Raw genomic sequence first — 144179 nt, 5'->3', positions numbered from 1 at the left:
GAGGACACAGGGTCTCAGGAGGTGAATGGATGCACCACTGCTCTTGTTTGTTGCTTTTTTTAAATTAGATTTAAATTGGACATGACGTTTGAAACTTAACTCCAGGCAGAAATTTCACTGATCTTAATTTGCCATCATAATATTGTTCTCCGCACAGATGAGCCGGTAATAGACATCCTTGGCATAGGTGAGAGAAAGGATGAGCGCTTTGACACACCATTCTGCACTGGAAAGGTCATGGGCTCAATAATTAGGATAAGCAGTGGGACCATCAACAAGCACGCTGACAACAAATCCTTTAGCAAATTATCCTCAGGCTTTGAAAAAGTGCTGAGTCTGAGTGACGTCCTAAATAAGTTAACAAGTGAGAAACTTTTCAAACTCCTGGATGTAAAAAAAAAAAAGAAGAAGTTTTCTTTTATTGCCGTGAACCTCTGTGATCATCTGGAGAAGTTTATTTTGTTCAAAGAGACGTCTGTGTCAGTCGGCTGATCACAGGATAACGACCTGACTGGTAACTGAATCGTGTTTTGTTAAACTTCATTTCAACCGGAGCTCTTTCCAGACCTTATGCAACCTTCACAAACCCCGCGGTAGCTGTCAACCTGAACCCATCCTTACCCCCGCGCTGTTCAGCAGACAGTGTGGTCAAATGCCAGGCGTTGCTGTAGGGCCGTTGTATGTGTGCACGTGTGAGCGCACGCACTCTGGCCCCTACGCTTGGCAGGTAGGGCAGGAAAATGCATTATTGATAGTGTTTGAGGTATGCAGAGCAAAGCGAGGAGCCACTTTGATCTCACATAGACACCGTGTCGCCTGCAATCTCCCTCAGATTCAGCCGTGTGCACACGGCAATGGGAGGCAAGAGACACAAATTTCTCCTTGATCACTTCTCCCTTTTATCTTTCCTTTTTTCGTTCTTCCTCCTCTTCTTCTGTTCGAGAGACACTGCCCGATGAACTGTTGTTTTTGGAGGGGATAGAGGACTGGAGAGCGGGAGAGAAATGTGTCATTATGATTCCTCCAGTAATTGTGGAGCGATTGAAAATTGAACAGGGGAATTTGCAGCCAATTAACTGTATATTCATAAGGTTGCTCTTATCGGCCCAATTGAATTCACATGCAGAACGATGCAGCATGTGTCGGAACAGGGGGCATAATTGCGAAGCATGGCCAAGTAAGTTATGCAAATGGTGTTCATTTCATCACAAATTTGAAGTGACTTTGCCTGCACCCATATTCATACAATGCCTTGATAAGTTAATGAAAGTTTCCTCATTCTTGGGTGGAAGACGTGAACGCCACTAAAGGCAAAAGCAGAAAAAAGGTGTTGGGCTTCAGAAGGGGGCGCAATTTGATTCTTGGAAGTTATTATTAATAATTATGGGAATTAATCATTAATATCTATAAATAGTTACTAGAAGTGGTAAACATTGGGGCATCACCCTTTTCTGAAACCAGGTCAAATTGCCTAATAAAGATAAAGTCTCAAAGGAGGTTTTGAAGTGTGCGTGAAGAACTGACTGTCATGAATCCAGCAAATATCACAGTGTATGATCACAACAAACGACACAATGCCAGATAAAATTATAAAAGGATTTATTACAAGCAATGATTATCTTACACCAACATTACTTACTATAGAAGCCCCAGTCAGGCACAACAAAGGAAAAGAAGTGAACAAAAACAAACAAAAAAACACTCAAAACTACTGGGTCCACTAATACTTGGCTTATTTTTTAAGTACACAATCTGGTTTTTCAAACAGATATGGCCACCCTTTTGTCAAAACCTAAATGCCACGCTCACAGCTACGGACACGTCTCTGAAGTGAGATTAAGAAGGCTGATATTACTAGCAACACCTGCGGCACATTGTGGCGTTTGTGTGCGTGTATGTTTGTGTGTGTGTGTGAACGCGAACACTCATCTGTGTGTTTAACCCACTCGCAGCAGTGAAGAGATCAAGCTTATCCTTTGTGACAGTCACTTTTAAGTCCTTTTCGAAACTGGATGGTTCAATTTACACACAAATTATGACACTCACACACACACACACACACACACACACACTGTCGAACGGTCACACACACACACACACTTCTCTGATAGGCTGCTGGACAAACCATTGACCTTCACTTGGCAATCTCTGAGGTCGATCAGTAGGCCATTCTTCCATGTAATGTTTACTTCTCTGTGGGCTATTTGGCCACAATGGGCAGATTGCCTCTGGTCCACAAACTGCGTCTACAATAGTCATTTTTCCTGGTTTGGCCCAAAGGGGGTGGGAGGGATGTGAAAGCAGCACAGCACTGACTCTTCTTCTACTTATTGGAAAGAGTGGGACATTAGGGTCAAGAGGGCACATTGAAGTAATTGTTTTTTTTTTTTGTTTTTTAGTTTATTTACACACGTTAAAAGATACAATGAGAATGTACAGAATAAGAAAGAAGAATGTGCCGGAGAGGTTGGAAACCATTGGAGGCTTATCAAAGCTAAAGTTGATTGATTAACCCTCAAATATTACTAACACATTTTACCCTCAAGAAAATGATTTACAGAAACTTGTTGACCAAGTTTTTGCGTCAGGCACTTTGTTTATTTGTTGACTACATAAATAACCTCTTGCTACCAATGAGTTGACCTTCCCTCTACTGTTATTTTTTGAATGATGAGCATTGATTGGGGTCAAATTAACCCCAAGGATAATAGAAGGGTTAAATACTTTTTCATTTGGTCCCTTAGAGGGTCTGCAGAGGTACTGCGTTGTTTGGTTGATTACACATTTTTTATATATATTTTTAAATTTTCCCCCACAAATTTAAATTTCTTTAAATACATATTACACATTAACATGAATGGGTGGCACATGGGTGCTTGGTGAATTATACTGATGCCTCCCAGCGAGAAGCTGGTCCAGGTTCGAGTTCAGCTCGGGCCTTTCTGGGTGGAGATTGCATGTTTTCTCTGGGTACTCCGGTTTCCTCCCACTGTCCAGAGACATGTTCGTTGGGCTAATTGGTGACCCTAAATTGGCTTTAGGTGTGAGTGTGAATAGCGAGACTAAGCAGTAGTAGGAGATGAGATGATCCCCATCGGGGAAGTGACCAGAAAAGAAATTAAACAGGACACAGAGAGAAGACAAAAACAACATTCAACAAAAGATACACTACAGAAGTTACATTCAGCATTGAGTTACATTTTTTTGGGGTCCTTGGCCTGCTTTAAGAGACAGTGGCAGATTGTTCCATGGTGTTCCTCTATAATGTAATGAATATTGAGCTAAGGACGTCCAGTATAAAGGGCGATGCATGTCTTTAGACTGTAGTGCAGCCCCCGCTGGACCTCCATGGACCCCGTATTGAAAACCTATGGTGTAGTGGAGTGATTTCTGATATGTTTTTCATATCTGCTAACATGAAGTCATTACTGCAACTGGAAAACTATACATACCAGAATATTAATGTTACACCAGGCCAAGGTGCTCTGTAGGGAATTATAGATTTGTGCATATATTGCCGTGCACATACTGTATTTGCATAATAATGAGGAATTATTGCAGTTAAAATCTCCGTAACTCCTTAATAAGTCACATTCTCGCATATAAATCTGTGTAAATGCTCAGATAGTATACTAATATTAAGTGACGACTGTTTTAATTAGCTTTAAATGTTTAATACAGCTGGTTATTTTTACTCTCTCGGCATTTCTATTTAATTCACCAGATTACATTTATTAGTTTATATTTTATGAGACTTCGGAGACTGAAAGTGTGAAAGGAAGTTACTTAGCGAGACCGAGTCGACATTACAGATTAATCGAGCTTTGGAACTTTTGCTAATTGTTCCTTCACAGCCAGTGTGGGAGGGGTTTAACTTTTAGCTGTGTTTTATCACGAAACTGAATGTGATCAGACGCCTTGCTATTCACTTTTGTTAAATATTCATCAGGCCTTTTGTTAAAACACAGTGAGGAAATCAAAGACTGCTTTGACCCAAGCTGTTCAGAGCAGAAACAAAAAGGAACACGTCGGTCCTTCTGATCTGATCGGCATGTGCTTGAATAGGATCATTTAAATTTTCGATGCTCAAATTAAAGAACTTGGAAAAAGAATAAAATATCCATAAGCTCTTTGTCGTATTCATACCAGAACACCTTTAGTTTGAACGTGAATGGCTTCATTCACGGATCTAAAGTAATTAAGACATGATTAGGGAGAATGTTTATCAAGTTTAGATGTAACAAATCTTCTGAAATCTGTTTGTTCTGCTCTTATCAACATAAACCCAACCCACTGTGGTCATAAAGGGATGGACATGGTCAGCAACAATACTCAGGTAGGCTGTGGTGTTTAAACCATGACCCCCCCACCATTACACCACCAACACAAGCCCGAACCGTTGATACAAGGCAGGATGGATCCATGCTTTCATGGTGTTTACTCCAGATTCTGACCCTGACATCTGAATGTAATCGAGACTCGTCAGACCAGGCAACGTTTTTCCAGTCTTCTATTGTCCAGTGTTGGTGAGTCTGTGTGAACTGTAGTCTCAGTTTCCTGTTCTTAGTTGACAGGAGTGGCCCCCGGTGTGGTCTTCTGCTGCTGTAGCCCATCTTCTTCCAGGTTGGACATGTTGTGCGTTCAGAGATGGTATTCTACATTCCTTGGTTGGAACCAGTGGTTATTTGAGTTACTGTTGCCTTTCTATCATCTCCAACCAGTCTGCCCATTCTCCTCTGACCTCTCACATCAACAACTGCTGCTCACTGGATATTTTCTCTTTTTGGGACCATTCTCTGTTAAGCCCGAGAGATGGTTGTGCGTGAAAATCCCAGTATTCTGATGCTCGGTTTGAACTTCACCAAGTTGTCTTCAACACCTCTACATGAATAAATGCATTGAATTGCAGCCATGTGATTGGCTGATTAGCTACTTATGTTAACAAGCAATTGAACAGGTGTACCTAATAAAGTGGCAGTGAGTGTATAATAGGAGTCTGGACAGTTTGGGGAACTAATTTGTTAGTGGTTGAGGGGGAAAAAGTTTCCTGCATCTGTTCTTTAGTGAATTTGTTGATGCAAACCACCAAATGAAAGACACACACATAGAGCGCCACCATGCAAAGACCTAAATTACCAATGATAGGACAAATATTTTAATTTCACTTTATACTGACACAGATTCGTTTTATAATCTGCTTTATAAAGTGTTGTTGTTTCAGGGGGGAACTCGGGTCAGAAGAGCTAAAATCCCAATGGATCACTGTATCTGTGTGTGTGTGTGTGTGTGTGTGTGTGTGTGTGTGTGTGTGTGTGTGTGCACTATATTGGATTAGTGGATGTCAGGTGGGGTTGAAAGATGACAGTTTGTCTGTACATCCGCAGGGAATGGACTGAGAGCAGGTGCATTTCTCTGTCCTGTAGCTTCGCCAGGACACACAGCCTCGGCGTGCCAGCCTTTCAATACCCCTACCTCTTTCTGTCCCTCCATCTCTCTCGATCTCTCTCTTTAAAACCTAATTTCTACCCACTTTGCCATCGCTCTCTTGTTTTTGTTTTCCTCCGAGCTCCATGTATTTACATTCAACCCCACACACTCCTCAATGAGCACAACCATCATTCTTTTGCATTTTGTCCTGGGGACCTTCTCAAGACTCGTTTTTTATCATTAATACAATACAACAGTGAATCTTTATTAATCCCTTGAGGAAAAGTCTGGTTTTTATTTAATTTATTGTTTATAGAGCGCAAATAAAGGAAAATGAGCTAAAAAAAAAAAAACAAAAAAACAAAAACCTGCTACTAGATTAGACCATCACTGAAATTGTTGCCCCAAAGAAGATTTCTGCAAAGACTGTAATCTCTGCAACGCAACGTGATTTGTAGGAACAAATGTCAGCTCATGTAGTTGACCTGCATATCTGGAAGAAAACACAAATTCTGACATGCATGTTTTTCATCCGAATCTCAATTCTTTATTTTCCTATTCCCACATTAATCTTTCAACCCTCAATCACTCTCTGAACTCATCCTGCCATCCGAGCACCGCCCTTTTAATACCACCTTTCTTTGCTCCCTGTTGTCTTCCAGGCTCACGCACCTACCTATATTAAAACCCTCCAACTGCCACCGCCACCTGCTTTATCGCAGCGCTCCATCTTCACCGCATGCCATCAGACACACACACACAAACACACACACACATGCACTAATTTAACCACGCATGCTATACCCAGAATCTAATCAAACCTTCCCATTTCATTCAACCTCTACTCTGCTCATCTGCACCCCGCTTTCACCCCAGCAGTCAATCACACACACATGCACACACACACACACACGTTCAACTCTTCGCTTGCAGTGCCTACATTAGTTGTAGTTTTTTTTTGTTTTTTTTTTTGGTAGCACATGTCCGTATTGTTATTCATCTCCTTTTCCCATCTTCTTTCCTCATACTTGGCTGAATCATCCGAATGTTGTGCTATCCATTTTTAGGCTATTGCTTAATTAACACTTTTTTCTGTTGTTCATATACAAGCTACACGGTTCAGCTCTTACCATTGCTCATCCAGCCAAACGTTGGCATGTGTGAATAATGAAATCATCTGCGATATTTTTATATATATATATATGTGTGTGTGTGTGTGTGTGTGTGTGTGTGTGTGTGTGTGTTCCAAGAACCTCAAGCTATAAATGTATTATTAGCTAATTGCACTGCATACATTGCCAGTCAAGCGTCAACATCGAATTGGATATCATTAGATTCTCATTCATTAGTTGTGTAACTGTGAACACAGCGACTGTCTCAGGGTTGTATTTTATTTTATCTGTATTAAACAGTGTCCTTCCATAAAGACTGTTTAAGACAAGGCCTTATAAGTGATGTTGAGACAGTGTTATTTATGCACGTTTATGCAGTTTCCATATGGTGTGATCCATATGGTGTAAATATGGTATAAAATCCCTTATAGAACAGCTAAAAGTATTGGTTCCTTGCTTTAAATCCTCCTCTGTAAAACTGGCTTTTACTGTAAAACACTCACCACTGTTGTATTTTCCATCATATAGACCTCTTCATGGCCTATGTCACTGTGACGTGACGGCATTAGCTGGAGGCCAAACAGAGGGAAGACTGAGGCGAACACTGTCATTTTCAACCATGAAAATGTCACCTTGCTGTATTACTTAGAGCCAAAATTGTAAAATCAAAAACAGTCACTTTAAGATTTGTCACATACCAGCCACTGACAGTCGTAGACAACTGTGGTTTGGCTTTGGCGATTAGACAACCAACAACGCACACTTCTTATCAGATAATATTAATATTTATACCATGGTCTGGGTGAGTCCTCGATTCTGATTGGCTGCGGGGTGTACATTAAAAAATGATAATGGACACCGATGAAGACGTTCCGGTCAAATTACCTGATGACAGTTCTAAAATCATTGCGCTGGTTCAAACACTTTGGTAACCGTGGCAACAGAAACCCAGAACGTTTATTCATCAATGCGGACAGGAGATGTTAAATAGTCCGCTCAGCCGCTTCTTGTGAAAAACTTATGGTTTAAACTGTACAAAACAACATTAATGTATTAATTATTGACCTAATATTTATTTATTTTTGCAAGTGACCATGGTATAAGCGGGATAATGGCCTTCGAGGTGTCAGAAATGAATGGACGTCTATTCATTTCTGACTATGGACACCTCGTTAGGCGTTATCCCTTACATAATGCATCATCAGTTTCAGCCTGGATAATGTTAGCGGTTAGAATAAATTTAATCTAAATTTAATCATTATTTGGGGGATTCTTGTTAATGCTAATGCTAACTGCTATCTAACGTAACGTTAGTTGTGTGTTCCAGGGGCGTCCAAGCAGAAGTTGTATTTACTACGTCACCCTCCACAGTGGTTCCACTTGTTATATCTTTGGAGAGACTTCACTTGATAAAGACAGACCAGACTTCGTCCCCTCTGTGTCCTTTGGTCAAATCGTCCATCTAGTGAGTGAGAGTGTAGGGGTCAGTGAATATAATCCCATCAAACGGAGTCAACTTTTTAAAATAACACTCACGGTCTCAGGGAGTGGGTGTATTAATATATTCTCTAAGTATGAGTTTTCCTCTTCAATTCTTTCCAAAACAGTCTATTTAAATATTCTAACTGCCGTTTACCAGCTACAGTGTTTGAGATGTTTTGCCTCCAGTTAAGCCCCGCCCCTCAAAAAACGTCACATTGTTTACAAACCGTGAAGGGGTCTATGCTTGTTAATGTTCTGCTTCTGGGTTGGATGATTTGTTGGTTCTGCTGCACATTTTGCCGGTTGGTGGGTTTTGGAGAAACAAATAACACACACAACACACAGTGAAAAGAGACACATTTGTCCAAAGAGAGGATTAATCAAGCAACTGACACCTGGAAGCTCGACTGCCGGAGCAGTCACAAGCCACAAGAGGTTTGGCTCAAATCTCTCCAGTCTTTACACCCATCCCTGTCTCTGCCAGAATGCTGCCCACACACAAACACACACACACACACACACACACACACACACAGTAATTGTTATAATGCAGCAGATTATACAGATTCACTGACGCCGGCCTTTAATGTTGGTTTGGATGACCTGTTTGCTTCTCCGAGCACAGCCTGTGAAGTGTAAAATGTTAAACGTGGCATGCGCCCAAGGCATTACGCAACGTGTGTTCATGTGCTTCTAAACAAGCGAGCATGGGCATGAGGTGGTTGAGTCGAAGCGTGTGCATGGCCGGGGTCTGTGGCGCACAGATGCTCGTTTGATCCGTGCCCCTGTGTCCGTTTGTCCTATTTGTTTGCGCTTTTGTGATTTCCAATATGAATAAATGTATGGATACAGCCCCACAGGCGCTGCTTTATTACTTTTGGTTCATTGTGCGAGCGTAAACAGTTTGACAGCTTGATTCCATTTCACTTGGCTCTCGCTGTCCCTGTTTAAATGAAAACAGCTTCATTTGTTGTTCGTTTGCCGGTCGGCATGTTTATTTTCCCTCTATCATGCAAAGTAGGACAGAATTTCTTTTAATGAAGAAATGTAACGCCTATAGAAAAAGGGAAATGAGGTAATTTAAATCAATGAAAAAAGTGAAAAACAAATAAGAACCACTTATAATTGAGTTGTCATGGAATCCCAGAGCGTGAAATGCCAGCTCCCACGCCAACTTAAGCGTTTCTGAGCCAGATCTGTCCAGAAAATATTAGTTTATTTTAAAATATTTGATTTAAATTGGCTGGTTTGAAATTTGCTATTAATTTAGAGATTACCCCAATATCACCCCTAAGCAAGTACACAAATGCCTGCAGTTAAACTCCTAATGGGCATTTAGAGGCTGTTTGAAAATGTTGATTGATATTTTCTCTCCTAGACATGAATTAAAGTAGACACATCCGACCGTATGCATACTAATACTTTGGCTTATGAGTCGAAAAGCAGCAACACTGACTCTGCACCACTCACAAATCAAAACTCCTTTTGCAAGGCCAAAGCCGTCACCTTACCTCATAACCACTATTCACAGTTATAGCTTCTGTGTCATTAATTCTTCATATTGTGCTCATAAAAGTGTCCTCACAATGCTAATTAAACATCATCGAGTTTATCATGTTATGATAAAATAACATGGCCATGATCAGCTTAAAACCTTTATTTTAAAATGCACCACAGTAACAAATGTAAAATACTCATACAAAATACATTTAAATCACATAACTGTTCGTACAAGACATTAGGCGCCACTTTAGATCAAACTTTCCACATACTTTGTTCTTAAACATCAGGGAAAATGAGAGATTATGAGTCCTGTAGTTCCTACAGCAGGTGTTGAACTGTCTCTAGCCTCCACACAAGATTGTCCTTAGGGTCATAGAAACACATTAACACGTAAAAGAAACACATACAAAGAGAAACAAACACAAAAAAAGGTTCCAGAAGTACTAGCCCTTCAGCGGAGGCAGTAAAGTTGTAGCCAGCTGACTCTACCACCATCACTGTCTTGTTAGTCTCTATCAACTTCGCCAGTATTTTAATGAGGAAGACAAATAATTTATATAAATGTCCTTGTAGCATATTTGAAACCCTTTGTTCTCGTTAGTGTACAAAGGCACCGATTGTGTCAACCTAGCATGGTTTAGCTCGGGTCAAGCACATTAACACCACTGCAGTTACACAGTCTTTGTCTAGTTGGTCGCTGCCTTAGCTCTTAGATTAACTACTGTTTGTACCATCAGCTGTAACAACTGTAATAACCTACTTATGTTAACCGTGCAATTGTCCATGAATGAGCATTTACTGACTTAAGCATGGCCGGAGAAAGCAAATGTTAGCACCAGCGTCAGTGTTTCGATACAATGCTCAATCAAACATAATATTACGTGCAAAACGAACCACTTTAACTCAACAGACAGAGATTTCTCATCAGTAAAAGGCAGTCGGTAGTTCTCAGGATGACTTTACAGGTGTGGCTAAATAATGAATTAACACCTGAGGTGTCACATCCAGGTTCAGAGCCCGTTGCAGAAATGAAGAGAGATAAATGTGTTAAACTGACACTTCCAGAGTTAATTGACCACAATTAACATCAACTATTTGTTCTCAGAGATTCATATATCACACATTTCACTCTACAAAGAGTGAAATTAACTCTACTCTTGCTAAAAATTTTAACTCCACGGGATAAGATCAGGAGAAAAACATCCAAAACAATATATGTCTCTGGCTTTTATTCGCAGTGTTAGAAAATAAACTTTAATTAACTTCTGCTGCTGGTTTTAGTTATTTTGTCCAGATGCCTTACAGTGCTTGAACTTTCTCTGCTCTCCTTCAGTCGTGAAAATCAGTCTGAGCAGTGTGCTGTTTACCTGGGGTTAATAATGAGGAAAGAAAATGCATCTCTACAAGCTAAATCAGAGCTTACCTCAAACTGGGTTTATTAAAACTCCATTTTATTAATAGCTGTGGTATAAAAAAAAAAAAAAAAGCAATATCACCCCTAAAGGTGTACACAGAAGCCTGCGTTTAAACTCCTAATGGGAATTTACAGGCTGTTTGTGTTACAAAATGTTGAGTGATTAATTACGGTCACTGGCCTCCGAGGTCAAGGTGACTGAATCCCATTTAGAGTGGCTTCATCAGTACGGGGTCACTTGGTGTTCAGCTGATGATGATAGGGATGAATGGATGATGCAACGGTGAGAGTAATAACGTATCATCATAAATGATTAAAATATTGCCGCGAGCGTTGGAACTGAAATTGAGGGGAAGTGATCTGTGTCTTCATCTGCGTACACATGTTGTTGTCGCATTACAGACGGGTCAGGATGGAAATGAGTGGGAAAGCAAGAGCCGCCTTCATTCCCTGGCTCAGACAGAATACCAATTGGCTCAGAAAGATGTTAAGAATGCACGGCACCGTATCCTAACTTCCCCCTTCAGAGTGTCTCAGCACACAATGAGGAAATGAGATGAGTAACAGTAGATTGATAGGTAAAATCAAAACCTCCCCCTTGCTCTTTAGAAATCAATATTTGCATGCTTCTGGTTGGGTTATATTAGCTATGGGACGGATGTAATATGATACGAGGGAAAGCATTTCGAAATTAAGAATTTTTAAACTAAAGAAGAAAGTGTTTACTTACACCTCATTTTCTTCAGGGCTGTGATACAGGACACATAAATTAGATTCTAAGGGTTTTCTCCTTAGCTTGTACGTTTCAGATGACGTCAAACATAAAGCTTTAATTGCAACTATTAAATTTATATTCTTGACCTGAATACATACGGTAGCTTTTCTGCATGTTTATTGCAGCTTGAACATGTTCTGCTGTCGCTTGTAGCCCACGTCAACACCATAAACAGGCAGTCTGACACTTCTAATATGCAGCTCTCACTCTGCAAACTCTCAACTCTGCCATAATTTCTGTCTCTCACATGGTGCGTTCACTGAAATCAAGGACAAAAAAAAAAAATATGCTCTACAACCACAGCAACAATGTCAGCAAATAGAAGACACAGCTTTCCTCAAGTTGTCGTTGAGAGGATTTGGACTGTTCCTCTGTTTGCGTTAGTGGATGCCTTTTCAGATGAGTGTGTGCTGCAGTAGTACATTTGTTGTATTTCAGTGACTGACATGTGTGGTATGGGCTTCATCTTAAGTAGAGGTGCCCAAATTCTTCACAACGGAGGGCCAAAATTGAATCCAGGGGGAGTGTGGGGTGGGCCAATATATTAACTTTTGCAGCACATTGATGGAAAAATAGTTGGTTTAGTAAACAGGTTGTTCATGCGTGAATAAGTGCCTTGTTTCTGTAGAGAACCAATTGCTTCAAGGAGAGTGCAGGTGGTCTGAGGACTCGCTGTCATCTCAAAGAAGTTATTCCCTCCTTCCAGAGAAGAGATAACTAACTTGTTGCTAGGTGGCATGATGTGTACTGAAGATAACCCAGCATTGTGTATAAATAGAGATTCATTTTTCTGTTCGGGGAGCTCTTCTCCCATAACCTTGTGTTGTGTGAGATTCTGTGGACTGCTGGGGTCAAGAGATGCCAACTTCAAGATCCTCATCGCAAGAGTGCCGATTTCCCTTTTCATATCACACACACTAACCTAAATTTGGGTATATATATATAGCATGCACATGCAAAGTAAACACTATCAATAAACCAATGAATAATATTCATTATGCATGTGGAAGCGAACTAAACTGTTCAAATTCAATTGTATTATATTATCAGATATGTATTTTGCCATGTATTTTGCGTGTATTTTGGTACTACAAATCCCAGACTGCATTTCAGTAGGTGAACTGGCACCAGGCAGGTAATCAACCAACTCATTAGTCTCATGGCTGCCTTGGCAACCATTAATCGTATCGGTGGAGTAGAACAGCTTCTGAAACGAAGCTCAAACCACGAGCATTAGAGCACTAAATACTGCAATATGTTGACAGAGATTCTTACACAAAGATGCAGTAACGCTGTACCAGTTAGCAGACGAGAGGCTAACCAGTTAGCCTACTGTTCATCAGCCAAGTAACAGCGGCATGTTTAACACACGGCCTCAGCATGCTAACTTAGCCCCATGGTTAGCTCCAGTCTCCACCGTACACACACCGCCATATTAGCCCATCTAGTCACGCTAGCTCCGGTTTTAATATTTTGGCATTCTGGCTGTTTGCGTGTTTGTTTGTGTGTACGTCGGTGCAGAGCTACGTCCATAGTAAATCCACCCATCACCAATGCTCCATCTGTATCCTCTTACAATGGTATTGTTTGGTCAGAAATGGAAGTGCACCAATAAATAGTATTTAATGAGAGTGAGCGCAGATTCCGAGCACTGATGGTGAGAAAGAAATTAATATACAGCCACGTTCTTTTTAAAGTATTTCCACACCGCTGCTAGTGTGCTGCACTGAAACCACTGGAGTCTTCACCTGCCTTCTCCATGTTGTTATTGTCACATGATCATCGACTAGTCGACTTCCTGCTTAAAGCGTCATGGTGCATCAGTAAAGTCGACTAGACAGTACAAAACCTGCTGTGTTTTGCATTGTTTTCCTATCACTGGGGCAGCCAGTTAGATAGTGATCTGAATACTATTACAAAATGCAAAGGGGTCAGGACCATATGAATGCACTCGGCTCTTCTCAGCAGCCTTTGTTGCTGATTCAGATGTGTTGGACAATGTTTAATTTGAGATTAATAAAATTGCACGAATGAACGATTTGCTTTTCTGTTTTGTTTTAGTATTTTAGTCATTTCTTGAGGGTGTAAAACATTGATTTTATATTCTCTCTCCTAGTCACAAATTAATGTAGACACATCTGACCTTTTGCATATTAATACTTTGGCTTCCCAGTGAAAAGCAGCACCACTGAATCTGCTGCACCTTCAAATCAAGACTCTTTTTTTTTTTTTTGCAAGGCCAGACCAGTCATCGTTCCTCATAACCACTATTCACGCTTGTAGCTATTTATAGCTTCTGTGTCGTTAATTCTTTATGTTGTGCTCATAAAAGTGTCCTCCCAATGCTAATTAAACATCATCAAGCTAATCAGTGGATTAGACGCACAAACACATTCACTGAAGTGATGACAGTAGATCAATAGCATTCCACCTGTTCATTCGCAGAGTCAGAAAATATACTTTAATTAACTGCTGCTGCTGAGTTAGAGATTTTGAGTTATTTTGTCCAGATGTTTTTGTGGTGTTCTGCATAGTTGGACTTGGACTTTTTTTCTGCTCTCCTCCCCTGAGCAGTGAGTACCAGTAATGAGGAAAGAAAATGCATCTCCTCAAACTAAATTGGAGCTTACACTGTGTTTATTAAAACTCCATTGTACAGGTGTGACTGACACTATACATTTATACATTTAATTCAGCCAATGGGAAGATAGAAAGAGCTGAGCTGCTGCTTGACTTCCTCTCAAAATATTTGGTTTGATCATTTCCATAACGGCGTTTTTTTAAAGGACAGGCTCAGGCAGTGGCTCTTCAAATAATATATATATATTTTGTCTATTTTATGAATGTCTGTAGCCAACGTGTGCACTTCAAAATGAAATGTAGCAGCCAGATGCATTTCTAATAAATATTCTCCTTGGATATCTCATGAATCAAAGTTCGGATCTTAACAGCAAAAAGCCAAAGTGTGTGAAATTAAAATGTCCAAAGATGAAAATAAGCGTAATGGCACACACATGATGATGGGCTGTAATAAAGAGAAGACCGGAGAGTCCGACTTGCCTCGCGTTCTGAAGGGACTGGGACAGTTTAATTGAGGTTGTGTTAGGGACGTCTAGGGAAGAATTTAACTTGTCAGGCTAATCATCATAATGTTTGGCCTTGGGTCAAGGCCCATTTTTAAACCGCGACATCAGAAAGGGTCACTTCAGTCAGATGAGGACTCCTCCTTTTGCTGTCAGGGAAAAAGACACAGAGAGGGGTGAATGGTCATGCTGATTGGCTTAAAATAACCTCTCATCTGCAAACCAAACAATGATGTCTTTAGTCTGGGGAGAAATAATCCAAAGATCATTCCAAGCGCTTCTTAAAAAAAATTGTCTAGTATCTCTTTTGGGTAACACGTTGTTGAGAAAAAATGCTTTGTTTCTTTGCGGTTCAACATAAATGTTTTCTTCTCTGCTTCGTTTTGGCTGCGTTGCAAGTGGCCGAGTAAATCACGCTTCTCTTTTGAAGTCTGTTTATGTCCCAGGGGTGTGAATAACTTACTTGTGCGTCTTTGCCTAAAACATGCATATTTGAGGGTAGAGAAAGCAACGAATCAGCTTGTTTGCATTTAAATTAGTCCCTTATGATGAATTCAAAAATAATCTTGCTAGCATATCAAGTTATTCCATACGGGTGTAAATTGTGTACATATAATTATTATTATTAGTAAAGCGGGAACTCGCATGCAGTGACCCTCAACTCTAAAAAGACATCAGCTTAAGTCAACACATCACACTCACTCTAATCATCAATGTAATGTACCTCCCGGAATAAAAATAAATCCACGAGACTTTCCCTGTCTGTCACAGTTTACACATAAGTCATGGCCCTGATTAGCACATGAAGGATAAATAAGGCTCGTGAATATGTTTATGATGTGAGAATGACAGCAGGATTCAGTCTGCAAATCCTGACACTGCAGTAGTTGGGTTTGGGATTTATCGCCCACTGACACATTTTGATGGAACCAGAAAAGCATGAAATTGAAAATAAACCGTTGGGTATATTGATCGGCTTCCATCCTGAGGTGGCATGTATTAGCCCAAAAATCTAGCGTCGTTGTCAGTGGTGTTATTGCGGGAGCATATGCAGTAGAAGCTATGCTTTCTGGAGAGATGAACCCAAAGTGTTAGCTCGCCATACGACATTGACTCTAGCTACTCTAATGTAGAACAGCGGTCTTCAACATTTTTCAGGCCAAGGAACCAAACCAAACAGGGACCCCCTACCTTCTATATGTGCTCTACATTAATCTCTGGTGCTATTTACAAATATATATAGATAGATAGATAGATAGATAGATAGATAGATAGATAGATAGATAGATAATCAACCAAAGATTTTGCGACCCCCCCCTGCAGTACCTCCAGGGCTCCCCTATGGGCCGTGGACCGCCTGTTGAAGACCTATAATGTAGAGCATTAGAAACAGTTGTGACTTCAGGTCCAACTGAATCTCCTGAAATCAAACCAGTGAGTTAAACATGTGATCAGACATATAACTCATTCAGCGATACACAGAGCGCCACATTAGACACAGACCCGTCAATCTACTGTACAAAGTAGGCCCCGCCCCTGTAGCTGCTGAGCCAATCACAAGGCTGCATGTAACACGCTGACTGTCAGGCTCAGGTTGCCGAGAGCCTCTTCAGTCCCCGGGTGAAATCCCAGATACACGCTGCAATATTAGCAGAAGAGAAGCTAACAGCGCAGCTAGCGCCCATCAACCATCCATTCATCCAGGGTTCGATGAGTTCTCGTCAGGGTCAGATCGTACTAATGCATGTGTGTCGTGACACAGCTGGTGATACTACATTTAGCTATGTATAAAGTTAAAACTTGAATCTCTTAATCATTTTCTTTATCTGCCAAGGTAGGTAAGTTTATGTTTGTGGCAGGTGCACAGCCACCACTACAAAAAAAAAAAAAGAATACCTGTGCATTATTTGATTAGTTTAATATTGAATGCAAAATGATACAATAATAATGTGTATTTATAAGCAGCGCTAGGGTGAGTTTAATATAGAGCACATATAGTAGATAGTAGACATAATCTCTCCATCTGTTTGAGGCTCCTTGGCCTGAAAAGCATTGAAGACCTCTGCTTTACAATAACACTCTAAGGTTGCAATTTTGAATTTCAATGAGTGCCCTATAAATGGTTACTATGGGAGACCATTATCACACAACCAACCTAGTCAAGGGCGTTTTTCTCTCATCTAGATGACTGTCCCTGATCCATGCCATTATGTGTGCATCTCGCCATATCACACAGATCTTAAACTGGGGGCAAATTAAACTGCCTTTTTTTTTTTTTATTGCTGTTTTAGCCTTCTGTGTCGCTGGCCTGGGTTTGTCAATTACCTCTCTTTAGTGCGCAGCAGTTACAGAGGTTAACTGAGATATGCAGAATGAGGCCGCAACAGATAAACGGCAGTTTACTTGTGGGGAAGTCAGAGGTCAAAAAAGGGCGGCGCAGGTTGGCTCAGGAACTACTGACCAAGACATTAAATCTATAACCCATCCGGGATCAAGCCGGGCGTGATCGGATCATTAAAACGTCCGTGGGACATGGCTCAGTCTGTGTTATTACACAGTCCTGCCCTGGCTCCAGCATGCAGACGTCAGTATAAGACTGGATATGGTAATGAAAAGGATAAAATGTTAATGATGTGGCATATAGAAGAATAGGATGTGGATTAAAAACAACAAGATGTGCAAATTGTGCTCTCGGTTTAGGTGAAGGTCGTGTACAGTGGGCCGTCTCCTGTAGAGGCTCTCCTGCAGAGGGCTTTTTGCCTCAATGGCTTTTTTGTGCTAATTGGATGCAAGATGCAAAATAGAATAGCAGCTCTACCAAGGGCATGGAGAGGACACGACAGCAGACAAAAAATGGATTGGATTTCATTCATCCTTGATCCATTATAGAACAAAATTATGAAACAAACATGCGGAGTTGACAGCGCACAGATTTGCAGACAGATGAGCTCGTACGAAAAAAAATGAAGTCGAGGGGGATTGGATGTTGACGAGTTTAAACTTTTAAACTTATTGTGATATGTGTTGGTGCCCAAAGTACATTTTCAGCAGACTTCTCCAATTTGCAATAAGCTTCTCCCCCCATTTTCTTGCCCACCATAGTGACGTGTCCTGCCCCGGGGGGAAGATTTTACATGTATTTATTCATGCGATGACCGCCAGAAGGCACATAGCGGTGGAGGTAACCAGTGGCCGTTTTAATCGCCTTAAAAATTTCACTGCCACCGGCTGTTTCCCACTGAAAACAGGCTGAAAAATCATATATATATATATATATATATATCACCGATGCTTTATATATATAAAGCATGATATAATAAACTAAAAATAGAGTTTATTAGACTTTTTATAACGATAAAGCAGATGCAATCAGCATCCTGGAGATATTTTGTATGTCGTCTGATTGAGGAAAAGGAAACTTTGGGTCATCACAACCCCGTGGTGTATTTTGCTAATGGAACCGTGCCAGAGTTGCACCATAATTGACCTGTACGTGCCTGAACCGCCGCTCAGGTCGGCAACGTCTTCTCAGAAGTGTACAGACTGTCCTTTTATTTCATAAAAATGTCAGCGGAAGGGATATCTGTATTCAAAACGTCTCACGACCAATGGTCTGTTCAATTGGAAAAGGTCACAAGGACTCTAATGAGGTGCCTGCTGGGAAAATAACAAGCCCCTTATGCCTCGATAGACACCTCCCCATGTCAGAAGAGGTCATCTGTAGCAGGATGGAAAGTCTTCGTCTCGGAGAGGATGGCCACATTGTGGATAGAGGAATGAGTCTTTTTTAGTTTTAACCAACCAGTTTCCTTACATCACCCTCGAAGAAATATAATAATTAAGCCAAATTATATATCACCCATTGCTGTGAGTGCTTCTGCTGCCGCCCTTCACCACCGAATGGATAATAAATAGCACCTGTCTAATTATTTCCCGATACAAAAGCCGAGGTGGAGCCGACCCCCTCCATCACGTCGAATGAGGCAGGTTGAGCTTTTATCGGTGATATTAGTGACATTAACCCTTAGTCCTCAGATGCTCATTTAACAGTTACTCTTGAGGGAGTTATAACCCTTTTGTCCTTGCTGTTCACAACCAATTCATTTACTCAAGCCACGTTTCTCTAACGCCTCTTTAAAACAGACACTTTAACTTAAATAAGGAAAAAAAAAAACAATGTAACAGCTGTAGATGCAAGATTTACAGTTTTTTTTTCGTCGCTTTGGTCCAATTCTCAAATCATTCTCCTAAGTGCATTTCTCAGAACAATTTGTACAAGTAGCAAAACACCACATATTACCAGCAAAAAGCCAATGAACATGTTGGTGCCATCAGAATGACAAGTCCTTGTGTCACTGTGTGCAGATAAGACAGCGTATAACAGCGGGATGTTCTGATGTAAACTAAAGTTTTGACGACAGTTATTGTAAAACATGAGTTACACCTCAGTGTATGTGAGAGATTGACTGCAAGAGTCTGGATAAGATCCACGTCTACGGTTTTTCTGTTTGTTCTGTAATATGTTGACAGACCATGTCATTGTGATACAGAAAGGAAAAGACAGCACTGTATGGCACAAAGAAAAACACAAAAATAAAAGTAGAAATGTGAACATTCAATGTCAATCTCCTTAGGGAAAAAACATTTTTCTTTTAGTTACACTTCTAATTTAGGATATAGTGTAAGAATAAGTATTCATTAATTCGCCTTTGTTATAATTATGGATGTATATGTAACAGGGGCGTGCAAAGCATTCAGTATTTGCATATGTTGAGTGGAAAATAGCAGATGTAGAATAAAATAGATGTAAAAATCCATTTTTTACACTTGTAATTTAGGATATATGAGTGTTAACATTAGTATTCTTTAACGCTTTGGTCAATCACTAATATAATTTACTTTTAATCTTAATTTAATTTTAATTAACAGCGTTCACTGAAAACTTATTAAAATGTTGACACAATACAGACTCACACAATAGAAATGCTACATTTTCGAGCTGCACCTGTTCAAAAGTCCTATGTATAATGTGTTCACACATTAAATGACTTGCAATGGTTAGAAAAACAGGTACAAAATGAGAAATTAAGGTTAATTAGTCTTTCTAACAGTTATGGATGTATCTGCAGAATTGGTTGATGTTTTGCATTAAATGCAGCTAACAAAGGTGATTTATTCTGTGACTGTTAAGCACCAATAGGTAGAAAAGCGCCATATAAAAGCAAGACCATTTACCATTTACTAATACACAATAATTACCGTGCTAACGAATGCTAACTAAGACGAATGCTAACATGAGAGAACCTGACTGCAGACGTCTCAATACTATTCTAACGTAACATAGAATAATCTCCAGGTCAAACTCCACTGGCCAAAAGTTATTTGCTGCCTCTGCAAACTAGTTAAAAAAAAATCTATTCAAAAAAACAAGTGATGCATTTAGTCGTGTTTGGTCCAAATGCACAAATATTCACTGTGGTCACATGAGGAAAAGCAGCTTTTTGACTGGATGTTTGTCCTCTTCTCAAATACAAATAATTTGAAAACTATTTGTTTGAAATAAGTATTTGTAAAAAACACGTTATTTGTGCCTTTCTGAATACCGTATTCAGGTTCGGCTCTGTTAGAGATAGTCAAGTTTCACTTGGGAGCAATTTAAAGTCTAATGGAAATGTCTAGAAATATGTTTGACATATTATGACAACTTGTTCAACCATTTTGCATGTAAACCTTTGTGGAGACTATTCAGGAGACAATTGCACAGAATCATTTGTTCGGCGGAATGAGAAACTGCTATTTTGATTTTGCACAAGCGACACAGTGATGTGAAGAGTGAACAGGTAGCTTTGAGAATTTCAAATTCTGATCTGAGAAATTCACCAGAGCATAAATGAATGAGACAAAACTGTAATTAGAGTATGTGTCTAAATCACAGGAGATAAATTGTTCTTGTCTTCCACCCATAGATACTTAACTCAGCGTCGCGGAGCTGCAAACCCTTTGACATTTGAGAGAGAACGCATAGAATAGCTCCCAGTAGCTGCTGTCATGTGTAGGAACAGACACGCGCGAGATGATGCGAGTGTTTCTGTGGCTGCGTATGATGCTGTAACTGACAGGGACATGTTTAAATTTAGAGCTGTTGTCATCCGACATCCCGCGCTTACGTGAGCATTTGTACAAAAGGCAAAGACAGAGTTTCAGGGGAGGGGGGGTGGGGGCAGATACCCCGGGGGCTGAATAAAGGTGAGAGGACAGCGGCACCCGCCGTGGAGAGGTGGTCCGGAGCAGTTGTCTCCGTGTGCAGGTTTTTGTGATGAATGTGGCAGCCGCTGCGCTATTTGATGTCCCTCCGTCATGGTTGACAGATTGCGGCAGAGAGGAGTTTTCTGTGTTGTTGACACCGCACAGCAGCACACCGTGGATTTGATGTCTGCTGACAGTTTGTCACCGTGAGTTGTGGGAGAGAAAGAGAGAGAGAGAGAGAGAGAAAAAAGGAGAAAAGGGTCTTGAAAGAGTCAACATGGGGTCTTGCATTTGGTTGCATTATATGTTGTGGCTGTCTGTCGGGTCTTTGAAGTGTCATTTTCAGTATCAAGCATACATACAGATCAAAGCTGACTTTGCAAAAGAAATCTGAAACCCGGCCCATTTCACTTCAAGCTTTACAAATCAATTCTTGTGATAAAAACACCTGAAAATGTCAGCCTTATTCAGCCCAGACGCATTCAACTCGATAGGAGTATTACCACCAAAACAGGTTTCAGGCCAGACGTTATATAAAACCAGTGCTTCTTACTGAGTTTGAGTTGGTTTAATAGAAATTTTCCGCATATTTTTTTTGTGGCGGGGGGGCCTTTGTGTTGAGGGCAGGGGCCTATGCGGAATTGCAAAAAGCTGCAGTTCATCAAGTGGCCACTTGAGGCTCCAAAAGGAAGCAAATCCCCATAGACTTCCATGTTAAAAAGCCCAAATTTACAGCATTATTAAACACGTTTACAACCGGGTACAAAAAACGGTTTTGTTCTCAATAGTTTATTGCACTATTCATGACAACTGTACTCATTCATTTATTTTTTAATAAGGTTTAAAATTCTGCATAATTAAGGGGTTCCCGCTTTGAGTGACTGGCGGTAGCCTGAGCTAACAGCTAGCAGAGAGTTGAGTGGGCGGGTCTCAACATCCAACACGACTCCCCATATCCATATTAGGAGTATCTGAGTGTGGGTGGAGTAAAGCTCATCCAACATGGCGTCCGCAGGCTCCGCCCACTTCGGGCTTCATTTTTGAGGTTAAGAATCCAATCGGTGACGTCACGATGGGTTTGTCCATAGTATAAACAGTCAGTGGGATCATCCCATAGATACTTGGTCAGTTTGGGGTCTAGTGAATTTGGAGGCCAGGTCAACACCATGCGCCATGTTTTTTTGAGTTGTTTCTAAGCTGTTTTTGTGTGCGTGTCTGTTTGTGTCAGGCTGCATCCTGCTTGGAGGGTGTCATTGCTATTGGGTGGGGGTCCCTGGTCTGATCTAGATGGGTGCTACATGTATAAGTAACATCCACACAAATGAAGGCCAGGTCCAAAAAGCAGAACAGCAGAACGCTTTATCATCACAAGATGGACAATATGATTAACTTCTCCTGTCAGTGGTCATAATGTTGTGGCTGATCCATGTATCATTCCCAGGGACAAGATAAAGAGCAGGTTTAGACAAGTCTTCGAAAAATGCAAATGTGTAGAAATTATAGTTTAGAAGTTTTAGTTATAGAAATTATTTGAATTATAGTTATTATAACTTACAAATAACTTAGACAACAATATAGCTTGTCTCTATATTTAATTCTAAGCTGAATAAAACAAACGCAAGAATTTCTTATCACTATTGTCAATAAAGGAATCTGAGTTGGCTAATGTCCCTCAACTGGTATCATTTGATTAACGTCAGACTCATTCCCATTATAATTACGAGTGCTGCAATAGATCTAGTGATGATAATACAATTTATATGCAAATTTTCAATAAAAGATTATGCTTTGAGATGCATTATTAATACCTTTCAACCAGCCGTCCGGAGGAAAAGTCAGATTCCAGTGATCACAGCACACTTTAGGAACTTTAACTCCTTAAGACTCATGATAGCATAAGCCTGCTTTGAAGTGGATCAAGGGAAATGGAGATGGGATTTGGACTCGAGCCTCAAGTACAAAGAAAAGTTCTCATACCTTCAGACAAAGTTTGCCAGACAAGTCATCGCTTCTGTCTTTGTGTGCAGCACTTTTAAAACTCGGTAAAGACGGTTAAACTTTTGAATGCATACGCACCGACGTCAGACATTTATTTTTAGATCGTGTCAAAATTAATTTCCCAAAATACAAGAGTTGGCTAAGTATTCCTGCACCGTGCATGATCATTTCTTTTTCTTCTTCTCTTTTTCTAAATCTCCTCCTTCTCGTTGTGCGTCTAACAAAATGTACAGAAAAATGTGCATAAAACTATTTTAAATCTCATCTACTGTGAAATGCAGAGATGTTTATCTGTCGTATGTTCTACTGACCTTCACACAAGCAACTTTACAACTTCAAACAGACTTATCTTGTCCTTTCCTGAGAGTCATGCGGTCACTGTGGACCTGTGGAATTGTAGTAGGTTTACACACTAACCTTATAGCACACAACACACGTTTCTATGTCTTTTTCAAATACTGCCAATATATATATTTTAATAAGAGAGAATCGTGGAGCGGTTCAAACTCTGGACCTTCTCCTCATATGCAAACACAGACATCTGATCCCTTTTATGTTGCCATTCATATATGTGAGGCACGTAAATCCACATGGGAAGTATTTCATGTAAAGACCTGAAGACCGGCCCACTGGGATTAGCTCTGGACTTTGTAGGTCACAGGTTCAGGTCCATCAGGACCAAAACCACCAGACCATCTCTCTCCTGAACAAACCCTCCCAGACATGGCGCCATGATTTGAGTTGGACAGACTCTCTCTAATATATGGCTCTGGGTAGGTAGGTAACAGAACTAATGCTTCTACAAGCGGCTTGAAAAAGTTCAAGTTTGGTCACATCAACTTGTCCTTTAGTAAAAGTCGAACTGCGCTGTTCCTGAGCATGTTTTTCTTCACTGCACTCGTGCTTTAGTGGCCTTTACCCAAGGAAGTCTGCAAATCTAAGCATGTGGTCCAGCATGAGTCAACTCAGCACCAAACTCATTGCTTCGTTGAAAGGATCAGAACTTTTTGACACCCAGAATTGATTTCCTTTATGAGCAGTGTTCTGCTAATGCAGGGAACGCTTTGACATTTAAAATGAGAAAGTGTCAGATTGAACGTTCTTGAAGGGGCATTAAAGCGATCAATGTGTCTGATGAGTGACAGTCTCAAGAGTGATTAGTTTGATGGGCCTTTGCCAGACAACAGTGCTTGATAGATTGCCAGGACTACGCCGTTGCCGCCACCACCACCACCACCAGCAGCAGCAGCAGCAGCAGCAGAAGCAGTAGCACCCTCCCCCCTTTTAAAATTTTGATTCACAACGTTTACTTCAAACCTTCAACATCACTCCCGGCCCCTTCGCTTCTCCGCTGGTCACCAAGACTGCTATCAAATGAGATAATAAAACCTGATTTCAAAGGAAGATGTTTAGTGCCCAGGGAGATTGCAATCAGTCATTCTGTTGATGCATCCAGTCGACCTGTTATCTGCTCTCCACCTCCCGTCCCCGATCAAACACAGCACGCTCTCCAAAACAAACATCCGTCGGTGCCGCGGGACGGCCCCGGCCCTTCTGGGCGAAAACGACCTTGACACTCACTGGGTCTGCAGAAGAAAAACATTTAACATGAATTATACACGGGCAAGAACAATCTAACCAAGTATTTATAGAGTGTTTGAGTAGCGTAATGGGCCGTGTATGCAGTAGAGGAGCAAGGTATGACTGAATCAATAGTATATTTCATTGGATGGTGTGACAGTACACTTCCCCTCAGCAAGGCTCATTTGGCAGACAGAATGAGCTTTTTTTTTTTTTTTTTCCGGGTATGTTTGTTGTTCACCTGTGCAGTGATTGTGTGTGCTACTGAATAAATGTTGTCTCTTATCTTAACCCTCCCATCGGTTGTTTTTTTATTTTCAAAAACTACTACTTCCTTTTGAAAGAGTTTTTAATACGTCGTAGGTCCTACTGATCCCAAATACCTCAAAGAAATTAAAAATGCTAAAAGCTCATGTCTCGGGAGGTTAAATACCAGATTTGTTGGGGTGTGGGAAAGGAGTGTGGCTATGTCTTCAATGTTTTTCAGGCCAAGGAACCCAAACTGATGGAGAGATTTAGTAGGGACCCCCTACCTACTATATGCGTTCTATATTAAACTAGTGCTATTTATAAAAACAGATTATTATCATCATTTTGCATTCACTACTAAGCTACTCAAGTAATACACAGGGTCAGATGTTATTGTTTTACATGTGCAACAGTAGGGTGGAAGGGGGGGGAATTAAAAAATGTATAAAAAATGTCCAATCAACTAAAGACTTTGCAACCCCCCCTTGCAGTACCTTCTCAGTCCCCATAGGGGTCGCAGACCCTCCCACTGTGAAAAGCAATAAATTATATATTTTGATAAGGTGCTACTGGTAATCAGAAGTATAAGAATATTCTGTAAATTTTTTATTTAAATTCATGAATTTTGGTGGAGGGACCATGTAGCTACATGAATTATTTTCTGCATCTCAATAAATCTCCATAAATGTTTAATAGATAGCAAGAAGCTGTCTCATAATCATAATTTTGGAAAGAATTAACAAACGCAGATTCCAACAGCTGCATGACGTAAATAATACGTCATGGCTTTTCAAAATAAAAGCAGTAGGTGTATTTCATGCACAGCACAAATACTTGTTCATTTGTGTTGAAAAAATGACTCTATATTATACACTGGTTGTGATCTTACCCATTCATTTCTAATGACTGGTGATTTCTGAGCGCCATGGGTGTAAACAGGTTGAATAAAACACACACAGGTGTACCCTCATAGTGGACATACAGGATGTGCTCCATCCTTAATTAATGATGAGGACATAGCACCCTTGCAAAAAATCCTTTGCTCATTATGAAGCGCAGCAGGGAGCACGTAACCAATATGAGTATGTATTGCCTTATATGCGGGTGCCTGTCATCGTCAAACGTCTCGAGGGGGTCTGATAAATTGAACATACTCTGATGATAAACTGGCAAAGAGAAGCCTCGCCGAGCACTTAATAATCACCGCTAATTGCTCTATTCATTATCATCTGATTGGGGAGCCGTATAAAGTTCTTCGGTACATGGGAGAAAGAGCAGTCGTGCGTGCCGTCACGTGGCCACGTCTGTGTCACTCTGCTTCGACGGAAACTTTCCCTGCAGGAAGATGAGTGGGCAACGTATCAAAGGGAAACTACTCACACACCCTCAAGTGAAAAAAAGAATGAACCCGATGCCCAAACGCTGCCATGATGCAACAACTGCAATAGATAGAGATGGGCACCATTTACTGTATGAAGCTTTTTCAAACACTCGCGTGGAGGAGAGAAATAAAAAAAAAAAAAAAAAGCATGAAAAGACTCATCATGTCATACGGGGTCAAAAGAGAATAGAATGGATTTTACATAACCACTGCCACTTCAAGAGTCTCGTCAACAGAATAAATCGAATGCGTGTGCAAGTCTTTGATCTGCGAGACATCTTTCATTCAGTATCTGAAATCCGAGCATCATCTGAAGTCCTTTTGTCTCTGCAGCGTTGAAGTTTACTCCTTTGTGAGCTGTCAGGACGAATGTCGACCCCTGAGTGTATGTTTGAAAGAGCTTTCAATTAAAATGATTCAGTTTCAAATAAAAGTTGGTTTAATTATCTTCTTTGTGATTTTTTTTTTTTTTTTTAATACAGAAGGGTCAAGCAAACCTCATAAACAACCTGCTTCTAGATTTATATAGAACAATATTCTTTCTCTATTGCACAGAGAAAAGTGTAAGAAGGCTTTTTCACAAAAGAATATTTTGTTTAATTTTGAAGAATTTCCAATACGAACATAACCTTACTATCAAAATGCCAGTTAAAGTGAATGTGTCTGCGTGTTGAAAAAGTCTGGGACTTGATGGTATTTGCTTAAGCGTTTGTGGTTATCGTATCATTTTCAAAGCTGGTGATTAGACGGCATCCATGCCAAACAGAAAGCATTTCATGTTTGAAAAAAGGCCAGTCTTTGTTCCACACACTAATGCATTGGAGCCAGTCACTGTACAGACATGCTGTACAGTAAGTCACACGGCACGGATGTATATCCCTTAACTTTTTTTCCTCCCTGAGAAACATCCATTTTCTTGCTAATTAAGTGCTCGCATCAGTCATTTTTCAGCTATAAACAAGCTCTTTCCCAGAGCAATTCTCAACAAAAGGAAGGAGCCCTCACGTCCCCCCTGGGTGTTTTTTGTTTTGTTTTAGCTGACGTCATTAAACCGAAACAAATACTGTATCTGTGAATTCATGAGAGGGTTACTTGTGAGCCCTTCAGATGACTGACAGACAACATCCTGGAGCAAGGTTGTGAAACCCTCTTAAGAGACACCGCGATCTTTACAAGGCTCTTTCCTGCTGTGACCTGTGCTTTGAATCTTTTTTTTTTTTTTCATTGAAAATTTATTTTGCATGTCCATTTGTCAGTTTTCTACTTTCTTCTTTGATTACCTTCCTCAGTTTATTACAGCGATGGCATTGAGCGGCTATGTGAGGGTGGTGACCTACTTATCTGGAGCTGTTTCGGGTTTGGTGCATTGCTGCTCTACGGTTTGCTCGATACAGCACATTCTGTCTGGAGAAGCCGCCGTGAAAAGAACCAACCCGAAAGTTCACGAAGAGCACAAAGAGAGAAAGCGATGTGTGCAGAGGACTCTTTATCAACGCTGGACACTTGTTGAATTTGCATTCAGAATTCATTTGTATTCAAAGACGTTTTCTCTTTGCAATTATTTTTGCCTGCTTTAATGTGCCAGTAGCACTGACCTTTTTTTGCAACATCATGGCATCATGGGCAGCAGTATTATTCTTTTATCATTTTGCTTGGAGAAGCTATTTTCAAAGCACTCGTTGTCATACAAGGTGTCCGCAGGGTCTTGAAAAGTATTAAGAGTTGATAATTCAGTTTTGGGAAAATTAAGACCCTTGAGAAGAATTAAAAAGTCTTATCATGACTTTGTGATGTCTTAAATTTTGAAGGTATTTTTGAGGTAAATTTTGAGTCCAAAAATGAACTTATTCACTTATTAAAAAACAAAAATGAACGGGTAACATATGTTATGGCCGCTGCTTGCTGCCATTTAGCCTGCATTAATTGCGTTTCCTGGAGTGATTCTGCCTGTCATGCAAATCCAGCTATGTGATTCCCTGTTGAGGATTGGTCCTTGTGAAGCTGAATCTGTCTACTTCCTGGTCGCTGTTCCCTGACATCTGTGATTGGTGTGGCTGTGATTTGACCGGACCTGCCAATCGGGAGTCGCCAATCAACCCCAGCTGCATCTTAAATAGCTTGTGCTTCCACCCTTGAGGGCTGTGGAGCAGTGATCAGTTCGCCTTGCTGTTGGTTGCGCACCATTAGAGAGAGTATTTAGAGAGTTTGCACTGAAATCCATTCAAACTTCACTTTGTGTACTGGTTGTTTGTCAGCACCTGTGTAGCTTTGTTTTTGTTACGTTTTCTTGTGCAGTTGCACTCTCCTTGGTTAATTAAACACCTGAGTTTAACCAGAGCCTGTCCAGTTGTCGTTTCAACCTCAATTCCAATCTCAATTACATTTTACTGCTCTCCAACATGAGCCAGGTCATAACACATAAAAACTGGACTACTATTAGTGCCCCAGAATGGACGCAGGCGGATATTCAGAGGCACAATATATACACACGATTTAAACTGTTAAGTTAAAGGTGTCACTGATGTATGGTTACAATTTGAAGTGGTGGTGAGGTATTAAAAAATACTGCGAAAGTCTTAAAAAGTTCTTGAAATTAACTCCAAGATTCCTTTATAAATCCTTTCATACAAATAATAAATAAAATACAGATAACCCATTCAGTACTTGTATATATATTTTTCAAAATAAAAGAGCCAAGCTGCTTGTTGGGCTGCAGAAAGATTATCCTGAGTCGTGTGCATTTTGGGGTTGTGCACATTCCCTATGTGCAAAATGTCACTGCAGTCATTTGTTTACTTGTCATGACATGCCACCGAAAAAACAAAAATGTTGGTTGTGCAGTGACATGACAAGAAAAGTGAGTGTATTATCAAAAACAGTAGGATGCACTCTCAGGGTAACCTGATGTGCCAGATGGTTGGTTACACAGATGGCATCCGAGAAGTCGTCCTTGGAGACTGTTCAGAAAAGGGCACGCGCTTTCAAAACAATGGTGGTGATTTGAGGAACCATCAACGAGCAGCTCTGGGTGGAGAGCGGTCGGTAGATGATTCTCTTTGTTTTGCATAAAATTCACTTGTCACATTTAAAACACGAGCACGTAGCTGCAGGTGTTGAAGGATGCGCCGTCTGATCTTGTAATCTCACAATCTCTAGTTGCCTCGCAGGGTAATCTGTACCAACCGTGAATATCAAAATGTCATGAAAATCCATCCGATCGTTGTTGGAACATTTTAATCCGGAGCAGGACTAATTGGACCAGTGGCCGTTACTGACGGACTGACGGCAAGCACCAGTCCACAACCCTCCCTAATTGTGAATGCATGGAGCACCCTGTGTACAGACAACTCGAAGATGGCTGATTGATCAGATAAAGTGGCGCCCAAGACGTCTAGCTGCTCGTTTCCGAACACTTCCGCCTCCCCGTTTAATTCTGAATAATGCATTCGGTAATGTGTCGAATCGACGTCACGCATTTCATCAACATATTTACTTTTCCTGTACCTGACAAAATGACAGATTATCTTTAAAACGGCTTACGAGGTTCATCGTGCATCCGAAAGTTCAGGCCAGGATTATGCTGAGTTGACAGAGATGTCCTTGAGAAGATAAGTGTCTTAGTATCAAACCACTCAAACAAATGATGCTTCTCTGCATTCAGCTCCTCTGTGTGACCAGCCACTGACTGAAGGTGGAAAATAACACAAGGATGGAATAGTAATAAGAATTCAGTTTTTTGTTTTGCTAATTTAAAGACAAAATATATACTTATGTATCCTAATTTAATATAAATTAATTTAATTTCTGCTGCGGAAATTAAAAACACTTATAGTTGAGACATACACACTGTAACTTCGGGGCATTTTTATTTGTGACAACTGATGTACGGATGTTCTTTTGTAGCTCTTTCATACTAATATAAAGGAGAAACTCCTTTCACTCACTTTAAACAACATCCATACACACTTGAGACTTTATTGTATCACAGCACAAAATAATCAACGCGTCCACATATGAGGACATTTTTTCTACTTATTCTTGTTCAAAGATTACGCTTAGTGCTTGTACTTAAAAATGCATACCAAATTAAAAAATGCATACCAAACAAAACACCCACAGTGTGACGACGACTTGTCCCAACCTCCACGTGAGGAAGTCACACAGCCAGACTGAATAATGAACACAGTGCATTCAAGAGTTTGTGGATATCATACATGTCTACAAGGATTTATTAAGCATTAGTGTCTGTCTGGCATCAACAGAAATGTTTCCTGTCATTTTTTTTTTTTTTGGAACATTTGTTTCGTTGTGTTTTCACATATGATGCTGCATAGAGCCATGAATTAGACGGACCCAACTTTTATCGTAACCTCAGAACATGTCTGGAAGGCCGTCCCTGAGTCTAACCATCCATTTACAAATAAAATGAAAGACTTAGTCGTTGCATATCTCCAGTATGTTTTCAGATAAAAGGCGTTGGAGTTAGTTAACGTACCTAACCCTATAAAAGTCTTTCCATTTTAATCCCTGCCGATTCCCAATATTCAGAAGCGCTCGCGTCTTTTTGAACTCTGAGAACTGCTAACGGAGGAGAATTTAATCCCCCTCTGTATTTATTGTATAAGTAAACACTAATGGAGGTAAGCAGTATGGATCTGGAAAAGAATGACTCCTGACAGGAAATCTATTTTGTCTACACAACAAGCATGAAGCTTAAGGCTCTATTTTTGAGACAATGCACATCCCCTTCTCTCTCTCCGGTGAATCCCCGTGTCATCAAAAACCTCTTTCCCTTCTGCTTTCATCTCTTCAAAACACCCAATTAGCTAAAACCATATTCGTACAGCTTGTCTGTCACTGATGCAGAACGTGTGCTGTAACGCACCTAAAAAGATTTGTACACTTGGCAGATTTCAATTGTGGCACGATTAAGTTGCTTAACACAAGAACCTGCGCGCACTGCTTTTAAAATAAACGCTTGAAAACGACTGGCTTGATTAAGATCAGGCTCCAGATATACTTGATGTTGATGTTTTTAAGTAGATTATCACGAGAAAGAGCCGTGACTTAACAAAAAAATGATATTTTTTCTTTTAAATGTGGTCCTTTGACGACTATATTCATTATTTTGGATTTTCCCTCCATGTGCAATCAGTTTACTTCAAAACACACACACCATAATCTTTGCAATCTGCACACGACAAAACAAAAATAGTTTAGCATGACACCGTTTCACCCTTGTCTTTGTAACTTGAACGGAATAATTATTTACATTCCCGGTGGATTAACCTTCCACAGAAAAACAGCCAAATCTGTGACTGCTTGATTCTGTTTGACAGAATAAAGGCTGCTGCTACATGCTCTTTCCCTTTAAGTTTGTCACATTTACTTGTTGCAAACTTTCTTTTTCTTCTCCTTCTTTCCCCCTTTTTCCTCACATGCAGGTCGCCTCAGGCTAACGAAGACAGAATCCAAGTTAAGGTCATTACTTTTCCCTCCTCGTGACAAATGTAGTTGTTGTTGTTGTCTTAAAGTGTGACTGGCCGTTTTGGGCTGCCCGGCGCCCGTGTTTGTTTTGCCCACCTGTGCTCCAGTCTATGGACTGTGATGCGTCCCTCCACACCTGGACAGAACCTGCCGCCAGCAGGGGGTGCTGTTTATCCTCTCAATGTCATGTTAAATCATACTGCAAATATGAGCAAATGTGGTAAAGCACCAGTAACCATGTTATAGGTAGAGGTACAGTTTAAGACAAGGTAGTTAGCAGCAGCGCTTGCATTTCACTCCTAGATTATTATTATGTATCAAAAATACGTCGGGTGGTTTTCCATCAACTGACTCCTTCCCCCACGCCAGCGTGTCATTATGAAATCTGGGTTGAAGGATTTGCAGGGCCAGTCGGCTTGTTCCTCCAAACAGATCGTAACTTATGGATGATGCTCAGCTGTCCCTCTCCTTCAACAAAAGGCTTATTTTCTCTCCCAGTCATGGTGGGAGGAACTAGATGAGGCTTTGAAGTGGAGGGTGCTACAAACACACAAGCAAGCTGTTAATGAACAGCCTCTGCGAGAAGCACAATGCTTTTGTTCAGTTGGCTGGATGTTTGGTCGGGTGGGTGGGTGGGTTGGAGGAATGTCTGCAGGGATATGGAAGATGTGAGGGGTTTTGAAGTCAAGTCATTTATTCTAGGCTGTCAGCTTCCTTTGCCTCCGCTTCTATCTCCCGTCTCTCTCTCCCAGACCACTTTTGTCTTAGGAGCTGAGCTTGTTTCGCCGCTCCCAAGACACTCGGGCAGCCGCATTCATTTAGCTGTTGTTTAGCCGCTGATGTGTGGCAATCTGTGCTCTGGGTGTGCTTTTGTGTCTTGCGGTGTGTGTTTGGATGTCGGCTGCTCCCGTACGCAAACATATTTTAAAAGCTCTGTGTGTGTGTGTGTGTGTGTTACGCTGCACTTAAACTTCCAAGTCTGGCTTTAAGAAAGCTCCTCTATGCTGTCTCATGCAACTCCCGTCCCTTTAATGAGGTTTCATCCTCCCCACGACTTTGTGGGTAACGAGAGACAGTTTGTGGAGAGGGGAGATATGTATATATTCTTGTTTGTAGTGTGAAGGAGAAATACCTTAATCAGCTTACACATGACCAGCCTTCATGCTAGAATAATTAAACAAAGAGTGCTCCGTGCTTTCATTGGACGTCTGATGCTTTTTTTTTTTTTTTTTTTTTTTACTTCCCCGAGTCAGTGGAGTTTTTCTATCTGAAGTTAAAGGGAGAAATGAGGGATTCAGCTTCACAGTCACACTCCTTTCAGAGTGGAATGAGTCAATCTGAAAAGTCTAGACAGGCGGCAATTTAATGGCGTGCTGATCTAATCGTGTCATTCTGGCAGGAATGAATATTTTCTGTGTTTTTTTGCACATCTGACGACACGAAATCTGGTGACCTGTTTCTGGACAATCGAAAATACTGAGCTGTTTCGCACGAGTTGGTTGGAAAGAAGATGATAAATAAAGATGAGCAACACAATTGGAAAAACATGAGCCTGTCTCAGTCTTTTCTTTATTTTTCTGTAGGGCAGAAATCACGTTGTGGAAATTACACGATTTCAATCGGGTCCACGAAATATTGTCCATGTAATCACTGTAGCAATGCACTGTTGGTAGTTTGAATCTGATGTATATCAAAGACTCTGTCTTTTTTAACAGCAGGAAGATACTTGATGTTAGTAGAAAATTCACTAAGCACTGAATACACGTAATACCTATGGAAGTGGCTGCAGATTATTATTAATTTTTTTCTATTGATTAAGCTTTTTTCTTCATTCATGGCTGCAGATTTAAATTCATGAATGATTTCTGCTGAAAGATTATGTAAGTCACCTCCACTTTGATGGTCTTGAACCGTGGGGATGTTCATAGAGGCATCCATTACTGATGCCGTTTCCTGTTAAAGTGCTGCTTTTACAGGAACGGCATGTAACTGTATGTTTAGTATAAACTGCTTAAGCGGGTCTCCATTAGATTCCTATCATGAGCCTACTTCCATTACTTATATGTTGCATTGATCACAATCTGGCAAACGCGCCCCATCGTCAATTCTGCTGAGTCAGCAGGGAGAGACGTGTGCATGCTGCTAACTGCAGACTCCCAATGCCCAGATTCATTAGGCCTCATAACAGCTGATTTTGAAGACACATAATGCAAAGGCAGAAGAAACACAAAAGGCTGAAATCAGTTCAGGAACCATCTCTTTGTATGCCGTGTGCACAGAAAGAACAATTACATTGAAAAGTAAATCCATGTAGGTGGTGGATCAGGGTTTCCTCAAAACATTTAACAATCATATTTTCTGGTGTGCAAACTGACTAATGTCTTGAGGTTTTGTGCATCGCCATCACTTCGACTCAGGTGAGCAGGAAGCTAAAGAGCTAAAGATGGTGGTGGTGGAGCCCCTTCAGCGTGGATTTAACCTGAGCCTGCACCTTAAAAGCGTCCCCCTGCAGTGGAACACATCATGCATCATCCCTGCCCCCAAGAAGCTACACCTGAGGGAAATGAACGACTACAAACCGGTCGCCCTGACATCATGAAGACCGTGGAGCGGCTCCTACCTACTCCATCACGTCAGGCCACAGGTCGGCCACACGATAGACCCACTGCAGTTGGGGGATGCCATCCTCCATGTGCTCCATCAGGCTCTCTCACACTCCCACCTAACTTTTCCAGCTAGACTCAGTATACAATAAAGGTCAGAGACTTCTCTATTTCCTCAGGAGGTTAAGGTGGTTTAATATCTGCCCACCAGGCTATCGTTGGCCTCTTCCTCGCTGTGGTGTGCACTAAGAAAAAGGAATCTCAGAAGATAGGCTCTGTGGTAGGGAAGGAGCTGCAGTCCCTGACATCAGACAGATGCAAGAACCTTGAACAAACTCCGGTCCACCTTGAACAACGTCCACCACCCTCTACACGACACCACAGTCACACAGACAAGCTCGTTCAGTGACAGGCTGCTGTCTCTGCCCTGAGTCCCTGACCCACTAGCATCTTATGTACGATCCCAGGCCAAGAATGTTGGTGTGACTGTTGATGTGGCGCTTAAATTGGACAAGCAGGTCTGCTCAGTGGTTAAGGCGAGCTTTTTACAGCTGAGAAGGGCTGATCTAGAAAAACTTTATCACATTGCGTTTCCCAGTTAGCTACAGGATTGGTTTTAAGATTCTTTTATTTGTTTTTAAATCTCTGAATGGGCTGGTCCAAGAATACCTATCTGACCTTATGAACGTGCATCATCCCTCTAGAGCAGGGGGTCAGAGGGGGTTTGCAAAATCTTTGGTTGATTATACATGTATATATAATTGTCCCCTATACATTTATTTTTTTAAAATACACATTAACATGATTCCAACATGTTTCAGTTCAGCCCTTCACTCATTTAGTGCACCCTTTAACTCAGGGCGCCACACCAGACCTGTCAGTCTAAGTTTCTTCTACACAATAGGCCCCGCCCCTATTGCTGCTGAGCCAATCACAACACGCTGACTCTGTCGGGTTCTTCGCAATTGGCCGAGAGCATATTCAGTTCACAGGTGAAATCCAGAAACATTTTGCTATACATATATATATATATATATATATATATATTTATATATATATATATATATATAACTTAAATATATTTCATATCTTTTTCTTTGTAATGAATCTACTGGACACCAAATAATTAGACACCTTTTGCAGATTTTTTCAGCTGAGTAAAGTCCTCTGTAGAGGATCATCTGTCATATATAACTATATATGTTTCCATAATCATTTGAGCCATGGCCATATATCACCTCTGCCAGGTTGCACAGGGAATATTGTTTGGAAAAGGGCCCCTCCCACAGCTGATGCTCCATCTGACTCAGGTTAAGTTTGGCTCGCTCCCGTGAAACGTCTGCACATATGGCAAACGTACTTGTTTGTGCGTGTCTGTTCTGCAATCCTTACCATTCAAAACAGTTGTTGTACTGTTATTAAATGACTGAATTATTAATCGTTGTGTTGCCTCTTGCACTCGCGTGGTAGGAAATTGCTGTGCTTTGACTTAGTTGGCATGCATTTGTATATGTGTGTTTCCCTAATCCATCATTCTGCGGTGGATGACACACTGCTGAGGAGCAGCAATCAACAAGACCATTAAAAAAAGCTTTATTAACACTGTAAATAATGGCAGCAGTCTCAGGCAGACACAGCCCTTATAATTCAAATGACAAACAGTATAATCGGCGTACACAGCGATGGTATAAATGGTGTAATGTTGTGGCAGTGATAGATGATTACCACTGCTGCTTTTCCAACGCACACATTTCCACTCATTCCAAAATTAGAGCTTCATGCCTTGTCTGGTCACACGGTGCATTCAGTAGAGATGTGGAAACTTTATGACCTGAATTTAAATCTTCACTTGATTTAACATCATTAGGTATTAGATTAACACAGTAGAAAGTAATGCTTTGCAACATTTCCTGCATTTCTGTCACACTTTTTTTTTGCAAAATAAAGCGATATTTCTGAAATTTCAATAAAGTTCAAGTGCTCTTTGTACGTGTTTTCATTGAAAGGTGTTTTGCCAATGAGCTGTAACTCTCATAAAGTCTCACGATATCCCATAGTTCTCTTAAATTCTTGTCACACGAAACTTCCCTTTGAGGGAAATGGACTTTAAATGAACTGGTCACATTTATTTATTTATTGGGATCCACATTAGTCGCTGCCAAAGGCAAAAACTAGTTTTACTGGGGTCCACACAAGTCAACATTACATCACCAAGACAAAACACAATAAAATACTCACACACAAAAAACAAACAAACAAAAATAATAATAATAAATAACCGTATTGCCCATTGATGACCATGTAAGCAGAAATGATTCGGATTAAGAGTTGTTCCATGACATTAGGCACTTCTTCAAACTTGTAGGTGTTAAATGTGAAATAACTGGTTACAAACTGTTCCATATTTTCATTCGTATGTACACAAAAGTGTGTTGTCTTGCATTATTTTTTTAAAGATATGACCTCCTGCGTCATCTCCAGTGACGCCAGTTTTTCTGGGGGAAATGGAAACACAGCAACTGAAATGTTGCTTCTTCACCTGATACATATTGTATAAAGAAGCTATGGAGGCTTTTCTATGAGATAACTGAAGCTTGGTCACTGTTGTCCATAGCCCACATCAACATCATAAACATCATGCACACCTGATGAACTCCTGCTAGTTTGCTGTAGTGACCCACTGGGCTTGATACCAAGGCTAGTATCAGTATCGGATCGATACTTTTGTTCCAGTTTCTCTTCTATACGTCCAGTAAATCACTCCTCACAGAGATGAAGTGAGTGCAGCTTCTCTCCAAGTCTGCAGGAACTTCTCTCTCCTCACCTGTAGCAAAAGGTGGAATATGAACAGAGTTTGATACTCAAATCCTAGCATCACAGCAGCATCGCACAGCTGGAACTGATGCTGTTAGTGAAATGTATGCGGCACTCGGAAGAGAAGACAATTACACAGGATGCAGACTCACTTCTTTAGTGGGAAATGAATGAGCCAACATTTCAGGCTCTGAGCGAGAATTATTTAATTTTTATACTGTTAAAATCGATTTTTTTATTGTAATTAGTAAATAAAAACAGTAAATATGTGCCTAAACCATTTTTGTTGTTATGATCATGACATTTCAAGTAAAAAAGTATATCCTGATGTTTAGTTGAGGCTACTGTATACAATTAATCAAAGTCTAAATGGTTTTATGACCCAAACTGGAATCACTTCTCATGTAAGTAGATATATAACTAACCATCTGACCATTTATGAATTTGGTGTTACTGCTACCTGGAACTAGGTCCTGTACTATATGTATGAATTTTCCTTTTTGTTTTGTTTTCTAGATTGTTGCAAGGAGTTTCTTATTTGTTTTGTTGTGTGGTGTGTTTTGAGTAATTAAGCACTGCAGCGTAAATGAAATGAAATGAAATTGGTCACCCACCCTTACTCCTCACCTGTCTTCTAGGAGACGTCTGTATTGTTATTGTCACATTAATAGCAACTAGTTGACTTCCTTATCCTAACCCTAACCCTAGGAAACAGTAAAGTCGACTAGTGAGTTCAACCTCGACTAGATATATATGAAAAACCACACAAGGAGTGAAAATAAACATTCACAGAAAATGATAAAAAAAATAAATAAATACAGGATTTCATTCTTCATCATGTCACTGCCACCCCTGTAGTCATATTACACTCCAAAAGCAAAAGATGTGTTCGTGTGCATTCGGATCGGATTTAAAGCGAGACGTGCAAGTCCATTGTTTTGAGTTGCCCATTTGCTGCCATGACAGCGGGGCACCCGAGGGAACGTTTGTCCTTCCCAACTGTCCGTCGCTCCCCTTCAGCCCTGACTCATTCCAGGTGCGCATGTTGTGTTCGCACGTGCACGCTGGAAAACGGACAGAGGACGGAGTGTGTACGCGCCCGCAGACGCCACAGTCGGCCCGAGCTTTCCGTGGGCGGCTGGCTACGTGTTGGAAGACAGACTCCCTCTGGCCAGAGCCAAATAAAGTCTCCTCACCTGTTTGTGGCCTTTGAGGAAGACTGTGTGTGTCACCTCCCAGGAGGCAGTGCCACGCTGCCTTAAAGCCGCTGGAACAGACAGCAGACTCTACAGGGCCGGGTCACAAAGAATAGCCACAACCAGGAGCTGTTGTGTCTCTATTATCGCGCCTCATAGTTTTAGTCCAAAGTCAATGATTTGGGGGCTTAGGGCGAGACTTGGACTTTGCTTATGTAAATTATTTGAAGGGAGTTCAGTGATGGAATTTTGGGATTAGGGGAAATGGCCCAGTGAGACGGTTTTGACTTCTATTTGCATAATGTCTTCACCTTGAGGATTTCACCAAATCTAAATGTATTTTGAATTGTATGTGTACGGTTGTTGATTGTAGACGGTGTCACACTGACGCCGTGACACGTCTGTCATTCCTTTAGCTGCACGGCTTAGAAACAGAAAAGGGATTTGGGTAAAATATTTGATAACTGGGTTTGTGCGAACTTCTCTAGAATCTATGAGAAGGAATTTTGAATGAAGCCCGTGTGCATTTGACTTGCATGAGCCTGTGAGGCCATAAGCTTAGAATTTTTACATGGGTGGACTGATGATGCATGGGAGAAATAACCAGAGGGATGGGTGCGTAAAGTAAAATTGTTAGAAGACAAAAAAAACGCCTGTTTTTTTTTTATTTATTGTGCAACAAGATGTTGTCATTTTCAAAGTAAGAGCATGTATGAGGACGGTGCTGTGTAGCAGAAGTTGATGGACACGGATCAATATGTCATTTTTCGAAACAATAAAAGAGCGAGTCTCAGGGAACTGACTGCAGAAGAACTAAGCTGCATATTTTATATAATCAGGGAATAGTTAGCTACTAGCTAACATTACTCTGATGTGTATGAAGAGATTTCTGCAGATGACAAGTCTTGTTTTGCCATGTCAAAAATCACGTCAGAGTAGGGTTCAAAAGACATTTCAGCCTGGGCTATCTACACAGACATAAGTCATATATTTGGGCAAAAACACAATACAGTCCTCATACATGCTCTTATTTTGAAAACGACAACTTCCTGTTGCAAAATATGAAAAAATAGATGCTTTTTTTGTTTCTGTCTTCTAATGTTTTCGGTCTTATATTTTATTTTTAGAAATAGAAAATGAAAATAGGCCGTGTTTTAAAGTTTTGTTTATCCGTTCTCGACCCTGATGAAAAAATAAAAAAAAAATTAATATCTGAATTTTAAAATGAAAATAACCGCTTTTTTTTTGTTTTGTTTTTTTAATATCCTTTTCTGGACTGAAAATCCAGTGACCAAAATATACACAGACCCAACTACTACCTGCCTTGAGTCATTCATTATGTGTGATTACAATGACGGAGAAGAATGGCTAAAAAATTGTCCTGTTCACTCTGTAAAACTAAATTTATTGAAGAAAATTGGACAATGCAAAATAAACCAAACGTTGCTCATATGAGAAAGAGTCTGCTGGGATCTAATATGTTTCTGAAAAACAAAATAACACCATGACTCAACACTAGTATATTCATACCTAGAAATGTCTCTGACCTACACACCACATGTCCCGCTCATAGACACATTTGCAGTTTATATGACGACGCTCAGCGGGGTCCTAGATAACCATGAGGTCAGCATCATTTCTATTCCAGCAGGTGGAGATAGCTTTCATAAATATTCTGCTATGTTGAGGAAAGCTCAGACGATAAATATTCGCACTTCGTTCAGCTCGGAGAGAATTACTAAAACAGAGGGTGGGATGAAAAGCTTTCCTGACCTTCACAGCACATCTTTCAAAAACCCTGTTTTTTTCTGACAATGAACTCGTGCCCTTTTCTAAAAGCTGCAGTCAGTTTTGAAAGGAGTCGGCCGAAAAACAGTAGATATGATAAAGTTAATCCGATGTCGTTTTTGATTTATATTAGTGTAGCGTCCTGGCTACAGTGGCTTTTGCCCGTCTCTTTCTGAGTTAACATCCCAGTCGTGTTAGAGGCTGAGGCAGATATGATCTGAGCTGGCGCCTTCCAAAAATCTTAGTGTCAATTTACACAGTCTGGATTGAAAACAATTTCACACATGGTTTCAGAGGAGATTTCTCGGAAGTAAGCTTTTAGATCAGTTTGTTTCAGTGAAAAGAGCGGAGCATGTGGAGATTGGCTGTTGCCACAGAGCTATCTTTTGAATTAATCGACTCTGGGGGATTATATGAGGGAGAATGGATAGAGCAACATTGGTAAAATTACTTAGCGGTAACAGGGAAGTGATTTTGGGCAACAAAAACACATCAGAGATATGTGTGTGATTCTTGAAGACAAGTTTAATCAGGAGATTATGTAAAGCTTTAAAAAAAAAAAAAAAAACATTGAAAGGCATGCTTTTGTGGAAATATCTGGGAATTACTTTTTTTGTCCATGCAAAGACAAATAATACAATGTGACTTTTTTAAAACTTTTTTTATTTCTAATGCGATTCTCTGATGACCTTTTAGATAAAACATTAAAAAAGTTCACAGCTCCAAGTGAAATTAGATTTACCATAACACAAAGATGACCTGTCTCCTAAGTGAGCTTTACCTGGAATGTCGCGAACATCTTGTGGATGTATGAAAGATATTTTCTTTGACTAGCATTAGATATTTACTTAGCTAATGTCCATATTTAACATGACAGTAAGTAGTTAATACTGTGACATAGTGTTGCTATCGATAGACTAAATTGTGGCTGAAATTACATTAAGTTAATCATTTGAAGGACTCTTGTTACATGTTAATGCTAATGCTAACTACTAGCTAACATAACGTTAGTTGTGATTGGTCAAATCGTCCATCCAGTGAGTGAAAGTGTAGGGGTCGGTGAATATAGTCCCATCAGTCAGAATGAACTTTTTAAAAGTAATGGTCACAGATAGTTAGTTTATTACCATACTCTCTAAAATATGTGTTTTTCTTGTCCATTCCTGTCAAAACAGTCTCTTGAAATATGCTAACCGGCGTTTACAGACTATAGTGTTTGAGATGTTTTGCCTCCAGCTAAGCCACGCCCCTCAAAACAATTGTCACATTGTTTACCAACTGTGAAGGAGTCCATAGAAGGCTGATATGTCATCATTTTGAACAATGTAACGAGGGGAATAATGCAAATCCTAAACATGATTAACAAAAAATGCCAATTTTATCCAAATGTGTATATCACAGCTTGTATCTGTGTGGAAATTTTTTATCATGTGGTGTCCAACAACTATTCTGTCATTGGTCACAAACAAAAAAAAAAAAAAAACTAAAAACTGGAAAGGTAAGAAAAATCAAAATTCAAAACCATGACTTGCCTCTGGTTCCTCAAAGAGAGTAATCATTCATTGTTAAGTTGAAGCTACTGGTGATAAAATGAACCTGCGGGTCTATCGCAAACTGAGATGAGCTTTGTATTGTCTTCTACTTTTTTTTTTGTTTTGTTTTGTTTTGAAACATGACAAGAATGAAACATTCTGATTACATGTTTAACAAAGCTCAGTCGGGAAGAACAAATCAAAATTGGATTTGTTCATCTCATCATCTCAGCTGCAGAGAGCCAACATCGTATGCCTCCAGTTATAAACTTCACACAAAGAGGTTTTCAAAATGGAAAAAAAAAAAAAAAGGATTAGTAATGGGATTAGTGTTGCAGGAACCAATAGTCAAATATTACCTTTTCTTTTTTGGCTGCTATGGTGCAAGTTAACTCTCACAATATATAGTTTGTGATCAAGTTGATAAAGAGAACAGCTGTAGTCTGAAACACTGACATGCTGGAACTCCCTGCATTCCATGTGTGTGTTATATGTGCATGTCCCTATATCCCCATTATGTTGTGAGCGTTAGTTCTTGTCAAATCCACACCGGTCATGCTCTCCCGATGTAATATGTTGTTGCTGCGTGAGGTAAGAGGATCAAGAAGATACACCACTGCCCTGGATGTGCGCTGGTGTGTTATCTCATTTTTTTGATCTTTTTGAGAGAGTAAGCTTGAGATCTTTCCCTCTGGGGGCCCTCTCAATATTTCATGACTGTGCAATGTATCTTTTGACACTGGAATATGCTGTGAATTAAACATGACGGCCTGCATAATAAAAAGCTCTTAATGTAAGCAGAAGGGCAAGCCTCTTTGGGTTTTCCTTTTAATTTAGGTGGATTTAATAAGGTGTAGATTCGCTTGATATAACAGAGGCACAACTTTAGAAGGGAGACCTCTGCGCTATCACTGTCCTCTTAACAGTTATAGCCGCTTCGATCACTTGTGAAGCAGGTTCACTAGTTCATAGAGGCATAGAAAAGCAATAAAAAGTTGTTTGCATTGAGTATTAGGGTAGAGGTAGCATCAAGGCTTTTCATTTTCTTGCAGAAGCTCCAACATAGGAAATGGTCCTGGAGTACAGTTGTTTAAAGTAGAAAAAAATGTAAAACAATTATAATTGTTATTAGAACACAGTCTCCTCTTGAATGGATGGAGAAATGTTCATGGTATAAAAAGCAAATTTTCTTAATTTCACTGTCGCAAACTAATCATCTCATCCTTGCTTCTACGTCATGAATAAGTTACCACATGCAGAACATCAAGAAGGAATGCACATAGCATAGCTAGTGAGTGCGTCACTGAGGGGGAGACGGCGCAGATCTATTATGAATGCATTATTTGATCAAACGTTCCCCACAACCAGAACAGAGTGACATGGCACGTTCGGCTAAGCCCACGTATCGCAGCGCTCCAGTCATGATTAGCAATAATAAGCACAGTCATTCTAAGACTTCCCAGCAGGTAAATGGAGCCGGAGGAAGGAAGAGCCTGCGCTATCGGGCTTCTGTGCTCCGTGATTTTCTTACATCCGTCTGAATGCGCTGCCTGTTATTACGTTAGTCTTCTGCAAACAGATTCAAAAGATTTAAGCTTTGTTGCAGTTGATTGAGATTTACCTCTTTGCAAATTGGATTGCACATTGGTTTATTGAGTCAACGGCGCCACACTGGTAGGAGCAAATTAGATTCAAAATGCCTCAAATGCTTAAAGTAAATACATCGTACAAGCTACTGCAGATTATTGAATGAGGCCGATTAGCGTCATCAATCACTTGACCGAACAGAAATGTTCACCACTGCAGGGCAGGAAGCGGGGGGGTGTTTTGGGGGTAAAATAATTTCCCTGGAACTTGTTTAGAATCTGGTCCCTGGAGTGGAAACGCTCTGCATACCTCCTACTCCCAGGGAAGTTTCTAGTTTCTGCTATACTCTTCTACAAGTAATGTCATCAGTTGAAAAATAACTGCGTTTTCTTTGAAAGATGAATCTATACTGTGGTGGCAATGCTGATTTAGCCCATTTATCCTCGTATCCTGTGTCGTATAATTGGTGAAAAGATCCGTAGTGCTATCAGTCCAAGTTTATTGATGGCTTAGAAGTAGTGGTAAAACAACAGAAATACCCTGAAGCATCAAAGTCTGAGGTGGCGACGGTTCAACCTGTTTCATGACCTTGCTTAAGCTAATAATGACTTTATTCATACAAATTATAACGCAATATATCATACTCAAACGCTATTTGTAGCATAGTGAAGCAGTGAGTGATGAACAAAGTTTTAGATTTATCATCTTTTTGAAAGGAACTACCAGCTTCTCTCGGAGCTATATATTCAGAACATTTGTCATGATGCAAAGGCCTGAATGGGCCGGTTGGTCAGGGTTTTTTTTTTTTTTTCACATTTTAATGATCCTCTCTGGGACCCCCCATTTCTCTATCTTGCTAACTCTTTTCTGTCGCCCACTCTCTGTAAAGAGAAATCCCCGAAATATAGATAAGGATTGTCCCACAGAGAATACATGACCTCATTTCCTTGTGTCACGCTGATCTAATAGGTTTGGACACTGCGACTGAGGATCTGGAGGGTTTAAAAAATGTTCCTACTTTGGTCCGATGCCTGGTTTGGCCATTATAGGTGTGGAGTAATGAGGCCTTGACTGCAGACAGGATAGAAGCACTATCTTGTCTTTAAAACCTCCTCTGAGCTCTGGAAGCATAGGGGTCGCATCAAGTCACAGAGTTTAGCAAAGGCACTTAATTAAACATGGTAGTTGGGTCTGCTATTTACTTCAAGGTGTCCTGCTTATTCTCTTTCTCTTTTTAATGCTTTTCAGCAAGGGTAGGGTAGCCCATTGTAATTTAATTAAGAGATTTAAATAATTAAACAAATTTGACAGATATACAAATGAAAATAGTACATCAGAGAGCTTTGTGCGCTAAGTCAGACAAAATAAATCCTGACATTGCACTGCTGGGACTTTGTACAGAGTCTGTTCTGACAGCTAGGAACTGTATGTAACTAATAACCATCCACTCTATAAACTAATTAGAAGGTGACAGGAACTAGGTCCACACTAACACTAAACAAGCGAGCAATCCACCTCAGCTTTTTACAAGCCCACAAAGGAGTTGTCACTTCCCCCTTTTTGTGGTAATTACTATTCTTTCTCTTTCCCCTGATGAGGGGAAATTATTTTTAAATTACTGTAAATTGAGCCAAACATGTGTGCAATTATGTGAATCTGCCTTGCCAAGTAAGTGGATTTATTTATCCTGCAGTTCATTCTGTCCAGAACAAATCTATTGAGTTCTTACGTCTGTTTACCTTCAGAGCTGTTTGTGTTTGTGCTTACCCTGTGTTTGCTCCTGGCAAATCTTTCAGGGAGGACCATGCTGGCAGCTCTTGGTAAATTTTGCTCTGATGGATAGGTGTGAACTGTTAACTGGACATTGTCACATAATTGCACTGAACAGTCAGTTTAGACTCAGATACTATCCTCAGCAGCTTTGGTGTGAACTTCAAATCCAGAATAAAGAGCAGCAATCCTGGGTTTTACACAAATTTGGAAATGTATTAAGCAATTAGTGCAATCCATAGACTGTACATAAATATGTACAACGCATCCCCAATTCCTTGCATTAGTCATTCTGACACTATTTTCCCTAGGATACGACGGACGCCATCTTGCGAGTTCGGAGCCAGAGTCTGCTCACTCCAGCCCAAGGCCTGGGTGTATCGATCTTAATATCAATAGTATCGATACCAAGATTAGTATCGTTATTAGGTCGATACTGACGTGATGAGATCGATACTTTTGTCACGGTTTCTCTTCTATACATTCAGTAAATTATTCCTCGCAGCTTCTCTCCAAGTCTGTGTGCGTCAGGAGCTTCTCCATCTCCACCTGTAGTAATAAGGTGGATATGGACATATGGAGTTTGACACTCGAATCCTTGCATCACAGCAGTATCGCACAGCTGGTACTGATGCTGTTATTGAAATGCATTGGTACTCGGAAGAAAAGACAATTACACAGGGTGCAGACCCACTTCTGTGGTGGAAAATAAACAACATTTCCCTCTCTGAGCAATTTTTATATTTATTATTAAGTTGTTGCGTTTGTTTATTTATTTGCTCCTCTGATTCATGTTACTGACTCTATATTCCACTGTTGTTGTGTTTACAATGTTATTTATATTTTTATTATATTGTTCCTTTTTCTTATTTTACACTAATGACTTTTTTTTCTAAAACAACTGTGTGTAGAATAAGGAGAATTATTTAATTGTTTTACTGTTATATTTTTTATTTTGCTAATTAGTTAATGGGAACAGGTTTATTTGACTAAAATATTTGTCCTGTGTTTTATCATGATCAATGAACTAAAGGCAAAGCTATAAAGCTATTCAATGATCATGACATTTCAAGTAAAAAGTATCGATATCGGTATGGGCGATACTGGGCATTTACTTGGTATCTGATCGATACCAAAATTCCCAGTGTGGCCCTCCCTAGTTGATCCATGTCTAGCCAAGATATTGATTCACTTACCACACCTCTGGCAGACTTACTCACATTTTTGTTGAATTAATATTACACTCCTCTTCTACTTCTACCTGCTACAAGGAAATGTTGGATAATTATTAATTATTACAAATAATAAAATAAAATAAAACATTTCCAAACTCCCACAGTCCTCATAGGACGACTTCACGGAGCAGTTGGCATGGCAACTGGTAGTCATCATGATGTTGCAACCTGTTTCTATAGTGTCAAATAACTAACTGAAGTAAAACTTAAAATAAAAAATAGCACTTGACTATGCATGAGCATTATATTATATAATATATATTAAAATGGCAGAAACCACCCTTGAAAAGCTGTTCCACTATACATCTTTATACAATCTATGATGCAATCGGTGTTGCCCCAATGGAGAAACCAACTATGAGCTGCACTTACCAATCTATGATGAATTCAGTTTAATCAAAGTCACATAATCTATATTTAACACACGGCTTTGACAGTAAATACTTTGTCTGCCAGTAAAAATAGATTTAATTGCGCTGTTCTTATGTAATGCTTTTTAAAAATAGCAGTCAAGCAGACATCACTCGGCACATTTATTTCGTAATCTTCCTCCTGAAACTCCACAGCTGTCTTGCACATCAGAGTGCCATCACTATTTACAAGTCAACCTACTTTCCCTGAACAAAGCTGACATCTTACAACAAACCACTTAGACACTTTTCCCACGGCTGTTTATGCTCACACAGAGGAGATGTCATCCAGTGAAAGTTTCCGGTTAATGTCATCCCCGTGGGATTCTTCTTAACCTTACATTACACGATGTACTCCTCCTAAACCTTTCCCCAATAATGACCCACAAACTCTCTTCCTGTGTCTTTTGATAACACTTTATAGCAGTCATCCCCGTCAATGACGTTTTTTTCTTTGGGATTTAACTCTGAAATACACTCTTAGAGCAAATACTTATTGTTTTTATGTAAGCGTTGACCTGCCTCCAATTCAAATGTAATTTGCATAAAAAGCACAGAGTTGCTGAAGCCATTTGTTGGAAATATACGGAGGTCAAACTGTCACACAAGATGTTCTCACTTATCCTCATCACCAAATAGTAGGGGAATGGGCTACAGATAGAGCACAGAGGCACCCAGTCCTTTGCTCCTTTATCATCTATTGCTGACTTTACATAAATGCAAGCAAAACATTTGATGATAATTCTGGAATAACCATAACAAGTCCTTAAGAGCACCACTGAAAAAACACAACTGAAACTCATTAAAAAACTAAAAACCAAAATAATTAAATAGTGATAATGTTTTTGTTTGTTTGTTTCTTTTTTAAAACTAAAATGTGTTTACTGATTCTGTCTGTTAACAGAATTTTGTCAGTTGGGGTCTTTGGGTCCTGTGGGTTGAGTGGGATCATCCCACAGATACTTGAACATTTTCTTTCGAGTTGTACCTAAAGCGTTTTTGTGTGCCTGTGTCAGGCTGCATCCTGCTGGGGATGGTGGCGGCTGCTGCTGCCACTAAAGGAGTGTCATGGCTAATGGGTGAGGATCCATGGTCTGGTCTAGGTGGGTGGTACATGTCACAAGCTGGTCAGTACTCTTTACCTCTCCTGTCAGTGGTTTTAATGTTGTGGCTGATCGGTGTACATTGGGATTAACAGGGGGACACACTGACAGTGGTGGGGCTTGAACACTCTGGGCAGATGCTGCAGCAGTGATGTAACACAGGGGTCTTCAACACTTTTCAGGCCAAGGACCCCATTTTGCGACCCACCTGCAGTTGCGTTTTGAATGGCACGTGGGCGCTAGCTGTTGCGGAACTGCTCGTTAACAAAAATTGTAGAAGTACACAACAGTACGCTCTTTAGAGTGACATAAATTCCCTAATCCATTTAATTTTACTGTACTTTGCTCTCGGGAGGGTATCACGGAGTATAACACGGACTGAATATAAACAAAATATCATCTGATATGAGGAAACCAACAGATGAAAACACCATACCTACCATAAGCCAAGTTATCTATCCAGACTCTAATCGTTAAGCCAGCACACTCTGACAGAGATAAACATGTTGTGTTGCGGCAGACAGTGCGCCGCATGAGGCCTTCATTAGGCCCTGTGTAGCCGTGTCCACTAAAGCACTGGGATCTGTCTAAGATTGATTGTGGCAGACCACAGATCACTTCAAAGACCTCCCCCACTTTCCGCTGCTGGTTCAAACCCAATAGTCCTTGCTAGGGAGGAGCTCAGGGACCCCCACTCTGCACCGAGGCAATATTGTCTGATAAATTGCCTTTCCTGGCACGATTATACACCGGGGTGTTCCCCACGGTCTTTGGGAGCAATATTTTAGAGCTTCGGCATTGTGGGACGGTAGTAAAAGCAGGGCTATCTGTAATAAGAATGGACAAGCATTGATAGGCTTAAATCAATGTGACATATCACACTAAATCAAAATGCAGGCATCAAAAGTAAATATAACTCTGCCTGTGGTTTATTATGAGAACATATGTCTAAATTCAGTGAGATGCTGGTTTGCAGTTTTTCTCATTTGATATGAAAACCCTGGAGGATTCTTATTACTTCCTCACACGGAGTTGGTAAAATTGCGCGGGAAGTAAATTCAGACTTAATGGGGGAAGAGAGTATGTTTTTCTCCATAGAAACAGAGAAGGAAAATGGAATTATTCATACCTTTTATGGTGTTTCTTGTGAGATGCCATCTCATGTGGCACAAAACATTGCACACAGTGTGCATCCGTAAGCATTTCACTACTTATTCACACTCACTGTTGCACAGCTCATTTTGCTGGCATACAGTGAAAGAGAATACTCGGACTGTTCAACTCCCAGCTTCCTGCTACATAATTCTTTGCCCTCGGGGTGCTTGAGAAGGGGCTGTGTTGTATTTCCAAACCTCGTATAACTTAAGCCCAAAGCATTGGAAAACTAGCTGACATTCAGACCCTGGAGTGTATCGAAGGTTTTCCAGAGGGTCTGCTTGCAAAGTGCAAAGTGATGTGGCTTTGAGGGGAATGTCTGCCAAAACTATTGGGTGCACTTTAATTATGGAGAGGGATTGCGCAACCCGCCTGACTGCCCTGACATTATTCAAAGGTAATTAGTTGCTTGTTATTTTAATTATGGATGAAAGGACACAAGAACAGAATTAACTAACTGAAATGGGATTGCTGCACTGTCAGGCAGAAAGAGAACAGGGGGTGGGTGGGGCGGGAGGGGAGGGTTGCACACTATATTTATAATTTCGACCTGCTCAGAACAATGTGATGTAATGTCATGTCCCGTGCTAATTAGTTTAAAATCTATTATGGTTACACACATGTAAGACATTCCACAATCCAGACATTTTTTTGTAAATACTCAAAGTCTGACAACAAAGAGGAGCCTGCTGCGTGTTAATGAGCTGGAACCAACAACTACATCTACTAGTAGAGGTCCAGGATTCAGTGACAAGCGCTAACGTTAGCTAGCGACAGGCGGCTAACGTTAGCTAGCGACTGGACCATAGATATCTATGGCGACCGGAAGGCTAACGTAAGCTAGCGACAGGAGGCTAACGTTAGTTAGCGACGTGACGGCTAACGCTAGCAAGCGATGGAACGGCGGGTGTTTATAAACAAACATAGATAGATAGCTAAACAAAAATGGCCGAAATACAGAGAAAGAACTCCAAAACAAGCAAAGCAACCACCAAGGACAGAACAAGAAGAGAAAAGCTGACAAAAGTAAGTCTAAATGGAGAACATAGCAGCACATTCAGTGAACACCAGTGAACCTATATATGTTACAAAGAATGTATTTTTATTTGTGTGGCTTTTTGTGTGTCTTTGTGTACACATTGGCTAAGTAGTGATGTTCGATACCACCGATATTCTTACCGATCCAATATTTGTAAATACACCCTAATGCGTCTGGTAAACCTAAAAAAAATGTAGTGTATTTCAAATCAAAGCATTCATAAAGAATTGTAATACATAGTAATTGATTTATTTATTTTTAACTTAAGTATATTGAGGTAGGGGCCTCATTTTCCATATAGCCAAGCTACTACAACAACAGAAAAATCAAACAGAGACACATTCATACAAAATATGTGAATATACTGTGTCAAACACTGAAGTAAAATAATAAGACCATTAAAACAAATTATTATTTAACTATTAAGAACTACTATAAAATGAAAACTTACATCTTAATTGTGACTCTCCCCTCTTCTATCCTCCTCATCCTAAATGCCTCGTATTCTGTGTTGTGGTTTAACCTGAGGTGTTTCACAAGGTTTGCTGTGTTGACACAACTCAATAGTTTAGTTACTTTCCACTGTGTTCCTATATTACGTAGAATGACTGAAATATGAAAAGTATCGATATTTCAGTATTGATTCATGGTTATCGCTATGGCCAAGTGGAGAAACATATCAGCATAAATTTTATTCTATAATATTTATATATCACTGAATGTTTTTGAAACAGTTTGATGAAAACAAAACAGGCTGCTGGTGTAGCTTTTATGGCAAATGCCCTACCATCCTGACTCTAACCTTGCCCTCAGGGGGCCCTGGAGCTGCAGCTGGTCTGCAGACTGCGAGCAGGAGTGTAATTTTTGAGAATGTTGATGATGTAAGATGTGGCAAGGTCATTTAAAAACAAGCAATAACATTTTAAAATCAATTCCAAGCAGCATCAATGTTAAGAACAAGCACAGCAGCAACGAGGTGTTGTGCAATGTATAAAATTCAAACAATTTAAATGTAATTTAAGAAACAACAAACAAATAAATGGACCCAGTATAGCAATCTAGGATACTCTCTTGGCAGCATTTACCCTGAGGGCCACCAGTGCCATCAGCTTCCTACTGCTTCTTCACTCACTAATCTTTCCAACAGCATCTTGATACCCCTCAGGGGCTCCAGCTAGATTGCTTTAATTAATCAACAACATACTTGGTGCACACATAACAAGTGCTAAGTATCGTCCAGCTCAGCCGATAAGTGCTCCAGAGGGAAATATCTGGAGAAGTCTGGGAACCACTGAGGTGGACTTTACACAAGGGAAATGGAGCAAGCACTGACAGCAAATGTGTGGAATAAGCTATAGCGAGGGGCACAGTGCAAATAATGGCACTGCCTGTGTTTGTGTAGACATTTAATTTATTCTGGAAGATTGTGTTTTCCTGTAAAATCTAGCAATAAAATATCGGTAAAATATCAGATGTTACAGACGTTTTCTATAAAGTACACCCAGTAACACTAACAAGAAATATTCTTGCAGCAACTATTGAATCAGTTGTTTTCCAATATCTTCAGTAGGGGATAAAACTTTGTGGTACTCCTCCTTTCCTCCGCTAACATGGAGGGGTTGGAGCTTATGACCTATGCTGCAGCCAGCCACCAGGGGGAGCAATACTTGCTTTGTCAATTTTTATACTCAGAGTTCTCCTTATCCGATTAAGACACCCAGATAATTGAGATTAAAAAAGCCGAACTATTATCCATCTGGTTGTTTGAAATGCCGGTCTGACACATGAACGACTCTCGTTTATTATATGATGTAATGGGTCAACTAGAAAGGGGCCGTATTAACATGGTATTTACCCGCTGACAAGGCACATATCGCCACCTGGTGTGGAGGAGGAGGACATGTTCCTATCAGTTATTCATTTTTCTCCTTTGCATGTAAACTGGGACAAGGACCACATTCAGAAAGTCAAGTTTGGAGCATAGCTTGATTAAGCTGTGCACGTAAATGCAGGGACTGTCTATGGTTTGGCTGCCCAATTTGGGGCCTACGGGCCAAATATAATGCAGCGAGTTAAGCAGTGGCACACAGAAAAACGAAAAGCGAACATTCAAAAAAGAAAAGTTGGGAAAAAGATAAATGTCTTTGTATTTTAGGACATAGATCCGTGGCCTGGTAATTATCTATGTCTGTCTTGAAATATTCAGAGTGCTTCAATTATTTTTCAAATTTAAAGAAGCGAGATAGATGCTCGGTACTTTTCATTTATTTATTTTTAACATAAATGCGAAGCATTACAGGAGAGGATTAGGGCCACTGAAGAAAATGTAGTCAGAGCGAATGAATTCAGAAGAAAGTCAGAATTCTCAGATTAAAGTCAGAACTAAAAAAAAAATGAAGTACATTTGCTTCAACTACAATTTTGTTTAGTGACCTTAATCCTCTTCCAGTGTCATTAATTTTTCAAAATTATTTTGTGATAGTACTCATTTTGCACATGCATGCTGTATATACCTATATATGCTATATATACTTTAATGTACTGCAAAATTAACATTTTGGCCCATGACCCTCCACTCCCACTCACTGTGTGTGTACTCCTGGTCTATGGTGTCTACCAGATGCATGCAAGTGAAGTGACTGTAATATAATGAATAGATTTGACATTTACTTTGCAAGTTACCAAAAAAGAGCAACTGCACAATGTGCCTGACAAACTGCAACAAGTTTAACTGGTCTGAGTTATATTCGTCAGTGTATGTGTTTGATTATTTGCTCTGTTTCTGCTTCTCTCTCTCTCTCTCACACACACACACACACACACATTGTGGTTTAATTCCTCCTCAGCATTAAGCTTTTGGAAAACAACGTCGATGGTTAAGGCATGACAGTTCCCTGGAGACTCTCGGTGCGACTCAGCGCAGAGCTCTTTGTGACTACAGATTACCTCCTATTGCATTTCTTTTCCGGCGACAGAAGGCCCTTCCTGGCCTCTCTCCAGCCCCCACCTTGTCTCTCTTTTTTCATTCCTCCGCCATCCATCTTTCCATCTGTCCATATCCACTCCACACCTAGTGACCCTCCTGGAACCTATCAGTTAAATGATGTGTCGTCAAGCTACTGTCTGTAGCATGTAGACACAGGGAGCCCTTCCCCTCAGAAACTTGCAATGTCAGTCCCAGATGCTTTGTCTGAAATAATTTCATTAGCATCGGGGAGTATTGCTCCATTCGCTGACTGCTTCGGGAAGGCTACCCAGTAATTGGCGCCGAGAGCTTGAGAGGCTCACCTCCCCTGACACCAGTCTTGGAAAAACTAGACGTCTCGGATGCCGTGTTTTCCTTGGCCCCATTGAGCTCACGCAGGAGAGCTGCTGCTTCTTCGCTTGTCTCGTCTCTAGGTAGCATTTAAAAGTTTGATACCGCTCTCCCCCTCCGCTCTGTCTCTCCAGTGCCATTTCCAGCAGCCACTCAAAATGAAGGCGCCCCGATCTATCCTTCAGTATTCCATTCTGTCATTCTCCAGACATCGATGTGAAAAACAGAAGAAGGTACACCAAGTCTCTTTTTGACACTCCGCTGGTGAAGAACTTCTGAAAACTTTGTACGGGTTGAAAATAGACTTGACGCCTTACCCCCGCACACACACACACACACACACACACACACACACACACACACACACACACACAACCTGTTCCCTGTAGCTTATATTGTGGAGCAGCCACTTATATTCTAACTCACTCATACGTATTTAAATGTTGGGTTGTTGATGGAAGACACTGTTTACCGAGGCTGAAAATAAAGTTTTTCTATTGTGATGGTGCTGACAATTTAAAATGAGGAAAGAAGAAATAATAACAAGCAGACTGGTTTTGTGGAATATCTGCCATGGAGTCCTAATATAATTTGATAATTATCAGTTTAAACAAACACAGACCTTATTGAGTTATTGCTGCTTAATTCGTTAAACAGTGATGTTGGCTAAAACCTCTTCACAATGGACGTGTGACTCAGTTAAACTAAATTGGGTTAGGAATTTTACTGCTGCGTGTAAAATTGCACTTTGCATGCATCTTTTAACAAAACTAAAATGTGTTTACTCCTTCAAAGACGCTGCGTGTGAGAGTGCACTGAATCTGCTCGCTTTTTGCAAAGACCCTTGTGTTGCCAAGAGGCTGTCCTAACATGGCAAGTGGTGTTTTTGTTCAGTTGTTTAAGCTGCTGTTTTACGAAGAGCAGGAAAGTGCCCCATCGGCCAAATGGCTGTGTTGTGCCTACACTGAAAAAAGAAAGAAAATTGTTGGACCAACTTAAAAAACTTAAAGTGTCTGAGTACAAACTGAGGACAGATGCAGGGAGAACCTCCAAAGAACCTCCATAGACATGACAGGAAAAAATATTGATCTAATATTTTGTGTGCATTTTGTAAGTTACTGAACAGTTTTTGGGCTGCAACCCATCATCCGTACCATATTTTTTTCTGTAATATCCATAAGCATTCATTCATGCATGCATTTATTCATTCATTCATTCTTCAAACCACTTAGTTTGCTCGCAGTTGGAGTGGCAGCAAGGGGAACACAGAAACCCATTCCTCTCCTCTCCTCTCCTCTCCTCTCCTCTCCTCTCCTCTCCTCTCCTCTCCTCTCCTCTCCTCTCCTCTCCTCTCCTCTCCAGCAGTTTCCTCCAGCTCCTCCCAGGACATCTGGTAGACATAATCATTCCAGCCAGTTCTGGGTCAGCACTCCATGTATCTGCTCGTGCCTGGTAGACCTGAAGAGACGCCCTCATGTGGCATCCTTATCAAGTGCCTAAGCCGCCTCATCTGGCTCGTCTTCACTGTCGAGGATCACAGGATATACTCTGAGCCTCTCCGAGCTTTCCGAGCTTCTTACCTTCTCATCTAAGTCTGACCGCACCCTGGAAAAATAAATAAGTTCAGCTTGATCGTAGTCCACATAATAGGAGGAGTGAGGCCAACAAGTAAATCAAGAGCTCCCTTTTCACCGCTTTTTCCATTAGAAATAACAATTTTACATGGTTTTCTTGTTTTATATCTGCTGTCTCTCATAGTGATTGGATGTGTTTAACTGCAAAACCCATTGAACATAAAAGCTTGCTTCTCCCCAACTGACCATCTTCCCCCGTAACAACTCGTATTAGGTGCTGCACTAAAAACGAAATGCTTTTAAACTCAAAGCAGGTTCACAGTGGGTAACTAAATGCAGATGAAACGGTTAACATTCATGGGAAAGGGAGGAGTGGGTGGTGGAAGAACTGAAACGCTGGAAAGTGCACCATCATAGATCCTATGAAATAAACATTACAGCCTCTCATAACGTTCTTTCACACGGGGGGAACTGGGCGGTTGTGTTTCTGCACAGATTAACCGAGGTCCCGGTTTTATCAGTTTTACTTAAATCAGCCACTGTCAGTGTTATTGCAGCTGAGCATCAAAGATTAACAGAATCCGTGCACGTAAAGTCACATTCAGTTCGACTGTTAAAACATGCAGTGATATGTTGAAACATATTTTCACATTTTTCATGTGACCGTATGTTCTGGTGTGACTGCTTGCATTTGAATATTTGTATTCCCTCTTTTAGGGGATGTTGTATGATTTTGTAAATACTGTAAACGTGCCGTCTAGCAGAAATGAACAGTATTTACCTATAATGATAAAAACAATAAAGCCATTTGTAAGAATTGCTCAGTTGTAGAAAACTCCTGTGCTGACCTCCAGCAAAACTAATCATTGACTTTAAAGTTCCCCTATTTGAATTACGGGAGATTTTTTTTTTGTATTTGCACAGTTGTATATCGTTAGCAGGTTTCTGAGACCTGTTAATTTGGATCATGTAGCACTTCTTATTTTAGAGCTGAAACCTTGTTGGCCTCTCTGGCAAAGCCCTAAACCATATGGGTCTAAATCCATTTTAGGGCACTGTCAATTTTCATCCTGAAAAGATGTCATCCTTGGGAGCCCAGGGGGCCGAGTTCATTTGCAACAGGAACACCCAGTTTCTGCACTGAAGTCAATTCCAGATACAATTAAAAAAAAAAAAAAAAAAAAAAAAAAAACTACTCCATGTTGACACGAAAGGGATATATAGTGCAAACTTGGGTGCAAAGCTGTGTGTACACCCAAAACTTTTTTAGCATAATTATTCAACCGTTCATCCAGTTCACGACTGATGGAACAAATATGCGGTTTTAGTGAATCCAGCTGTCTACTCTGGCGGGGCGTATCAGCCCCATTTTACTTGCTCCACGCGCCTCTAATGGAGAACCAAAGTGAGTTTTTACGCTTCAGGTCTATTCTCTGGCGTTTCACACGAGAGTAGTGATTGTGTGTTGGGCCCTGAGTGCTGTCAAACCACAGGTTTCCTCCAGCCCGGCACCGTGCCTGGATGCATCCTGCGCTGGAGCTGCTGCTGCTGCTGCTGCTGCTGCTCAGCTGACATGCTGCTCACGCTGTCCCCGTACGTGAAGTGGAACGAAAGTCAGAGAAGATAAACAAATGGGACAAAGAGGCGGAAAAGTTTGGATAACGGTAGCAAGTTTCCAATATGTTCTTCATTTCTAACTATATGTCACCCTGCTGTTAATCTTCCTGTTAGGAGTTTTGGATCTATATGAAGCTACAAAAGTCAATTCTGTTGCTGTTGCTTCTTTAAAAGTTCAGTCATTATAACTACATTTTAGGATTTTATTACTTCTAGAAAATCATTAGACCACCACCCTATTTGCTCATTTAACTTAACTGTTACTTCCATTACTGGACCACTTAAGGTGTGATATTACCTCGCTGTGGGGTTCATGAGAGTTTAATTTAGCCCAGAGCTGTTGTTCGCCCAGTCCCTGTGAATTCACAGTTTTCAATTAAAGCCAAGTAATATCTGCGGCCATGTAGCTGACTCTGATCTTTAGAGGGCAAGCCTGCTCCCTCGAGAGTTTCGTGTTGATATGTGAGAATCCTCTGCAAGGCCATGTGAAATGTGTGTGTGCAGCTAAGCAGTGCATTCTCAGAAACTGAAAAGCCTCTGTAAATCCAGACAAGGCCCATTAGGACAGATCAGGCTCCCTGGTAGGCGCAGGTCTCTCTTTGTCGTTCTTCACAAAAGCTTGTCCCGCAATGAGAGAGAGCAGATATCCCGCGGATATCCCGCCGCCACAGAAAAATACACAATTGGGTGATATCAAGCGCTTCTGTGACCGGGACAGGATGGCTTCTCTGTGTTTGTGTGTCGGCACAAAGGAAGATGCGGAAGGGAGTAATAGCTCCTCTTTCAAGTGGAGTCTGACAGAAACTAAGTATAGATGGTTTCTAGGGGAAAAGAGATCTGTTTAACTTGCTAGTAGCTGGTAGCTGGTATCGATTTTTGCTTATTCAGTGGTTAAAAAAAATAGAGATTAAAACTGGGTACACTGAGATGGTGCAGTAAATGCTGTTTAACCATAACTTTGAGATCATGAATTCACAACAGTTAATTCAACAGTGGAGCCATTGACATCCTGTGAGGGCTATTTAAGAATAGAATTATTCCCTCATCGATTTCTCGTGGGGAAGTTCTTTCTCTGCATCTCTGCTTTTTGTTTACCTCCCTGCGAGCACCTTGGGGGTTAGGTGCTCATGCTATGAAGGTATCATTATTTTACCAGCTTCACATCTATTTGAATTCTCACAAACTGTTTCCGTTGTATTTTCCTTTTACTGGCGTTGGAATCAGTTCCTTGTTGTGCCGAGAGGCCATGGCTTTCTGCACTGTTTGCCAGTTCACCGGCGTCCCGTCTGGGTAGCACGCCCGCCTCCTAAGAGAGCATTGGCCAAATAAGGCCATCTATCTTAGACCAAATGGAAACTTTTTGCAGGTCACTGGCAAGCGGTGGCAACCAGCCAGCAGCTCACATCAGGTTGTTTGGGCCAGTAGCCTGACTTTGATCTCCGTGAAAGCATTGAACTTGCAGCACCCCTGTTCCTGAACACTGCCCCCCTGCAGCTCTCTCAAGCGAACGCACACTCGCACACGCATGTACCCCCTTCACATCTGTAGGGTAGAGCAAGGCTTCTGACAGCTTCACTGAACAAGCAGTATCCCTGCACTCTTTGGCTGTAGCTTTGGGCTGAGACAGCTGGTGTTTGGATGTGTGTGCGTGTCTGTACATTAACGGAGTTCAGGGACTCTCTCCTCTTATGCCTCCTCGTTCCTCTTCGTGATGCATTCGCCGTGAAGCAAAATTTATTTGTTAATTGTTCTTGAGTATCGTTAAGCCCGTCTGAACTCGGAAGACGTTAAGAATGCACAGAATGTTCTTCATGCCTCTGTGGCGCTATCGCTGTTCGGTACACACCATCAGCGCTACAACCACAATCTCCAGATGCAAAGTACACACATAAACATAACAATAAGGCATTTATTTGAGGAAAACATCCCCTATAGCACATGCTCCTACAGACTGAACCAGCCTTGTATGACCCATGTATATTAAAGAGGGTTAATGAGCTTTCAAGGCAATTGATTTTTCAATGTTCCTCAATGTCACTAGCCTAGGACAATGTGAGGACAACTTCAAGACAACTGCTGATTTGGGCTAATTGTCATGTCTCCAAACGTCTTTGCCTCCGGCAATAACACAGGCAGTAACACGATTCAGTCAGCTACCTTCCAGAAACTGTAGCTAAGGTAGCTGGAGAGCCGAGGTAGCAACAGGGGTCTAAGGTGTGTATTGGTATTCAGATACGAGCCGCTGGATCTCCTGGATGTTGTTCCCAGAGGGGCGGCCGTGAATGCTGGAGGCAGATGCACCTTTGCATCTCCAACCTTGGCTGCAGCCAAAGGCGTGATGATGGTGGGAGGTGGGTGTCTTTCTTGGGAGATTGAGAGAAAAGCGAAATATTGAGGAGGTAGGGACAGCAATATTGTTGTTTTTTGATTACTTGCATGTCATAGGAATCCACTGAGAATTGTTGTGATGAATTTTTTAATATACAGGCATGCCGGTGTATTTGATTATACAGCGTTCGGAATGCTGCACCATGAGACACTGTTTCAGACATTTTAAATGTAGCGCTTCTAAACATGCATGGTGCAACTGTGTCACTGTGAGGTGTGGTGAAGATGGAAAGGTCTGAAAACCAGAAAAAAAGGTGCTGTGTTGGTTGTTTGGGGTTTTTTTTGGCGGGGTCACCAGATGTCCCCGATTTCTGGGGATAGTCCCTGAAAGTGTCCCCAATTTTAGCTTTTTATGAATGAAGGGAAAACAAAAGTTGCGCGCATACTACAATTATTACGGTAGCTGTTTAAATGTGAATAAATATGTCAAAATAAATGAAACCGGAATTGTCCCTGTTTCTTAATTTCATCTTGATGACATTTATTCATTTATTTATTTTTATTTCCAAGCAGATTTCCACGTCACCAGTCCATGCTAACATGGGGCCATGGAAACTCGTTTTACTACTAGTGTGGGATTATTCTACAATATTTACTCATCATCACAGTAAAATAGTCCATCCTTAGTCAATCTACTGCAATAATTCTTCTCTCAACCAGTACAAAATGTTGTGAACAGGTGATACCGTCATAATTTTGAAAAATACTGTGAAATACACTTTTGCTCGTACCCCCCGGCCCTATGTGAGGTGTAAGAGTTCAGTAGTCTTGCAGTAGGTTTGTAATTCAGAATATCAGAGACAACAATTACTTGTTGGTGGTGTTTATTACTTATTTTTCCTCTAACACACTGATGATAGCCAGCCATTTTCCAGACTATTTTTTTCCTATTTCACATAGAGCGAGTGATGTGAGAATACAATAGTATTTAATCAGTTGCTTTTTGAAAAAAGGCATCAATCAGACTCCCTCCACGTGTGGAGTTATCAGAGCGTCTGAGTGAGACATAAATGTCCATCACTGTCGTCTCGCAGCTCGACTGCTCTGCTCCTCGACATTAGAGATGAATCGGGTAAACGGAGACGGAGGAGACGAGTGGAGCTTGAACCAAGCGGCTGATACAGAATAGATTAGTATTTAGGTGTTTAATGTATTGCAATGGTCTCATGTCAGAGATGAGCGCTGGTGCATACAAGTGCGGTGTCAGCTGCAGTGATTCTTCTTTACTGTGGAAGAATGCAAGTCTCTAATTTTTCCACCGCGTTGACCGACTCATTCATCACGTAATTTATTTACGCAGCCAGTGAAGAGGCCTTTCACATCATGTGACTGAAGCACATTCCTGATCCGCCTTGATTTTATTTGCTCCCAGTTTTTCACCTATTGCTGCACCTCAAAGAACCATGACAAGCGGTCTTTAATAAAGGTCTATAAATACGCATGCTGACAGTCCATGCAGTAGTATTTGTTTATAACCTTGCTAAGATGCTAATACTGCAGTTATTTGTCAGGGATTGGTATTCTGCTTCAGTTTTATTCGCCGTGATAAAAACATCACAAAAGTGGTTTCAGTAATTGGCCAAAGGGTAACGTTGCCGAGCGGAGCGGGCCAACTTTGGTGAAATATGAACATGTTAGAAAAAAAGAAAGCAAAATCAATCTATCTGAGGATTTCCCTAGAGAAGTGGAGTCGATGTAACAAAAGAAGAATGCAATGCGTGGAAGATTACAATGTGGTGTGTGTCAGCCTGCGCCTCAGGGGCCAGAGCCCATCATTACCAAAAAGTCTCATTGGGAAGAAAAAGGGGGGAGACGTGGAGATAAAAGGGAGAGCAGTGAAACATTTCACTGGGTTTTACATCATTTCCCTCGCTCTGGTGAAGGCAGGGGGCTTACAGTGCATTTCATAAAGAACTAATGAAACAACACGAATTGTTGATTTGAGTCTGAAATGGTGCTGTAACTGTACAGCTGCAACTTGCACACTGTACAGTGTAACTGTAATGTTATTGTGCCATTATTACAGGATGTCCTGTGGTTTCTGGCAGCAGAATATTGGTAGTGTGGGGGGTCTTTTAGGGGAGGGGCCTCTGTGGATCATCCCATAGACTCTTGATCAGTTTGGGATCTAGTGAATTTGGAGGCCAGGTCAACACAACCTTTTCTTAACTATAGTGCAAAACAAAAGATATAATTGGACACTTCTGCCTTTTACTTCAAGTGCCCAAAAGTTCGGCGCAGATCAACCATGAAAGGATGTCAATAAAGTTGTCATCGTGGAGGCTTTAAGTTGTGTATTGAGAGCGTGTGCAGAAGGCAGAAGGGAATTTTGTGGAAAAATATATATGGATGAGTATTTTATCTGATACCGGTGCTAAACCGGTGCTTTTGAAATGGTGCTGGTGCTTAAACGGTGCCCCAAAGAAATTAATTAACCGATATAAAATAAAATTCAAAACATAACTATCATAATAAAAACAGTGGTGTGGGCTCTGGATGGCGAGCATTGACGGTACATTTCATCCTTATAACGTCTGGTTGAACGCTACAAGCTAATTAAAAATACAGCAGACAAATGAAGCACCAAAATCTGTGTTGCCTTTTTGGTTATAATATATTACAATATACAATATATTATGGTAACAAGTAAATTAGTTCTATAAACAGCCTTTTTGACACGTCATTGCTCTTGTACGAACATATTGGTCTCGCCTCTCAATTTTTAGTCATAACGTCATAAGTAATGACCATGACCACTTAAGTTCTGTGTATTTATTCTTGGTAGGTTTAATTAGACATGTTTGTCTCGGTCAAACTTTAATATATTAATTCACAGAGCTGTGAAAAGAATTTAATTCTGTCCACAGCCGGTCACTGAAAGCAGCTGAGCCCCATTCAGCCACAGCAAGCAGGTGGAAGGCAGAGTTTAATTAAGGCCAAAAGGCTGGGGGTGACTTTTAAAGCGTCCACTGAAAAATTATGGATTGGCTAAAGAAATGTGGCGGGCTAAAATAAACCTCGCCCCTCCTCCTCTGCTGTTACTTCTGTTTGTATATGACTCAGGCTGGACTCAGACACTGATTGTTGCCGCTGGGGGAGGTGCTGACTTATTGGCAGCAGAAAACTACGGCAGCTTCCAGGTGTGACTGTGGATTTAGATGAAGGTAAACAGAGTTGGCGGAGGAGCGAGCATGCTCAGTCGCCTTTCCGTGACTTTTCGTCCTCTTTTATATGTCGCACGGTTATCATATTCATTTCAGTTGTTCAGTTCAGTTCGAGCTATGCAAATATGAGCTGTTCTGCACGACTAAACATCCTTTAACAGCTGGCTCATTACATTGTCATCAACTTTTATTTATTTATTTAGTTTTTCAGTTTCCATTTTTTAAATTTCACACTTGCTTTTTCTCAAAAATGATTATTTGTTATCCTGGCTGATTGCAGGAGGTGAATATTCTTGATAAAGAACAGGTTAAGATTTTGTTTTCCTGATTAGTATGCACTGAAATATAAAGTTAATCTTTTTTTTGCAGGCTTCCCTTTTTTTTCAGCTTGCACTCTATTCGACCTCAGGAACAAACAGCAAATGGGCAAAGCACTGACGTTATTCCGTTCAGCTAAGTCACAGCTGATTGTTTTCAGCGTCTAATCTAACTCTCCCTGTTGTTTTTCCGCTGCTTGAATGGCCTTCATGTAACGGCTGGCATTTTCATCCGTCACCCGTGCTTCCGACTTTAAAAGGTTTATCAGGTGCATAGCAGCTTAGGTCGACTTATAAATCGCACCAAAGAGTTATAGTTTTAAATTTGTCATCCCGGTTCCTGTCTGAACTTTCCCCTCCCCAGTTAGAGCTTCGAAACATTCAAGCTCACACATGGAAGGATTATAACACAACAACAACATGAAAAAAAAAAAAAGAAAAAAGAGATGAATTGAAGCAGATCTGATTAAACTCACATTAGCATCTAGAGGAATCTCATCAATCAATGCCGCCTTCCTGAGCACACCCCTAAAGGCCATCTCATGGCCGAAGACTCTGTGGATTTATTTTTAGGTTGAGGGTAAATAATGAAATAAAAACCTCCTTAAACCCTAAACTGACCTTTTGCCAGTGCCCACGGTTTTCCTTTGAGTTGACAGAGGGCATTCGAATTCGATGACTGTGCTCATCCCAGCGCCTGCTTTGACATTTGTATTTATAGATGATTACATCAGACAGAAAACAATATTTGTCACTCGCGTCTGTGACGATGATCTTCAAGATAATGCTGTTAGAATGAGGGGGGGAAATTTGAAGTGGCCTATTGACCTTGGTGACGCGGGCTCATCTTTTAGAATTTAATATTCCTGGACAGACACAAAAGTCATTTGGATGTGGTGAATAAAAAAAAAAAAAAGTAAGACACACAGTGTATAGGTCTAATTACTTCAAAATACTATACATGTTCCCCCGTAGGACTCATGCTCATCTTAAGCATAGGTTTATAGATCCTTAAAATAATGAAAACATCCATCATTTGTCATATGTAGCATCCATCAGTTTGGGTCCTTGGCCTGAAAATGTTGAAGAACTCTGCTCTAAAATAACACATATTCTTGCAGACTGAACCGTGTTCAGCCTTGTATGACCCATGTTTAAGGAGGGTTAATGTCCCCTGTTCTAAGGGATGTATGCATAACACAACACTGACATCTAGAACTAAAAAGAAATTGAGCTTATTTTACTTCTTTGCGCTAAAACAAGCGGAAACCTTTGGAGTTGTCGTTAATTATAGGCTAATCCACTATTGTGTTACTGCTCCGGCCCACTTAAGATCAAACTGAGCTAAAATGAGTTTGACAGCCGTGGCCTAAAGAATTAAAAACATTGTCCAACTTGGCTCAGTTAATAAAACCTTGGGACATACTTAATTTCATCCAAGGTTAGGAAAGGTCTCCCTAACCCCCCCCTCAAATGTCCCCAGACTAAAACATGCATGCGCATGTAAATTTATTTATAAGTACATACATATTCACATATTAGACTTTTCTAAGAATGCTCATATGTTAAAAAGCTGAGTTTCTAGCTGCACTCTACCTTTTTTTTTGTGTGTGTGTGTTTTTTAAAGTTGGGAAGTCATATTGTTGGTTATGAGCCCCCAGCTAAACACTGCTCACACCGTGTTCCCTCCGCAAGGGTTTGTTTGCCTGTGTGCTGAACAGCAATTTCCTGCTTTGGAGGCTGTAGATGGAGTTCTAAAGAGCCGCTCGGGCAACACCTGGAGGCCGAGGATGATGGTCAAAGGGCTTACCTGATCCGAACCGGGATTGCGTTTTGTTATTAGATTTTGCGCGAGCAAGGTAGTTCGAAACAACACCTGCAGCAGAACATTTTAGGCTAAGATGGATTAGAGACTTATGCCAAATCATCCGTGACCGTTCATTGGTGCCTTTTTTTTTTTTTTTCCATCTCTCCAGTTGAACCTTAACCATCTTGTCCAGGTCGAGTGATTTACTCTGTATTCTCTGCACCATCACAGACGGAGAATTGTTTTAAGAGCCAAGGATGTTTGGCTCATGGTCTGACCCTTCGTTAATGACTTATTGAGATCATCATTCAGATTTTTCCCTGGACTTGTGGAACCCTTCAGCTTCAGAGTGCGTTGCTTCAAATTAGCTGCCAATGTGGCCCGACCTTCAGATGGGATTTTCAGCCCCGGTGGGCGCAATTTGCATGTATTTATTTATTCTTTTCCCCTCAATCTGAATCATCTGTGCAGTTTTGTTCATTACACGCTTCCATATATTTATACGTAGTGGCTTCAGCAGTAACTTGAATGTCATAAAAACCACGAGGAGCTGAAATATCATCAGTCCTGAGAACGCCTCTGGAAATGTCTTGCCTTAACCTCTTCGACCATGACCTGTTTCTGTTGGAGTGAATAATCTATCTGATATATAAATATAAATATATATATAAATATATATATAAATAAATATATATATAAATAAATACAGTGGGGGAAATAAGTATTTGATCCCCTGCTGAATTTGTAAGTTTGCCCACTTCCATAGAAATGATCAGACTCTGGTTTTTATGGTTGTTTACTGGTTATGGGTATAGACAGAATATCAGTCGAAAATGCATAAAAAACACACAATCTAAAAGTTATAAATTGTTATGTATTTTAAGTATTTTAAGTATAGGGAAATAAGTATTTGATCCCCAAGCACAACACAAGTCAGTACTTTGTAGAGAAACCTTTGTTGGCAAGCACAGCGATGAGACGTTTCTTGTAGTTGGTCACCAGGTTTGCACACAGCGCAGGAGGGATTTTGGCCCATTCATCTTTACAGACAGTCTCTAAATCCTTCAAGTTTCTTGGCTGCCTCTTGGAAACTCGGAGCTTCAGCTCCCTCCACAGGTTTTCGATCGGGTTAAGGTCTGGAGACTGACTAGGCCACTCCATGACCTTAATATGCTTCTTCTTGAGCCACTCCTTTGTTGTCCTGGCAGTATGTTTTGGGTCATTGTCATGTTGGAAAACCCACCCACGAGGCATCTTCAGTGTTCTTGCTGAGGAAAGAAGGTTTTTGTCCAAGATGTTACAGTACATGGCTGCATTCATTGGCCCCATAATGCGGTGAAGTTGCCCTGTACCCTTTGCTGAAAAACAGCCCAAAACATGATGTTTCCACCTCCATGCTTAACCGTGGGTATGGTGTTCTTTGGGTCATACTCATGTTTTTTCATCCTCCAAACACGGCGGGTCGAGTTAATGCCAAATAGCTCAACTTTGGTTTCGTCAGACCACAGCACTTTCTCCCAAGCCTTCTCTGAGTCATTTAGATGTTCACTGGCAAACTTAAGGCGGGCCTGTACATGTGCCTTCTTGAGCAGGGGGACCTTGCGGGCACTGCAAGAGTTCAATCCATAACGGTGCAGTGTGTTGCCAACTGTTTTCTTGGTGACGGAGGTCCCAACTGCTTCCAGATCATTAACAAGCTCCTGCCGTGTTGTTTTAGGCTGCTCCCTCACCTTTCTCATCATCATCCTCACTCCATGAGGCGAGATTTTGCGGGGAGCTCCAGACCGAGGACAGTTGATGGTCCTTTTATGGGTCTTCCACTTGCGAATAATGGCACCAATAGTTGTCACCTTCTCACCAAGCCTTTTGCTGATGGTTTTGTAACCTATACCAGCCTTGTGCAGGTCTACAATCTTGTCCCTGACATCTTTTGACAGCTCTTTGGTCTTGCCCATGGTGCTGTAGAAGTTGGAATGTAAGAAACTGATTCTTAGAGCAGGTGTGCTTTATATACATGACGAGTTAAGATCAGGAGTATTGGTAATTAGTTGACTGAGCACAGCTGTGTGCCACATGCGCACCAGCCAATCTGTAGGAGCCTGAATTCTAAGTGAATTGTTGGGGATCAAATACTTATTTCCCTTAATAAAATACATAACAATTTATAACTTTTAGATTGTGTGTTTTTTATGCATTTTCGACTGATATTCTGTCTATACCCATAACCAGTAAACAACCATAAAAACCAGAGTCTGATCATTTCTATGGAAGTGGGCAAACTTACAAATTCAGCAGGGGATCAAATACTTATTTCCCCCACTGTATATATATATATATATATATATATATATACCATGGAAACACTTTTGTATCTTAAAAACACACTTCTTAGTTTTTATTGCACTCTTGCATGCTTGTCTGCGTCTTGTCTGAGTTCCCTCCGTGGGCATGACTCAGCTGTGTGTTTGGCTGAGTCACTCAGACCTACGGGGAGTAGACAGCCAGTGGAGAAAACATCTAAGGCCTGCAACCATGGGCCTTCAGCCCGGTGGGAGAGAATGAGATCCCATTTTCCTCGACTAGACAGGTCTGACACCGGAGAGACATCACCTCGGGGAGACTGGGCAAGGGCAGTTGCGTGGAGAAAAGGGTAGTAGGAGGACATCGGTGGTTGAGAGGTGGCAGAGAAGAGTAAAGACAAGTGATTTGTAGAAACACAAACCTCACACCTAATTCGATTGAATCACGTAGACAACAGATTTATCTTTCTTCCCTTTTGCCTTTTTGCGCTGCAGTCACAGTTTTGAGGCTGAGACGAAGTCAAACCGGTTGCCTGTTAGTTTAAACGAAAAGTATCCCTCACTGGTTTAGAGGTTACAAACAGTGTAAACAAACTGTTGCTAAAATAGCAATAAAAAACAGTAGATGACAAAAAATGCCGTGCCGTGGCAGTCCTTCAAAAAATACCTGGCAGCCCTTTGTGTGACCATCCCCTGAGCCAGACCTAGACCTGACAGATTAGCTCATCTGCTCAGCTGAAAGATTAGAGAAGTCAGTTGCTGAAGGTACTGTAAGACGAGCAGTGGACTGTGTGTGTTTGTGTGTGTGTTTGGTTGACGTGTATAAACATATCTTTCAAGGTCCTCCTGTCACAGCGCGTTGTGTCCTCGCAGGACGCCAGCGTTAGTATTCACACATGCTCCAAGACCTATTCTGCATTTGTCTGCTCTTGAAGGTCTCCGTATGATTTTGTCACGGTTTTCTTGCACATGATGTGAGTAAGTGCAACATAAATCTCACTCTCCGACTCAGGATCTGTGCGTTTCCCCACCGGCAGCAAAAAGAAAAATGAACCTGTTGTCAAGACGCATGAAAACCATATGGAGTAGATAGTTCACCTTGACAATACTTGACTCCACTGCTCTTATATTCCACTACGTCTGAAAGGCTTCGGAGGAGTCATGTCTTTATAGATAGATATATATATGTGTGTGTGTGTGTGGACTAGTGGTGGGAAAATAAACATCTATCAAATGTTTTATTGTCACAACACGTGTGACTTTCTCCAACATTTCCAGGGAACTTGCAAGACCAAAGAGTATAAATGAAATGACTAGAACATATGACTGTAGGGATGGACAGTATAACCCAAAATATATATCACGGTATTTTATAAAATTCTGACAGTATCACAGTATTTCTTTTTCATGCATAATCACGTTTACGACATTTTCTGCTGGTTGAGAGAGGAATTAATGCAATAGACCGACTAAGGATGGACTGTGATTTACTGTGATGATGAGTAAATATTGGAGAATAATCCCACACTAGTAGTAAAACAGGCATTTGCATGGCCCTGTGTTTTACAGCTTGGAGATTAACAAAAAAATAAAAATAAAATAAATAATTATATGTTATCAAGATGAAATGAAGAAACATCATTCATAAAAAGACTAAATTTAGCCAAAGGACAGGTCATCCAAAATGGGGACTATCCCCAGAAATCAGGAACGTCTGGTCACCCTAAAAGTAACCCTCAAACAATCAACACGACACCTGTTTTTTGGTCACAAGTCTTCATGTTCTGCTGCTTCATTTTTCAGACCTTTCCATCTTCACCACCTCACAGTGTCACAGTCCCACCATGTGTGTTTAGAAGCGCTACATTTAAAATGGTCCGGTCTGAAACAGTGTCTCATGGTGCAAATACACCGGTATGCTGGTATATTCATATTATAACGAATAAAATTACTGGTATGAACCACAGACTGAGAGCTAATGTCATTACACATGCAAACTGATCTACTAAGGGGATGCAGTGAGGATTGCATCTGTTAAACAGGCAAACTAGTGCACGCAGTTCATTTAGTGTGTTTGGCTTAATGAATATGCAGAAAAGTGACAAATAATAACGCACAAAGTATTGGGCAGAGAAGATGCAAATAGATAATTTAGTGCGCGCAGTGTTATTTACCAAAGTGAAAGCCGAGTGCTGCGACTGTGTTTTTGCACCTATATTTAGTGTGTTTGAAAGCCAAGTCTTAACTGGCACAGCGGTGCACATAAATGGCTGTGGTTATTGTTGTCAGGAGGAGGAGTAGGCCCAGCGACATTTTTGGAATGTCAGAGGCAAAAAATAATTGAGACACGTCGCCCGTCCAGCAGTACCATTTTGGAGCCATCGGTTTTATGGGCAATTTTTTTTTCCCCTTTGTTGTTCTTCTTGTGCCGTACCATCTTTTTTTTTAACTTTATCTGGTGTTCTTCTTGTTTTCCCAACAGCACTGACCTTGTCACAGGTAGCCTCCTATATTTCTCTGATGTGACCCCAAAATATGTTTATTTGCCTCTTTCACTAAAACCTCCTATTCCACGGCTTCAAATTTCATTTTGTGCTTTTGTTCATTCCACTCTCTCATATCCTCTCTGGTGCAAAATCCTCATTTAAAAAGGGCAGTCTCCACAACTTTCTACACAAACCAAGCTCTAAGCTTGTGCAAACAATTTCTTATTTGTGTAGACACTTATAAATCACATGAACATCACAGCAAAAGCTAAAGTAAAGAAATTCATAGTCAGAAATGTCTGTAAACTTTTCCAGGGTGCTCCAATCAACATCAGCCAGACTGTACTCTTATCTGCGCAGTAACCCAGAGCAACAAAGTGTTCTAATTTCACAGATTTAGCCACAGTGAAGACGGCAGTCAGTGTGAGAGATTAGAGATTTAAACATGTCTACACCTGCAGCGTTCTCTTACTCCGGGGCTAGCATGCTAATATGGAACAGAGTGAATGCACAAAGTCCATGAGTTTCACAGAGTTAGTTCGAAAGTTACACAGAGAGATGAATTGCTTTAGGTTTCTGAGCACAAAGCTATTAATCTTTTCAAAGTGATTGGAGAGTAAAGGCATAAATGACTTCTGACAGGAGTCTTGTCGGTCAAACGCCGACTTTATAACTTGCCTAATGTAATTTTTGATGTCTTTTTAATGGCTCCTGCCTCTCACCATTGTGGGTGAAGTTTTGATGTGCCAATCTGAACAGATTTTTTTTTTTTTTTAAATCTTCTTTGGAAGTCAGGTTTCTGATGTTACATTGCATTTCAAAGTCTCATATTGCTAAAGAGTGTTCTAGCTTTTCAGCTCAAAACTTTGTGACAAATTGAGTGTTAGCTGAAGTGTCAGTAACACTCTCTTCTTACAAAAAAAAAAAAATCCTGCAGAAGAATATTTAGCCAGATGTGTTTCAGTGGATATAATTACATTACTGACATGTTAATAAATTTAACTTCTTCTTTTATTGTCGGCTGTTCCCTTCATCTCATGTCACCCTATCCTCTGTGTCCACCTTCAACCTGGCCTCTATAACTTCATCTCTGAAACATCTCACATGGGCTGTTCCTCTAATGAACTCACTCCTAATCCTGTCCATTTATACAGTTCAGTTAATGAATATGTTTGAAAATAATCGAGTCAGACCTTTGATGCAACATATAGAGTGGAAAGAAAGAAGAAAAAAAGAGCCATCACAGCTAATGGAGCGCTGTGGTTTTCTAGTTGCCCCAGTATAAATATGACCAATGCCTGACATAGTGGGTACATGTTTAAGTGACATGCACATGATGAATAAATGCCATTTCCAATTGTTTCCCAGCAGAACATTGAATTATCACCACGTGGTCAATGTTATTCAGTGGTTTTAGTGTTGTGGCTGATTATGGATAGTATAAGGAGACTTTTTGGTTCCACTTCTGCAGAATTGCAGTCTAATTGTAATACTGCTGGACAAAAATACAATGCATGCAAGTCAACTAGTTTAAGGCAACGCAGGGAGAGTAGTACAGACTACTACTGGAGAATGTGTGAGCTTGCACTGGCAACTGGTAGAGATAAGTTCCTTGATTGTTCATTGGTTTCACCTGTGTTGATTGCCCTCATGCGTCTCACCTGTGTTGATTGCCCTCATGCGTCTCACCTGTGTCTCGTCATCCCTCAGCCCTCATGTGTATTTATAGCCCTGCCTTCCCTTTGTTCCTTGTCGTGTCATTTCTGTTACCAACTTATGTCGTTTCCATGTTGCCATGTTGCTTGATTCCACGCCACGTCGATGATTCTTTTTGGTTTTTGTATTTTGTATTTTCCTGAGTTGTGCAGCGCTTTCTGTTAATTATCAAATACTTTTTTGTTTGAATTCCCTGCCTGCCTTATCTTAAGTCCTGCACCTGGGTCCTCACCTCAAAACCTCCTTCCAACTTGACGTATACATTTAGTTAATAATAACTAAAAATTGAATAAATCTAGATATGATCTAGATACAGCAAATAATAATGAATATTATTTTAAACCGTGTCTGAAAAGTGTTAAAATGACCACGATCTTTGGGAAGGTCGGAGCAAAGGATGATTTTACTGGAGTGACAATTCCAAGGGTCGTTGATCTTAAGTTGCTCATAAAGTCTGTGTTTTATGATGCTTTCAGTTCCTGGTCAATGTACCTTGTCTACAAAAAGACATTGTGCAAGGTTGTGTTAGATCGTAGCTGTTACACTGGGAAGAGGAGGCTTTAAACATTTTTAAGTCAGTGCAGATTTGTGCTCAGCAAATGGGGAAATGAATAAAATCCTGCATTCAAAGCTCTCTGTTGCATTGCATTTGCGTTGCTCTCCGTCACGACATAACACTTCAGATGAATTCGGTGGCATTTTAAAGGTACAAGTGGTCCCAATATGGGCTGTTTTTCTTTACCCTGAGTCACCAGAGGCTCAATTAGCAGCTAAAAATAAAGGGCTTTTCAAACCTGAAAACACAATGGGGATTCTCTTTGAACTTTTGGGCCATTATTGCTTTACTGACAGCTTTCTCAGCCAATCACATTCAAGCCCTCAAAGTTGGACCTTATTTCCGGCCCCACAGAGACTCTTCAGTTTTCGCTCTGAAGTTCACTTTTCCGAGCGTCCACACATTTACATGCACCTTTCTGCACACGTGCGTTTGCAGATTTAATCTCAGCTGTCTTATTCATGAGCTGTTGCTATTCTAAAAGCATAATTTGACTTCAGAATTAAAATAAAAGCACTGGCAAACCTAAGTAATTGCATATGCAATATGATCGGAGCCAAAAATAAACAATGAAAACTTTCATTTCGGAAGATGACAATAATAAACACAAATAACTTTTGGATCTGTGAACACTGTAAAAAATAAATAAATCCCAGCTGAATGTGGGTTGTTATGAGGGAGAGAGTCGGCATTTGGAGCTGGAAGGAGTAAAGCTGGGTGGTAATTTAAAAAGCACGACTGTCAGGAGTCTCTACAGGCATTAAAGTCTCTGCTAATTACCGAAGAGAGAAAAAAAAAAAATCAAATCTCTTCTTATTTGTCTTTTGCTTAGCCTCGATATCCCAGTTTGTCCTCTTCGGCCTTTTGAAGTCAGGGATGTTAAACATCATTATGAGATGTGAAACTTTAGAGTGGGTCAGCGACTTCACAGCGCTTCATTAAATTCCATTATGAGAAACTTTCACTTGTGGGAGTTCAGAATTAAACAAATAAAGTCGTCTTTCATTTGTTAATGGATGTTTGTGTGTGTGTGTGTGCACGTGCATGCTCAGTAGCTCGGTGCATTTAGGATCCTATCATATCGTGTGCTTGCGATGATTGTGGATTGGGCTATCATGACAGTCAGGCTTGGTAATTAATCCCAGTTTATACCGAGTGTCTTGGCTAAAGAAGAAGTTACGCAACCGTCCCTCTGTTACCCTGCTCACAGTGTCACCCAGCCCGAGCAGATTACATTTCAGCTGCTAATGAGGAGTTCACAAAACTGAGCAGAAGCATGCATGCGCAGTTAGCACACACAGACATGCCACAAATGCAAGCGGGGGAAAAAAAAAACATGCACATGCAGTTATAAACTGCACACACATAGACATTGGAGGGCACTCCTGCTAACCCACAGAGCTAACGCAGGAGACACAGTCCAAATTAACGTGAAAAGGTCAGATTATTTTCTTGCTGACATTTCACAACCCAGCGTGCATCATTGATTGAATGGTTCAAAAGTCATTAAATGTCATCTTTAATGAAGTCTGTAGTGTATGGCTGTAACAAGGTGGTGTCTTCAGTATTGTGACTTTTTAAACACTCAAATCAAAATGGGTCAGAGGCATCACAGGAATCTCGTTCCTTTGATAGATGTGAAGAGATCAATGTTTTTTTTAGAAAGTGCATTTTACTTTATAGTAGATTAAAAGCAATGTTCATGCAGCTAGAGCATAATAAAATTAACTGACAGCTTGTCCACTGAACTTTCTTTGTCCTTTTTTTTTTTTTTTTTTTTTTTTTTTTTTTTTTTTTGTTTAGTTTTCCACATGTCTCTGAGTCAGTGTTCCGTTCATCCATGTAAAAACCAGAAGGGACGGTTCTGGAATAACAGATGTCACGAGATGTCAGAGACCGACCAAAACACAAACACAAAGGCAGTAACACATAATTTAGCAGCTCTCCCAAACCATGCACAGTCACGTTGCCCTCATCTTTCGAATGTGTGCTCACAGAGAACTCCCTTAGCTTCGCTTATCTCTTTGAAATGAGTCATTATAACCATGTGCTGTTAGAAACAACAAATACGTGCAAACAGTAATTAGAAAGATCACCGCGCTGCTGTGCTTTAACCGTGCGCTGCTGCAAGATGAAATTTTAAATAATTTTCTGTGTTAGTGAGCAGGTTGGTGTGTTGGGTTTAAAATGTATTTTAGGACAAATTACAGAATACATTTCCTTAAGTACTTAATTTGTAACAAACTCTGTACTCGTAGCAAGTAAAATATTTTAAATACTTTGGATTACTTTAGTATTTTATGTAATATTCCATGTACACCCATCAGGCATAACATTATGACCACCTTCCTAATAGTCTCCAAAACAGTTGTGACTCATGAGTGAATGGACACGGACCTTCTGAGGGTGTCCTGTGGTGTCTGGTAAAAGAATATTTTTAGAGGGGAGGTCTTTGGGGGAGGGGCCTCTGTGAATCATCCCAAAGACACTAATTTTGAGGCTAGGTCAACACTTTGTGCTGTTCTTCATGTTTTCACGATTTGCCTTCAGAACTGCCTTAATTCTTGGTGTCAGACTTTCAACAAGGTGTTGGAAACGTTCCTCAGAGGTTTTGGTCCATATTGACATGATAACATCACACAGTTGCTGCAGATTTGTCGGCTGCACATCTATGATGAGAATCTCCCGTTCCACCACAACCCATAGGTTACATATTGGACTGAGATCTGGTGACTGTGGAGGCCATTGGAGCACAGTGAACTCATTGTCATGTTCCAGAAACCAGTTTGAGATGATATGAGCTTTGTGACATGGTGCATTATCCTGCTGGAAGTAGCCATCAGAGGATGGTCCACTGTGGTCATAAAGGGATGGACATGGTCAGCAACAATACTCAGGGAGGCTGTGGCATTTAAACCATGACCCCCCCACCATTACACCCCCACCACCAGCCTGAACCGTTGATACAAGGCAGGATGGATCCATGCTTTCATGTTGTTTACTCCAGATTCTGACCCTGACATCTGAATGTAGCAGCTGAAATTGAGACTCATCAGACCAGGCAACGTTTTTCCAGTCTTCTGTTGTCCAGTGTTTGACTGATGACAGTCCACTGTGTGAACTGTAGTCTCAGTTTCCTGTTCTTAGCTGACAGGAGTGGCCCCCGGTGTGGTCTTCTGCTGCTGTAGCCCATCTTCTTCAAGGTTGGACTTGTTGTGCGTTCAGAGATGGTATTCTGCATTCCTTGGTTGGAACCAGTGGTTATTTGAGTTACTGTTGAATTTCTATCATCTCCAACCAGTCTGCCCATTCTCCTCTGACCTCTCACATCAACAACTGCCGCTCACTGGATATTTTCTCTTTTTCAGACCATTCTCAGTTAAACCCTAGAGGTGGTTGTGAGTAAAAACCCCAGTAGATCATCAGTATCTGAAACACTCAGACCAACAACCAGACCACGTTCAAAGTCACTTAAATCCCCTTTCTTCCTCATTCTGATGCTCGGTTTGAACTTCAGCAAGTTGTCTTGATCAACTCTACATGAATAAATGCATTGGATTGGAGTCATGTGATTGGCTGATTAGCTACTTATGTTAACAAGCAATTGAATAGGTGTACCTAAAAAAATGACGAGTGTATATTCAATGTAAATACCCTTTAGGTCAAACACCAATTGTAAATGGTTCAGCAATTTCAGTAGATGTTTGTTTTTTTAGGGTTTTTTTTTATTTTTTTTTTTTAGTATAAAAATAAGTAGTACCGTGTGAGTGATGAAAGCATGAAGGTGAAGTCCTTAAAAGTGAGCCATGAGCAGATTGCATTATTCATGCAGGACTCCCCGCTCTGCCTGAGCCGAAGAGTCTGCACCTCAGCTGATGAAAGGGCGAGCTACGACAGCACGGTGCTCTGGTCCATTGCAGACGGTTGTGTAATAATCAGAGGGATTCACTGGCTGTCCTTTGCAGCTGCCACCTTGCCCAGTGGAGGGAAAGGTGCCAGCATGGGGTGGGGGTGTAGGGGTGGGGGGCCCATCAGCCAACTGCTGCTCTGTTTCAAACGCACTTTTCTGGAAGGAAAAGAGTCACAGGACTAAACCAGACTGTCCCGTTCCTAGTATATAACAACATATCCCCATTTATTCAAAATGTGGTTCTGGCAGTGTTATGTAATGCACAAACTAATGTCCTGATTTCATAAAAGATTAGCACTACAGCCTTGGTGAAGTTGTTTAATTTCAAAAAGCTCCACCATCTGCTTCTTTAAACCTTGGGGTGGTTGTAGGTAGGGATGCTGGTTAACTAGATGCTGGTTGACAGCTCATCTCGCCTGCATTATGGCCGGCTGAAGCAGACGAGGGGCATCATCCGTAAAGTCAACACGATTCAAAGGCTTTTTTGTGTTTGATTTTTTTTCATTTAGTTTCAACCAAAGTTACACCACACAGTTTTTGAACCATCTGTTACAGGCCAATTTCAACTGATGAGACCGAAAAAACCCCCCGACATAATAAGAGTAAAACACAGCATTATGGTAGCTATTTAGTTGTTGGTAGACAAGTGTTATCCATGGTAACATCTAAAGAACACCTTCAGATGCTGGTAGTTCCTTAGAAGACACTAATTAGTCTACAGCATTGGTGACCGGTCAGAAACACATGAAGAAGAAGAATGTGAATGTTAAGAAAAGCGTGGTTTGTTTGGTTTATTCCTTTGTCAAGCACAAGGGACAATGATTACCAGTGAGCTGGGAGCAGAACTATTTTAAAATTCCAAAATGGAGGTGTCAGAACCTTTTTAACAGAGACATTTATTAGAGATCATAAAGGTCAAAATATATTTTTATTAAACATCGCCTTCGGGGCTTGAATAATTAAGCTCTGACGTCTGTAGAGAAAATCATGTTTATCTTTAGAAGTTTAACACTATGACCTTTGACTGTTCATTAAACTGGATTCACATCATGAGAATATCTTTCAGATTTGGGAAACTGCAGATATGAAAATGTCTCGACCTTAATTACAGCTTTTAGAAACACTTTTTTTTTTTTTTTTTTTTATAACCAGAGAAAGTTTCAAACAAAGTTTGTATGTGGCCTTGCACTCGGTGTCGATGGTGGTTTCTTGTTGGTATTGGCATTAGGGGTGGAGAAAAAATATCGATATGGCAATATATCGCAATACGATATCGATTTTAAATGTTGATCGACTAACCGTAACACAGTACAGGAAACAGTAGCATAGGCCGTGTGAACGACTTCCTGTTGGTCCGAAGCAAACTACACCGGATAACACAGTACTGAGGCAACACGTATGCATAGGCGTTTTATTTTCACATCTGTTCAGTGGACACACTTTTGTTCAGGGAGACAATTGTGGTGTGTTTTTTGACATTCAAGTGGCAAGAAACTCGATCCACTTTCTGTACAAGTGCAACAAACTGGAAATGGATTTGAACTGAATTGAATTTAATATTCTCCAATGAATTATCACTGTCATCTGATGTACATATATACACGTGTATATTAAGCTGCGTTTAAAAATTTCCAAGTGAACTATGTAGAATTCCTGCAATAGATCGTGATACGTATCGTATCGTGAAATCCTTGCTGATGCCCACCCCTTATTGGCATGCACTTGCACAAGGAAGTACTTGGTGCATATTTCCATTAGTTGATTTTTAATTTTTTTACCAGTGTGGTAAACCAGTCAGACTCAGTAAAACTCACTCTTGCAAATTTCTCCACTGTGGATCGTTGTATTGTATCGTATCGTATCGTATCGTTCATCTTAATTTGTTTAAGACTGTGTCATATTTGAGTTTGAGAGGCTAAATGTCATATTGAAACATTACAGCAAAAACATATCTACAGCCTGTTACAAAAACGAATGGCGCTCGTAGCAAAAAGTTATGCAAAATTTAGGCTGCGGCTGCTTTGAGTGACAGGCTGGTTCTGTCAGCTGTTTGCCTTCCTGCCACATGTCATCCCAGCTCCACTCACACTCTATCATTTAATATTAGGAAGGAACTGAGCAGAGTGAGGCAATGGCTGGATGCCAACAGCTGGAGCCACCTACACTGACCTTCAGTATACAGTGAATCCCTTCCAGATTACCCAACATCCTTTGCTAGTCTTGCATAATGACCCAAGACATAATAGAATTCCACAGGAGTATTACTATAGCAACTAATACTGCAAGTAGTAAATAACAATGAACCTATACACACTGACAAATGCAACCATTTTATTGTAAAATTCCACAGCTATGTGCAATTCCCTTATGAAAAGGACTTTTTCCATGACATGTATAATATATTATGCAGACCCTAACATAATTGATCAGTGTCCCTTTTATACAATAATCAAATATAGATGGCAAACAACTAATATACTGTATGTATGAGAATCATATGAAATTCATTTTGTTGTCTTTTTCAATACTGTTTTTTTTAGCTCTGTAATTCCAGTGCTTGTTATTTAATTATCTGCAGTTTGACAAAATACGTAACAATAGAAAATATCTACATGTGCTGTTCACATAGTATATGTCTCCTTTGTGATTCTCAAAATAAATAAAATTGCATTGTCAGAAATAAGCAATATAATATCCATGTCAGTGCAGGCAAAAAGGATTAAGACCAGAAAAAAATGAATTCTTCAAATCCTCCCTGTTTGACTGAAAACATATTCAACATGCACGCTACTGAGTATAGACACACTTCAGTACCTCCCATACTCCTTTATATATCTGCATTTACAGTAGAGTGCCCAAAAATATATTTAATAATTAACAAGCTTCTATCATGATGGGGGAGGGAAAAAATAAAAAAAGTAAATAAAAAAAAAAAAAAATCACGTTTATTTTCACTATTAAAACACAAGAAGACACGCGTCAGTCTTCCTCGGTACGATGGATTTTTAAAGTTAGATACACTTAGAAATGTCTTCCTGTTTGCCCTGATACAGCAATTAGCATGGTCTTGATTTGACCAATTGTCATTTTTTTGGTTCAAATCTAATTTAAACATAAAATAAAAAGGAAAAAAAAACGTTATCAACTTAAATACAGAGCATCTGCAAACACATGTCTGAGGGAACAGAGCATTTTCTCTCCACACAACATCACGAGTGGATTCACAGATGATGATAGTTCAATGTGAGGTCGATATTCTCTATTGCATGTGTGTCAGTTTGGCACTTTATAAAACGTTATCACTCTGTTACACTTCTCGCGACTACTGAACACTGATGACGACCACTCTGCGCTGCTACTGACACACTGACGCCCCTAAAGGTGTGAGACATAGCATTATGTGTACACAGAAGACAGGTCGAGACTACTAAGTGGCAGCTTCCAAAAAACACAACGGGACCACCATTAAATACAAACGGGAAAGAAGGCTTGGGAATATGAGATAATCTGTTAAATGCATATATATGTTTGTCTCATCACAGATGCTTTATTTATGGCAAAAGACCAAAGCAAGGTGGGGGAGGAAAGAGTGAAAATCGCCCAGACAAGCAAATGTTCTTCTTCTTCTGGTGGCTCGGGAACTGTTTTTTTTTTTTCCATTTAAATAAAGCCAACTACTCCAGAAGCTGCACAACAGGTAATGTTGCAAACCACTAATCTGACAAATATAACAGCTTGACAGTCCTTTGTGAGAGTAGTGTACATTGATCACAACATAGAAAACACAAGATAAATAAGCTCGAGCTCCATCGACACGTTGAACAAAATGTATCTTTGATATAAACGACAGCATTTTGTGTTTCTTTTAAGGGGCTGTTATGAGCATAGACTGTAGTTTCTTCCAATAAAATAAATTAATAAATACCATCAATGAATGAATGAATAAATAAATAAATACCCCGCCACCCCCCCTCCCCCAAGTATTCTACATGGTCAGTCCAGCATGATACAATAAGTATAATATAATGTTCGATGATATACTGTGACAATGCTGAAATTACAAAATATATACCCTTTTATCTTTTTCTTCTTTTTTTTTTAAATCCGAAGGGCTTGACAAGTGTCCTCTTCCATTATTACATTGATTTATGTACATAAACAATGTGATTTACGCCCATTCTTCGTGAGCTTACTAGTCATTCTGCAGCACTGGTCTCCACTGGTTGCATACTGGCGCCTATCAAAATCTCTCCGTAAAGGGCGCTAATTTACGTGCGATGCCGGTCGTCGTAACGCGACATTTACAGATCGGATGCCTGTTTGCCTGTTTCGTTGCTCTCCTCACACATTCAGGTAATTTTTATTTGGCAAAAAGTAAAATCAAGTAAAATAGCAATGGACCTCTGCACGGCCTGTGAACCCGTATCCTCACTATGTAATGATGCACATTCTCAGCGCGATTCTTCCTAAAGAGACACATTTGTTCTCACAAGCAGATGCTTTGTTTTACTTGAATGAAAGTTAATTATCACTATTTCTTTCTTTCTTTTTTGGAGAATGAACTTAGACGTGTTGATCGAACCCTGTTTGACTGCAAAGTATGTAACGGAATAATCAAAATATCCTACTGAAGTGCGTTTTAGTTTCTTGTGTCTGAAGGTGAACTCTGGTTCTGCTGCTGCTGCAGTTAAAAAAAAAAAAAAGTGATTTTGTTATTTTACAAACTTGGTTTAGAACAATTTCCCTTACATAACCAAAATACAGCAGCAGCAGCAGCGTGTCATTATGTAAATGTACTCGTTTAACAGCAAATGCAGGAGGGGATGAAGAGTCCCTGATATCTACGCTGTAAGCTAATGTTTGCATGAAAACTGATTAAACCAGTTCTCCTGCATGAAATACCTTTACGCGAAGATGATTATTCGACTTAAAAAGGATAAACCGGGCCATTTTTATCGTTTAATTTTTCTATTTTCCTAGAAAAAAATGAGTATAGTATACTTAAATCTCAGATCATAATCAACAGTGTTGTTTTCTTTTCTTTTTTTTTTATCCTTAGCCAACAGTAGAAGACCGTAAAATATGTCGATTTTTGGCCTGAAAGGCGCATGCAATAAATGTAAACCACTATGTAATAGTAAAATATATACAGTGTCTGTACAGTTGAGCATCGTCCATAAACAGCATCATCAGCGACCACACATGAAGAGTGTCCAAATAAACTGAAACCCAATTATCATTGGCTAAATGAATTAGTAACATAGCTCCATTAAAGTGCTTCAGGTTTTGTGTTTTAGTGAGAAAAATAAAAATAAAATGAATAAAAAGACATTTAATGCAATATAGGCTGATAATAAGGTGTAGTCGTCGCCATGAAGGTGAGACAGGCCGCTCTTTTCTTTTTCATTTATTTTCTCCGCGATGTGGCTCTATGTTTTTATTACATACATAGCCTCCGTAACATCACCTCTTTTTTTTTGTCTGTTTGTTTTTACTTGATTTTACTGTAATAACCAATCAAATAATAACTTAGTTTCACCTTTCTCTGGAACATGTTGGCTTGACATAAACTAGAATTTTGTGATGGATTTGATCAGAATTAATATATGTTGTTTATTATAAGGAGATGGTGTTTTTTCAAAAACTGGTAAAAAAAAAAAAAAGGAAATTAAACTAAAATAATAATGATCAAACAGTTGTGCTGATCTCTTACACAATAAGTATTTTTTACAATGAATCAATAAACCTCCTCACATCAGTTAAATGTAATGCTACAACATTTGCAGTTTCTGTCAAAGTTTTTCTAATAAGACAACTCAAATTTTAAGGGCATAAAACCAAAAAAAAAAAATTAAATAAAATAAAATCTCTGGGTATTTCAGTGGGTCCCCTCCTACAAAATGTCACTTGCTGGCGCAGAGCATATGTAGAATGTAATGAAGTGTATGATAAGGCTGGATACACCCACGTGCCTAGAGATACAGATAGGAGACCCAGTAGACCAGGTTGAAGAGACCGAACGCGGTGGGGAAGAAGATGCGTGCATAAGAGTCTATCTTGGCGATGCGGATGTGCAACCTGCCGTGCCTCCAGGCTCCGGAGCGGCAGTCTTCGAAACAGCAGAAGAAGCTGGTGCAGTCCTTTCCGTCCAGACACTCGTAGCCGTACTCCTCGTCCCGCTCCTGCATGTGAGTGGCGTTGTTCATCTGGATGGCCGTGGCTGAGCGTGGACGGATGTCAACCGTGGGTGTCTGCTTTTTAACAGGACAAAAAAAAAAAAGAAAAAAGAAAAGAAAGACACTGTTAGTCTTCGGACACCTCGGAGTGCCGTAACCAAGGCTTTCGCCGACGTCACCGGGGACCTGATCTGAGCTACCGCTTTCTGTCTCCTGCTTCGTTTTTTTTGGTCATTAGTCGGCAGAATGTAATTTGCACCCTCTACTTGCCAATGAACCCTTTTAATGTCAAGAAATACAAATAGAGCCATAAATACCACCTGTGGCTGTAATTAGCGAAGCTTTTAGAGACAAATGGTCAGTCCCCGTGGAACCCATGATTCAGATTGCACCGTCGGCCTGTCGAAAGTAATCATCATACTTTTGGTGTTCATGTTGCTTTAGCTAGTGCTGGGCAATGCCCTTTTTTATCCTGATTATGCTTCCACTGTCGCTGCTACATTCTGAAACGGTGTGAAAACTATATATACATATATATATGTTCTGTTAAACAGATTTTTACAGTTAAAATTATAGTTTTAATACCCAGTGATTCAACAAAATGTCATAAATCAGGGGTCTTCAGGGTTTTCCAGGCCAAGGATCCCCAAACTGATGGCGAGATGAAATAGTTAACCCCCGTCTACAATCCTACTATATGTGTTCTATATTAAACTCGGCCTAGTGCTTTTTATAAATAGTGATATTATTATCACTTTGCATTCAGTATCAAGTTTTTTATTTCAAACATTTGCAACAGTAAAGTAGGTGGTGGCAACATCTTCTGCCTCCATTTATCTCCTTACTAACATTTGCTGGATTCTTGTTAATGCAGGGAAAATCTAAAAAAATAATAATAAAAAAAAAATATATGAAAAATGTCTCATCAATCAAAGATTTTGCAACCCCCCTGCAATACCTCCACGGAACCCCTAGGGGTCGCGGATCCCCTGTTGAAGACCTATGTCATAGATCATAGGGGAAACCTGGGGGGTCTGTGGTGTTACTGCAGGGGTGGGGGTCGAAAAACCTTAAGTTGATGTGACATTTATTATACATTTTTTATTTTTCCCTCACAATTTTCCGGCATGGCCACCCTACTGCTGCACATGTTTGGACCTGTGTATTGTTTGAATAGCTTAATACTGAATGCAAAATGACAATATTAATGTATATTTATAAACAGCACTAGCTTATAGTAGGTAGGGGGGGCTCCACTTCATCTCTCTGTCAGTTTGTGGATCCTTGGCCTGAAAAATAGATGATCTTTTTCACAGTTGCCGGCATTTTGCAATGTGAAAGCAGAAATAGCAGAGCTGTAATTAACCACATAAGTGATGGCTGTATTCCATTTAACTTAGCGGGGACCTTGGTTTGGTATTTTATGCCTTTTTTGCGCACATTGGCAAGGATCCCTAGGCCATTAAGTGGGATGGTTTAGCTTTTCATGCTATGATGAGTCACAAAATTATAAAAAATCTATTTGGACCAGAACGGATGCTATAAATGATTTTTTTTTTACTGAAATACATGTAGGAAATAAGTTGAAACTGGCCCATGGGAGCTGGCTGATGAGCACGCAGCTCGGTGTTTCTCCAGCCCACTCCTTCTGTCACTACACGGGTTAAAATAAACCTCTTTATTCAGTCTTTAGCTCGCCACTGGAGGGCACATGCTTTTCTTTTGTGAAGAGTCCCAAAATAGGACATCAGTGACTCGGTGCCACTGTCATTCTATAGGGAGACAATTAGTATTCAAATAGACCGTTTTCATCAGGTTTTATCTTGAAATGCCATGCCACCTTTGCACAAATTGGAACTCTGGCTGTTTTGCAGATTAAACCCTCCCCTCCCTCCCTCCCTCCCCCCCTTTTGGCAGAAGTGGAACATTCCTTGACCTTGCTGACTACTGTCAAGCTCATCTTAGCTTCTAATATAATTTAAAACACGACATATATTCTGTAGAGTGAGAATCGAGGATTCACAAAAAAAATGTGTTTTTTTTTTTTTTGCCTCATGAAATAAAAGGCATGCTCGCTGCGAACAAAAATAGGTCGTTGGAGTTTAGCTTGAAACATTAGTTGCCGTAAGCATGCATCTTCGAACAAGCTTAAAGGACTGTTCAGAATGACGTTCATTCCCTACAGCTTCTTCTTTTTTTTTTTTTTTTTTTTTTGCCCAGCACTAGTGCACAGACCTGCTGTCCCTTTGAAAACGATACATAACCACCACAAGGAAACAACATACGTGTTAGTTTTCAGCACCGCTGTCCTTAAGAGACCGTATGTTAAGGTAATGAGGGGGATTAGCGGAGCGGGTTATGGCTCGGTTCTCAAAGGGGGAATCGGTTGCACTGAAGGAAGGTGGAAAGCTCAAGCAGAGGGGGGAGCGCTGACAGCGTCCCACCGCATGGCCTGCTCAAGCTGGGCTATGCTGAATCGGTGTTAGCAAAGAAAAAGGATAAAGAAAGAAAGACGAACAAAAAAAACCAACACGGTGGCATTGGCAGCTTTAACTGGCTGAAAATAGACAACCTCTCACAGAAGACACAGTGAAGAAACACTCAGGATTCACTTAGCTTTAGCTGGATGTCAGACACTGGTGTTTGCAGGTAGATTTTTCACAATTTATATCTGGGGTTGAAATCAAGGCTTCTTGTGGAATAGCGATTAAGGCCTTTATGTGGAAACCCAGATTGTGTATCAGGTTAAATTTAGATGAACCTAATAGCTGTCACCCACCCTGAATTCCTTTTGTGTGTTTATAGATTCCCACGTGCTAATCTCCTGGACGGACCTCCAGCTCTAATTAGCCTAACACAGCGCACGGGTTGTCTGTTTCAGTCTGTTAAGGCTCTGCTGACTCTGTAGGAAGCGTCAGGTTGAGAAGCCCAACAAACAACACAGGTATAGATTTACTGGCAGGAGAAAGGGAAAGAAGAGGAAGCTGTTGTAGCGGCTGCTAGTTCACTGTAGTAACGACAACAAAGAGTGAAACAGGACAGAGGGAGCCAGAATGAGTCCACACTGGGCCTGGACTATTACATTCTCCTGGACACGGGACGTGTGGGATGCTTATTTTTTCATTTTTTATTATTTTTTTTTAAATAAAAACACTGCATAAGTATGTCTGGCTGGCTGCCTCCGCACTGTGCACTGCAGAGCGCCCCTTTTTAATGCTCTCTCTGATACCTGTTTAGTAACTGAGGAGGAGTACGGTAAGAATGCAGGTAGATAAAGAGGGAATAGAGAGAGAGGCGTATCTGCTGTACAACAGACAGAAAAGCAGTGAGGTGCTGGGGGCTCAAAGAGCCAAAATGCAGCAGACACATGCAGTCAGACACAGGCAATATACCTTTGAGGAAAAGAGCCGGAGGAGCTTTTGTCCGGACAGGAGAAAAAAGAATATGTGGAATTGAAAGAGAGTAACAAAAAAAAAGAGACAACAAAACAAACACACAGAATACATGTAAACAAAAACTCCATAACCAGAAAAGGATCAACAGAAACACAAAGATAATGCGTGAGAATTACAAGTACTTTTTTTTTTTAACTCAAAATGGAGAGAGAGGAAATATACTGCAGAGAGACATACATGTTACGAACAGACACAAGGAGATGCATGGTGGGATATATGTATCTCACATGCTTCATATGCCAACATCACCTTAGGAGAAATAGCACTGCAGAACCAGAAAGATTAGGGTTGATCACATAGTCCTTGGACATTTTAAAGTGTTTTCAAGTGCATTATCGTCACTGAAATCCCATACATCACCAAAAAAACCTTACAAGTACACACACATATATATATACACTTTATACGTCTTGCGATTATTTCCATATTTTTAACTATGCATGAAGATCACAAAAGACCTCTCGTTGCACACTCCTCCCCACATCTTGGCAAGTCATGCAGAAAACCTAGAAAAGCCCCTCTGAGATGGCAAACTGGCATTACACCTTCCACTTCATTATTCATTCATTCGTCCACGAGACCATGCGCAGAACCTCCGTTACAGCAGCGGCTAAAACTAGATCGCCCCACTTTTCTCCCCCCCCCCCCGAAGTTCCAGTTCGAAACTCCTCTTCACTCTTCGAGCGCCGCTAACCCGCAGGTTTAAGGTTTAACGTCCCTCAAAATAAATGTGACGACAGGGAAGTGGTTACCTACCTACGACCTCCCTCCCCCCACCACCGCCCGTTACTGTGCTTCAGCTTCACATCCACTGTTTCCAGTAATTAAGCTCCAAGGGTTAGATTTAAACCTTCGGAAATCTTAATTTCCTCCAGCTAAACGGCGAGAAGCCCCATCCCCGCTGTGAAAGGTAAATATGCTCGGTGAGCGCCGGGATGTTTGGCGAGAGCTCGTGGCCCTGAAACCGATCTGCCGTGATCTCTCTGACGGATTTAAAGCTCATGTGAAGCCAGTTCTACTGTCATGTGACCTGGGTCTAAATTACAACAGGAACAGATGTGCGGTGGATTATGAAAAGGTTCAAGCCTCAGTCTTTGAGTTATTTGAGGTGGGGGGGCCCCTCGGGAAGATGCTCCCTTAGCGATACTGAGCGGCGTATAGCTTTACTTCTATAGCTTAACCCTGGCGCTGTAACACAGTGGGGGAGGGGAAAAGTATACGCAGGGAGGACGCGACCTCTCACCTACATGATGGATTCCAGTTCATTTACACTCGCGCTACAGTGACAGCACATGTCTTTTTCAGCGGGGAACTGGAGCAGAGCTCGGACAAACTGGGAAAATCCTTATTTAGTTTTGGAAGCTCACTCACCGGGTTCTTCTTCTTCTTGTCCTTTTTGGCACTCGGCTTCCTGTTGCTGACAAAGTAGTGCAACGTGCCATACTCTATAAGCGCAGCGAAGACAAAGATGAAGCAGACAGAGACAAACAGGTCCATGGCGGTTACATAGGAAACCTTTGGGAGAGACTTCCTGGCAATGGTACTCAGCGTGGTCATGGTCAGCACGGTGGTGATGCCTGGTAACGAAACAGGAGAGAACAGGGACAATGAGCTCTGCAACTATTTAAAACGTAGCTCCTGTCACATCTAAGACAGTCATTACTATTTATTCTGACAGTATCACAGGATATTACGGTACTTTTTTTCATGCATAATCACATCTTCTACTGGTTGAGAGGAATTAATGCAGTAGATGGACTAAGGATGGACTGTATTTCTGTTTTTTGAGTTGAGTTGAGTTGTACATACTGGTTGAGAGTTCACCAGACTGAGTCTTACATAGACACTGCATTATTTTTATTCCCATAGCCACCGTCTCGTCACCTTTTTACTTACTCTGTCCGTAATGATGATGATGTAGATGGAGTGACGACACATGACGAGGACAACTAAAAAATAAATCAACTCCTTCCTTTGTATCCACCATCCATTTAAGGTGACTTCCTTTGTACGAGGGAAATGATTAATGTCTAAATTTAACGTGGACTGAATGACATCAGTCTGCGTCAAGATTAACATTGTTGCATTGTGAGCGAATTGATATATTTTTGGGCGGCATTGAAGGATTAAGAATTATGTCATCAGCATTAATCCGCTTCCTAACCACCAGGCTTGCGAATGCCTCCTGCATCATGTTCCAAAGAGGAAAATTAAGACATTTGAATCTAAATACAAATTTAGTAGGGAATTAATAGTGTTATTAGTTCAACAGAAAAAAAAAAGAAAAATCATGTCTGGAGCTGAAGAAGCAAGAGAAAAGAAAATATTTACTATTTTTAGAAGGTTTAATCACCAAGTAATGACGATAGGAAGGTAGAATGAGGGTTTCTGCCGGCAGCGATCATTTTACATTCACTTACGGTTGCTAATACTCGCTAATATTCGCATCACATGGACCTGAGGTCAGGCTTTAGAGTCTTACGGGGCCAAAGAGTGAACTTCTGAGAATGTCCACTGGATGCCAAGGACAAGTTCAAATGCTTTCCTTGAAATTCTGCCCTCCTTTCTCATCCCGTGTCTGTTTTTTTTTTTTTTTTTTTTAATTTCTGTGAAGACGCCACCTGCATTATTATTGTGCTGAAGCTGCATCTCTGCATTTTCCCCGCTGTATTGCATAATTAATGCCTCATTAAGGCTTGCATGCAAACATATGTTCCAGGATAGGCTCCTCTAATCAAGATGCACTAGATTCCCAAGCAGCTGCCCTGTCTCAGAGGGAGGAAAGTGGGAGGAGAGAGGATGTCGAAGGAGAGGGTAAAAAGAAAGGAGTGAAGAGCATGAAAGAGGAAGCTTAGCAGGCTGCTTCTCAACATGAGCGTGCGACCACCACGGGGTTCTTCACGGGGTTCACAGCAGGAAGTAATTAAGACCGGGATGGCCTCAGTGAACCTTGTAACTGCAGTATATAGGTAGGTTTAGGTAAGAAGAAGTAGGCAAAAACACGATGAACAGTCACAGAGAAAAAGTAAACACCATGAATTATGCAACACCTTTTAATAACAGGTTTAAACAAGGACAACGGAGCGACCTCGTGTTTGTTTTACCTAACGATGTCCTGGCAGGCACGGCGTCCTTGTTGATCCAGAAAGAAACCCAGGAGAGGACGACAATAAGGGTGCATGGGATGTAGGTCTGGATGGTGAAGTAGCCCATTCTCCTGCTCAGGTCAAAGAAGACCGTCAGAACCACATAGTCACCTACGAGAGGAGGAGACGAGGAGGAAACAGTCCAGTCATTGTGAGATATGGAACAGACCGTTAGGTATAAAGCCTGTGTGAGGAAACACATTTACTTTGTTATGTTGAGTAAAAAGAGCAGAAATGGCAAAGTGATTCGTCATGACACTTGATTCACAGTCCATACTTACTGTACTAAACTCAGTGGTTCCCAACCTGGAGAGATCACAGGGAGTGCCCCAAAACTTGTCTGATATGAGCTCACCATCAGTTTTCACATTTCACCAGTCACCATGTGGCGTTTGATCACAACTGTTCGAGCAATCAGTTAAATTCGTCTACCAATGGAATGAGAGTAGCTTTCCCTCTTCAAACTAACATCAGTAGCCAATCAGAAGCAGGGTGGGGGTGGGCCTGGGAAAACTTGGTTGGGATCCAGCTGCAGCTGATGCTGCATTCAAGACAACTTGGGAAAAAATGAGCTGTCAAAATGAGTCGTCAAACTCAGAGTTAGCTGCTGCACATATTTTAATGTTCAGCAACCAGTGACAATATGCCAAACTTTTTTTTTTCTACTCCGAGTTAACCTCTGACGCTATTGTATCGGAAGTCTGAAATTTGAGTTGGAATATAGAAGTTCCGAGCGTTCATGAAGGCATCATCTAAGCCGACGTTTTTCATTGAAGTCGCTGTTGTCGGGAGGATGGGGAGTAAAATTTATGAAGCAAACAGAATGCATCCTAAATAAAGGACTTAAAATGGCAATAATAATAATAAAAACAACTAATATTAAATGTCAGAACATGAGCTACAGTTGGCTTCGTATAAATTGGAACTGAAATTGGTTAAATTGTGAATCGCCCCCTTGGAAAAAAGTTCAGGCTAAAGAGTTTTAGGCTAATGGTGCGTCTGTTTGCGTAGCTCTAAGGAAAAAAGGTTGAGAACCAGTGTACTATAGGACAGTTAACCCAATTTATAATATAAACATTATCTGCCAAAGAGGCCTGTACACACACATGAAGTATAAATTATTAAGTCATAATGTTATGTCACCTAAGTCTTCCTCGTTTGCCCTAAGAAACCTGAGACGTAAAATGACACAGAGCGATTCAGAAAGCTGGAGGTGGATTGGCGTTAGATGCGCACACAAACCCTTTTCTCTGGCAGAGACGTTAAGTGGAGCACAAACCCCAGCGTCCAGCTGATGATGAGCCATCTCTGGGCCGACCCAAGCAGATGTTGGGTGTTAAGAGGTTGAGGTTAGCTGAGCCCAGATAGACCCGACCCTGACAATACGATCATCCGGCCTGTCTGTTTAAAATGCATGCTGAGCTCACATGCCGAGCTCAGCAGCGCTCACACATGCACCCCCTTTTTGCACTTAAAGAATGTGCTTCTGCACAATTACAATAAGAGTGAATTGAACCAGGATTAAACAGAGAAACGGGTGAAGCCCTTCACACACACACACACTTTCCAGTAGCATGTCGGGCAGCCTGACAACTCAGCAATGCCTGCCAATAGTTAGTGTCCTCTTAAGCCGTCTACCTGTACCTGTCTGTTTAATGACAGTTCACTGTCGACCTCCAGCTCAGTCACTTGTCTGCTAATTGATTAACATCAGACAATTAGCCGTGTCAGGAACCTCCCTCGGCCTCTCACTATGGCTCCGTAACCTGCAGGGCTCAAACATACACTGTCCCAGATATGTATCTGTGTGTGTGTGTTTAAGCACCCATGGCACGGGGAGGTAGCCCCTGCAGCTGGGGAAAGAACAGCTGGCTAATAATTTCCCTCACGAGAAAGGCCGCTGAACACACACACATGCACACACACACACTCTTACACAGCTTATTGAAAAACACCCCACATCTGTGTATTTGTGCGTTAATGAGCGACAGAGAGGGAAAGTGAGGAAACTGTCAGCGTGTATTATCCCTGCGAACATGTGCACTCTGTGTTGGGGGGGTGTAGAGTCTGGAATGGGACCAAGTCTTTGTGATTTATCCCAGCATGCACCTCTTTCATTCACCCCGCCATTGATAGCATCATTAAATAAACCAAGTGCAATAACCCCGGCCCCTGCAGCAGCAGCAGCAGCAGCAGCAGCAGCAGCACAACGTTAACGGTTCATATCATCATGTGCGTTTTCTGCTGAGGCAGGCAGGTGCGCGGGATATTACGGTGCTCAGGCCACGTCTGTCGGACTACGGGAGACACGCGAAGGCGGCTCTCAGGGGTCCTGCAGCCCACTATTTGGTTTTTATTAACATTACATTAGCGAGGGCCTAAAACCGAGACCCCTGACAGCTGAAGAACTGCCGGTTAATACACCTATTCCAGCTTTGTCAGCAGCAACAAAGCCTCCGTAACCGTTCCTCCGATGATAATGGACTTTCCACCACAGGGGTGAGGTCGGTTGGTGCAAGAACCTCCTGCCACTCGCTTCTCTTTCTCCACATGGTCGCCAGTTTCATTAGGGCCCCGCAGCACTTGCCAGAAAGACACTTTGAGGAGGTGTTATCGACCGATGCCCTCGGCTCTGGCAGGATGATGTAGTGGTATCAGAGCGCCTGCCATTACAGACCGCTAGTAATGCATTAGTTTGTAAATGACTTTCCAATTCCACTCAAAACAAAATGGTTTCCGGTCGCCTCGCTGGATTAAGTGTCTGGCAGGGATCTCACAACTGAACAGTTTAGGGGAGCAAATAGTTTAGGCCTTCGGGTAAACAGTCCCGAAACGAGTTGGGTAATGAGTTTAGCAGTTGTGTAGATCTCTTGGTATACACTCCATACGGTACAAGATTTAAATATTCATATCATATCGACTCAGAAACAGACCAGTTATCATCCAGATCATGGTCCAGTTGCTTTTTGAATAATTGTCAGGAAACATTTTCCTCATGCGTTTATGGCGTCAATTGCTACTTTTGAGTCTTTGTCAACACACAGCAATGTGTATTATGTAAATTATAGGCAAATTTTGAGGAAAAACAGCAGATAAAGCAGTTTAATGCATGCTTTAGTGCAAGTTGCTAAAAACAATGACTGACACGGTTCAACCTTCCAAATGGACAATCAAGATATTTTTGCATTTGTTACTGTTTTAGTGGAAATGATTGTTATTGATTCAAATTCAGATGGAAGGTGGGTGGGGTTTTATTGGGCATCAATGCACACAGTGTATTCTACAACGATCAGGCAGAACATTATGACCACCTTCCTAATGTTTACATATGTTTGCACATTTATTTCCCTTTACAAACTTGAATAATTCATCCTGCTCCACTACCGTTATTTATGCATTTTATTTATATTTCTACCTTATTTATCTTATTTTATTTATCTTGTTTATTATAGTTAGTTATAGTTATATTATAGTTACTATGGGTAACAATCTGGGACCTGAGTGCATCATTTCGGTCCATCTCTCCATGTATGGTGGCGAATGACAAATTAAATTCCTTGAATCCTTAATATTGTGTAGGTCTTTCTTGTGCCTCCAAAACAGTTGTGACACACTCCCATGGTCAACACCTTATACTGTTCTTCATGTTTTTTTGAGTTGGTCCTAAACTGTTTTGTGCATGCACGTGTGTCGCGCTGCATCCTTCTGGGGATAAAAGCTGCTATGAGTGTCACTGCTTTGGGGTGGGGGGGTACCTGGACCGGTCTAGGTGGGGGGTACATGCCTCAATAACATCCACACAAATGCCTGATCCAAAAGTTTCCCAGCAGAAGATTTAATTGTCCCAAAATGGTCAGTGTCATTTAATTCTCCTGTCAGTGGTTTTAATGTTGTGGCTGATCGGTGTACAAGTACTTGTTGACGGGTTTACACATGCAGACCCGTGTACGTGGGATGAGAAAGTCTTGTAAGACTCAGCTGGGATACGAAACAGCCTTCACGCTCCTCTTAATTGGAACTCCTCAAACCAACCAAAGCCGGGACTAATGGGGTGTGTTCACACTCCGTCTTCACAGCTTCTATAGAAAGCTTTTCTTTTTTCAAAGCTGTTAACGCCGAGGTTGAATTTACTTTCTGTGGCTCGGCAGTGAATATAAAGAAGCTTTCATTACACTTTCACGTGTCTGCGTGTGCACCCACATCTCTGGTGACCCTCGAGGCAGATTCAGCCTCAGCATCATGAGATCGTTTCCCCAGTAACGAGAACACACATATCTATTATTTGTCCCTATTAAATTTCTAAAAGTTCGGTTTTGGCAAAGCCAGCCCTCTTACTGCCATAATTGCACTGCTATTAATTCACGCCAGTTTGTTTCTGTCCATAGCTCTCAAATGAAAAATGCTGTGAGGGTTGGAAAAAAAAAGCACCAACGGCTCCAAACTATTGTTCATATTAAGACATGGTTTAAAGTGTTTTTATTAGGATCACATATTTATATCTTGGCAGAAGTGATTTACATTGAGCTGCTAATCTAAAGAAAGCAATAAAACTTCAATAAAAAACACAGCGGACAGATTCTCCCAGTATGAGCCTTCAAATACGGTGGAAATGCAAAGATGGAGGTTTTTATTATTACTATTAGAATAACGCAGCTCCTACAGCGCTCTGTGTTTGATAGGAGGCAACATCTTGATCTCAGTGCGGCTGTACGTTATTGCAGAAGAGCCGTGGGGGATTTCATACGCATGGAACATGGTAATTCAGGATTGCTGACCAGAAGAAAGGAGAAAAAAAAAAAAAAAAACTGTCACATAAGTGTATCATTCTGCTGGCAGCCAGGCTGTAAATTGGTGTGGATATGGATGGGCACGGTGGACCCGAGGCACATGCTGGCCATCCAATGATGAGAGACAAGCCAGACACATTGCAGAGCCGCTGACAGGCTGTCTTACTGAGCTCCTCTCCTGTCAGGGGTCATGCATTATCAGAGGTGACAGCGGACGCTATTGTGCATGTGTGTGCGTGAGCGTGTGTGTGCGTGCGCGAAGAAAGAAGGCAGCTTTGCTAATGATCAGGGTTAAGGCATGGCTGGTTGCCAGGGTCAACAATACTTACAGAGAATGTTAAGTCACCACTTTCCGTGACATGACTACGGGCTATGTGTGTGTGATTAACTAGTTACCATGGCTTTGCGTTTTGCCTCCACGGGCTACTGCAGCTATTCCGACAGTGGGTGGGAAAATGATGTCACGGGCGAAAAATAGGCACAGCATTGTCACGGTGAGTAACTGCGGCAACACAGCGGCGTGATTAAACAGCAGACAGGAGTCGACAGAGTTTGATTGCCTTGTTGTTAACATTGTGTTCGCTGTGACAGGGACAGATGATTATCCTTCTCTCAGACGCACTAATAGCTCTCAAATTATTAAGAGCAAGGCTGTATATTGGATTTATGATATGTAGTAGGAAGCTGCCAAAACAGTTTTTCTTTTGCTTTATGTGGGGACTTTAGTAGGACGATGTTTGTTGATGTTGATGTCACATGCTCATATGTCTGTGAAGGTTCTCATGGTTCATCCAAAATGCATTTTTTAAAAAAGCAAGTGGACTTTTTTTTTAAGCGCTTTCACATGCTAGTAGTTTAGCGCTACTTTGCTTCACTCCTTCATTAGCAAAAATGTAATCCACACAAGCACTTTTGCAAAGAAAAAAAAAATCTCCACATAATAATTCAAAATAGTTGTCAGGAACATGAAGTTTATGCCTCTGTAGGGACACAGACGACGTGAGCTATGGTGACGTGTGGATCGATACTGAAATATCGATACTTCCGATACCAGGCCTTTATGCTCTAAAATCGATTCTAGGATAAATCACTAATCATCATAAATATACTCCAGTCTGCAATCTGTCCTGCACCACACTGCTCGTCTTGCACTGCTGGCTTTATGTGCTGCTACCACTGCATATTTCACATTTGTTAATGTTCTACGTAGATTTTATTTAATTTAAGTTTAAGTGGTTATTTTATATCTACACAGCTTATTTTAAGAGCAGAAAGAAGCGGCTTCTTGATTCTACCATACCATATTTACTGCACTATTCTAGTCTATAAGTGCAGGGTCTTTGAAAAAACTTGGCATGACTCAAATCTCCTCCCCTTAGTGATATCACTAATTAGTAATGATGTGTGGATTGATACTGAAATATCGATACTTCCGATACCAGGTCTTAATGCTCTAAAATCAGTTCTCAAATCAAAATATCATTACTTTCGATACTTCAGTCATTAGATGTAATATAGGAAACATGAATGAAACCTCCTCAATGTGTTCCATCTTTATTGATCCAAAACCATTAAAAAAGTGTGGAGATGGCGATGGCATGGCAGTGCTACAGTGGAAATGTGCCATAGCCAGTGGACCAATCACAGCACTTGTTTCTGCGTCGCTGTGACATGTAGTTATAACTTTACTGTATGGACAAACCCATCGGGACGTCACCCACTGGATTCTGTGCCTCCACAATGAAGCCCGAAGTGGGCGGAGCCTGCAATCTCCAAATATGGACATGGGGGATTCACGCCCCTAACAGTTGTCATGAATAGTGAAATAAACCATTAAGACCGATATAGTTTTTTTGTACCAGGCTGTAAACATGTTTAATAATGCTGTAAAGTTGGGCTTTTTAACATGGGCGTTTATGGGGATCTGCTCCCTTTTGGAGCCTCTAGTGGCCACTCGATGAACTGCAGCTTTTTGCATTTCTACACAGGCTTCATCGCTCGGACCTGGAAGTTGGTGCGCAGAGTCTGGGCTGAGGTGCATGAGACCATGTTAGTTAAAAAGATTAAAAAAAAGCAATCATTTTTTCTAGTATCAACGGGTTTTGGTCTATGTAGTAGTGAGTTCCAGGGTGAAGCCTACGGTTCACAAGAGTGGAAAATCTGCTGGTAGCAGCTATTTTGGCCCCATATGCACATTTGTTTTCACAGAAATATTCCAAAAAGAATTTCTGTCTGTATTTTGGGGCCAAAAGGTTTTGAAAAAAAAACAAAACAAAAACTATTCAAAACAATAAGATGAATGTACACAGATTTCTACCAAATAGAGGTTTCATTGTTTGAGTTCTTGGCATTTAACGAGCCGTCCATTTTCTTTTTTTTTTCTTTTTTTAAGTGATAACCACTAAGGAATCTGGAGTATGTGTGCTATGTATGAGGCTGGGTGTAGCAGAATGCTTTAAATATTAATACTGCTCCACTCAGGAGCAGTTTATGAGGGCGTTCCTGCGCCACCATCTTTGAGGCAAAGAAAGGTTAAATCACTTCATCTTCCATTATTGTGTCATAGCTTCAGAATCAGGATTTGCCTTCCAGTCGGCAGGTTTCAAAGAGAATTATTACGTTTCCTAATGAGTTTATGGTCTCAATCGACAGTTTCATATTTACACTATGATGTTTAATAGCTAAACCATCTCTTCCAAAAATGGTAAAAACTGAAATTTTACACACGAGTCCAACAAATGCTGGAACATTGTCCACTTTTTGCATTCAGCATTAACAAAAATATTTAAAAAAAAAATTAAACCAGCACAAACTCATAACTCACTGGCTGTGGGCCAGTTGCCTGTTCTTCCCAGCTGGTAATCCATCCTGAGCTACCATCTAAGTTTGTATAAAAACTGTTACTTCTCGCGCCCCACGCAAACTCCTAGTTTAATTATCGTCCTCATCTAAATTCTTTTATTTCTCCACAGAATTTTGAAAGCAATCAGAACTACATTAGTAAGTTCATTCTCATCGCATAGTGTAATTAAAAACAAAGCCATAACATTCAGGAGGCAATTCTCCCTCAGTCTTAATCTTATCTGTATTCTTACCTCGTCTAAAAATGGCTTCATTATTTCTTATTCACACACCGAGGAGAGACGTGATTCACACTCATTACATAAGCCTGAGTTTCCCAAATTCAACTCTCACGCTCCTTTCTCCTCATGTTTAATATATCACATCTTTTTTTTTTTTTTATTACTTTCCCCGGTCTTATTTTCTAACCGTTTTGGCCGTCTGACAGGACTTTTCCTCGCTCGACAGTCACGACAGCGACGGCCAAGACTTATTCGTGTTTCCTTTATAAAAAGCAAAGACTTGCTAAAAGTTAAAGCGTATGACTTTCGCCAAAGATGTCTTTATCGGCGGCGCAACGCGGGAGTGATTTCAACCGTATCATCATCGGATTTTCATTCTCTTCACACCTGGTTCCAGAAGAAAAAGCTCTCGGCAAAAAGAATGAAAAATAAAATAATGATAAAAAAAAAAAAAGCTACAGCAGAAACAGCAATTTGTTTGCAACACACAGAAGAGGCTCTGGGTAGTTATCTGCCACAGTAATAACCACTATGAAGCCTTTTCAGCCTTTAGGGGCTCAGGCAGAAAATTGAATGACACAGACGTCATAACATTGACCATGTGTACATATATATATATATATATATATATATATATATAAAACTGAGACACGATCATTGTTTATCTTCAAGATTTATCTTTACACAATCTACAGAGTGAACATAGCAGAACAAACTTTGCTCTTAAATGTCCCTTAATGAAACTTGGAGATCCAGAAATCTGATGTTCTCATGTGTTACAGGCTCGTTCAGTTGTGCAGATTAAAGCTTGAGAGAAACCTGTCAACATTTACTACGTTTTGCCTGAATGTCGTGATTCATGTGAAAACACACTGGGCTATATATACAGGATTATTTCTCTTTCCATAATGACACGGTGCGCTGGTCTTTACAGTAAATCTACATCGGATGGATAAGCTCAGGTAAACATTGTATATGAGACAAGTCATTTCCGATGGCTTTAGACTTTGGGGTAGCTGGTGTTAAGCTTTAAAATTATATTCAACGCGCAAAACCACAGCGCGACCGTACAGAGGCATTTTAAACACCTTCGTTTCAAAAAGGGCCTTTCATGTAGAGTTTAAATAAACTGCTGTATTCATATGCTTTCCTTGTGCTTCGTCGTATAAATGATTGCGGTTATCTAGTGTGCATATTAAAAATGCATCCCCTCCTACAGTTTTATAGACAGTTTCACTGAAGGAAACACATTTGTGAGAAGGCAGGTTAATCCTCTTAGTAAACACAGTCTGAGCTTAGATAGCCTGAATTGTAATTTGACTGCAGCCTGTGCTTAACTTAGCAGTAATGTGCCACTGATACGTTCGCAGTATCTGCAACATGTATTAGCACAGATAACGCATGCAGTGCTCCATTCAGGGCTTAGTGAAGTTATATCTTGTGCCTCGTATGAACGCTGACACTGAGGAGATCTGATATTAAAAAGTAAAGTGCTCACCTGCAGTAAATGCCTAAACTCTGGGTGGCGATGCTGCACAGTGTCATTATAATTAAGATTAATTAAGACTATTATGAATTGTATCAAAAGACACGTGAACACAAGTACTATAAGTACTATTCCAAGTAATTAGATCAGCTAGGACTCATTATAATATCTCAGAGCTCAATCTGATGCATTTGCAATCAATCAAGTTACTGTGTTTTGTCAAAAATCATAAAAAAAAACACTCAAAATATCATTTTTTCCCACTGGTTGTGCGCGCATGTGTATATTAACCACATATATAGTAGGAAAAAAGGGACTGTTTATTTCACATATTAATGCACCACAGAGGAAATAACAATAGAGGACAAAGGAATATTGTCAGAACTCACTGTTATTTATTAGAGGCGGTTATCACAGTCTTCCGTGTAGAAATCAAATTAACTCCCTGGTCTTTATCTTGTTTTTGCGAGTATTATGTTTCTGAATAATGTCTGTGCCAGCAGACGTAAAGAAGAAGGACACGGAAACCCCTCAAACAAACGCCTTCTCTGACAGCTTTGGCCTTTTCTTTTCTTTTTTTCCTCCCTCTCTCTCTCACATTTTGCATTTTTATCCTCCTTTATCCTCCGCGCATCTCCCCGCCTTTTAACCTCCGTCTGTCAAGCGGCATCTCAACCGAAAAAGCCGCCACGAACCGTGTCACTTATTTACATCCGCTTTGCTTCTTCCCTTCTCCCGCAAATTGGACGAGTTTAATTTTGTGGGAGTGAGCTCCTCATTCCGGTGTCCTGCTTTATCGCTCTGAAACTTGAGCTGCAGCCGTGGAAAGGTTCCATCTTTATTAAAGGGAATTAAGGAAGCACCGGGACGGCTGCAGTCACATATTAAGGTGGAAGAGGTTGTGACTTCGGCGTGGAGCAATGGGCTGCCTTTCACAACATTATTACTCGCTCGCCTCAGTTCATATTCCTGTGTGCTTCATGGTCCGTCCACCATGAAATAACAACCAGGACTGACAGTCGAAACCGGCCACTAGACAAAAAAAAACAAAAAATCGCTGTAAATCTGTGCTCCTTTGCTGTGCACCACAGGCGGCTCTTTTATATGCAGGTTGTGGTCGATGGTGAGGAAAACAAGCGCTTTATTTTCCCAAAGCAATCTCTCCTCTTACGGCCTACCATTCCCCGTGTTTCAGGTGTTAATTACTGGCTTATTAGACTGTCAGCAGAGAAAGGCAGAAAGGAAGAGGAACCGAAGAGGGGGGAGGGGAGGGTGCTTACAAAGTAGGACACAGGAATACACCGTGTGCAAAGGAAAAATAAGCATGCATTTAGGCATGCACAGGTGATCAATTTTCACGCACAACCATCTCTAGAGCTTACAGAGAATGGTCCTAAAAAAAGAAATTATCCAGTGAGCGGCAGTTGTTGTTGATGTGAGAGGTCGGAGGAGAATGGGCAGACTGGTTGGAGATGATAGAAAGGCAACAGTAACTCAAATAACCACTGGTTCCAACCAAGGAATGTAGAATACCATCTCTGGACGCACAACACGTCCAACCTTGAAGAAGATGGGCTACAGCAGCAGAAGACCACACCGGGGGCCACTCCTGTCAGCTAAGAACAGGAAACTGAGACTACAGTTCACACAGACTCATCAACACTGGACAATAGAAGACTGGAAAAATGTTGACTGGTCTGATGAGTCTTGATTTCAGGGTCTGAATCTGGAGTAAACAACATGAAAGCATGGATCCATCCTGCCTTGTATCAACGGTTCAGGCTGGTGGTGGGGGTGTAATGGTGGGGGGGGTCATGGTTTAAATGCCACAGCCTCCCTGAGTATTGTTGCTGACCATGTCCATCCCTTTATGACCACAGTGGACCATCTTCTGACGGCTACTTCCAGCAGGATAATGCACAAATGTCACAAAGCTCATATCATCTCAAACTGGTTTCTGGAACATGACAATGAGTTCACTGTTCTCCAATGGCCTCCACAGTCACCAGATCTCAGTCCAATATTTCACCTTTGGGATGTGGTGGAACGGGAGATTCTCATCACAGATGTGCAGCCGAATAATCTGCAGCAACTGTGTGATGTTATCATGTCAATATGGACCAAAACCTCTGAGGAAAGTTTCCAACACCTTGTTGAAAGTCTGACACCAAGAATTAAGGCGGTTCTGGTGGGGGCTGCAGCTCGAGGTCGCAAGATGTAAATGAATGGGTAAAAAGACTTTTAATGCTCGGTTGCTCTTATCTGAAACAGCCTTCAAAAAGAGCCTTATCCCACTGTCTAATTTTTTAAAAAGTTCTCATTACCTCAGGGATAAATACATCGGTTGGTTCCTGTCATTGTTTGAAGCTATTTTAATGTATCATTTGTACTGGATTAATATCACTTTTTATATATTTGTTGTTGTCTGTAACTTTTTACGCCGCTGCTATATTGGCCAGACTAACCTGGTAAAATAAATATTAAATAAGAATAAAATAGATAGATTACGGTGGCATCAGTTGTGAATGTAAATAGTAGTGTGCGTGATGGGTTCGGACGTGTGCACGGAGCACTGGAGACCGGTTTTGGGGACGAGTGTAGATTGGTATTTAGCTTCACAAAAAGGAGGATTCTGGCTGAGTCACAGCATTTTTCCTCCCACTTCTGCCCATCATGAATGTCACCCAGAAGAGAACTCACAGAGAGAAAGAAAGAAAGAAAGCGGATGGAGTGAGATTAGAGAGTCACACCATGGGTAATGAATTGTTTCTTAACCTTTAAGAAGTGCTCATCGTCACCTGATAAGAGCCTGGAGCTTATCGTTCCCGTTAGATTACTGTTTTGATACGCGGCATAAAGTCAAGGATAACCTGGTGTCCATCCGATAGTTTTATTAAAATGACATAATCAGAACATTTCCCTCGTATTCATGTTGCAGTAGAGATGCTAGTTTCACCTCTCCACGTGTGAACATTATTTGATGTTGAATTATTTTGCGTGTGAACATAATAATAATTTCATGTAATATGCTCCAGCTTTCACAAGTGTTTAATATGATCAGGGATTCAGTGTCTCTGTAACCATAGATAGAAGAAAAAAAAGAGGAGCGCAGGCATTTTGGTTTTATTGCTTTTTGTCTTCCTCCATCTTTTCTTGATTAAACCAGACAAGTGGTGACGAGCGCTCGCGTCTCCGTGGCATCATCTCATGTGCTCTGGATGAACCTGCACGTGGCATAACCGTTGACACATTTTCTTTTTGTCCTTTTGTCCTTTTTTTTTTTTTTTTAAAGAGCAGCCTTTGTTTTTGACATTGAAGCAAAAACCAAACACTCAACTGAAACATTATCCAGGGACTCGACAAGAATAAAAAAGACGACTTTACAAGACACACTTCGGGGACCTGCAGACGCCATATTCATGACTGCACTATTTTGCGTTTTGCAGCAGAACTGCATTAGTTTTATTTATTTTAGCTGTCTAGATGTGCGTGTGTGTCAGAGCATGTGTTGAGAAATTATTGTTTAGGTCACCTTTCACAAGCCCCACTGCCTAAAGATAGAACAATGATGCACTCTGTCATGCTATAAGGGGAATCCTTTAGCTTCGCGGAGGATGACTGTGCTTACATGAGTGTGATTATATATATATATATGTGTATATAGTGTGTGTGTGCACTGTGTGCACTGTGAGCCACTTCTTTTCAACTACTGTGCCTCCAGATTTTGCCCCATCAAAGAATCATCTGGAAACTGTGGAGCTCCGTAATCTGGAGAAGGCCACTGATGTGTCCCTGGGCTTGCTCCACTCAAACCGAATCACACAGGCGGGCGCACACAGACAACAGGGCTGCACGACATGGCTTTTGGAAGGTCACTCTAAGAATAGCTTCCGATACATACATGCATATAAAAAAAAGTAGGCTCATATCCAGCGGAGAGTGCCCACTGCAATGTGCATGCGAGAAAATGGACATAAAAAAATATGCAATAATTCATGGACGCGTAGAGGCGCAGACCGGAGCACTCACACCGTCAAACACACATGAAGATGTGCACCGCCGGCTGATGCACAGAGAGTGCATTTGTGCTCAGCTAAAAGGGCGGCAAATTAACCGCCGCATGTCCGGCTCACACCGTCCCATGATTCACAGCATCGTTCACAACAGAAAAAACAAAGAAAGAAAGAAAGAAAGACGGCATCGATTCCCTTCATGCTTGGTAGGTAAAAACTTCCCGCCGATCTAAGCGATTCCGCTTTATGCTCATGCACCCCACTAATGTGAAAGACGTGTTAATAGCTGCAGAGAGGCTCCTGTGATTTGATGGTTATTGCAGATGCGCCCCACAGGCTGCATTATTCGCTGGAACTTGACAAAAAACAACTAATCCAATCATACGTTTCTACATGAAATAAATCACTTGTCCGTCCGGATGCTCTGTGATAACACGGCTTCCATTACCTTCCATGTATCCATCAAACACTCGCATAACGTAATGTGTCAGTGCAGCCATGCCACGCCTAAAGAACATGCAGTTTGAGCCTAGAAACACACTGCACATAACTCTTTATCACACTGCATCTTAGATACCGTTTAAACTAACTGGGAACGCCTGTTTTTTTTACTACAGTAACATGAATACAGTAAAATCCTTTACTCACAACCTCACATCCTTGACCTTTGTAAATGCTTGAAGGATTTTGCTCTGACCTGAAATATGCCGTCACTTTCCTCTATCACATATCTGCTAGTCTTCTCTCTGCAGCTTTCAGTGTCTTTTATCGCCGTCTTTGCCTGCACTGTGACATTTGTGATTACCTCTAAACTCCAGCCTCCAACACATGAGTGAGCGTTGAGCTCCTTTAGCTGAGTACCTACTGACATTCATGTCCTCTGCAACGCTTGGCATTCTTTTCTCCACTGGTGTCCTTTCAAGGGTCCTTTCTTGTCAAAGTGTTTTTTTTTTTTTTTTTTTTTGTAGTTGTTTGTTTTTTTCTTTATTTTAGGACTTATGGCCTGCGTGCGTGTATGCAAATGTTCGTGTTTGTAAATGCAGGTATGGGCTTGCAGGCAGTGCAGGCAGCCCTGATGTGAAGTGACATGTTGAGAGACCAAGCCTTTGGACACTGGCTGAGGGAGGGGAGGGAAACCAAATAAAAACAGACATAGCCTTTATAAAAAAAAAAAAAAAGCCTCAACACAGCTGCAGCAGAGCAGCAGATGGCATGTCCCCGCTAACCCTCTGTTCACTGCAATATCACTCCGTCGTTCTGTATTCATGTGCCGCTTTTTATCATCTTTGTTTTTATTTAAAAAAAAAAAAATATATATCGTATGTGATTGTAAAAGCGTGTGAGAAGCAGCCTCTTCCTCCGGCTGTATGTGCTATAGTCGTCATTGTCTGCATCAGACCAACTCACCTGCCCGCCTGTCTGCTCAGCTCACCATTATGAGGCCCCTCTATTGCCTCACCTGACCTATTTCAACTCACCTCAACTGATTCAGCACAGGGCTTTAAATAAATAGAAAAAAATCTGCATTAAAAAACTGTGCACGTCACCCACAGATGGTAGATGTCCAGGTAAAAATAAGACAAGACAAGATAATCCCTTATTCACTCCACAGTGACAATATTACACGTAGTCTACAGTCAGTGGCTACCAGAGCTCCTGTAGTCCAGATGAGACGCACACATCTGTCCTCTAATGACACCACATTAAAGCAACCCCATCTCTAACCATCCCTTTATGACCACAGTGGACCATCTTCTGACGGCTACTTCCAGCAGGATAATGCACCATGTCACAAAGCTCATATCATCTCAAACTGGTTTCTGGAACATGACGATGAGTTCCCTGTGCTCCAACGGCCTCCACAGTCACCAGATCTCAGTCCAATATTTCACCTTTGGGATGTGGTGGAACGAGAGAGTCTCATCATAGATGTTCAGCCGACAAATCTGCAGGAACTGTGTGATGTTTCATGTCTGTATGGACCAAAATCTCTGAGGAATGTTTCCAACACCTTGTTGAAAGTATGACACCAAGAATTAAGGCAGTTCTGAAGGTAAAAGGGTCCAACCTTTTACTAGTTAGGTGTACCTAATAAAGTGGCTGGTGAGTGTATAGTGTATGAATGCATGTAATTGTAAACTGGAAAGAAAAGAAAACACTTAAAGGTGATATTTAGATTTTATCAGGAGACAGAATCTTCAGTAAAATTTAACTTTTATGTTTATTTTATGTGGATTCTCCCGTAGAATCAATCAGCCTTAGAGTCATGTAATGAACTATTTTCAGAAATAACAAGGACTGTTGCAACAGATGGCTCCTACCTGCCGTGCTTTCAAAAAACGAGCACAAACGTACCTAAAACAACTGGACCTGCTTTGAAGTGAAAGGGTGGTTGCACCAAACCTGCACAAAAAGACATTACTGTTGAAAGTGTCGCTACTTTTCTTTTGGTGTCTAAAACGTCCACACAGAGGAAGCACAAAGAAAAAAGAAGGAAAACTTTAACTCAGCATTTAAACGTGTAAACAGAAACATAGTTTAGACGTCTATAGTATTATTGTGTACGTCAAACTTAAAATGCATGGGAGCAGCTGAGAGACGGGACTGATGCAGCTTATTAAAGCAGCCGTGGTCACAGCATGGCGAGCACTGGAGACAGACCACTGGGTAATTATAATGCCCTAACTGCTAACTGGCTGCTTTTTCAGACAGATGTTGTGTACGTGAGTCTCGAAGCGGGTCAGATACCCAGACTGACTGCAGAATGAGACAAGAGGTCTCTCAGCCACAGTCAAGGTTCTCTGCTCTGACAAGAGAGCAGATGGCTGTTTGTGGAAATAACAAACCCGATCAAAGGGAAAGCGAGACGGAGTCAGAGGACTCTCCAGATTCTCCACTGCAGCTCATCTTCTTACACAGATTGCATTTTCACGTTATCACTTAAAAGAAAGAAGAAATATTGCAAGCATTTACTCAAATGCAGGTCAAGTGTTTGGTATCACTACACACCGTAAGTGTGTTAGAGGCAGACTTCCATAGACGAGTATGAACATTACGCTGCACAGACCGGCTGCTGGACAGGAATCTGATTTTTCTGATGTGATTGTGATGTCGTATCTACACGTTTAAAATGAAAAAAACTACAATTGAGGAGGTCAGTGAAGTATTTATTACTGTATGCAACTAAAACCTTGCAGCAGCTTGTGGTTCGAAGCGTTTTTAATCTGTTGTATTTATAGTAGAATGGATTATCTAACAGGAATAATAGATTTAATGCCCCCAGTGAAAACAATACAGCACATAACCTCCAAGTAAACCGTTCATCAGAGGAGAGTTCAACTTCCACTGTCTGGCTGTGAATTGCTGTAAAGTTTGCTCTATATTAATGCAGACAACAGCACTAAAATAACCACTGGCTACCAGTTTATCCAAGTATCTGACGTCTTCTCAAAAGACTGGGCTCTCAGACTGAAAGGGGAATTCCAAGCTAAACCACAAGACGTACATGCTAATGCTAATCTGCAAATGGTGGCAAGTATAATGACGATATTGATTTGACTGTTACACAGCTGAGATAGAGCTGAAGCTAAGAAAAGAAAGCACATCTAACATGAGAGTGTAATATGAAAAGTGTCTATAAAACTGCAAAACTTGCAAAATTCACACTTTGGATAAAAAATATTTAAAAGCAGTTTAGTGATATTTTACTTGCATATGCACCATAGACACTTGTAGTTTTCAGTCTCCTATGGCCAAAATGAATCTCTACTTACATTCTCACCAAGACATGTTTCCTTGCTGAACATTACATGCATTACTCAGAGACACCTCATGGATATGAATATATACAAATAAGCATACGCATGCAAACACTGTTTACTATAAAACATCAGTGCTGCCCGGGGGAAGGCAGCCGATTGTCCTCCAGCGGACGTTTGTATTCTCTCATAATTGCCCGTCGTATTTCAGCCGTTCCACTATGAAACCACTTGAAAGACGTTCTTCTTAGCGTTTGATGAGAGGCAGAGCAATTTGTAAATTCATCTGACCTCGCTAGTAGAGAATGCGATGAAGGACGGTTGACTATAATCGTTTAGGTACAATGGAGGGGCATAGCTAAGAAGTGGGAAAGAAATGTAGGTCACAACTCCAGCAAGACGGCTCTGTGAACCAGATACTGAAGAGGTGAAGCAGATTTGAGAGGGTCACAAAGTGAAATTGGCTTCATTTAGTGATGATGCATGACGGTGCGGCGCGCAAAGGACCGCTGCATTCTTTAAATCTTTACAGAGTGAGTCTTGAATTGCGAGAACAGATCAAATCTTTTCCTACCTGAGACAGTTCTGACGATCTCAGAGGTGTTCCTCAGGCCCACGAAGGAGAACTGGTAGAGCCTCCAGGAGCGAATGTCCCCGACCTCCACTGAGCTCCTTTTCCACTTGTACACAATCTCCTCCCTGGGGTAGCCGTCTGAAGGAGTGAGAACATTAAGAATGACACGGAGCTTTAGCTAAAACTCAGAGAACAGACGAGAGAGAAGAGTCTGGTGCAGAAAATGACACAATGTGTTTCAAAGACCATGACGGAAATGTCTCAAGACCGGACTCTATAAAACAGAGCTCCAGTCTGTTTTTTCTTTGGTTTAATCCATATTCATGAAGTTGTGGTCTACATTACAAATAAACTGTTACAGGAAAGAATCATTATGCAGAGGAACAACTCCTGCACGACATGTTGACGAAACATCACCCAGTCCATCTGCCGGAGAGAAAACTTCTCTTCCTATAAATAACCGACTTAAAAGCATTGATCCAGTAATTTCATTACATGTGAATTGTTGGTAGATGTTAGAATTACAACAGAAATCCCACTTGTCTAAAACTGAGTCACTTAGACAATGTATTAACATAATCAAATCATGTTTGTGAGTAATTGTCTGTCTGGTATCCAAGTTTGGTTAAAAAAAAAAAAGCAAAGAAACAAGGGATCCAGCTAATCTTTTAAGCAAGAATCTGACTAAATGTTCCGCAGTATAAGGGATAAAGCCTGGCTCTAATGATCTGCAGTCAATCTTATTTAGATTTCAGCCAAGCGCAATGCTCGGTCTCCATGCGCTGAGCTGATGTGGGAGCGTTCTGAATAATGCACGTGGACTTTTCTCAGTGCAAACTTTCAATGATTTTATGACTAAAGTGCTCTCAGACATCCTGTAACGCCGGACCTCAAAGTGGCACCGGGATGAAATGTGCTGCCCCTTTGCCACATTAGAGCCGGCCAGGCAGGTAGTCTGCTCCTCCGCTGTTAATGCACCCGGGGGCTGCTATTGATTCACTGTCTTTTAGGGGAAGCTTGAACAGCGGTGCTGTCAAAAACCTGCAGTAATTAAAATTTAAGCAAACTGAAAAATGCTCGTCAGTAAATCCTGCGACCGCACGGCGCGTGTCTGATCTCGTCTAATTACGGCCGAAGCGGCTGCAGAAGACGCTGCAGCGGAAAAAAGCGCACCATGCTTTGGTGCTTTCGCAGCACGTGCTGAGAAAATGTGCCGCGTGATGAACTGCTGCACACCGCTCTGCCTGCTGCTTCTGAGACCGAGCCCATGTACTGTACATCAAGCATTTTTCAAAGTTCTGAGAACATCCATGGCTTTCATCAAATTTAAATGAATGCCTCTGTTCCATTTTTAGGCCCGCTATCCCCTCGGTTGCTCTTTCTTGTGCTCTGGAGCTATTTAGGAAGCATTCTCTCTGGAGAATATCCCATGGTGCATCTCTCTGTAGATCCACAGCGGCCTCATTAGCATAACTTAGCCCTCATATCCACTCCTCACATGGAGGCAGTGACTCATTTGGATCCGTGTCATTTTTTATTTTTTTTTAAATGTATTTTTTGACGGAAGTGACAAAGCGCAGGGAAATCAATCAGCGGTGCCTTTGGTTGAGTTGACAAGGATGAATCTATTATCGAAGCCCTAAACGACAACACACAATACGAATCAATGAATGAAAGAGAGGTTTAATAAATGTTTTTGTTCACATTATTTGCATAGATATAGATTTTTAGCAAATAAGGAGGGAAGGTATTGACCTCCTCCTTTCTTGCAAACGTCTTCTCATATGTACATGACTCATCTGACAGTGTTTTTGGCTTGTTTCATTTAATGAATCTTCTGTAGGTGATGCTCATATGTTGCTTATTCATTGCCAGAGAGTGAAGTGTGTGTTTGCGTGAAGACAGAGGAGGACAGGAAGGGGTAAAAAACAGTAGGGAATCAGCGTGAAGCCAAACTTACAGCTTGAAAACTCCAGGGGACACGAGTGCTCGTCCATTGGGAAGTTGTTCAGTTTAAGCTGGCACTCGGCATCAATGGTCAACCTGCGGAGACGCAAAGTACTCACCAAGCCATTCCTCACACAAGGTAGTTCACAGTGAAGAGTGTGCCAGATTTAAAAATAAATAAATAAACGACCTAAAATAGCGACATGCGGAAAATGCCACAAAACGAAACTGATGTCTTTCGCAGCGACGCGCCCGTCTCTTCTTTTCACACTTGAGAGAGTTCGAAGGCAAAGTCATTAAACTTCCTCCTAATGAGAGAATGACCTCCGAGGACTTTGCCCATCCATGCACTCGCTATTGTCATGTATCACTGTGCTCCGAATCACAGCGGCCATCCTAATTAACCAGCGGTTAAGTTCCAAGTTCTTTAACAAATTAATGAAGTGGAGAGGTAGTGTTCTGCGCAGGAGAACATCCATCACGGCTTGATAGAGTCCAGGAGACTTCACTTCCACCCCTCTTATCATTGATGATGTATTGTGGTGTCACAGCACACGTCCGCTGTAATTATTGTTGCATGCAAACACACTTTTTAATCTGCCAACTAGTTTCACGCGCATTAAAATCCTTTGTTGGTTCCACTTATTTTACGCCACAAATACTGTCTATTTTCAGGTATGTTGTTGTTGTTGGATAATGAGTTAGTCGTGTAAAACAAATCCCAAACGATTTAGGGACTCAAACTACTGAAAGAATGAACGCACAAAAAAAAATATCACCTTTTAAATGCTGCATTGTTAGAGCTCCCAAAACCCCATCCTGATATTTCTTTAAGGCAAATTTCCAGGTAATTAAACTTAAAATGCAGTTTTATATTACGAGCTCTGCTTATTGTCTGTGTGGAAAAATTATATCGCAATAAAAAGTTAATAGGACTTGTTCCCGTATATTTTCACAGTCATTATTTTCTCCTTTTTCATCTAACTTTGCCTGAAAGTTCTGAACTCCCCACTCTCGTGGCTATCAGGCCAACATCGGAGGGAGAAAGATTTTTGTTTATTTATTATAATTAGAAGGACTTTAATTTTTTTCTGGTGTAAAGACACACTACAAATATACAACCCTCTTGTCTCACCTGAGGGTGTAGAGTATCCGTCCGTCGTTCCAGATCCTAAGCATGCGATTGGGCGTGGTGATCCAGTGGGCGTCGGCCTTCTTCGAGTTGCGGAAGAAAGTGTCCGGGATCCAGATCTTCCCGACCATGTTGCTGTTGAGACGCAGAACCTTCATCGTGCTGTTGAACTTTAACCGTCTGTCGTACCAGGTCTGAGCGAAGAAGATGTCGATGGTGTATTCCTGGTGACACAAAACACAAATTTGCCCAAACTGTTATGTTTAGCTTTGGTTTAAAAAGCTAAACTTTGAGCTTTATGTAACGCATCAGAGTTTGTCTGGGGAAAAACCCCGTGCAGACGGTTGGTTATTGCATTCAGCGCTGTCAACAAGGAGCGGCTTCTCGCTCTAAGACCAAATCAAACGAGGGCTCGAAAGGCACTCCTCAGACTCCTCAGTGTTTCCGTCTGAGAGGAGCCGCTCTGTGTAAGTGGAAAATTAATACCGGAACGTCTTTTCAGAGCACACCTTCCTCAGACAAGGTGGTGTCTCTTCAGGCCAAGAAGTTCCTTTGTCCCAACTAAAGAGCACTCTAGAAGAAGAAGAAGGAAAAAAAAAAAAAAAACATCTTGAAGCCCTCAACCTGAAAATTAAATGTTCAGCGGGGCAATTAATAAGTCCCATTGTTTGACTCAAGTATTATGCACCCTCATAACCTGCTGTCGAGGCAGCACTTTGTCCTGAGCTTTGACAAAACATTCCTATTCAGTCTCTGTGAAAGCTGTGTTAACGATATATATATATATATATATATATATATATATGAGGAGGAAGCAAAAGAGGGATGGGAAGAGTAACGAGCAAAGGTGAGATATGATCTAACGTGAGAGTGAAAGGAAGCTATCTTTATTTATTTTGTTATTTGGATTGGTTTTTGCCCCGAGGTTCAGCATCAAGTACGAGAGGAAAAGCAGGAAATAAATAAATAAATAAATAGAAATCTGGGGATTTGTGTGCAAGGGGGCATGGAGGCATTAACTCCCTGACAAAGCTTAGCCCAACAATAAAGTCTAAATCCACGCCAAAGAGTTCTAAACGAGATTTGAAAACATTTTTTCAAGGGACAGGCCGACATTTTAAATCAACGATGAGAGATTTATCTGGACCCCACTAGCAGGACACATATTTACTTTTACTTTATGTATATATATATATTCTTTCAGGAATCCTTCTAATTCAAGTATATAAACATTCCACATAAAGACTGCTACGAACTGTTGGGCTCTGCCGGCTACAAAGCCTCGATTTATGATTCGCCTTCAAAGCTCCTCTCTCTCTGTTAGTTTGTCCCTCTGTACCCTCCCTCCCCCCTTTTCTCCCACACTCACATTAGTTACAACTTTGCCATGTTTCAAAGATTCCTAACGCATAATTAAGAAATCAAAACTGTGTTCACGCTCAGACGCTCTCCCCCGCACCGTCGGCCCATTCTCCGCTCCGCTTCAGAAACGCCACCGACCTCACCACCACGTTTGTCATGTCGCAGTGTGAAACACGCCGGCTCAAGCACGCGCCGCACATGTGAACGCGAGGCCATCAGTCAACCTTTCGCGTCACCAGAGTGCCCTCATCGCACACACAAACACACACAGCCGTGTGGACGAACACACATTTTCAAAACCGATCCCATCAGTGCTTTTCTTCCACCGTGGCTGGCTCCCGTCACTGAGAGTGGGTGTTTTAGCTCGGGCTAAGTGAAATGGAAAGCTGTCGCCATGTAGAGCAGATCGCTCTGGAGAACAGTGATGGCTTCCCGGCAAGGACATACTTTGAGGATGATACAAAAAAAAACAAAATAAACAATGTGAAACCTGGAAGAGACGCTGATTCTAGTCCCGTCTTTTGTTCCTGTTTTTCTCAGCTGACCTGCTCCGCTCTATTTTGGTCATTACTTCTGCTTCACAGCTATATATTTAGCTATTTAACGCTATCAGCGCTAATGGAAGCGGAGTGGAGTCTCCCTATATGAATCAGCCAGGATTCATTTGTTCTTCTTAAATTGATAAATGTGCTGAAAGGAAAACACTAATAGGATTTTTTGGACGATGATATGAATAAGTTCTCCCACACATACTGACTGACAGTAACCCGTGATTGTGTAAGAGTAACTATTTAAAAAGCTTGATTCCAATCTATTAAAACTGTATCGCTATCAGTTATATTACCAAGTTAAATGTCATAAAGCTGAATAAAACAGCATTAAAGGAAAATGTATAGACAGAATCTGTTCAGCAGTTGGTGCTCAGAGTAAATTTGATACTGAAAGCCTAAAATCTTCCTCATCTTCAACCCGGACCCACGGATAATCTCACTCTAAAAAGTGTATTTGTGTAGTAGTTGAAGTAATGTCTCACTCAGTTTTCTGCTTTAGTCGTAGCAGAGTACTTTTGTGGATTACATCGACTTGAAATTACACTTTGTTCGTTTAACTTAGTGTTTAAGTGTCTGAGTTATTTTTCTTTAGGTTTTGTTTTTGTGTCATGACATGTTATTTCAGATTTTTTCCCTCTGCATTTAAACCACCATTTCCTCTCGTCAGACTTTAATTAATTAGCGTCAGACTTGGCAGACTTCAAGGCTCGCAGTAGCAACGCGCTACGATTGCTCCTTTGGGGCCGAGAAATGTGATGGAAGCACATAACACCGAGAAGGTTCAAGTCCGGTTCGGGTGGAGTTTCCTCACGCCTCCAGAGACGTGCTTGTTAGGTTAATTGTTGATTCTACATCGACCCTAGGTGAGTTGTTTGTCTGGCATAGGCTCTAACAGCCCCCATGACCCTGGTGAGCCCCCCTCGGACCGGACAACTTAAAATTACACACTAAGTTTACTAGTGAAGCTACTTTTCCTGAAACCGTAACATTAGGTTGTTAAGCAACAGTATTGTACCTTTGCTTAAAGCAAATAATTGAGCTGAAAATTTAAAACATATAAGTGGATGTGCCTTAAATTATATTGAGCTGCCTTCATGTAGACTGTTGATTTCAAAGCAAGTTATTAACTAATTCTGACTCAAATCAATTGTGTTAATCGAACTTGCAAACTTAAGCTGAAAAAAACTGAATTAAACTGCGTGTTACCAACGATTTTCTTTTTTCATTTGAAGACTTTGGACAAATATCTGGAATAGGTGACGCCTCAGATTGTCACTGATAAATTTCTTGGCAAACACAAAGCAGGAACATGTTAAGATTTTGTGCATGGAGTCCAGTCTGCAGGCTGAGCAACACAACACATCACCTGTTAATCAGTATTTTATATTCAAAGATGTGTTTAATGCAATCAGATGAACTAAAGGCGCTTGTTGAGTTGCTCACTGCCATTTCGTTGCTATACTAAATGTAACAGGGGCACTGCCATGATGAAATGAAACCCCCCCCAGTCTCCTCTGACAGCAAACATCTTCCCCATGGTGAAGAGCTCCTGTGCAAGAATCTCTGGCTTTCATACCTTCATCAAAGAAGCCGTCTGGATAGAAATCTGTGCAGAAAAATTCTCCCCATTCCCCGTCATTATCAATGCAGACTGAGTCTTTATAAAAACGAGATCACGTACCATGTTGATGGCATTTACCGGGCCGATGCTGTTGACGAACATGTCTGTGTGGATCACCGTCGGCTTGACTGCAAAGAAGCACAGGGAAAAAAATAGGCTTTAGAGACGAGGAATGAGCTCTCACACGCCAGGCCGAGTTTCAGGAAGGTGTTTCCGTATATATTATCACCGCAGAATAAAAAGAGCGGAAAGCTGCTGGATAACAACGTCTTTGTCAGGCATCAGATTTATATTGATTCCACAGGCAGAATAAGCCATAGTTGATACAAAATATATTGCTGAAATGAGATATATAATCAATCTGAAGTTATTTTGTGCGACACTTAAAATACAAATAGAAAATAATGTTATACAGAAGAGACAACAACAGTTTGAGTCTTCAACGGAGATGGAAAGTTTTGCAAAACCTTCAATAAACAGAATTCATCACCAGTGAGGAAATTATTAAAGTTCTTTTTTTTAAAGTTTTAAAAGTCTCACGTGTATCCTGAATGTGTCTTTCAAGTTTCAGCTCCAAATATCACACAGATTGTTCATTCTACCACGCTTCCACAGCCCTGGTTTCTCAGCCCTGCTCTAAACAAGTGAGTTACTGGCTCTAGCTTTAAATGCAAATGAACTGTCGCTGCCTGTAACCCCATCCGGAAGGAGGACTATTTCTTTTTATTATTTTTTCCCTGCCAATGCTATGAATACCCTGGCATGACGTAATTAATACATGCGCTCTCATAACATCTTGGCTTGTTCAGATAAACTATGATCAGTGGCTGAAGATGAGATGCAGGGGGGTGGACTGTTCTCACGCTCTGTGGGTCTTTATTTACACAAAATGTGAAGACACTGGACAACAAGGTGGATTTTGCTAAATTCAAAAAGGTAAATTAAACGATCTCACCTCAACTCTCTCTACTATAATATATCAGGCTTCAGACTATGAAGAGAATACATTAAAGCATGGGTACTGCAGGAGACGGGGTCGCAAAATCTTTGGTTGACTAGACATTTTTATATATATTTTTTAATTTCCCCCACAAATTTAAATGTATTTAAATACACATTAACATGAATCCAACATATTCTGGTAAAGGGATAAGGGATAGCTTAATGTTGCACGTAAAATGATGATAATAATTATGTATATTTATATATATATGGTAGGTTAGGGGGTTCCTACTTAATCTCTCCATCAGTTTGGGGTCCTTGGCCTGAAAAACATTGGAGACACCTGCATTGAATCCACCTGAGCAAACTTAGTCTGTATTCATGGCCAAACTCTTCACTGCAGCACCTTCGCGCCCTCTGCAGCGTCCCGTCCCTCCACCGTGCCGTGACGCTCTGTGAGCTCTCCTCCACAAATGGCTTCATCAAACAAGTCCAACATCAGAGCCACTACCAAATGTCACTTGAGGATAATTATTTTAAGAAAACTTGTAAACACAATCCGATGTGCGCTGCACGCTTTCATGCGCTGTATGTAAATGAATTATGCATGCTCGTGCAGCTGCGTGTGCACCATCTGTCCACAGTTGTTTTCGGACTATTGCCTTTGCTTTAGCGGCGCAGGCAGGCAGACATCAGACGACGTATGATGTGAGTAAAGTAGGAGGAAATGGTTTCGGTTCGGTGCCAAATTGACATCCGCGCCGTGTCGGAGCGTCTGAGTTTGCCTGCGTCAGTTTCTAAACTAATGTCTGTGGATGACTGGACGTTTTGTCTGAGAGGAGATTTAGCTTAATGCTTGATATTGGAACTATAGTGAGCGAAAGATGGCCATGCATGAGCACACACACTGATCGTGATGCCTATTGCACAAATACAATGTTAATATTGAAGCAAATTTAATTGTCTTATTTTATGCTGCCAGCTGGAGCGCTGATTCCTTTCATGAGTATGAAAACTGTTGCCAAAGACACATTATTCCAAGACGACAGTGAACACAAAGTGACTGTACTGAAATTTCAAACCCGCTCTCTGAGGCAACATAAAACAAGCCAGTGCACCCACTACACTGATATACTGGCGTGTGTTATGGCAAAACTGGTACCAACCACTTTCCACTCTCTGCACAATAAATGTAAGTCCTTGCGTCTGCTCTCCATCATGTGAATCTATTTATCTTCCAATTTAAAAATGACTTTGATCACTGTCATGGATGTGCTATGAATTAAAAATGAAGGATTCTCACATTTTCTCTCAGTCCAATTTGCTTCAATCTGAATATGTTCAGTAGGCTCCAAGACCATTAAAGTTGAATGAGCATCACAATGCACTTCAAAGGGAAGCTGCAGCACAATCAGCGATTAATCTAAATCCACAGCATTTCAGCACTCTGAGCACTGGAGGAGAGACTTCACTTCGCCTCGATGTGGTTGGTTGGTTGGTGGCTCAGATGACAGTGGAGCCAGCTAATTATAACCCCCGTGTTGACGCGTAACGTGGTAGCAGAAGGAAGAGACCAGCGCTGGGAGAGCGAGATCACAGAACATTTGAAGATGATGGTTGAGACGGCGACAAGCAGCAGCCCAGCGATGCAGAGGCTCGCTCGCTTGAAGCTCCACCTCAAAGCACGTCTGAGCCGCTCTCCGGTTTAAAAAGCACCAGCCCACTTCTGCAATGCCCTTCATGCGATGTGTCACAGTATATGCATACATTCGGGGAAAAACTATGAATTCACAGCAGCGTAAATCATCTCATGCCTCGGTGTAACTCAGCTGCTTTCATCTTGGGCAGTCAGTTAAGTGGTCATGCTTCAAGATTAACATCAGGTCAGATCATGACACTTTTACCTAGTGAGGCAAGCACTCACTACCAGTGAGTATTCAGCCTTTTTGCCTAAGTTATTTAAGGGTAGCATTAACGCTCATGGGATGCACAGAGCATTTATATAGCAATCTGCTCCTTCCTCTACGACTTGGACAGAAAAGACAGCAAAAAAAAAAAATAAAACAAAAATAAAAGATTGTGTATTGGCAGCACCATGTGCTACGAAAAGCTAATCAAAAATGTGCTATTAAAACCTTTTAACTAACTGCACAAATTATAAGATAAATACTTATTTACTACCACTTACTGAAACCCTGTGTGCACACATGGGGACATTAGATTTTAGGTTGTGGTAGCTTCTTATTCTGCTTCATTTAAACCTGTTGTCCTCATAAGTGGACGCTAGAGTCTGCCAACTAGTGGCAGCAAAGTTTAATTACACTAATCAGTGTAAAAATATGATCATGGACTTTTGAATGACTGATGTCTGCATTGGTATTATAAATGGTTTCATGTTTGTCGCACACATGCAAAATAATCCCTGTGTCCACGTATGAGGTCTTTTTTTTTTCTTTTTCAAAAACTCCTTATTCTTGTTCAAAGATGATGCTTAGTGTCTGTACTTCTTAGGTCCTACTAATCTGAAATACCTGCATACCAAACAAAAGTTCTGGTCTCAGGACGTTAAGACACAAAACATCATCAGACAAGATCAATTTTTCCAACACTCCTTGACATTTGCAGCTTGAACATTGCACCTCTCCCATGATTCCTGCAGTGACTATACGAGCCATTCACCGCTATCAAAGAGCTAGCGCAGCTTTATCACTATGTCACAGCGTGTGACAGTTCCCGACTTTAGCCACTTCCTTCCCCAGGAATGCTGACCTATGAAACAAGTATTCAAGGCTCCTCTGAGCATCTCCCTGTTCTGCTCTTGCAGATGGACGTGACGGGCTCAGGCCCCCGAAAGAAGTCCTGTCCAGGTGTCTGTCAAAGTGAGGGGAGTAAGCTACTTGTCAACAGGTTTACGGGACCGTGACAGAAAGCTCTCCTGACCGTGTGAGAAGCATGTACATAAACACAGTCGCTTTATAACAAGCCTGAAAACCTGTCACCACATGGCACACATTGTGCTGCCGAGCTGGACGTGATAATCAACCGTTTGCTGTGTATTTTAAATTCTCTTCATTACTGCCTAGGCTTTGGTGGAAAATATCTAAACTTAAACACTGGTTCGGGTAAATGTGTGCAGATAAAGAGGCTTTTCTGTTCATAACGTGTTATTTTTCTTGCCTTAAGATGGAATTTATCTAACGATGTTCAATGTTGCCTCCAAACCTGGTGAGAAATATTCACGAAATATGTTCAAAATAACTCAACTGTCCACATATTGAATATGACACACTCTGATATGCACCTTTGTCATGACATAAACAGCCTTCTCTTCTTCCTCTGGTCATAATGTTTGGGCTCATTATACAAGCCCTGCTGCAATCCAGGCCACAAACAAATGTTTTATTTATCTGTGAGTCTGTGACTAAGCGGATCGTCTGTGAAGAATCGGCACCCACCTCCGATGTCAGGTCTCAGTTTGTTGTCGTACCCATCTAGTAGGCTGTTGAGGATGTGCGTGACGTCGCTCTCGTACACTTTAGGAGTCAGCACCCACGTCTTGTTCGTCACCTCGTCGTCGTCATCCGTCTGGAGGGAGCTGCGGGGAGGGGAGGAAACATAATTAATGCAATCAGTGATTTTATTTTTTTAAAAGAAGAGCAAGGTGTTTTTCTCCCCAGGTGAGCTTTGTGTGTGTGTGTGTGTTTTCTTTTAAAGAAATATTCAGAAATCAGAGAGAAGACGAGAGAAAAAAGTCTTTTAAAGATCTCAGCCTCCAAGGTCACCACTGAAATCTCCCCTTTCTGTTTTGTTTCTTTTATTTCTTGTAGAACATACTAGTTGCGTCACTAACACAAAATGCAAATAGGAAGTTCCACAAAAGAGTGAAGGAACTCACCCGCGGTGCACATTCAGTGCACAGATTGTAATTTTGGCCGTGAAATATCAATGCATTTTGAAATGCCACGGAGTAAATTGCAAATGCATCTTAAGCACGCCAGATAAAACGATGCTTTCTCATCTTGACTACGCACATGTGCATATTAAAACCATCTATTGTATGTGAAAGCCACCATCATCGTCACCTGTTGAATCATTCATACGGTCCCACTGGGAGCCTCGGCACATTCTTTCCCCATCCATCAGGAGGAGATGCTAATGTTTAAAGTAAAAACTGATCCCAACTCACGCCCCCCTCCTACAAAGTTGATGACATTTACCATTTGCTTTGACTTCCTCTGAAAAACTGCGTGATTCTCAAGCAAAGGAGGAAATTTCAGGCAATTTCCAGATGGAATTGGACAAAATGACCCTGATCATCAAGTAAATGGAAGAAGTCTCCTTTGATTTCAGTATCTTACCACAGAAATAAGTACACTTGTACAGTAGCTAAAACCACCTCTACTACTTTGCGACTGATTTCACTTCCCGAGTTTCGTCCAACTTTGGAATTATTGTGGCGTCTAGTATGAAAACAACAGGGACAAAACTTTGACAACTGTGTTGCGGCAAAGGCCAAACAAAAGGAATCCACTGAGCCGTGAATCATTTTAAACACAGCGTATGTGTAAACAGCTGCCGTGTTCTTCCATAACTAATTTTTTTTAACAAATTTTCCAAACATCAAATGAAAGTGTTCATTTGACGAAGAATCAGTCAATCAGAAACTTGAAGCACTCACTTTAATTCCTGCCCCCAACACCGTCCGGATAATCTTCCGTCAAACAAATGCAGGAATTACCTGCACTCTATCTGTCATGACCGGTGTTTGAATGACAACCTCAATAACCGCTTTCAACAACAGCTAAAGCTCAACGTCCAACGTCCAACTCTGTAACCCAACAAAAAATTAAAAGTTTCAAGGTGCTCAAGTTTAGCAACTCACTTGTAGAAGTGTTTGTTGCATCATAAGGAAGAGTTTTAGGGCCCTAAAGTTCTGTAGAAGACTAGACACCTCATCTCAGACGTCTCAGATTCTAAAGATAATGACGTCTTAAGAGGCTCAAACCACAGATACCTCCAAATCTGTAAATACTTTTTCCCCTATGCTCTTTAACAGACAAGTATGAGATTTAATTATTTATTTTAAGAAGTCTTATTCATTGTTATCAACAACTTGCACCATACAGTAGAACTTCTGCGAGAAAAGCTAAGGTTTGTACGAGCAGAGGACGGGTGGAGATGCGGTGAAGGAGGAACAGGCACGGACGAAACCCACGGGCTAAATCTGTGCTATACCTTTTCATTCAGCGTGTGCTATCTGCATGTAATGAGTGTGTGATTCACTAAGGCAGCAGTTCATTATGTAACCCGTGTTTAGGGCTGCCCTCCAGACATGTGTTGTGCATGAAGGGAGAGTTTAAAAAGTGCAGCGTGGCAGGTTTTTTTTTTTTTTTTTGAGGAACCATCGAATCAAATTTTTACCTCCAGTTCTTCGTTATGTCTTCTGTTTGTATACATCTTTTAATGTTCTCTAACCAACTTTAAGTCTCATCTTGATTCTTTTTTTATGTCTTATGTAATACACTCCCCGTACCCCGTGCATTTGACTATTCATGAGAATTTATTTTCATAAAATCCAATTGCTCTTATACATATGTTTTTTTGCAGTTGCAAAGGAAATTATTGAAATGAGAACCAACAGGCTCATTTTTCTTTCTAACCACCCTGGTATTATTTAGCTGAATGTGAAATCAAGCACGTATTTCATACCAACAAGTTGAGCCTGAGATGAGAAAAAAAAAACAAAAACTGCAATTTTGGAGAGTTTCTGTTGTGCATAACAAACAACTTATTATATCTAGATACTCTTCTTGTAACTACTGCATCAGATCAAGGAGCTGGATAGCAGCACAGAAAAGCAATCTTGAAAGTGTTGTGAGCTCTAATCATAGAAAAGAATCATACCTGGTGAAATTGGCCGTTACGTGGCATGAACTGCCACCATATCCCATTAAATATTAATTATTCTACTCCAATGAATCCTTCTAGTTGCGCCATGCTCAGTGTTATAAATGGATTGATGGATAAATAGATGGATAGATGGATAGGCAGAGAAGACTGAGAAACTGAAAGTCTGCTGTTTTTCAGGGTGCTGCAATTCGATGATCTATATTCATCTCACAGAGCATCTCTGTGTATGTGGAAATATTCCAAACACCAGCAGATCAAAGGAAAAGCCATGTGTTCTCCACTGCAGGCAGATCTAAGGGTTTGCCTGCTAATTCGGTACCTGCAGGTCCACAGAGAGGCCAGTGTGCACCAGCGCGTGCACACGTGTTCTGCATGCGTGTTTATGTTTATGCATGTGCGGGTCCACGGCGCTCTGCATAACGATAACGAGCGCCGGAGCTGGATCTCAATTAAAATCTCATATAACTTCATGTAAAGCAGTTTTGCATGTTCATAAGACGGCGTAAACAGTGGCGACATTGGCCGTGGATACAGCTATAAGCTCACCACATCAAGTTCTTTAGAGCATCATCTTTGCACGTCTCCAACTGCAGCTAATGAACGAGCCAAATCTAATGACCCTTCATGTTCATTGTTGCTCAGCATTAAATTGGTCTGGCACCTTTGGCGACAAAACAACACAGCGCTTTTGCACATCAAGTTGCTATAACACTCGTTTCACAAACACTACTTCCTATATAATGAAACAACACAACAACAAAAAAAATTTTTGCTAATGAGCAAACTGTAATTATTTGAAGTGGATCTAAATGGTGGCTCTGCTTAAGCAGCCAGGCAGAGAATCTGCAAAAAAAAAATGAACTGCAGTTCTGCTAATAACTTCTAGGAATGTTAACAACCAATTACCAGGACCTTGTCAGCCTTTTCCACCTAACTGACCTCTGACACAGAGGACCAGTCTGTTTGTCTGCTCAGTCCAGTGCTAACCAGATCACATAGATTAGCTTATATCGGCATGTGGTCGACAATGACATATTGGGCCAATACATGTTAGGTCTGTTGAAGACTCATCTAGTAGCTCAAGCCTTATATATGGTGGATTAGAAGACATATCAAACCATAACCTGGGTCAAATCTTGTGTTGTAATATCTGAAGCTGAGGATCAACATGTCAACAGGTGAATAACAATCAGCCCAAATGTCACGGCACTAAATGTCTAGTTCTATTTATGCAAAGCTGAAACCAGAAACTACCACAGAGGGGAAACAAAGCATTGCTTTTAAAAGTATCCTCAATTTACCAAAGTGTTTCCTGGCAATAGACATGTTTCAGAGCAGACACAAATGCCTATATTTACCCACAGAATGTCTCCAAATAAAGACAGAAGTACTGGGGCAGAGGCAGCAGGGACGGCTGTAATGAAGGGACCTTCGACAGGGACACTTCTCTTAGAATAGAAATGACTGGGCGTGTTACGTTCCACATGACTATGGCCGCCTCAGGTTTACTCTGATACTCTGCTGAATAAATGGGTCCTGTTGTTAATTTCAAATCCTCCCAACTCGATCTGAAATGGCTCTGACCTTAATACCTTCTGGGTGATGAATACGATAGATTCACTCAGCTGTAATCAAGAGGGAGCTATGGGCTCTGCCTGTCATCTTCTGCCGTCTTGTCAAACAGTCGGGAAGAGGAAGGTTGACATCTGTATGCTATCAACTGCGTTTTAGGAATTCTCATATATATATATGATGCTCGTTATGGGATACATGACAGTTTGTCAGACCCAACCATTTTTTTCCCCTATTTGAGAAGAAGAAGTTTGACAGCTCCCAATGCTCTCCCATTTCAAGGGGTTCCATATTAAAAGGAAATGGAGTCATAAACATTGACAGATCAGTGCTGGGTGGGGATCTCTAGAATCCAAAAAATAGCAGGTCAGGGTTACCATGCATTACTTCTTTAGCTAAATTATTTCCAGTTATAGCTCTTAGAGTTTATTTCTCTAAAGCCACAGCTTCATATAGCTATATATTTATATATTATAAATCATGCAATGCTGGACACATGGTATTTATGATTACGATGGACAGTTTTAATATTAATATTTAGATCAAACTGTTGTTATGAAGACTTTTCATTTCCCAGGTATCCCAAGTATCTAGGAACTTAAAAACAACAATCCTGAGAAGTAATTTGGTTTAACATCCAGTAAAATACTAATATCTTAGTGCAGTGAAGGCTAGAAAGGCTTTGGGAGGACTTCTTCCTGTCAAGACCTTCTGATCATGGTCCATCGCTTCAAACTTTCCTGGTGGAACCTGGATCTAGTCTATCTGAAGTCAATTACAAACAGTTCCAAAGCCACAAGACTTTGGCCTCAGGGTGTTGTGCCAAAACTGGATGCTATGCCACATTAAATCTAAAAATTATTGTCTTTTAATTATACACTTCCTGGCCAAAAACAAAGTCACCACCCGTATTTCACCAAGCAAGTAGGTACGAGCCTCCTATTGGATAAATATTGCATGGGTGATTATATTTCAGCTGGCGACTAGTTATTGAGCCCCAATTGATACAATGAGTAGCTTTCTTAATCAACCATGTGGTCGTGGAAAACATGTTCATCTGTTTGAGAACAGTCAAATCATCGGCTGCATCAAGCAAAGAAAACATCTAAGGAGACTGAGGCAGAAACTACTAAAATTGGGTTAACAACTGTCCAACACTGCATTACTAAAAACAAGAAGATTGGTGGAGAATCATTCAAGGGAGAAATGTGGTTGAAAAAAAAAAAGCCTGATCACTTAAATGTTTGGTGAAATCAAATCAAAGGAAAACAACAGTAGAACTCAGGGCTGCGTTTAATGGTGAAAGTAAGAATCGCTTCATGTGCAATGACTAAACAGGTGTGTAGCCTTAAACAAACCACTAACCAGTGAGGCTAACTGGGAATGGGAAATGGTCTTGCTTTTATATATGCAGTCACAGACACATCCACCCATTCGCTCACAAAAGCACGCACACATTCACACACACATTCACACACCAGTACCAGTTGCACTGGGAGCAACTGGGAGTTCAGAGTCTTGCTCAAGGACACTTGAGTCCAGATTTACCCTGTTACAGAGTTATGGGGCATCAGGGAAAGAAGAGAGGCAGATGAAGCGGTGCCCCCATCATGCTTAGTGTCTGCTGTACCAGCCTGTGGGGGCAGTGCTATGTGCTATGATCTGGGGCGGCTGCACTGAATTGTTTATTCCATCACTGTAATGTTTTTCTTCCCTGATGGCAAGGACATATTCCAAGATGACAATGCCAGGATCCAAGGGGCTCAAATTGTGAAAGAGTGGTTCAGGGAGCGCGAGACCAGATCATGTTCACACATGGATACCGTGGATGGCTTCACACAGTGGTCAGACTCTAACATCATCAATACAAGATCTTGGTGAAAAATGAATGCAACACTGGATGGAAATAAATCTCTGCAGAAGCTTCTTATCAAAACAATGTAATCAAAGCTAAAGGCGGTTCAAGGAAATATAAGAATATTAAATATTGAGATGCATCACACACATCACAACTCAAAATAAAAGCCAACGAGTCAGGAAGAAGCATAGGCAGCTGACAGCATGCAGAGATTCGATACATAACTCTGTAGTAATGTATGGAAATGTAAGCGCTCTAATAGACGAGGAGTGCAAGTGCATACGGATCAGTGACTGCATTTTAATTAGCATTCTATTCACAGGTCTTGCATGTAAACAGAGCCACACCTTTGTGCAGGTGTTCTCAGGTTGTGGCTATTTAAGACGAGTCCAGATATCCGTCTCCCTTCATTCTGTCTAAACCACTGATGCACAACTTCCAAACTCAACAAACAGATCACATCTCTGGCTGCGGTTTAGTGGGAGAAGGTGCAATGTTTACTCGAGCATATTGTGAACACTACTAGTGCATATAATTACAAATGCACAGCCCTGATGATGCAGGACCGGGCAAGGAGCCCCGAGGTTGTGATCAGCATGACTGTGATTGAACGTCGACTGATTTATCTGCCTCCATTTTTCACCCTCCGGCGGCACAAAAAGGAAAGCGAGGAGGCGAGGAGCCTAACCATCCGCTTCCCCTCGATTGTTCTTCTCTCACTATACAGCAATGAAGTTTTGACAAGAGGCAACCAAACAGCTTCCTTTAAACAAACCCACAGCTGAACCTGAAATGGCAGCCCTTCTGTCCCCGTGTGCAGGACAAGGATCAGTCCATATGTGCTGTCCTTATTGTGCCTCCACTTGTGTTCTCCCTGTGATTGTCTGCCATTTTGAAATGTTTTTTTTTTTTTTTTTCCTTTTTAATTCCACATACGTGGGATGAAAGCTTCACTCATTCCCTTTCAAGTTGTCTTTATTTAAAATGACTGTTTTCACACAGCCTCCGTCGCTGTTCGGCCTCGTCCGACACATGCGTTCGTTAATGAGGCTTTGACTCTTAGAATAGACTTGATCCTTGAAGGCAGCTTAGATGTAGCCTTAGCTTCACTCAACTTAGCCTGCCACTATGCTATTCCTAATGCGGGACAGATTGAGAGAGGTTCTGGACAAATCGTACCGTCGTACAAAATTTTCTTTAATAAATGATCTGCTGCTCGCACCCGAATACATCAATCTGAAGCTGTTCGTCGTCTTTTTTTTCTCCCCACTGAGCACAGTGTGTTACATCAAATGTAGCACTATAGCGGTGGATGTGTCGCTATGGCTCTGAAGAAATATACAATACCCACTTCCACACAATTAAATATGTGATGAAATGACTAAACGTGTTGTTTTTCTGCTAAATGCTACATCCCCCCTCACATACCGAATACCCAGGTCTGGATCCCACTAATAGCAGGCTGCCGTTAGCTGGGAGGCACCGCAGTCCTGTGTGTCGGTAAAATAAGAAATATGCTGCCTACACAACGCTGCCACAGAATCGCGGCTTCGAGAGGAAATTCGCATTAATATCTTACCTTGTAGAGAGATTAACGACAATAAAGACCCAGAGAAACAGCTTCAGGGGGAGGATAGGCTTCGCCATTTCTATGGAGCACTTGAAGGCTGATTTTGGTGAAGCCATCATCACCATCTTCGTTTCCTCTTTCGCGCAGATGGACGTGTCCGTCTATTTACTGTGTTTCCTCTCTACGATGCATTACGCGCGTTAGCTGGAGCCGTTTCGCAAATTTCGACCCGAGGCGGACGCGCCGCGGAGTGAAATCAAGCAAAACAAAGCCGACGCGAGTCGAAAGCTTGATTTCGTATCGCTCGTGTTTTTTTGCGTGTCTGTTGCCGATTCGACAGCCTGGCAGGGGCCTACGAAACCGGTTCAAACAGCGAAGCCCTGGGTAATAAGCTACTCCAGTACCGAGCAGCCGAGAAAAACCAGCGGAGCCTCAGCCTGACTGCAGATTAACACTGGGGTCAGAGAGGAACTGATGCTGCACGTTGCTGCAGCACGGAGCAACACATGCGTGGTCTCACCGAACGCAAGCACCGAGCAAAGGGTTTCTTTACTCACAGAAAGCTGTAGATATAGATATATCTCATACTGGGTATTATAAGACATGTGTATGGAAGTCACGTGGACACAGGCACACACAGACACACACACGAGCACTAATACTCATCTCTATATCCATCTGTATATCTCTCTATCTACCAAAAGTTGCCATTTGCCTGCGGTGGCCTGCCCCGACTACATGTCAGTGCAGACAAAAACAGCTGCCTTGAGAAATAGCTGTTACACTTAATTGTGTGCGTGTGTGTGCTGCTTTTTATTTCGTGGAGGGGGCTGGACTCTTGCGGCTTACGAACATTGTGGGACTCTTTTTCTTTCTTTCTTTCTTTCTTTTTTTTTCTGGGCCTCACAACTTTGCGAGGGTAAAACCCTGTTACAGCTTGGTTACAATTATAATGTAATGGTTAGAGTTAGGGTAATGGGTTAGGGGATTCACTATTCCAATGCAAAGTGCTTCCAAATATAGAAATGTGTGTGTCGGTTTGTGCAGCGTTGTTTGTAATCATTTAAATGAGTCCAAGACCTGAGTTCAGACCCGTCGCTCGTTCAGGACCCTGGACAGCTCTACTACTTTTCACTGTGTTAGAAACCAACAGTCAGCACCACGGACAGCTCCAGTCAGCTGCCGCTTCACTCACTGCTCTGGATTAGTGGCTCCCATGGCTCAGGCAATAAACAAGTACAGGTGCTGGCCAGTAAATTAGAATATCATCAAAAAGTTGAATTATTTCAGTAATTCAATTCAAAAGGTGAAACTTGTATACTGTATACTTTCCTTCCACACATAGTGATATATTTCAAGTGTTTATTCATTTTCATTTTTATTATTACAACTGACAGCTAATGAAAACACCAAATTCAGTATCTCAGAAAATTAGAATATTCTGAAAAGGCTCAATATAGAAGACACCTGGTGCCACACTAATCAGCTGATTAACTCAAAACACCTGCAAAGGCCTTTAAAAGGTTCCTCAGTCTTGTTCTGAAGGCTCCACAATCATGGGGAAGACTTCTGACTTAACAGTTGTCCAAAAGACGACCATTGACACCTTGTACAAGGAGGGCAAGACACAAAAGTTGATTGCTAAAGAAGCTGGCTGTTCGCAGAGCTCTGTGTCCAAGCACATTAACAGACCGGCGAAGGGACGGAAAAAATGTGGTAGAAAAAAGTGTACAAGCTCTAGGGATAACCGCACCCTGCAGAGAATTGTGACGACAAACCCATTCAAAAATGTGGGAGAGATCCACAAAGAGTGGACTGCAGCTGGAGTCAGCGCTTCAAGAACCACCACGAAGAGACGCATGAAAGACATGGGATTCAGCTGTCGCATTCCGTGTGTCAAGCCACTCTTGGACCAGAAACAGCGTAAGAAGCGTCTCGCCAGGGCCAAGGATAAAAAGGACTGGACTACTGCTGAGTGGTCCAAAGTTATGTTTTCTGATGAAAGCAAATTTTGCATTTCCTTTGGAAATCAAGGACCCAGAGTCTGGAGGAAGAGCGGAGAAGCACAGAATCCACGTTGCATGAGGTCCAGTGTAAAGTTTCCACCGTCAGTGATGGTGTGGGGTGCCATGTCATCTGCCGGTGTTGGCCCACTCTGTTTCCTGAGGTCCAAGGTCAATGCAGCTGTCTACCAGGAAGTTTTAGAGCACTTCATGCTTCCTGCTGCTGACCAACTTTATGGAGATGCAGATTTCACTTTTCAACAGGACTTGGCACCTGCACACAGTGCCAAAACCACCAGTACCTGGTTCAAGGACCATGGTATCCCTGTCCTTGATTGGCCAGCAAACTCGCCTGACCTTAACCCCATAGAAAATCTATGGGGTATTGTGAAGCGGAAGATGCAATGCGCTAGACCCAACAATGCAGAGGAGCTGAAGACGACTATCAGAGCAACCTGGGCTCTCATAACACCTGAGCAGTGCCACAGACTGATCGAGTCCATGCCACGCCGCATTAATGCAGTGATTGAGGCAAAAGGAGCCCCGACTAAGTATTGAGTGCTATACATGCGCATGCTTTTCATGTTCATTCTTTTCAGTTGGCCAACATTTCTAAAAAAAAAACATTTTTTTTTCATTGGCCTTTTCAATATTCTAATTTTTTGAGATGCCAAATTTGGAGTTTTCATTAGTTGTCACTTATAAATATCAAAATTAAAAGAAATAAACATTGGAAATACATCGGTCTGTGTGCATTGCATGAATATAATGTACAAATTTCACCTTTTGAATGGAATTACTGAAATAATTCAACTTTTTGATGATATTCTAATTTACTGGCCAGCACCTGTATATACTGCCTCTGCCAAAATGGGGAGAGGTCATGACTCCACCAGCACTTGTAGTGCGGAACAACTTTACCAGACCAGAAGCTTGGGGGCTTTGCCAGGGTCATCACAAAACACAATGCAGAAAACTATTTCTTTTCCTCCTCCATGCCAGACATACAACTTGTTTATGCAGTACTCCCAGAATGAAGTCCAGATATTGCCTCATTTTGCAATGGTGTGCACTTGGACTGAATAACGTAAGATAGGAATACACATCACATAACATGATATACTTATATTCAGGCAGCCTACACAGTTGTTCTGTGATGTAAGTGTTTTTGTCGTTTATTGAAACCAATTCGGGGACTATCGGGAGGTTTTCTTTGCCTTTTTAAAAGGTACTCTGGCACCCATTTCAATATCCTTATATAAGTATGCTAATTCCATTTCTTTGGTAAGGTGTATCTTCCTTTGAGGGACTCCTTGAAAAGAAGTCAGAGGTGGAAAAAAAATGTGATCATAATGTAAAATACCAAACGGTAGCCTAGACGCGAGCTGTCTCATGAATTACACTGACACTGCTGTTACACTTTTCAATATCTCTCTCTCTATTCTCGCTGCGTCATGCTTTCGACATCTATTTCGACACAGTAGACGCACACGTTGCCTGAATAGCAAGTCCTAATTCTCTTCAGATATCTTTGGAAAACCTTGTGCTTATTATGGTTGATTTTGAGGCAAATGACGTGAGTAGCGTAGGCCGCATGTTGTCATTGTATGTATTCTGTATTGACTAACACAACACTAGCATTTGCCAAGTTTCTATTTTCTGTATGTTAGTGTGTTCCTTGAAACATGGAACGTAACACAGTGGGTTATATATATATACACACACACACACACATGTATATATATATATATATATATATCTATATATATATATATATGGCGGTCAAATCTAAATAAAAGAGAACTAAGGAGAGTAGCAGGTGCTGTTAAAACAAGTGGGTGCTTGCAGAGTCATCGTCTTTTCATGGTGCATTAGTCCAAATTCCCCTCTGAACATTTATTCCACAGCCACGAAAGTGGCGAACATGCTGCACGACCACATTTACAGTCACGCGAGGCTTGAGTCTGGGGGAAACTGTGGTACTGTTGCAGGATATGTTTGAGGCTCATAAACTCATCCATTCAGAATGATAATCATCTGTTGTCTGGCTCCAGTTTCTAAACATTAGTTATTCAAATCTGACAGTGGCAATCAACACTGATTACCGCTGCTGCCGCCTAAGTGTGACATGCATGGAAGATGAGGTGCGTCTGGTCTAAAAATACCGTCTTGTGTGTTTGTTTGTGGCAAGTGAGCCTCCTCGTAGGTTAATCATCTTAAGGAAATGGACAGATGCTTGATCAGGCATGCAGCGCTTCTCAAAGCAGAAAACTCTCCTCCGAAGAAAAGTTAAGAGGAAATCTCTTGTAACATGTAACGGCTGTTTGTTTTTAACTTTACGTAATATACGTCTAACATATAACTGTATTTGTTTTTGTAAGTGTGATTTATTGTATGTTTATGTAAATACATATGAATTAAACTGGAGTTGCTCCCCAGGGACAGATATCTCAAGCCACAGCAGCTGTCAGAGACTGACTGGCCATGCACTCTTTGACCCAAAGGTCAGCATCAGAAATACTAGTTAGCGGTAGGATTTATTGATCTGGCTAAGATCGAAGAGGTCTTTTAGATAAATCTTAACATAGCCAATGGCCACTAAAATTTAACAGTTAATTAGGCAGTTGGCTATATTTTACAGTCGGCTGATAATTAGATACACACACAAAAAATCGGGTGGGGAAGTGGAGGAGCAGGCTGCTGTTTGTCGTTTGCTGTCGTAGCATATCACTGTGTTTGTCCACTTCAGAACAGCTTTTTAATATTCATTTCTCTTCTGTGTCGCACGGAGACGTCAGGTTAGATCCACTTGGTTCAGTGGTCACAGCGGAAATTTAGGCCAAACGTCATGTCGTCAGAAATCTATTCACCTGTGTGTGCTTATTGGTTAGTGTCATACAGTTCTAATAGACAAATAACATTTGACGTATGTTTCATGGAATAGTATTTTATATATATATATATATAAATATACACACACACACACAATGCAGCATAATATGATTTCAGTCAGTCAAAAACCCTCCAGGATTGTCCTTTCTGTAATCAAACATCAAGTAGATAGGGAACGTCATGTGAAATCTTAGCTTTGTGACATGTCTGCTTAGAAAAGAAAAAAAAAATCAATATTGTTCTCATCTTCAGTGGCATCCCCTCTCTCTCCAGAAAGAGTGACACGTCTGAGCCGGGCTGTGGTAATGTGCTGTGTCATCTTTAGATAAGAGCTGGGGGAGGTATAGTCTTCTACGCTGAACACGCAGATGCCCAGTTCCACTATCATTCCAGTTTTACAACCCACACATATGCTGTCAGAGCCCCACTTGGTGAGCATCAAGCTGTGGGAGCAGAATGATCTCCCGTAAGCACCATTGGGTTTGAGAAACAGTCTGCCTCTCAAACCAAAGTAAAGTCACATTGGAAGCAGAAAACCTATAACCGTAGCATGAAAACATAACTTGTTCATGCCAGGGTGTTACTGTGGCTCTGCTGCAGCCATGACCGAAATGAATGAGTGGAAAACACTCGAAGTGGAGAGGAGAGATCCAGTGTGAGGCCAGCCGGCGTCTTTATTAAACCTAGCAACTGTTTTAACACATCTGTCCTTACTGAGGGCTTTCAGACATGAACATGAGAAAGCACTCTGTGTGGTCTCACATTACTAAAACTTTTAGACCACATCTGAAACGTGGCCAGACAGGAAACCACCTGGTGTCTAGAACTGTTGTCAGTCCACCTGACACTAGCTTTTTATTTTGCCCTCCCTGTTATATAGCGCAATTTTCTGCGAAATGTGTCTTTATTAAAGCTCGATTAGACGTCTCTCCTCTATCTAACAACGTGTCACGCTGTGTCATTTGGTGCTCTCTGCTGCTTTAATGAGGGCCCCCAGCCAGAGTAACATGTCTGCGTCTCTTGATTTGCGGCAGTTTGCTTTAACCTTCATGTTGATAATTGGTTTGTTACATGTTTTGTTGACTTAAAAGCCAGTCTGATTAAAGCAACAGCCTAGTTAATCCCAGTTCATGCGTTTGTGGAGGAGACAGTTGTGTTTGCTTTTCTCTCAGTAAAACCTTCATCTGTGGAAAAGATGAACTGATTAGAATTTATTTCTCACAGGTCAAAGGTCACTGTGACATCACAAACATGAGTGGCCATAGCTCAAGACTTCAAACAACACTGTAAAATGTCATACCAAAAGTCATGCTGTTAGCATTTAACCAGGCGAAGCATATGTTGATTTCTGTTTTTGTTTTTATTTTTGGTTCTTGAGTGAAAGGAATTGTTTGGGAAAATGCTCTACTGAATTTAAAGCTCTGACTCTGATTCATTTTAATTCAGTTAAGTAGAACTGGCTTTGGTAGAACTGCACTAATTTGATCCACACTAGAAGATAATGTGAGGCCATCTGTCTGTGTCTGGATGTGGACCTTTCAGCGGGATAATGAGCCTAAGCACTCTGACAGATCCACCAAGGAATTCCTCAAAAAGGAGAAATGGGCTAGCCAAGAAATAAAGAGCACCTTTTGAATCGCACTGAAAACTCGTTAGGTATTTTAAATATGCAGCGCATGGAAGAAAATGTTGGAAACTGAATGGATCTTGTGGTGAGGTGAAAAATCTTTGCAGGCCAGTGTCAGAGAGTGGCAGACAGTTATGCAGACGGGTTAAAAAAGGGGGGCAATACCAACCAAGGCCTTATTTTTTCCACTAACCAATATTACATTTACTTATAATTTCATTGAAAATATTACTGAAAAAGTTCTTCCCTGTCATTGATCATCTATACCATCTTTAATTTTCCACACCTGTCGTTAGCCATGTCCCTTCTGGTGAACTTGATTATTGCAGGTTCTGAAAGGAGACATGCACATGCTTGCATATACGTTTATTCAGGAAAATGAGCCAATATTACATATCTGCAAGTTGCAAAAGTAAATTGGAGTCCATTTGTTCAGAAGTGTTTCCAGTCAGTTTATTTAAACCCATGTATTGTTCTGTTGAGTGTGTGACTCCATTAACTAATGAGCTTCCTGAGGAGCTCAGAAAAAGAGTTGCTGTTGCTCGTTAAGGTAATAAAGTTTGATTTTTTAAAACTAAACAGAACCACAAGACTTTACTTTAACTTTAAAATTAACTTATAATCCTCGATGTGCACTCACTTTTACCACTTACAGATGTGTAATATTGGCTTATTTTCCTAAACAAACAAACATGCAATTAAGTTTCAGTTTTTATTAAGTTTTTAATAAAATAGACGATGGACCCTGGAGAGACTAAGATTTCGTATTAACGGTCAGAACGACCTTTTTACAGCAAAGTTTAACGAAGTGTTTAGGTACCTGGGAATTCAGAGTGCAACTGAAATGTAAGAACTAACAAGGACCTTTGAGATTATTGCTGTGGATGTGTTCTGGATTTGCTACATGTCTCATATAATCTGTGTGCACGGTGCTGGACTGTTATAAATTTGAAAACATTCAATAAAAATAATGTTCAAAAAAAAAGAAAAAAAAAACTAAAACAGAACTACAGACATTATAAATTTCCCTTGGTATTTATTAGTCCTTTCTATCAATAACTCGAAACAAACTAATTTCTTTGATTTGGTTCTGTTTGTCGACTTTCAGGACTGATGTTTTGAGTACGTTTTATGCAGACATGTATACACTTTTGTGGCACTGCATATATTTAAATGGGATAAAATGTAGTTTCATGAATGTTTTCAAAAAGTTAAAAAGCACAACTTATCTGGTTCTGTCTAAAATGTTCTGACCCTTTAAACCGTCCATTGTGCTGAATGTTGACTGCATGAGGATTATTTAGAAATGCTGTTTGCCATGAACCCGTAACAGTTAAGCCCAGTCATCTGCTTTCTATGAGGTCTGCTCTTGAACTGGGGTTTGTGGCGCGTCTGCCAGCATCTAACCTCTCCACTGTGATCATGGGGAAATATATCTGGCTGATTTCACAGCCTCTTTCTATGGTGTTTGGTCTGCTTGACGTTAAGCAGGTATAATCTGCACTCCCAAACGTAGATCACAGGGAGTTCCTGCTTTCAGCTTCAGTGTTATTTCTGAGGCCTTTATGTTTCTCTTCAGAGTCACAGTTTTATAAACCACAAAAGTGAGCATCCAAAAGTCACTGATGCAGATACTGCAGATTGCATATGAGGGACCATATGTTTTATGTTTCTTTGTCTTTGTCAGGCGAAAACACAGAAGTGCACGAAAGCTGCGGCACAGAAGTATTTCACAGCAAACATGCGCATACAACAGATGCAGATGCCAGAATATTTATCTGCTTTGGGATGTACTTGCCGTGTGGCCGCGCGTTTTTTCTATCAAAAGTAAATCTCCTAAATCATTACACAACAGTTGCCATCAAGATTAGCTTCTCTCCTGGCGGCGAGCTAATGCCCAGAAAATTCCAGCATTTATTGCTTTAGAGATCAACTGTATAGTGGGAAAACCCACATCCACCGCAGGCAAGAGCTTCCAAACTTAGTCCAAGAATCTATATTATCCTGTCACCATTTATTGTTTAGATGGAAAAAGGCTATAAAGGCCCACACTTTATTATAGATAACAGGAAAAAGTGGATACTCACTAAATCAACACCCCTTTCTCTGCGTTTTAATGATGTCCGAGGCAACAGACCAGAGCACAAGCCACAGTCATTATATTCTGGCTGCATACTATACGTTCTGCACACACCATGTCATTAAAAAAATCAGCGGGGGCACTGATCTTCAAGGAAATATTCTGGATGTCTCATTTTGGTAATGTGTAACAGGTTCCCTAATGGTAGCCACAGGCTCTGACTGAAACTACTGCAGATGGGAGTGTGGAGATGCAACACATTTAGTTGGTCCTTAGAATCGTGTAGAGGAGGAAACAATGTGACCTTCACATCAAAATACGATTGAATAAAACGTAATCGTTAAGAGGAAGGAATGAAGATGACTGTCGCTTTCACTGGAGAGATTATTTTCACCATGTAGAACAATTACTTCCAAAAGGAGCAGAGTAGAAAATAATTACTCCAACTCCTGCTCACTGGTTTAATTTTGTGAATATGAGGCCTACCTGATCAGTTCATCTCCACACACCTCAGTGCTTTTAAATGCCTTTGATTTAAATTCATAGCGTAGGAAAAGGCTTTATCCAATACTCAACACTGTCTACCTACTGTGTCTCCACGAGGACGCTTACGTAACACCTCGTTCAACCCAAGGCCGTAGCACTCTGCCCTATTGTGTAGAGCTGTGAGGGTGTGTGTGTGTGGGGGCTTTTATCTCTGAAAATGGTTTAAGGTAATTCTGTGTGGGGGAAAAACGAGGCGAAATCCAAAAAAAAAAAAAAATAAACCTATCCCCGTGCCTGCTTCATTATATGTGACTTACTTCCTGAAGCCGTGATCAGGTGTCGTGGCTTCAACAAGTACGTTAACATGAATAAATGCATTTCAATAACAAAACAACTAACATCCGCTTTCCTTTAAGCAGTTCATTGGTATGGGTGTCTGTCAAAAACTTCTCATAAATATTTATGGATTTTTTTATTATACACATGTATTTGTTAATTGCAAATTGTTAATTGCTCGGTTTGGTTTTCACCAGTTAGGGATGTCATTAGCTAGCCTGTTAGTTGGTAAATGCTGCACTAGCTCCACAACCAGAAGTTGTACTTCCTGCATCAGCTCATTAAGTTCAACCTGCCCCAGGAGCTGCTGATCATTTTCCACACAGCAATAATCCAGTCTGTCCTGACCACGTCCACCACCAGACACGAAAGGGACAGACTGCAGGGAACAATCACGTCTGCAGAAAGGATTATTGGTACTGACCTTACTTCCATCCAGGACCTGTACTTTATTTTTTCCTCTAAATTCTTTATTCTAAGTCTAATTTATGTTGCACAGTTTTCCTATTTTTCACGCTTTTGTTTGCTTGTGTAAGCACTTTGTCTTGTACCTTTGAGCAAAGTGACCAGAGTCAAATTCCTTGAATTTGCACTCATACTTGGCCAATAAAGCTGATTCTGATTCTGATGGTGGGCTGGTAATAAATAGCGGCTTCATCCAAGTTTCAAATTCTGCTCTGAAAAGCCCAAAACTATTTGCTGAAAGACACCACAGTCATCTCCAGTGTTGGGTCACAAAACAATATGAACCATTGTCTTTGTCTTTTTTTTTTTATTTTATTCCCTAATATTCTTTGGTGCAGCTTAAAATATGATCAGTAATAAGCTCCAGGATTTATACAAGCTGTTAGGGGCATTTGTTCCCACCTGTGTTTGTGTCACTTGGCTTGAGACTTGGCTGTAAACCTTGTCTGCCGGACGTTCTGTCTTTTGTTCCACTCCACTGAGCAGAGAGGTGTCTGTGGAAACTCATTCCTCTCTGTTCCTCTGCTCAATAGACTTTAAAGGGCCTGGCGGGAGCCCCGGCCCCGGCCCCCGGCCCCCAGCCCTGGCCCCGGCCCTGCTTGCTGTATGAACTCAGACTCGGACAGTAAAGCTGCAGTCGTATGCCGTGTCTCTCCGAGTCCAGATCCTCTTCACACAGAAGTAGCACCAGACAGAATGTGTCCACATGCCACAGTGAGACCAGTGAGAGAGAATACGACACATGTAAAGAATTTACACCGATCAGGCACAGCGGGAGAAGTAAATAACATTGACCATCTTGTGACAATTCAATGTTCATGCTGTGACTCCCTTCGTGACGTCACAGAGTTTATCCAGAGTGTGTTGTAAAGCAGCCACATGAATTCTGGAGCGGTGGGAGTGCCTCCATGTTCGCTGCCTAACACAAGGCCCTCCGCTCTTACCTAGGGAGCTGATACATTGTTTGTGTATAATTTGGATAGAAAATAAAATGCCTCGGGCTAAAAGAGATGAAAACGCGTCGAACTCAGCTTTGGGAGTATGATTCAGTTCACAGCATTACCCCTGGTTACGCTTTATTTTCATAGGCTTTACAGGAGATCTGCTGCTGCTGCTGCTGTCTGAAAGCCTTGGAATCAGTTTATTTGACAATATTTCTCTACCACCAATAAAATTTAGTTTGGAACTAATTCTCAAGAATAACGACTGTCTAAACCGGTTCCACTTTGCACAGACGCAGAAAACCAGACACCATAAACCCAAACATTATTGTCCAGATCTCTAGTAGACATACTCCCTTATCCAATACTCCTTCTGAAATTTCATATATAAGACAGAGTAATATATGTCTCCAGAAATGTAATCACGGTATATTGCATAGTGTAGAACTGGAGATGTTGAAGCTCATGAAATATGTTTTCATCCTGTTTACCCCATCAGATGATATAACCTCAGCAGTATTTGAAAGTGAAAGAAAAAGCCAATATTTATTAACGTGAACTGACTAGAACCCAGAAAGCCACGGTTATTTGACTGGTGTCCCATTTCTTTTCGGGTTTGTAAGAAAGGTGGGAGGAATTCTTCAGACTCAGTAGATGAAATAACCGTTAGGTATTTTACACCCAGATGGGTTTCATTTCATAAAAGAGCTCTGTACCAAGGAAGGTGCCCAGATCTCCAGAAAATAGCTGTAAGTGCTGTCGCACTATTCACTGAGTCACTCACCGAGTGGAGCCGCGCCGGGAGGTCTCGCTGGATGACATCAAAGATTTGTTTTCAGTCTCTCCTGTGTGACTTTCACGGAGTTTTTCATGGTCATACAGACACAGGAATGTTTCACATTTCTTTCCCGCATACTGGCTGAGAAGTCGAGCGGTTGGAGCGTGTGTGAGTGTGTTTTTGTGGCAATGAAATAATTGAAATGATCAAAAAAACGTATCAAACTAAAGAACTGGACGGAGCTCGGTGACGGTTCACGAGTCCACTGCTGCTGATGTTTTACATAGACCGCTGATGAGATTCAGTGTCCATTTATGTCTTAAAGATTTTCAATTATGCGATGCTCCCCTTTCATAGATGCCATGTAAAGGTCAATTTGGGCTTCACACGTTGAAGGTTTGAGTAATTCATTTGCTCTGGCACAGTCATTTTTCTTACTTGCAGCAGAACGAATGAGAACTAATGCGCTCTGCCTCCAGTGTGTTGTAAATTCTTCTCTGAGTTCCATTGTACTGAGTTTCTAAGTTATGCAATGGCCAGTATCGATAACCTTTGACGATTAAAATGAAAGCGTGTTTGATATATTTAGCTGCAGATGATGTAACCAAATATTGTGACACAATTACAAATGACTGGAATCGTTTACTTATGAATCACCAGGCTGCGATCTTTTCTGATGCCATAATATCTGCTGATTATTCTTTAGTTTAGCCAAGCAATCTGTGACTGAGGGAGTTTTATTCTCACTGCCTACAGGTTTAAATTTTTTTCACATTTGTTCAGAAAATCCCCAAACTTCCTTAAATACACAACATTTTCATGAAGGATTTGCGAACTCACAAAAGTGGGCATACGCACAGATGTTTCCCCAAGAAAGGAATTCAGTCTGGGGTGGTGTGAATCCAGATGGAGTGGCGGTGTTGTCAGGAAGTGCTAGCTATGTCCACACACCAGCAATAATTTTGTGGTCTTAACTTAGTAACATGTGAGGAAGGAAATACACAGTATTGACTGGGAGTGTTCACTGGTGACAAAGCTACAAAGCAGTGGGAAGCAGGAAAAACCCTTTAAATGTGTCCCAGTACTTCTACTTTTTCACAACTGCATGGAAGGTAAAGCGAAATCAGTAGCCCTAGTTTTGTAAAGTCATCATCTCGCCAGTTATGCTGTCTCCATCATTGTCGTTGGGAATATTGCATCCTCCACATCATCTGCCTCCTGCTTCATGCCGAGCCTTTGACTTTAACCCAGCTCTTGTCTGAGACAGATGGACCGGTGTGAATGAGCGCGCAGGGGGTGGGAGCAGGGTGTAGTTTTTCTAATGTGAGAACAATTACCTGGATGCATGATTAGATTTAGAGCAGGGAGGCATCGGCATCCTGTGGGCCATGATAGATTTATCTAAGTAACTTCTTAATGCCTTTTCTGGAGAGCACTCAAACCTCTATTGGATTTTTTCACTCTAGCCCCGTCTCTTTTTTCACTGTCTGTAACATTCCCTCTGTAATTGCTCAGCCTCATCTTTTCCTGTGTCTTGCTGTCCTTTGCTCCGCCCCCTGTTTTCCTTCGCTGCCTCTGCCAGTAAAGGCTCAATATGAAAATCACTTGGACAGCTGCAAGACAGCATGGAAGTGTCAGTGGGATATAAGAGATAAGCATGGTTTCAGTGTGCGCTGCCAGCAGTGTATCTGATGTCATGTCAATCACCTGCAAATCTGCTGTGAACCCTGACTTGGGATTCAGTGCAAAACGCACAGGAACAAAATACCATCGTTTGAGTTTAGTTTGACTTTGTTTCCAGGCTTACGTTGTCTTGTCTTATTGTATTTTTGTTTCTGAAACATCTCAGTAAAACGGGCTGTGGGCTTAAATGGTTCAGCCAGACAATAACGATAATCAACCGAGTCTAATGGATAAAAGTAGGCAGGCAAAAAGTCCAGCATGAGAAGCATCCAGGTAATTGATACTGCTGAAAATAACAGCCGTCCATTTTAGTGGGTGAGTTCCAGGATCTGTGCATTGTACATCCTGACTTACTGTCATGTCTTAAATTGAATAGACCAGTGTTAATGGAATTTGCTTGAGTTTGCTGTGAAGAATCTCTTCGGTGGAGAACAATGCCTTCAAGGAAGGATTGTTTACTGGAAAATTAATGATGAAACAATATGGGAAAAGGTGTTAAGGTGGGGGTGGAAAGAAACCAAGTCCTGGCAGATGCTGGACAGCGAAGGAAAGGAGGATTTTTCTTTTCCTTTCTTTTTATTTGCACTGAGTGCAAATGCAGCAATCTGATAATCACAGCTTGGAATGCCGCGCTAATAAGGTTCTCCTTATTTTTCACACTCCTCAAAGCACTAGAATTCTTCACATAGAGAGCATGGTTTCCAACTGTCTGCGGCAAGCGCTAGCAAGAAATGAAAACAGGTTCAGTCTAAGTTGTTTTCACACAATATTGCCATTCTTCTTCCCAATTTAGGGACTTTTTTCTGATGTGTTAAAACTGTGTGAGTACAGAAAGTTTTTTGGCATTGAAAGAAGTCGAATCTGCCAGAAAAGGTTTACAGAAAACATCGGAAGAAGAGTTTTTTTCACAAGTTTAATGACAACACTTAATTCATTCAGTAGATTAATTAAATGGAGCCATGTTTTCCACCATCCTAACTTGTTTGATTATTATTTTTTGTCCGTCTGACTATTTATAAAGTCTAAAATAATATTGTTAGCCAACATCTTTTCAACCAATTACTCTATACTGGATCCTTACTCTATATTGGTGACCTTCAGGCACCATAAATCAAATTTTCAGTGGAATTATTAATAAATTGAGTGGAGAAGAAAGATCACATTATTGACGCACAGACGTTTATTCATTCGGCTGCCACTGCTTCATGAAATGCAGTTTTTCTGTGTTTCTATCTAATTGGATTTAAATCAGAGGGAATATCTCTCCAAGAACAAAACACCAACACTAATGGACAAAATCTAAATGCAAGAATTGTGTGAGTCAGACTTGAGACCTACTTTGGGCCAGAAAATACAGCAGAAGGCCGGAGGCTTGTGCAGAAACAAAGGGAGAGATGGAGAGGGAGAGAGATTTCTCAGTGGTCAGTGGTGGAAAACAAGAAGAATTTATTCACTGCTAAAAACAAAAAAAAGTAAAGTAAAAAAAGTAAAGGGCATACATGTCGCAGACATCAAAAAGAATGAGAACTCTCACCCAAGGCACATCATGGGGCTGGCTGTGCATGTGCCCGACTAATGTACAGATAATGAACATATATATTTTTTGTTATTTTGCAGGACCACGGTTTTCAGGATACATTTTTCTCTCTGTCTTTCTAAGCTCTGTGGTTGTGTCATGAGTGTATGAAGGGCAGCCATTCTGCTCTATGTGGAGCAGGATAAATAATGTACTTCAGCTCCATTCACAAATAAATCAATTAATGTAACCCCCCCACCCACAGCCTGTTTGCGACATAATACCAAAATAATGTTTTATTCGATTTGCTCTTTCATTCTTCCCACAGACTACACATGAAGATGGTGTCACCCATAGTGTTTTGAAGCTCATCGTGGCGGCGCAGCTTGTCACTGTCTCGTCAGTGACTCTGTCTAACTTGCTAATTAAAAATTGGTTGGTGAGATAGAGCTGACACTGGGGGTGGGTCTAAGGACATATCTAGTGACCTGTGATGGCACCCACCTGTCACGGAAAGCAGCCATGCCCAAAATTATGCATTACTTCAGCTTTAGTATGAATTATAAAGTGGCCATCATTGAGGAACTGGGGGGTTTGGTGCTTCAGCCGGCTTCACTTTTCAGCCCCCAGAATTTACTGCTTGGTTTCTTCCTTCCATCTCGTCATTCAGTCACCAGCTCGCTCAACTACTGCTGCTTCTTAATTTCTGTCTTTCACTTATAAAGCTACACAATCCAACTGACTCCAGTCTTGAGAATCTTGAGAACTTCCACCTCTTTTTTTTTTGCCACGAAGCGAAATATTAGCTGAAAAAGCTGGAACCAACACGAATTGAGTTTACAAGTAACTGTAAATGTTTCAGTTGATACTCTATTGCATGGATTGTACCTACTGTGGAACACTACGGCAAAAAAGTATTTAAATCATGCAGGTAACTTCAGCTTCATGACAGGAGAACTCTCCTGACTCTATGGTTCGTTCACTCTAAGAAAAATAGCTTCTTGGTCTGGAGATCCTTTCGATGTCTAAGCACCGTTTCTTGCTGTATAAGGTTCTTTAGGGAACTGAATTTCAAAAAAGTTCTATTAAGAACTGAATAAGGTTCTCTGAAAAACAGACTTTCCAGTTTGAACCTTTATTTTTAAAGATATTGACTGAATTTTGTCTGCTCGTTTTTTATTTATTTTTTAAAGGAGTTTTAAAGGAGTTCCAAGGCTGCAAACATCGGCCCTTTTCTTAGCACCAACCACACGTTTCCTGTGAATCAAAGCTGCTGGATCTCACAGCTGGCTATGGACTGTAACAAACAGTTACAGGGTCAGTATGTCAATTAGTCTGTATTAGTTTGTATATCATTTGTTAAAATTGAAATTTATTTGGTTATACTGTGTCTCACAGCGGCTCAGTGGCACTGATGCCTTCCAGTGAGAAGGTCCAGGTTTGAGTCCAGATCGGACCTTTCTGGGGGTTTGCATGTTCTCCCTGTGTCTCTGTGGGTTTTCTCCAGGAGCTGGCTTGGAGACCTCCCAACTCCAAAGACATGCTCGTTAGGCTAATTGGTGACCCTAAATTGGTCAGTTTGTCTCTGCGTTAGCCCTGTGATAGACTGGCGCCTGATGACAGCTCGGATAGGCTCAGGATAGCAGCACCCACAACCCTAGTGAGGATTAAGTGGTATGGAAGATGAGATGAGATGAGATACTGTGTGCAAAACAACAACAAGCTAAGGTTTGAACCGAGTTCCACTTTTGATGACTTGCGTCATGATCATTTTGGCAGTTTGGCAGCAGAGTTGCAAAATAAAAAGATCCTATTACAACATGCGCTGCCATGGAGTAATCAGACTAAAAACAATGTAAGAGTCTCAATAGATTAACAGAGGTGTTGTAGTTTATATGAACAAGAAATGCCGTGTTATATTTGAATATAAATCCGAATGTTAACTTAAAATAAACTAAAGTAGATGTGGAGCTGAAGAACAAATGCACTGAAAATCTTTTTTTGCACATTATAAATTCACATAAACCTCTGAGGCCACATTAAGTGTGAAAGTGAATAAAAATCCCCAAACCTTCCATAATAATGACCACCCTCTGAATGCAACAATCCCATGGTACTTAACACAGAGATACAACTCTGTCCTTGCATTTGGTCTGATCCAAATATCCTCATTCACCTCTCACTGTCCTTCTCTCCCTGCGTTCAAGACGGGCAAAATGTCAGAACCTCCCAAGTGAGGGGAGACATTTCATGGTTCTGAGCAGCTCTTTCACCGTCCCGCTCCACATGCACCTCTCCTCCAGCCGAGTGGGTCTGATACGCACATAAAAAGAAGGAAGACACACACAGGGAGATGGCGCTGTATGTAGACGGATAAAGAGACAGCTGACAAAAGGCATGTCAGCGGTGAAGTCAAATGGCTGTGTTAGGGATGCTGTGCAGCTTTGTGTACCTCTGTTTAGGGGAGGAGAGGGGGAAAAAAAAGAACTGCATGCGATTTGTCTGAGAGTCTGAACTAAATTTTTATAGTTGGTTGGATTTTTGCAACACACAGACAGTAACCAACCAAATATTGCAACACCTCCCCCTGCTGGATCCACTGCAGTGAGATGAGCAGATGAATAATGGAGGCACTGTCCTTTAAGATTTCTCTCTCCACCTCTTGCTCATTATACTGTTGCTCAGTCTAGTATCGTATCCCGTCAATTACCCACAACGGCATTGTGATTATTGACTGTTCTAAATTATGCTCTATGTCTATCTATCTATCTATCTATCTGGGTGAAGATGGAAAATGCATTGCCTAGGGGGTGAAACGAATGTCAACAGTAGCAAATTATGCGTGAGGGAGGGAATCTCTCTCTCTCTCTCTCTCTCTCTCTCTCTCACACACACACACACACACACAAACAACTGATTTCAAAAAATGTGCTCCTTTTCCAAATACGTGTCAGCTTTTAATCGCTCCATTACATGCTGGATCAACTCATGTAGAGTATGCCCACACAGAGCACAGTTTGAAACATGTGCTGGCCTGTTACATAAAAAGTAAGAGCAAAAAGGAAGCCTGTAAGATTCGTCTCTGTGCAAGTGAGTGATAGCCTCAGGCTCACCCTCATACAATATGCAATTGTTGCTGAAAAACAATCATGGTACATCTGTATTTGATAAAAGGAAGGCATGTTATCCCCAACTTTCCCTCTATGGTGGACTATGTCTTCAAATCTGTGGATCTCTTTCAACAACTTCAAACAGTGCACTTACCCAAGAGAGCGCTTCTTTTCTTTCTTTCATTATGTAAAAGTATCACATGAAGCTCATGCCAAGACAACAGCACATGTATGTTGGCTTTATCTGCAAACCTGTACAATTAGGTCCACATATATGGACACTGACAGAAGTTTTGTTATAGCAGCTGTATACTGCAACATGTTGAATACGCAGTTATATAATCAATATGGACTTGAAGTGCAGACTCAGCTGTAATTTGAGTTACATCCAAATTGGAGGAAGGGTTTAGGAAATGAAGCTCTTAAGGAGCTGCCTCTTTTTCAAGGGACCAAAAGTAATTGGACAGTTGACTCAAAGCTGCATCAGCTAGTCCCCTTGTTAATACTTAATAATTTAAGCAGGTAAAAGGTCTGGAGTTGATTTAGGTGTGGATTTTGCATTTGGAAGCAGTTGCTATGAACCCACAACATGCAGTCAAAGGAGATTCCAATCAACATACAGACTATCCTTAGTCTGAAAAAAGACGAGGGGCCAAATCATCAGGTTTGGTACATTTTGTACATTTTGAGGAAAAAAGAGCCCATTGGTGAGCTTGAGAACTCAAAAATGTCCAGACTTCTACGAAGACAACAATGGTGGATGATTGCAGGGTCATTTCCATGGTGAAGAAAATCCCCTTCACAACACCCAACCAAGTGAAGAACACTCTCTAGGAAGTAGGTGTACTGGTATCTACGTCTACAATAAACAGAAGACCACCAATCAGTCTCAAATATAAGAAGGCCTGATTAGACTCCAGCCCAGTCCTGGAACAGCATTCTTTGGAGACAAAAGTAAGATCCACCTGTACCAGAATGATGAGAAGAAGAATGTATGCAGCTGATGATACCACATCTTCTGTAACACATGGTTTTGGCAGTGCAATGCATAGGAATACATGGCTTCCAATGGCAATGGTGTGAAGATGGGTCACTAGTGTTTTATTGATTACGTGACAGAAGACAAATGCAGCCAAATTAATTCGAAAGGGTATAGGGATATACTTTCTGCTCAAATTCAGTCAAATGCAAGGTTTATTGGACAGTACTTAGCAGTACCAATGGAGTTTTTTTTAAGGCTAAGGACAGGAATATTCTGCAACGCCTAAGTCAATTGCCAGATCTCAAGCCAATCGAGCACGCATTTCACTTACTTAAGGCATAAAGACCCACAAACAAGCAACAACTGAAGACAGCTGCAGTAAAGGCATGGAAAAGCATCACAAAGAAGGAAACCCAGTGCTTGGTGTTGTCCATGGGTTTCAGACTTCAGGCAGTCATTGCCTGTGAAGGATTCTCTACAGCACTGTATGGTTATGTTAATTTGTCCAATTACTTTTGAGCCCACGAAATGAGGAGTCTTTGTATAAAAATGGTTGCCATTCCTTAATGTTTCATAGGATATTTTTGTTTAACCACTTGAATTAAACCTGAGAGTCTGCTCTTATATTGCATCTCAGTTGTTTGATTTCAAATCCAATGTGGTGGCATGCAGAGAGACCAAATCATGAAGATTTATTTGCCTCCACTTCATCAGAAAAAGGCATAAAAATACACTGAAAAATCCAGTAGTCTCTCTTAAGCCTGCTGTCCCGACCAACCATAAAACTGAGTGTGAGATATCTGACTCCAGAAAACCTTCAAACTGATTGTTCTAGTCTGATCTAGAGCCGTTCACCACCCCCACCATTCACGTTTAACCTGCTAACTGCTGATGGATGCTTCAGCAGCCCTATGCAACTCTTGGGACCACATGAGAGACGCAGTACATGTCCATTCGGTGTAGACAGTATATCAAGGCTTGATTTATGGCTCAGCACGCTGCAGGATGTGCCATAAATGTGGAGGTAAACCAAACCTCTCAAGATTAAAGACCCTGAAGGTGGGTTTGCCACTGTGTGAAAGGATGACAATATAAATGGAAGAAACGTGTCCTTTTCAAATCATGGTAACTCTCATTATAACTAATAAAAAAAGCATGATTTGACCTAACTATCTTTCCAATTAATGTTTCTCTCTGTGCTTCCTTTGTCACACGG

General features: G+C 41.1%; 1 protein-coding gene across 4 annotated transcripts; it reads right to left on the bottom strand.

Annotated features, from left to right (window-relative positions):
- Window positions 1-77430: 77430 nt before the first annotated feature.
- On the bottom strand, window positions 77431-124733 carry gabrg2 (gamma-aminobutyric acid type A receptor subunit gamma2). 4 transcript variants are annotated; one of them, XM_047606570.1, is made up of 10 exons: window positions 124074-124732; window positions 116610-116749; window positions 112273-112340; window positions 108682-108902; window positions 107560-107642; window positions 105600-105737; window positions 87857-88009; window positions 86124-86329; window positions 84690-84713; window positions 77431-81375 (listed from the first exon to the last, which is right to left on the bottom strand). In XM_047606570.1, the coding sequence occupies exons 1-10, from the start codon at window positions 124187-124189 to the stop codon at window positions 81094-81096; spliced, it is 1431 nt and encodes a 476-aa protein (XP_047462526.1). In that variant the 5' UTR covers window positions 124190-124732; the 3' UTR covers window positions 77431-81093. The 4 variants fall into 4 exon arrangements, with proteins under 4 accessions (XP_047462526.1, XP_047462527.1, XP_047462528.1 ...); XM_047606571.1 differs by having other exon boundaries at window positions 77431-81372; window positions 124074-124731; XM_047606572.1 differs by lacking the exon at window positions 84690-84713 and having other exon boundaries at window positions 124074-124733.
- Window positions 124734-144179: the final 19446 nt, after the last annotated feature.

The sequence above is a fragment of the Mugil cephalus genome, chromosome 15, assembly GCF_022458985.1.
Source record: "Mugil cephalus isolate CIBA_MC_2020 chromosome 15, CIBA_Mcephalus_1.1, whole genome shotgun sequence".
Lineage (NCBI taxonomy): Eukaryota > Metazoa > Chordata > Actinopteri > Mugiliformes > Mugilidae > Mugil > Mugil cephalus.
Note: the sequence above shows the minus strand (reverse complement) of the source record. Positions and strands in the feature narration are given on the sequence as shown.

What these genes read in the sequence shown, in the direction of transcription:
- gabrg2 (XM_047606570.1), bottom strand. Translation starts at nt 124,189, where the DNA reads ATGGTGATGATGGCTTCACCAAAATCAGCCTTCAAGTGCTCCATAGAA. An exon ending in GCCTGCCAGGACATCGTTAG is followed by an intron (nt 86,330 to 87,856) that starts GTAAAACAAACA and finishes TTTCGTTACCAG; the next exon opens with GCATCACCACCGTGCTGACC. An exon ending in TCCGGCTCTTTTCCTCAAAG is followed by an intron (nt 81,376 to 84,689) that starts GTATATTGCCTG and finishes CCTGTTAAAAAG; the next exon opens with CAGACACCCACGGTTGACAT.